Below are 124,409 nucleotides of genomic sequence, written 5' to 3' on the forward strand. Positions count from 1 at the left end.
ATGCCGCCTATCAGTGCCCATCCGTGCCACCTATCAGTGCCCATCCGTGCCGCCTATCAGTGCCCATCTGTGCCACCTATAAGTGCCCATCAGTGCTGCCTTTCAGTGCCACCTATGTGTACCCATCAGTGCTGCATATCAGTCCCGCATATTAGTGCCCATCATCAGTGCCACCTCATTGATGCCACCTCATCGGTGCCCATCAGTGCCGCTTTATCAGTGCCCTTCAATGCAGCCCCATCAGTGCCCATCAGTGAAGGAGAAAACGTACTTATTTACAAAGTTTTGTAACAGAAACAAACAAAAAAAAAGGGTTTTTTTTCAAAATTTTCAGTCATTTTTTTATTTGTTTAGCAGAAAATAAAAACCGCAGAGGTGATGAAATACCACCAAAAGAAATCTCTATATGTGGGAAGAAAATGATAAAAATGTCATATGGGTACAGTGTTGTATGACCGCGTAATTGTCATTCAAAGTGCGACAGCGCTGAAAGCTGAAAATTGGTCTGGGCAGGAAGGGGGTGTCAGTGCCCGGTATTGAAGGGGTTAAATTGTCGCACTTTTTTTGTTTATAGAGCAAAAAATAAAAACCGCAGAGGTGATCAAATACCACCAAAAGAAATCTCTATTTGTGGGGGGCGGACAGACAAAAAATGTATTTGGGTTCAGCGTCGCCCGACCGCGCAATTGTCAGTTAAAATAGCGCAGTGCTGCATTGCAAAAAATGGCCTGGGACAGGAAGGGGGGGTAAACCTTCTGGAGGTCAGGGGGTTAATATCCTGGCTTCTTAAAAACATGATTACATAACGGTGCAGGAAGGAAATTACATAAAGCATAAAAACAAAGCTCACGTGCAGCCAGCCAGAGATCTTCCATAGAGGAGGTGGAGGGGTGCGGGTCGGACCCTTCGTCTGGTACAGGTAAGACCCGATCCTGAAGAAGTCATACTTACAAGTACAGACGAGCGCCGTCACTTCTACTTATTACCTGCTCTGTGCAGAGAGCCGCGCCCTGCTGTATATGCATTTAGTTAGTTAGCTTGCTATAGCCACACACCGGCCACTTTATTAGGTACACCTGTTCAGTTGCTCAGTAACACAAACTGATAATCAGCCAATCACATGACAGCAACTCGATGCATTTCGGCATCTAGACGTGCTGAAGACGACTTGCTGAAGTTCAAACCGAGCATCAAAATGGGGAAGGAAGGGGATTTAAGTGACTTTGAACGTGGCATGGTTGTTGGTGGCAGACGGGCCGGTTCAGGCTGGTGGTGGGGGTGTAATGGTGTGGGGGATGGGATATCACTGGTTCAGGCTGGTGGTGGGGGTGTAATGGTGTGGGGGATGGGGTATCACCGGTTTAGGCTGGTGGTGGGGGTGTAACGGTGTGGGGGATGGGGTATCACCAGTTCAGGCTGGTGGTGGGGTGTAATGGTGTGGGGGATGGGGTATCACCGGTTCAGGCTGGTGGTGGATGTGTAATGGTGTGGGGGATGGGGTATCACCAGTTCAGGCTGGTGGTGGGGGTGTAATGGTGTGGGGGATGGGTTATTACCTGTTCAGGCTGGTGGTGGGGGTGTAATGGTGTGGGGGATGGGATATCACCGGTTCAGGCTGGTGGTGGAAGTGTAATGGTGTGGGGGATGGGATATCACCGGTTCAGGCTGGTGGTGGGGGTGTAATGGTGTGGGGGATGGGATATCACCGGTTCAGGCTGGTGGTGGGGGTATAATAGTGTGGAGGATAGGATATCACCAGTTCAGGCTGGTGGTGGGGGTGTAATGGTGTGGGAGATGGGATATCACCGGTTCAGGCTGGTGGTGGGGGTGTAATGGTGTGGGGGATGGGATATCACTGGTTCAGGCTGGTGGTGGGGGTGTAATGGTGTGGGGGATGGGATATCACCGGTTTAGACTGGTGGTGGGGGTGTAATGGTGTGGGGGATGGGGTATCACCGGTTCAGGCTGGTGGTGGGGGTATAATGGTGTAGGGGATGGGGTATCACCGGTTCAGGGCGGTGGTGTAAAGGTGTGGGCAGGGGCGTATCTACCGTGAGGCAAACAAGGTGCTTGCCTTGGGTGTCATTTTTCAGGGTGGCGGTGTGCCCCCCCCAGGTAGAAGGCACATGGTCATGTATCTCGGGGTAGTTGGTGCCATCATCCTGTTCTCTGGGTAGTCAGTGGATCTGACTGAGGATGTGTCCATCCACTTGGTCCGGTTGTTCGGGGATGGGGAAGAGAAGCTGGGCTCAGTGCCCCGGAGGAAGAGACGGGTGGGGAAATATTTGCGGTGCTCGGTGTCAGGCTGGTCCCCAGGCTCCCAGCTCTGGAGGATTTCCCTGCACATGAGTAGCACTGTCCTGCCCCTCTATGCCAGGATGTGCCAATTTTTTTGGATGTCCCGCCCCTCCATGGCGGGACATCCAATTGTCTTGTTGAGTACCTGTGTATTGTCTTGTTGAGTACCTGTGTATTGTCTTGTTGGGTACCTGTGTATTGTTTTGTTGGGTACCTGTGTATTGTTTTGTTGAGTAACTGTGTGTTGTCTTGTTGAGTACCTGTGTATTGTCTTGTTGGGTACCTGTGTATTGTCTTGTTGAGTACCTGTGTATTGTTTTGTTGAGTACCTGTGTATTGTCTTGTTGAGTACTAAAGGAGAGCCAGGAACGGTTCCGGCCGGGGCCAGCACAGAGGAGGGTGGAGACAAAGAGGTGCAGGCACTAGGAAAGAGTAGATGGGTGACAGTCAGGAAGGATAGAGGGGGAAGTGCCAGGGAGGCCGATCCAGGGCTGGAGCGTCCCAATAAGTACGCTCCATTGAGAGACATTGGTGAAACCAATCAGGGGCCAGCACTGCTGGAGCTGAGGGACTCTCCTGACAGCTGAATGTAAAAAATAAAGAATTGCTGGCAAAAACAAAATTGTGAAAAAAAAACGGCGTGGGCTCCCCCCCCCCCAGGTCCATACCAGGCCCTTTGGGTCTGGTATGGATTTGGAGGGAACACCCCCACACTATTTTTTTTAAAATGGCGTGGGATCCCCCTCAAAATCCGTACCAGACCCTTATCTGAGCATGCAGCCTGGCAGGTCAGAAAAGGGAGGGGATGAGCGAGCGCCCCCCCTCCTGAACCATACCAGGCTGCATGCCCTCAACATGGGGGGGTGCTTTGGGGCAGGGGGCTCTGCCCCCCCACCCCAGAGCACCTTGTCCCTATGTTGATGGGGACAAGGGCCTTTTCCTGACAATCCTGGGTGGTGGTTGTGGGGGTCTGCGGGCGGGGGGTTTATTGGAATCTGGAAGCCCCCTTTAACAAGGGTACCCCTGGATCCCACCCTCTCTGTGTGAATGAGTATGGGGTACATTGTACCCCTACCAATTCACCAAAAGAAAGAAGTATAGTGTTCCAAAACACAAGAGACGGTTTTTGACAAGTCCTTTATTAAAAATGGTGTCTTCTTCCTCCGGTGTTTTTTCTCCCTCCTCTCTCTCTAGTGGTTTCTTCTCCCTCGGCTGTCCTCTCCCTCTTCTCTCTCCGTTGGTTTACAAAAGAGAAGAAATAAAATGGTCTGGTGCTGCCAGTGACACACCTCCATCCCCAAATTAGATACAACAAACAAAATTTAGCCCATGGGACTTTAAATGAGGTGAGCACAGAGAGGCCAATGAAAGTGGTTTCTTCTCCCTCCGGTGTTCCTTCTCCTTCTCTCTCTCTGGTGGTTTCTTCTCCTTCCTGTGTTTCTTATCCCTCCTCTCTCTCTGGTGGTTTCTTCTCCCTCCGGTGGGTCCTTCTCCCTCTGGTGTTTCTTATCCCTCCTCTCTCTTCGGTGGTTTCTTCTCCCTCCGGTGGTTTCTTCTCCTTCCCGTGTTTCTTCTTCCTCCTCTCTCTCCGGTGGTTTTTTTCTCCGTCTGGTAGTTTCTTCTCCTTCCCGTGTTTCTTCTCCCTCCTCTGTCTCTGGTGGTTTCTTCTCCCTCCGGTGGTTCCTTCTTGCGACAGACCTAGCCGGGAGAGAGACTTTTGGAGGGGACTGAATGCTAGCCTCTTGCCGATCGATCGTGGGCCCTGGCATTTGGGGGAACGGTGCTCTTTGTGAGCTGTATGCCTGGGGATCCTTGAGGTGGTATTACTGTGGATTCGGGTCCTGATCCCCCAGGACACACAGACTCTGGGGACTCTGGATTTGCCATATTAGAAATAGTGGCTGATTCATTATGCTGGGACAAATACTGTTAGGAGATGCTGATGTCAATTCCAGCCACCTGTCTGTCTGTTGCCTGCTAGAATGTGTATTGTAAATAAGTCTCTAGTATTGGATCTAAGAGTCATTAGATCCCCATTGTTGTTTGTGTTAATTAACTCTGCTATTGTGATAATGTTGATTGGGTTTTCTGAGCTACAAGACGGCCAGTCTGGCCTAAAGGTCATGTCTGAGTCATCTAGGCTGTCTAAAGGGATTAGTTAATTAGCCCATGTTAATTAGGTTTCTGGTCACAGGTGTATGTTCAGAGTAATATGAGCAGGAGGTATACACCTCCTCTTTTACTGTATAAAAGAGCCTGTATTTTTCAATAAAAGAGATTCCTGGTTGAACTTACATACAGCCTGCCTGGTGTTTGTTCTGAGCTACACAACTGGATTAGAACGGCACATAGCTGTAGTTCTAGTCCCGGAGCATTGGATGACCGAACCATCAGATGTTGCGATCTGCAGTCTGATTCTATAGCCGCAGAGGAGTGTTGGGAGAGTGGAACCGAGCAAGAAGGGGCTCGTTACATTGGTTGGCAGCCGTGGGATTTGCTCTCCAGTTACTGGGACACTCCAAACCAGCCTGCAGGAGAGCCACACTGAAAGACTTACTTGAGAGCCGGGAGGGAATGGTGGGATCGTGCTTCCTTGCCGTGAACACATCCAAACCATCACCTGGATCCAAGGTCCAGATGGCAGGAGAGGAGAGGTACAGATACCAGCCACCATGGAAGAGGAATTCAGAAGGAGGTTGAGAGAGATGCACATACAGCACAGAGGACCAGTATCAGAGCAGGTCCTGCTAGGATTGGTTTGATTCTATCCGCTGCGAACTCTGGAAGGAAATGCTAGCCCGTGAGCAGCAAAACCAGGGAAAAGTTCTCCCCTCCATCCATGTAAGGTACTGGTCGCAGTATGAAGTGCGAATGCTGTTATTGGGGGAACAGCCGAACCAGGAGTGGACAGCTGAGTTAAGCAGGCTGATCCGGGCAGAATTGCAGTTGGACGAGAGCTACAGAGCCCTCCAGTGGTATGTAGCCCAAGTGTGCCCGTGGACAGTGGATGACAGCCCCACGGAAGGCTTTGACTACGATGGCCTGGGATTGTTGTACTGGAGGCTGTGCAGGGACCCTGACTTTGGGAGTGATCGGGAGTGGCGTTTGGAGGAAATAATGGAGCACAGAGAGCGAAGACTGAATGTCTCGGAAGTGCACTGGGCACAGAAAGATTTGGAGTTTCTGGACGTTCAGGAATGGGAGCTTGAGATGGCCTACAGACAGCTGCTAGACTCCGCTCAGCAGCAGGGTGGGGCTCCCTTTGCCTGGGACTATTAGGAAATACCAGTTGACAACTCTGAAATCCTGGCTGAAGAGTTGACAATGTGGCAGAGTAACAGTGCTTTGCCAACCTGCCCCCGCAGCTATGGAGGCGGAGGTCTTATGGCGGATGCAGCAAGTGCTCACTGACCTTGATGAACCTGTTTCTGCATTGGATGATCTTGGATGGAGGAATGTGCCTGTCCAGCAGAATGCCAGAGAATCGGCAGTGGAAAATCTGGAGATCGCTATGGTGTGGGGGATGGGTTATCACCGGTTCAGGCTGGTGGTGGGGTGTAATGGTGTGGGGGATGGGATATCACCGGTTCAGGCTGGTGGTGGAGGTGTAATGGTGTGGGGGATGGGGTATCACCAGTTCAGGCTGGTGGTGGGGGTGTAATGGTGTGGGGGATGGGTTATCACCGGTTCAGGCTGGTGGTGGGGGTGTAATGGTGTGGGGGATGGGAGATCACCGGTTTAGGCTGGTGGTGGAAGTGTAATGGTGTGGGGGATGGGATATCACCGGTTCAGGCTGGTGGTGGGGGTGTAATGGTGTGGGGGATGGGGTATCACCGGTTCAGGCTGGTGGTGGGGGTATAATGGTGTAGGGGATGGGGTATCACCGGTTCAGGCCGGTGGTGTAAAGGTGTGGGCAGGGGCGTATCTACCGTGAGGCAAACAAGGTGCTTGCCTTGGGTGTCATTTTTCAGGGTGGCGGTGTGCCCCCCCCAGGTAGAAGGCACATGGTCATGTATCTCGGCGTAGTTGGTGCCATCATCCTGTTCTCTGGGTAGTCAGTGGATCTGACTGAGGATGTGTCCATCCACTTGGTCCGGTTGTTCGGGGATGGGGAAGAGAAGCTGGGCTCAGTGCCCCGAAGGAAGAGATGGGTGGGGAAATATTTGTGGTGCTCGGTGTCAGGCTGGTCCCCAGGCTCCCAGCTCTGGAGGATTTCCCTGCACATGAGAAGCACTGTCCTGCCCCTCTATGCCAGGATGTGCCAATTTTTTTGGATGTCCCGCCCCTCCATGGCGGGACATCCAATTGTCTTGTTGAGTACCTGTGTATTGTCTTGTTGAGTACCTGTCTATTGTCTTGTTGAGTACCTGTCTATTGTCTTGTTGGGTACCTGTGTATTGTTTTGTTGAGTACCTGTGTATTGTTTTGTTGAGTACCTGTGTATTGTTTTGTTGAGTACCTGTGTATAGTTTTGTTGAGTACCTGTGTATTGTCTTGTTGAGTACCTGTGTATTGTCTTGTTGAGTACCTGTGTATTGTCTTGTTGAGTACCTGTCTATTGTCTTGTTGGGTACCTGTGTATTGTTTTGTTGAGTACTAAAGGAGAGCCAGGAACGGTGCCGGCCGGGGCCAGCACAGAGGAGGGTGGAGACAAAGAGGTGCAGGCACTAGAAAAGAGTAGATGGGTGACAGTCAGGAAGGATAGAGGGGGAAGGCTGATCCGGGCAGCCTATCCCCAAAGCTGAAGTGCTGACAACGGGGCAGAGCTCTGCTAACCTCTGCCCAGCACTGATAGCATCTTCTGGGTTCCAGGGACAGGAGATGGTGAACCTTTATCCCCAGACACCAGTTGCAGAGACAGGGGATTTGATAGACTTTTCTGCTGAGGAAGAACAACCTGGTGAGCCTCCAGCAGAAGAAGAGCTGCTATTAGGGCCAAACTTCACTGTGCTCTGCCCAGTACCAACAGAAGTATCTGTGAAGTTACAAGGAACTTCCCCAGCTGAAGCGCTGGCAACCGGACAGAGGGTCCAAGATCTCTGCCCTACACCTGCGGCGGTTGCTGAGGCTCAGGGTGAGAAGGAGGTGGTCACTTCCCAACAGCAGATCAGGATACAGGGGGAGAAGGGAGAGGAGGTGTTCGTCGTCCCTCCCCAACAGTTGGCCAGGGTGGAGGAAGTGGTCTTTCCTCCCCAGCAAAGATCCGTGCACCTGGGAGACAGTACCACAGACATATCGTCCCAACATCCAGATGAGGGAATGGAAAAGGAAGCAGCCGGCTCACCTCCCCAATGGCAGCTACACAGTTTGAGAGTGGAGGAAGCCAGCCTCCTGCCCCAATGGTTAGCTGGAGCGGAGGATGCGGAGTCCCCAGCAGAAGTGCTGGCAACAGGGCAGAGTGCTACCAACCTCTGCCCAGCACCGGCAACAACTACAGAGTTCCAAGGAGGCGGGGCAGTCGGCCTCCCTCCCCAACAGTTAGCCGGAGCAGATGGTGTGGGGTTTCCAGCAGAAGGGCTGGCAACAGGGCCGAGTACTGCTGGCCTCTGCCCTCAACTAACAGAGGATGGATTCCTTGTGAAGGTGGATGGGATTTCAGTCTCCACCTGTATACCCCAGGGATGCTGGGCAGTCGGCCCAGATCCCCAACAGCATGACAGAGTGAGCCCAGACACCCTGTCTTCTCTCCAGCGGCAGAAAGGACCCCACGGAGAAGGGCCAGTCCAGGCCTCTCCCCAGCGGCAGATATGTTCTCTGAGAGAGGCAGAGGTTGGCTGGGTGAGTAATGCTTTGTTTGGAACAATTTGTTTGGGGTACTGTGTGGGTACAGGCATTATAGGACTGGAACTACTGACTAACTTCGGAGTCAACCCATCTGGGGTGTCCTCCTGTGTTAGTCTCCTGCCGAAAGGGGAGAAATGTGACAGACCTAGCCGGGAGAGAGACTTTTGGAGGGGAGTGAATGCTAGCCTCTTGCCCATCGATCGTGGGTCCTGGCATTTGGGGGAACGGTGCTCTTTGTGAGCTGTATGCCTGGGGACCCTTGAGGTGGTATTACTGTGGATTCGGGTCCTGGTTCCCCAGGACACACAGACTCTGGGGACCCTGGATTTGCCATATTAGAAATAGTGGCTGATTCATAATGCTGGGACAAATACTGTTAGGAGATGCTGATGTCAATTCCAGCCACCTGTCTGTCTGTTGCCTGCTAGAATGTGTATTGTAAATAAGTCTCTAGTATGGGATCTAAGAGTCATTAGATCCCCATTGTTGTTTGTGTTAATTAACTCTGCTATTGTGATAATGTTGATTGGGTTTTCTGAGCTACAAGACGGCCAGTCTGGCCTAAAGGTCATGTCTGAGTCATCTAGGCTGTCTAAAGGGATTAGTTAATTAGCCCATGTTAATTAGGTTTCTGGTCACAGGTGTATGTTTAGAGTAATATGAGCAGGAGGTATACACCTCCTCTTTTACTGTATAAAAGAGCCTGTATTTTTCAATAAATGAGATTCCTGGTTGAACTTACATACAGCCTGCCTGGTGTTTGTTCTGAGCTACACAACTGGATTAGAACGGCACATAGCTGTAGTTCTAGTCCCGGAGCATCGGATGACCGAACCATCAGATGTTGCTATCTGCAGTCTGATTCTATAGCCGCAGAGGAGTGTCGGGAGAGTGGAACCGAGCGAGCAGGGGCTTGTTACACTTTTCCCTCTGGTGTTTCTTCTCCCTCCTCTCTCTGGTGGTTTCTTCTCCCTCCAGTGGTTTCTTCTCCTTCCCGTGTTTCTTCTCCCTCCTCTCTCTCCGGTGGTTTCTTCTCCCTCTGGTGGTTTCTTCTCCTTCCTGTGTTTCTTATCCCTCCTCTCTCTCCGGTGGTTGCTTCTCCCTCCGGTGGTTTCTTCTCCGTCCCGTGTTTCTTCTCCCTCCTCTCTCTCCGGTGGTTTCTTCTCCTTCCGGTGGTTCCTTCTCCCTCTGGTGTTTCTTCTCCCTCCTCTCTCTCCGGTGGTTTCTTCTCCTTCCCGTGTTTCTTATAACTCCTTTCTCTCTGGTGGTTTCTTCTCCCTCCGGTGGTTTCTTCTCCTTCCTGTGTTTCTTCTCCCTCCTCTCTCTCCGGTGGTTTCTTCTCCCTCTGGTGGTTTCTTCTCCTTCCCGTGTTTCTTATCCCTCTTTTCTCTCCTCCCTCCGGTGGTTTCTTCCCCTTCCCGTATTTCTTCTCCCTGCTCTCTCCGGTGGTTTCTTCTTCCTCCGGTGTTTCTTCTCCCTTCAGTGGTTTCTTCTCCTTCCCGTGTTTCTTATACCTCCTCTCTCTCTCCGGTGGTTTCTTCTCCCTCCGGTGGTTTCTTCTCCTTTCCGTGTTTCTTCTCCCTCCTCTCTCTGGTGGTTTCTTCTCTCTCTGGTCGTTTCTTCTCCTTCCCTCGTTCCTTATCCCTCCTCTCCCTCCGGTGGTTTCTTCTCCCTCCGGTGTTTCTTCTACCTCCTCTCTCTCCGGTGGTTTCTACTCCCTCCGCTGTTTCTTCTCCCTCTTTTCTCTCCTGTGGTGGCCTCTCCCTCTGCTGGTTTCTTCTCCCTCTTAGCTCTCCGGTGATGTCTTCTTCGTCTGCCGCTCGCTAAAAAAAAACAAGACAGGGTTTTCCTTCAACGCTGGCTCCCTCTGTTGTGTTGGCTCCCGCTGTCTGCCATTTCTTTTATAACAAGAGAAAAGGGGTACCCCCCCCCCGGTACATTGGGACTTTATAGGTAAACTCAAAATATTACATCAAAATACAATAAAAATATAATGTTTTATTCAATATACAGATAACAAAAAATATCGGTGCATACATCACCATTAGACTCACATGACAAAACATGATAAAAATGACTCATGTGTGGTTAAATATTGATGTGACAGTCCGTTCTCGTTATGCTCAACGCGTTTCAGGAACAGACTTGAATCCTTTCTTCAGGGGCATTTGCATAGAGAAGGTTATAAATTTAAAACACTCAATGAGTCAGCCCACAATAGGTTCACCGCAGATAAAAACAGCCAAGAATGTGTCTGCACCACAGTTCGAAAGATCCCCCACATGTGGGTCCCCCAGACGGGGGGGGGGACTGAGGCCTCAGATGCTCCACACTAGGATCCCAGATGTGGCCCAAAGTCACAGCCAACAGATGGTGAGGTATAGAGAAGGGAAGTCAAGGTTGCTGAGGATTAGGGCAGTATTCACCACAGGGGGGGTGTCTGCCCCAGCATTGTGTTATCCACGGCCAGAGATGGTCCATCATGGGACCCAAGTAGCAGCTCTCTATGAGCTCTCTTGTGGGCTGACTCATTGAGTACTTTAAATGTATAACTTTCTCTATGCAAATGCCCCTGAAGAAAGGATTCAAGACTGTTCCTGAAACGCATCAGCCATAATGAGAAGAGAAGAGAAGAAGGGGGAGGGTGAGGGATAAAGGTTGGGACTTTGAAGGAAAAGGAGCAAAAATGTAGCAGGAAAAGCAGCAAAGATGCAACAAAAAGGGTGGGACTTTATATGAAGCTCATGGTAACAAAATGAATAGAATGGTGAATAGTAAAATATTTAATAATACATGGATACATGTTTACATACATTAAATGTCATATACATAGAAATGCACACTTCCATAGTGCCAATTTCTAAAACGGTAATATCTGGTAGTAACATATTTATAAACATTAATCATACTTTATATATGATGATGTCATCAATGGGATAAGCACCGGGTCCACCTTGGGCACTCTTGCCTCCCCCTTCCCCCCCACCTCCCATTTTTACCACTCTACACCTCTTTCTACTTCCCCTCCTCTCCCTTAACTTTATTTGCTTCCTTTTCATTTACTTCTTTTGCATTTTGCTTGGGGAGCATGTAGGCAGGCGCAGTGTACTTTCTCCACTGCAGGTGGCACTCTTTTGCTGCAGCACTGTTGTTGGAGAGGGAGTCAAAAGGAACAAAGTTCCTCTATGATTCCCTGGATCATTGGGCAAGCTATCCTATTGGATGCTGCTGCCCAATGTGACTCGAGCAGCCATCTTGGGTCAGGTAGAGACTATTTAAGGCCCTGGCTCCCAGGTTTGGTTTTTGCAAGTTGATAGAGTAGGGACAGTTAAGCCGCCTGTTAGGGACAATACTAGTGGTAAGAGAAAGGTTCCTGATGAGGAGGGAAAGCAATTCCTTGGACACCATCCAGCTTGGGCACTAGATGGCCAGGCTGCACACTGATCTCGTTACAGATGCTGTCATTTCGGCTGATACCCGCTCTCTGCACATTTCTGGCGACTGTGAGTGCACCCGTGTAGTGTTTTCACTCACATTGCAGTCTTCTCTCCTCGGCGCCGGAAAATACCGAGCCGAGCAGAGATGACATCATTTCCTTTGCTACTGTTTAGCATACAGCAGCAGAGGAATGATTCGATTGGCAGGCGGCGATCGCGAGGGGGGGGCCATGAATGGATGGTCTCCCCCTCACCTCTGATCGCCGCTGGACAAAAGCGGACCGCCTTGGGCACCGGGGGGGGGGTCTGATCGGACCCCCCGCCCGCGGGAGGCAGATCACGTATATGTACGTGATTCAGCCTGCCTGTGCCACTTTGCCGACGTACATCGGCGTGAGGCCGTCCTTAAGTGGTTAAAGGATAAGTTTACCTTTGATAACATTTTAGACCCATATTCAGGGTGTAACATGTGACAGGAACCACCCCCCCCCTCCTCTCATCCCCTGTCGTGACAGCAAACAAAAAACCTGAAAGGAGAAGTTCACCTTTGGAAAGATGTTACACCCGGTTTTAGTGTTCTTACTGTTGCAGCCTCTGCCCGACCTGCAGCCTCTAGTGACAGCGATCCAGGGATCTTCTCCCCGCACCCGCTGTCAGCTGAAAAAACAAAGCAAAAAAACACCCCACACGGCCATGAGGGGCTCCACCCACCCGGCTGAGTCATTCAGTAACAGAGATCTGTGAATGAATGAACTACAAGTACTGACAGCCTTTGCGGCTGTTGGCTTGTAGTTTTCAATGAACTCCCAGGGCGTTCTTGAGTACTGTGGTAGTTCATTGTCTCTTCCTTGTCAGTGTATAACTGGCAGCCTGTACGGGGGAGGGGAGCACACCGCTACACTGACAGTCTGCAGGAGTCCTCGCGGGTGCAATGCTTTGCAGGCTCCTAGTAAAAATTAGGGAGGGTCATAACCCATCAGATTATCTTTCATGGAGTTCTCCCTTCACTTTCTGTCCCATAACCAAACCCGGGAGTGAGAGGAAATCCCTACAAATTAAGGGGAGCCCCTTGGGCCCCCCAATGTCACCACAACTAGTGTCCCCATTGGAAGATTTCCCCTCTTACCTTTCTGGGACAACCCACTATTTGGGATTTTTTTACTTTTATTGATAATAGTAAACAGGACAAATAGAGGGGGTGACTTTCCCTACTGGGGACACAGACAGCAATAAAAACTGACAGGGGGTCTATTACTGCTCCCCTCCATCCAGAACTGCCTTTAGTTGTACTTTAAGTCTCCATCTGGTACTTTATGGGCCTCTAATACAGCTTCTGTGGATCAGGGGTATGGTTACCCAATGAGGACTAAGATCTTCCTAGCAGTCCAGCTTCATCCACATGCAGTGCAGCATAGGAGCTGTTACATTGTACAGAAACATACAACAAGAAGCTGCAGTCCCACCGTTACAGGAATGAAGTGCTTGGCTCTTCTGCCTGGCAGCCAGTGGCATCTCCAGCTTTCATATTTAGGGGGGACACATGGAGGGACAGGGACAAAAGTAGGGGGGCCAACTATAAAAATTAATATATATATATATATATATATATATATATATATATATATATATATATATTACACACACACACACACACAGTGCCTTTAAAAAGTATTCACACCCCTTGAAATTCTCCACATTTTGTCATGTTACAACCAAAAACGTAAATGTATTTTATTGGGATTTTATGTGATAGACCAACACAAAGTGGCACATAATTGTGAAGTGGAAGGAAAATAATAAATGGTTTTCAAAATTGGCACCTGGGGCGGATCCTATATCTGGCATCCCTCCCCCCAGGCGGACAGGCAGCACACCGTACATCGACGTCAAGTGACGTTAGGGTAGTATACTGGCAGATTGGGGTGATATAGTGCCAGCTTAGGTGATATACAATAGTGCCAGGTTAGGTGGTAGTGGCAGGCTAGGTGGTAGTGCCAGGTTAGGTGATATACAATAGTGCCAGGTTAGGTGGTAGTGCCAGTTTAGGTGGTCGTGCCAGTTTAGGTGATATACAATAGTGCCAGGTTAGGTGATATACAATAGTGCCAGGTTAGGTGGTAGTGCCAGTTTAGGTGATATACAATAGTGCCAGGTTAGGTGGTAGTGCCAGTTTAAGTGATAGTGCCAGGTAGGGTGGTAGTGCCAGGTTAGGGTGGTAGTGCCAGTTTAGGTGATATACAATAGTGCCAGGTTAGGTGGTAGTGCCAGTTTAGGTGATATACAATAGTGCCAGGTTAGGTGGTAGTGCCAGTTTAAGTGATAGTGCCAGGTAGGGTGGTAGTGCCAGGTTAGGGTGGTAGTGCCAGTTTAGGTGATATACAATAGTGCCAGGTTAGGTGGTAGTGCCAGTTTAAGTGATAGTGCCAGGTAGGGTGGTAGTGCCAGGTTAGGGTGGTAATGCCAGGTTAGGTAATAGTGGCAGGTTAGGGTGGTAGTGCCAGAGTAAATACATGATAACATGAATAGATAAGAGTCCTGTCCCCCTCTTCCTCCATCACCTGCACTAAAAGCATGAATCTCTGACTGTTCCTGCTGCTGCAGAACCTCCTTCTCCCCCTCCCTGATGTAAACATAAAGAAAAAAAAACTCACATGGGTGCTGACAATCTGAGGTTTGATTCTGGCTTCTTCTTCCTGGAACTGTAGTCAAAATGTGGCGGGTGAGAGGGGAAGAGGGAGGGGCTGCAGCACAGACAAAGCATTGCAGCCGAACCGTGCCAATCATTTCCGCCTTACTGTGCCCATCATTGCAGCCTCACCATGCCCATCTCATTGCCGCCTTACTGTGCCCTCATTACAGCCTCACCGTGCCCATCTCATTGCCGCCTTACTGTGCCCATCATTGCAGCCTCACCGTGCCCATCTCATTGCCGCCTTACTGTGCCCATCATTGCAGCCTCACCATGCCCATCTCATTGCCGCCTTACTGAGCCCTCATCGCAGCCTCACCGTGCCCATCTCATTGCCACTTTACTGTGCCCATCATTGCAGCTTCACTGTGCCCATCTCATTGCAGCCTTACTGTGCCCTCATTGCAGCCTCACCGTACCCATCATTGCAGCCGCACCGTGCTCATCATTACAGCCTCACCGTGCCCATCATTGCAGCCTCACCGTGCCCATCATCTCAGCCACACTGTGCCTATCATTGCCGCCCTACTGTGCCCATCATTGCTGCCCTACTGTGCCCATCATTGCCGCCTTACTGTGCCCTCATTGCAGCCTTACTGTGCCCATCATTGCTGCCTTACCGTGCCTTCATTGCAGCCTCACCATTGTTGCAGCCTTACTGTGCCCATTATTGCAGCTTCACATGCCCATCATTGCAGCCTCACCGTGCCCATCATTGCCGCCTTACTGTGCCCATCTCATTGCACCCTTACCATGCCCATCATTGCAATCTCACTGTGCCCATCTCATTGCAGCCTCACCGTGCCCATCATTGCCACCTTACTGTGCCCTCATTGCAGCCTCACTGTGCCCATCTCATTGCAGCCTCACCGTGCCCATCATTGCCACCTTACTGTGCCCTCATTGCAGTCTCACTGTGCTCATCTCATGGCAGCCTCACCGTGCCCATCATTGCCACCTTACTGTGCCCTCATTGCAGCCTCACTGTGCCCTCATTGCAGTCTCACTGTGCCCATCTCATTGCAGCCTCACCGTGCCCATCATTGCCACCTTACTGTGCCCTCATTGCAGTCTCACTGTGCCCATCTCATTGCAGTCTCACTGTGCCAATTTCATTGCCGCCTTACCGTGCCCTCATTGTAGCCTCTGTGCCCTCATCATGACAGCCTCAGCGCTGTCTCACAGAGCTGTAAAATCATGTTCTGCCGCGCTACGACAAAGGTCCTGCCCTCCTCCTAGAGCAGCTCGTGTGATAGACAGAACACTGTGTCTATAGACAGAACACTGCCTCTATAGACAGAACACTGCGTCTATCACACGAGCTGCTCTAGGAGGAGGGCGGGACCTTTGTCATAGCGCGGCAGAACATGATTTTACAGCTCCGTGACACTGCGGTCTCCCACTGTGCCTGTGAGTGGAAAGAGGGAGGGGAGGAGAGGGGAGTGCTGCAGCCACACACCAGAATAGATCCAAAGCGGCCAGTCCAGCCCTGTTGGGGGGCCCAGTATGATATTGGGGGGGTCAGTGCCCCCTGTTGCCCCAGGCTCGTGACGCCTCTGCTGGCAGCACCGGGGTCGTCGCTTCAATTCCCAACCACAGCGCCCCCTGCCTGGAGTTTGCATGTTCTCCCTGCGCCTGCATGGGTTTCCTCCCACACTACAAAGACATGCTGGGAGGTAGATTGGCCCTAGTATGTGTATGAATGTGAGTTAGGGAGATTAGGTTGTAAGCTCCTTGGGGGACTGATCATTATCACATGGCCTACCTGTTGGATTGGCTCTGCAGACTCCTCCCCTCCCCCCGATACCTGCAGCTTTCCTGCCAATCCCCTGGACAGGTTTGTTGGTGGCGGAGGGTCCTCTGGGCTTGCACGGCCCTCTGTGGAGACACCAATTACACAGCGAGACCCTTTATCTCCATAGCAACAGTGAGACCCCCATAACCCAGAAATTGCGAGGAGCCCCCCTCTAAGAATATGTGCCCCTCCCCCCCCCTTTGGGAAGGTTTGTGGTCTTAGGAAGGTCCAGTATTCATTGATCAGAGCCATAGACATTCCCTGTCTGCTCACATTCACAGCACATTTTACAGCTCTTCATACTCCGGAGTAAAGGAGACAAAGAACTTTCCTCCAACATTTCCATCCAAAGAAAACACTTTACACCTGTCTGCCCGCTTCTTAAAATACATTTTTGTATGGTGGTCACCGCTAAAGAATGGAAATATGGCGGAACACGGCGTGCCGCGGTGACAACTTTCCACCATATCAGTCCCGGTCACATCTGCGTGTTCCGGTAATGCACACAGAAATGCACGTTTCCACGCAATCCCGGAACACGCAACAAATATGTGTCTCACGCTTGTAGTGCCATTTATTGTAAATGTCCCCCCAAAACGTGAGACCCCAATACAAGAAACGTGGCAAAATGCGTGGGAAATAAAACAAAGCGGAACGCGTCAGCGCTACTTTGTCAGGCTTGTGGGACATAGGGCAACGCACTGAAATCAATGGGGGGCGCTATGCTTGTTGGGGGTTTGTCATCCAGGTGTATGTCAGAGGTGTGACTGGGACCTTCATCATTTCTCAAACTATGGAATGCTGGGAAATCTCCACCAGCGACTGAGCGCTCACCCCTTCCCCACCCCCATAGCCCAATGCAGTGGTGCATTTAGGTTTTGTGCTGCCCTAGGCCTAACTAAACTCTTGCACCCCCTAATTAAAATATGGGCCATCCCTTCCTGTCAAGGCCACACCCCTTCCTGTTTAAGACCTGCCCTATCTATAAACCACACCCCTTCCTATTTAGGCTCCATCTTTTCCTTTTAGAGCCCCACCTCTTCTGCTCTGTACATTAAAAGTGGGTACCAAGTAGCCTCGTCAGTGGCCATCAATGCAGCCTATTAGTGCCCATCAGAGCAGCCTCATCAGGGGCAACCAGTGCAGCCTATTAGTGCCCATCAGTGTGGCTTTATCAGGGACAAGAATCCCCCGCATACCAGATAAAAGATAAAATAGAAATAAAGACAAACATTTCTTTTCATTTAGAATAGAGTAAGGGGGACTATAACCCCTGTCAGGTTTTATTTGCCATCTGTGTCCACATTGGGGGGAATTCCCTTCACTTCATTTCCCATAGACAAAACAGGAGGTGAGAGAAATCCTCCCAAAGTGACATCATCCCTGGGTGTCACCAGAACTAGTGTCCCCATTGGAAGATTTCACCTCTAATTCCTGTTCTGGTGACAACCCAAAATCTGGGATTTTCTTTCACTTTTGTTGGTAAATAGAGAGAATGCATCTTCCTAAAGGGGGTGCAGACAGCAATAAAAACCTGACAGGGGTTCTAATCCCTCTCCACTCCATCCAACGCTAACAATAAAAACATTTTCCTTTATTTATAATGTAACATATGGGGGGGAAATAAAAAATGATTTGGCAGTGAAAGTGGCAGTTAAAATGTGTGTGTGTGTGTGTAGGGGGAGGGGAGGGGGAGGGGTTACTTGGTTTGACAGTTAAAGGGTTGAAACAAATGAACAATATAGTTTGGTAGTGAGAGGGTTAAAAACTAAGAAAAAAATAGATTTGGCAGTTAAAGAGAATGAATCTCCCTAATGGGGCGCAGACAGCAATAAAAACCTTACAGGGGTTCTAATCCCTCTCCACTTCATCCAACACTAACCATAAACAGATTCTCCTTTAGTTATACTTCAACATATGGGCAAGAAATGTGAAAAACACATTGGATTGGCACTGAAAGGGTTAAAAAAAATAAAAAAAACTTTAAAAAAATCTTTGTCTTGAAAAAAAAAAAGGTTCATAGAAAGGTGTTAAAAATGAAAAAAAAAATATGATTTGGCAGTGAAAGGGTTAAAAATGGAGAAATAATTGGTGTGTAATAATGATAAAAGAAAAGAAAAGATTTGATGGAGGATTTCTAATGCTCCATTCACAATGTTATCATAAGAATATTTCAGCCATGGGACTGTAAGGGTTAAATCTCATTCACAATAACATGTTCTTCCAGGAGCCGTATATCCCTATTAGATCCGTATATTGATCCTACAGGCTGAATTCACAAAGCTCACAAATAAGGACGTGGCCCCTTTAAGAAAAATCATCAGTTATTTTTCAAAAAAAAAAAGAAAAAAAAAAAAAAAAAAGGTCACCTGACTGCACTGCGATTTGATTGGTCCCTTGATTCTCTGCCTATGATGTCATCGGCTGAGTCTTCTATAGACAGACGCAGTTCAGTGATCTCTCAGAAATCACTGACCAGTGAAGACGCTTCTTATATCTCCTGAGATATTTCTTCCATTTTATTGGATTTGAGTTAGTTCGATTCAATTTCATTGCGATTTCTATTGTCATACATTTAAAGCGAGTTTCTTTATTCCTAATAATGAACCGATTTAAATGTAATCGGCTTCTTTCTCTGAAAAACACCAAAGAGAAATGGAGCGGAGGAGGGGCAATGGTAGGAGGTATCAGTGACCAGCCTGCAGATACCCCAACCAAAAAGCCCCCCAAAATGAAGAGGTTTGTGCGTGGCTGTTTCAGAGCCGTTGTTGGATGTTTTGGTTCCGGCTGTAAAGCCAATGGACATCACCAAGATACAGACACCGAGATTGGTAAGTGTTATGGATAGTGATAGATACAAAAAGTACTCTGGATAAGTCACCTACACTTATCGATCAAATTATTGATTATTTGTTTTCATAGAATTATAGAACAGAAGGGATATTAAAGTGATTGATAAGCCACAATCTGATTTTTATATCATCTCCTCTGTCAGATAAAAATCTGCATCCTCGTGCCTGTGCATTATTTATAAATAAAACGCTTTCTACTTGTATTAAAGAGGAAGGAATCCCATCGATTTAACACTTTCAAAAAACATTTCTATTCCTGGCATGTCGAGAATGCTAACTGTCACATTGGTTGTGCTCTCAATCAAACTGTCAAACCATCCAATGGCTGCTATCATAACGGATCACATGTGCAGCATTATGGCAGTTGAGGATTCACCACTTCAATAACGGGCACTTCCCCCCCTTCCTGCCCAGGATAATGTTCAGCTTTCAGCGCTGTCGCACTTTGAATGACAATTACGCGGTCATACAACACTGATGAGGCGGCACTGATATGCAGCACTGATGGGCACTTATAGGCAGCATTGATGGGCACTAAAAGATGGCATTGATGGGCAGCACTGATGATGATGTTCTGACAGGTGATATTGCTGGGCATTGATTGGCACTGTGGTGGGCACTGTGATGGGCTCTGATTGGCACTGAGAGACTATGAGGGGTCACTGCTGGCAGCCATTGGGCACTGATCGGCACATCTGATGGGCACCTCTCATGGGGGCGTCACTGATAATCAATGTGCTGATTATCAGCACAGACCCCCCCCCCCCCGACAGAGAGAGCTGCCGATTGGCTCTCCCTGTCAGCATGAAGCGAGGAATGCCGTTTCCCGGCACTTCCAGGTTCACGCGATGATCACGTGGTAAGAAGCCTCTGTCAGGACTCCGGTGGCAGCCCTGATACATGGGAGTCAGCGCAGAGGGGGGAGGGTAGAAACTGGTAGGATCAGCCAGTTATTTCATACTCAGCACAAGCACTGTGCTCTATAACAGGCTTTAAAGGAACAGGATCTTCTTTAATGGTGCCAAAACACATAAAAATATATTTTGTTATAAAAACATCGTTATTGGAGTCCAAAGTTTTAAAAGAATCGGGGGGGGGCAATGAATGTTGTCCACATTTCATAAAGTCAATTCAGTGCACATGTACAATATACACATAAAGTAGTTACTGTAACCAGCGTGATGCTTGTTGCTCGACATGTTTCACTTTTCAGCTTCTTCAGGAGCTTATAAAGCAATATGTAGCTACAAAAAGACAAAAATAAAAAATACCAACAATAATGCAAAAAATTGGTATAAACATTTATTAACCACTTGACAACTGGGCACTTAAACCCCCCTCCTGCCCAGACCAATTTTCAGCTTTCAGCGCTCTCACACTTCGACAATTACTCAGTCATGTAATACTGTACCCAAATGAATTTTTTGTCCTTTTCTTCATAGAAATAGAGCTTTCTTTTGGTGGTATTTGATCACCTCTGGGTTTTTTATTTTTTGCGCTTTAAATGAAAAAAGACCGAAAATTTTGAAAAAAAACGCATTTTTCTTAGTTTCTGTGATAAAACTTTGCAAATTATTAATTTTTCTTCATAAATTTTGGCCACAATTTATACTGCTACATATCTTTGGTAAAAATAACCCAAATTAGTGGATATTATTTGGTCTTTGTGAAAGTTAGAGAGTCTACAAGCTGTGGTGCAAATCATAAAAAATTGATCACACTTGATATACTGGCAGCCTATCTCATTTCTTGCGACCCGAACAAGTTAGGAAAGTACAAATACCCCCCAAATGACCCCTTTTTTGAAAGTAGACATTCCAAGGTATTTAGTAAGATGCATGGTGAGCTTTTTGATGTTGTCATTTTTTCCCACAATTCTTTGCAAAATGAAGATTTTTTTCCCCCCACAAAATTGTCATTGTAATAGGTTATTTCTCTCACGTGGCATGTGTATTCCACAAATAACACCCCGAAAAGTGAAGTGGAGAATCAGTCCCCTTTTTCCTTGTCAAAAGAAGTTTATTGAGTGTACAATATTATAAAGATACATAAAGTAAGCTTACAAGGATCTATAAAGTAAGCTCATTGTTTTACAGTAGGGTTTATATAGGTAAATATCATGAAATTTCAAATATTAAACATTGGGTTCACGTAAACCTAAATTAAAGATATATATCATTTCCTTAGTTACTTTTGTAGGTATTTAAATGATTTATACCTACTATACATATTGTTTACAAGTAGAGTGTATATAGGTCAAATAAATTCTGATAATGAGCTTTAATCGTAAGGTGGAGAAAAGGAAAGAGAAAGAAGAAAAAGGGTTGAAAGGTAGAGGTATGGTCCACAAGGTTGTCCCGCTCATCAGTTTATTATTCTTTTTAGTTCTCTTTGAAGCCTTAGAATGGGTGTCTCTGTAAGTCATTTAATCTGTTACCATGGCAACAGGACAGAGTCATTGAAGTTTGACAGGAACTGTTGTTTTATCCAAGGATGCCAAAGTTTTTCAAATTTTGGAATTTGATTTTAATCGATGGCTACCATCTTAGTATGGGACATTGTATTATTCATTCTGTGAATTGTTTCTGCTAGTACCAATGTAGGAGATTTCCATGCCTTGGCCACTGTTTGTTTTGCAGCCGTTATTAGTTGGATCATAAGTTTGAATTGAGAGAGTGTTAACCATTCCGGTTTTAGATTAAGTAAAGTTAAATATGGATCTGGTTGTATTATTTTTTTAAATATTTTAGATGCAATCACGAAGACTTCCTTCCAGAAGGTTTGGATTACTGGGCACGTCCACCATATGTGTAAATATGTGCTTATTTCTGGGCATCCTCGAAAACAAAGAGCTGAGGTATTAGGTGAATATTTTGCCACTCTAGCGGGTACAAGGTACCAGCGAGTTAGGACTTTATAATTTGTCTCCAGTGCTAAGATGTTGGGTGAAGATGACTTAGATGTGAGCCATATGTTAGACCAGTCCGTGTCTTCTAAAGTTCGTCCCAGGTCCTCCTCCCACCTCTGAACGTAAGAGCGTTTATTAAGATTTGCTACTCCATATAATTGATTATAAAGTGATGAAATTGTACCTTTAGCAAATGGATCTTTTGTACAGATTGATTCAAAAATGGATAATTGGGATAATGGTGTATCCCCCTTTAGGAATGGTGTATAGAAATTTTTGATTTGGAGATATCTAAATATCTCAGAGTTTGGTAGATCATATTTTTCTAAGCGATGGGAATGAAAGAAATGATTTAGATGCTATGAAGTCATTTAGTGTCTGAATGCCTGATGTTGTCCAAGCTTTAAAAGAATTTGGGTAGATCCATGCCGGATAAAAGGCCGGATTTCTGATAAAAGAAAGGAGAGGATTGTGTGGAGATTGTAACTGATATTTGGTTTTTAGTTTATCCCAGAGAGATAAGAAGTGTTTAGTTATGGGATTATGAATTTTAAAGCGGTCTTTAGGATCAAGCCATAATAAGTTTGATATTAATAGAGGGTCATTTTCTGAAGCCTCTATAAATACCCATAATGGGATTTCCTGTTTTGCATGGTATTTGGACAGACTGGCCAAATGTGCTGCTCTGTAGTAGTTAGTAAAATTAGGGTATCCCAGGCCTCCTTTATTTTTGGGAAGCTGTAGTGTGTGTATAGGTATACGTGGTTTAGAAGAGCCCCATATAAACAAAGTTGCTCTTTTTTGTACTATTCTCAAAAAATAGGAAGGAATTGGAATAGAGAGGACTCTGAATAGATAAAGCAATTTGGGTAGAATAGTCATTTTGATTGCATTAATCTTCCCTATCCAGGATAAAGGAAGTTGCGACCATTGTTTTATTAGATTTGTAATCTGTCTTAATACAGGAGGATAATTGGTTGAGAATAAGTCAGAATGAGATGCTGTTAAATGAATTCCAAGATATGGGATTGATTTTTCTGCCCATGTGAATGGGAGTGCAGCCCTAGCCGGGATCAATTCCATGTTTGTGAGTGAAATATTAAGCACTAGGCATTTCTTAGGATTAATCATAAGGCCGGATAGGGCTGCAAATCCATCAAGAGCTGGTATTAAGTTAGGACCAGAGACCTGTGGTGATGATAGAAAAAGTAATATATCGTCTGCAAATATACATAATTTGTGTGTAATACCTCCTACTTCAATGCCAGTTATAGTTTGGTTTGTTCTGATGTATTGGGCCATGGGTTCGAGTATAAGAGCAAATAATAAGGGAGATAATGGGCAACCCTGTCGGGTACCTCTTTCGATATTAAAGGCATCAGATTTGTATCCAGCATATTTTATATAGGCTTTGGGTTTATTATATAATGCTTTGATCCATGTTAAAAAGTGGGGTCCAAAACCCCATTTTTGTAATGAATATTGCATATATTGCCAGGATACTGTGTCAAGTGCCCTCTTAATATCGAGAGATAGAAAACATAAAGGGATTTTCCGTTTTTTAGCAACATGTGCCAATAACACTGCCCTGCGTATATTATCGCCTGCCTGTCTATTTGGCATAAAGCCTACTTAATCTCTATGTATTAATTTTCCTATAATGCTATTGAGGCGTTTTGCTATTATTTTTGCTAATAATTTAATATCAAGGTTTAACAGAGAGATAGGCCGATAATTCACACAGGAAGTATCATCAGAAAGGGGTTTTGGGATCATACAAACAATTGCCATTAGTGTTTCTTGCCGAAAAGAATGTCCATCTAGAAGTTTGTTAAAAGTTTCAGTGAGAATGGGAGAGAGTATTTCTGAGAATGTTTTATAGTATAAAGCCGAGTAGCCGTCTGGGCCTGGTCTTTTGTTAAGTTTTAGGTCTTTTATGGCGTTAGCCACTTCATCTATAGTTATAGGCTCATCCAAACTGCTTTTTTGATTCTGAGATAACTCAGGTAAGGTTATTTTTGAGAAGAAGGATTCAGCCTCTGTAGGATTAAATTCATTGTTTGTCTTGTATAAAGTTGCGAGATGTGAGTGAAATTTATGGACTATTTTAACTGGATTACAAGTATAAAAATTTTTTGATAATTTCAAACGTGTTGGTTTGAAAGATTTGTTAGTTGAATTTAATGCCCGAGCCAAATATGTACCTGGTTTGTTTGTATTCATGTAGAAATTGTGTTTGGAGCGTTTGAGGAATTTATCAACTGACTCAGTGAGAAATAGATCGTATTCCAATCTAGATTTTTCCAGATGAGATTTTGTACTCTGAGATGGATTATCTTGGAATGATATGTAGGCTGCATTAAAATTGAGTTCTAGTTTTTTTGCTAGATTTTTGCGTTCCCGTTTAAATAGTGCCATTTGTCTTTGTATTGTACCACGCAAGACAGGCTTATGAGCTTCCCACAGTGTTATTGGGGAGATGTCTGTTGTATTATTAATTGATATGTATTCCTTTAAAGCTTGTTCAATGGCCATCTGATGTAGTGGGTGTTTGAGCATTATGTCCGGTAAGGACCATGTTGGGTCATGCGCTTTTGGTATGGCTGAGGCTATAGTAGTGTATACTGCATTATGGTCAGACCACGGAATCGGAATTATATCTGATGCAATAATTTCTGGTATCATTCATATTGTTAGAAAAATATGATCTATTCTGGTGAAGGTTTGATGAGGGTGCGAGAAATAAGTGAATTTCTTTTTCATTGGGTTACTTTCTCTCCACGAATCTACCAGATTGTATTTGGAAAGAAGTTGAGAAAAAGGTAATCTAGAGGTTATTTTGGATGGTGTAAAAGGTGATTTATCTAGAAATGGGAGGAGGACCTGGTTTGAATCCCCACACATTATCACTGTTCCTATTTTGTGTGTATTAATCACTTGTAATATATGTGAGAGGAATGGTGTAGGTTGTTTGTTAGGAGTGTAGTAGGAAATCACCGTGATTGCTGTATCCATTATATAACCCATGAGTATCAGGTATCTACCTTCTGGGTCTTTAATTTCTGATGATAAGGTGAATGGTGTGGATCGGTGAAATGCAATTAGAGTTCCCCTTTGCTTGGTACAGGCAGAAGCCGTGTAAATTTGTTGATAAAAAGGAGAAATATATTTTGGAGTAGAATCTTTGGTGAAGTGTGTTTCTTGGAGGCATACTATGTGAGCCTTCTTGTTATGGAAAGTACGGAAGGCTTTGGTCCTTTTTTGAGGGACATTTATTCCCTGAACATTCAGGGAAAGTATATTCAGTGGTGCCATGGCAACAGATCAAATAGTTTTGACTTACTTTTTGTTATGCAGAGCTGACTGCGCAGATCAACCTGTGTGGACTGAAGAGATGAAAAGATAGAAAAGAAACCAGTGAATTCTGGAGTAAAGAGTAAACAAAAAACATATGAGATTAGATGATACATTGTATAAATTATTTTTTGCAAGTAATCACAATTTACCCGTGAAAGAGAATAAATATCTCTCTCAGGGGAATAAGTGCCTTCGTCACACTCCCACATAATATGGTTGGGAGAATGAGGAGGGCTAATGGGGGTACACGGATCTTCCGCTTACAGGAGAGAAGTGCTATGTCAAAAGACATCAAAATGATGTTTCATTAATTAGAGTGCAGAATATAGTTTTTGTTGAAATTATTTATTCCAGGGTGGTTGTATATGGTTAGTCTTGCCCTAGGCTAAATAATTCAGTTAGAAAGGTACTGTTAATAACTTTGGTATTGATGAAGATAGTTTGAATTATTTTGGGATTTTAACCCTTTTAGAGTAAACAATTATATATTTTATTCATATGTAACTGTTTAGATATGTTAACTCATAAAATTGAGGTTGTATTGCTTCAGATTAGAATAAACAAAAACATAATTCTATAAACTAGTTAGGTAATAATATATTTGTTTTAAGAAAAGAAAAGAAAAAGCTTCCATTACTTCTGGATTATTGAACATATTTGTCCTAAAAAGTAATAAATCTATTGTTATTACCTGATAATATATAACTGAACAAGAATTTCCTTATTTCACTTATATATTCTAAGGCTATATGAATCAGAAGTAATAAGAAATATAACTGGAATTTAACATGATCCCACACAGTGTGTGACTATCAGAATGCAGTTACATTCAGTTATAAATACAGGTTTTTTATAGAGAACCATCTCTTAGTATAATAAATGAAGAGATATCAGGAATTAGGATGTCAGTCCATTGAATCTTCTTGGTCCATGGATGATGTGGCATAACGGCCTCTTTTGTGAGGATGATGATTCCCATTTTGTTCTGGAATTTTCTGGGTGCTGCCTGAAGGTGAAGATGATGCCATTCTTCTGCGTGTGGGAGGGTTGCTGCTTGTGGGTTCTGTCAGATTTAATTTTAAAAGGGTTTGTTGTAGTTCATCTGCTGATCTGCTTCTGTAAATTGTACCTTGGTGGTTAAATCTGACTGATAATGTTGTGGCATTGCAGTTCCATTAGTTGGGGTTTCATGGATCGTCTTTTAGTAATAGTAAGTTGGGATAGGTCAGCAAAAATTTGATAATTGTGTCCTTGAAAATTAAGTTCCTTTTTTTCTCTTGCAGCAATTAGTATTTGTTCTTTCGTTCTGTAATAATGAAATTTTGTGATTATATCACGTGGGGGTCCATCTTTCTTTTTGGCTGTGAGGGCTCTGTGTACTCTGTCCAGTTCTAAACGTTCAATAGGGATATCTGGCTTTAGTTCTTGTAATAGAGCAGTAATAGTAGATTGCAGGTCTGTCACGGTTTCAGGTATTCCCCTTATGCGCAAGTTTGAACGTCTGGCTCTATTTTCGTAATCTTCGAGCTTAGTTTGAAGTATTAAATTCTCTTCTTTTAATTGTTCCAATTCTGTTATATTTTCTTGGGTTGTAATTTCAATTTCATCCATTTTTATTTCTAAGGCTGCGGTGCGGTTTCCCAGCTCTCTTATTTCTTTGGTTAGGCTTTTTGTTATTTGGTCTGAGGTTTGTTTTAAAGCCTTATGAAGCATCTTTTCAAATTGTAATAATATTACTGGGGATGCTGAGGAGGCTTGTGGAGAAGTTTGTGAGAGGATTTGTTCTGTATGTGACTCAAATGGAGAGTCTTGCTGTGACATTTTCTGTCTGTGAGAGCACCCTGATGCTGTATCTTGTGAGGTGACTGGAGCTGCTTCAGCTGCAGTGAGTGCCTGTGAGCTCTTTGTGAGGTGATTTTTATTTCTGCCACGGTTTCCTCCCAGTACCATATTTCCTGCCCAAACTTTCACAGTTTGTTCCCAGGGGCAAAAAGGTTCAAATGGATACCTTTTGAGCCTGCAGGCTCCGCTTTGTCCTTCTCTTCTCTCCTCAGCGGTGTGGAGCTCTAACAATGCATGTCTGCTCCGCTAGGCTCCGCCCATCTCCCCCCAATCAGTCCCCTTTTTAACTCAATTCATTTTAGTGGGTCGGCATAACTGCCAGGCAACCAAAATTTTTATATGAAGGCCAACATTAGTCATCCCTGTGTCCCTGTTATGTTGGGATTATTTATTCTCCCTTGCACTGGAATTTTTAACTTTTCTCTCCATAATTTGATGTTTTATACAAATATATATATACAAAATGTAGGTGAAGGTGCTAAATCTGATTCTTCATTTTTTATTGCAGATGTACGCGGTATTTACTGCAGACACAGCTCACAAGGCAAGACTACCCAAGTGAGCAAGACAGAATATGAAAGCTACATTGAGACTCCACCAGCATGTGATGTTCACAAGGAGTCTCCAGCAGCATGTGATGTTCACAAGGAGTCTCCAGCAGCATGTGACGTTCACACGGAGACACCGCCAGCATGCGATTTTCACATGGAGACTTCATCAGCATGGGATGTTCACATGGAGATACAACCAGCATGTGTTGTTCCCACGGAGACACCACCAGCATGTGACGTTCCCACGGAGACACCACCAGCATGTGACGTTCCCACGGAGACACCACCAGCATGTGACGTTCCCACAGAGACACCACCAGCATGTGACGTTCCCACGGAGACACCACCAGCATATGACGTTCACACAGAGACACCACCAGCATGTGACGTTCACAAGGAGTCTCCACCAGTATGTGACGTTCACAAGGAGTCTCCACCAGAATGTGATGTTTATAATGAGACCCCTCCATAATGTGATGTTCACAATGAGACTACTCCAGAATTTCACGATCACAATTAATCTCCTCCAGAATGTGACATTCATAATGAGACTCCTCCAGAATATGATGTTCATAAGGAGATTCTTCCAGAATGTGACATTCATGTAAAGAATTCACCAGCATGTGATGTTACCATGGAGACTCCACCAGCATGTGACGTTCACATGGAAAATCCACCAGCATGTGACGTTCACACGGAGACTCCACCAGCATGTGACGAAGATGGGGGCAAGGTTACAAGAAAGGATAGGCACATACTAGTGGTAGGGGATTCAGTTATTGGAAAGATACAGAGGGCAATCTGTCACAAAGACCGTTATCGCAAAATAGTATGTTGTTTACCGGGCGCTCGGGTTCGGAACATTGCAGATTGCATGGATATTTGTTGGATGGTGCTGGAGAGGACCCAGCTGTCATGGTATATATCGGTACCAATGACAAAGTTAGAGAAAGCTGGAGCGCCCTACAAAATGATTTCAGGGACCTAGGGGCTATATTAAAGAAAAGGTCCCCCAAGGCAATATTTTCAGAAATACTGCCGGTACCTTGAGCCACACCAGAGAGGCAACAGGAGCTTAGGGTACTTAACAAGTGGCTGAGGAACTGGTGCAGGGAGGAAGGGTTTGGCTTCATGGCGAACTGGGCTGACTTTTCAGGTGGTTACCATCTTTATAGTAGTGACGGATTGCACTTGAATGGGAGGGGTGCAGCTTTTTTGGGATTAAAGATGGCCAAAATGTTGGAAGAAAATTTAAACTAGGTGATAAGGAGGAGGGATTAAAGGATGATTTGCTAGTGAAAGATTCTCATCAGCAGCTTCTGAATCACGAACTATCAATGTAGTTGGACAAACAAGACAATTGTCTTTTTCCTAGAAGAAGACTCCACCAAAAGTTTGAGGAACCCTCCCAGGGACCAGGTACCAACACAGGTCCCTACACTGGCTGTCACCGGCTGCCACTCCAGTATCCAGGGGGCCTTCCCATTAGCCCTCTATTTCCCTTTTTGGAGCTTCTGAATCACCAACTATGAATGTAAATGGACAAACAAGATGATTGACTGTTCCTAGAAGAAGACTCAACAAAAAGTCTGAGGAACCCTCCCAAGGGACCAGGTATGGCTGTACCAACACAGGTCCCTACACTGGTGGCGGCTGCCACTCCAGTAACCAGAGGGTCTTCCCATCAGCCCTCCATTTTCGTTTTTGGAACTTCTGAATCACCAACTATCAATGCAGCTGGACAAACAAGACAATTGGCTGTTCCTAGAAGAAGACTCAACAAAAAGTCTGAGGAAGCCTCCCTGGGACCAGGTACGGCTGTACCAACACAGGTCCCTACACTGGTGCGAGCTGCCACTCCAGTAACCGGAGGGTCTTCCCATCAGCCCTCTATTTACCTTTCTGCAGCTTCTGCAGAAGCTTTAAGGTTCGACAATACTTCGCCAAAACATAATCACCTGAAGAACAAGGGGGAGTATGGAAGAGGGAGAGAGGGAGGAAAAGGGGGGGAGGAAAGGTTGGAGAAAGAAGGGGGTGAGGGTTGGGGGGAAGCCCCACACCCCTTCCTTACTCTTAACCTCCCCATCCCCCCTCCTTTCCTCCCTCTCTCCCTCTTTCATACTCCCCCTCCCCCTTGGGCGTGTGTTGGACCGGCTATGAGGGGAGGTTGGAGGCCAGTATTCTTTGGGTGTGTTTTGGAGTGTTATATACATAGATTGTAGTTTAGGATAAGTTTGGATTTCTTCTGGAGGTGCTTTGAGTGGACATAATTCATGAACTCCGTTCAGCGGGGGCGGGCCTTAGAGAACAGAGGCCGCATACAGGCAGCGCAGAGGCTTAGGAGTTAGCCTTGCAGCACTGGGGTCCATGGTTCAAATCCTGACCAGGACACTATCTGCATGGAGTTTGCATGTTCTCCCTGTGCTTGCATGGGTTTCCTCCGGGTACTCCGGTTTCCTCCCACACTACAAAGACATGCTACCTTGCGTTGGTGGTGCAGTGGTGAGCATAGCTGCCTTTCAAGCAGCTGACCCGGGTTCGATTCCCGGCCAACTCCTTCTCCAATACTTGGAGTCCTCAGAGAGAAAAGCGCTATACAAGGGTGGAATGAAGAATGAAGCGAATGTGTGGAATGTTTGAGGAAGAAAATGTTCCCCCAGAATCTATAGAAGGTGAACCCAGCAACTGATAGAAGACGCTTAGGCTGCGATCACACCTAGGCCTTCCGGATCGTGGGCAAAATTACTGCGATTCCAGATTGTGGTCCAGTTATTTTCAATGGCACCCCAATCACGGGACAATATTGTCACCTGACAAATCACACAAAAAAAATCGCGGGACGCCTATTTCCTATAGGCCGTCAGGCAACAATCGCGGCAAAATCACGCCTCGATTGGAATGATATTGAAAGTAAAGGGATCGCAAGCGTGTGCTGCGTTTTGCACCGATTCGGGAATCCAGAACACCTAGGTGTGACCAAATCCTCGCCATGTCCATCATACGACAAGAACTTCCTGCACAAACGTCCCCCAACATGAATAATACACCCATACCCCCCCAACATGAATATTACACCCATACTCCTCAGCAGAAATATTACACCCATACTCCCCCCATCAGGAATATTACACCAACACCCCCCAACATGAATATTACACCCATACCCACCCAACATGAATATTACACCGACACCCTCTCAGCAGGAATATTACACACATACCCCCCCAGCAGGAATATTACACCCATACTCCCCCAACATGAATATTACACCCATACCCCCCAGCAGGAATATTACACCCATACCCCCCAGCAGGAATATTACACCGACACCCCCCCATCCTGACACTGACGTCCCCCCAGCAGGAATATTACACCGACACCCCCCATCCCGACACTGACGTCCCCCCAGGAATATTACACCGACACCCCCCATCCTGACACCGACGTCCCCCCAGGAATATTACAACGAAACCCCCCATCCTGACACCCCCCAGGAATATTACACCGACACCCCCCATCCTGACACTGACATCCCCCAGGAATATTACACCGACACCCCCCATCCTGACATTGACATCCCCCCAGCAGGAATAAGAAAATAAGGATGATCCTCAGCTCCATCTAGTGGTCATAATGCAGTACATGTATGACAGGAAGCTACACAGACCAATAGGGTGGTTAGAGGGTTGGAAAGGGGCGGCCACGACGTGTCCATGCCCAGTAAGTGCCAAAATATTTCCTCTGCTCAGGGGTCCACACTTAAGGCAAGGTGATTTCCATTCTAGCAGCAGATTTGATAGAAAATAAAGTGTGTCGCTGTGGTGAAGCAGGGGCTGTTATCTGCTAGTACTTACCCTTGGAGGATCTTCGGCAGGCTTTGGCACACAGCGCTCTTTGTTGCTCCACTTCATCTTTCTCTTGATATTCACTTAACAAGGAGCTGAGGTATTCTTCCTGTGACAAGAAGAAGGGAAGACGTAAGAGTCCCTATCCTGGACAAGAAGAGCTCAGCAATCAAGGCTTCATAGCAGGAGTCCAGGCAGACCTTAAAGTGGACCTCTCAGCAACTTTACAAGTCTGCATGAAGAAATAGAATATACCGTATTCTTCTATCCCTTCTACAAGTGCAAAAATGTCACTTTTCATCCTGCCGGAAATATACAGAGCTCAGAACTTTCTGCTCTCGTTGTCTCTGGACTGTTTTCAGTCCCAGTTCTCTATGTGGACTACAAAACATCACCTCACTATGTTATAGACAGGGGGGAGTATTCTGTAATCCAAACACACTTTCTGTCCTACGGTGACAACACAATGTCTCCATAGATTCAGTACAATGAGTGTTGTCACCCTAGGACAGGAAGTTACTGGCAGGATCAAAGACAAAGGGAAAAGAAATTGAATGCAGCCACCATATCTAAGGACTGCTCAGCTGAAGTATAGTACATTTTTGTATTTCGGATTCCCCCATAAATCAGTTGGCCCCATCCGTGTACCCCCACAAATCACTTGCCCCATCAGAGTGCCCCAATAGATCAGTCACCCCATCAGAATGTCCTCTTAGATTAGCTGCACCCATCAGAGTACATATATAGATCAGTTGCCCCATTACAGTGTCCCCATAGATTAATTTCTCATCACAATGCCCCCATAGATTAGTTGCCTCATCATCGTGCCCCCATAGATTAGTTCCCTCCATCAGAGTACCCCCATAGATCAGTTGCCCCATCACAGAGCTCAGTGTACCTGTAGGAGAACTCCCTATAGCCTGGCAGGCAGAAGGTGGGAGCTGGCAGGAGAAATGTGCTGCAGGGCACACAGCAGGCACGTGAAGTCATTGGCATGCCTAGCAACCAATGACTGCTGCTCAATGGACCAGGACTTGTGTGCAGTCCGTCATGTTAGTGAAGGCTCCATGAACCTATCAGCCTGTGCAGGAGGCGGAGCCAGGGACTTTATGTGGGAGGAGACTCATCTAATCTCTCGGTGTAGGAGAATTCAGACTGAGGAGTGGGTGGAGCAGAATAGGTAGGGGCGGGGCGAAGGAGTATGACGTAATGTTGTGGGGGAGGTGCTAGGAGAGGGAGCCTGTCACCTGTGCCCTGCCCCCGAGCATAATGCCTGGGTCATGTGACCCTTCCCCCCCTTGTCTTGGCCCCCTGCTTCCAGTCATATGCTCTACTGATCTACTGACCACCCCCCTCCCCCATAGATCTCCTGCTCTGTATGGACAATCACTCATGCCCCATACTTGGGGAAAAGGAAAAATTGGAACAGGGAACAAAGGAATATAAATGTAAATATGGCGGAACACAGCGTGCCGCGGTGACAACTTTCCACCATATCAGTCTCCGGTCTGCGCGTTCCAGTAATGCGCACAGAAATGCACGTTTCCACGCAATCCCGGAACACGCAAAAATATCTGCCTCACGCTTGTAGTGCCATTTATTGTAAATGTCCCCCCAAAACGTGAGACCCCAATACAAGAAATGTGGCAAAAATGCGCGGGAAATAAAACAAAGCGGAACGCGTCATGAGATACTTTGTCAGGCTTGTGGGGCATAGGGCAACGCACTGAAATGAATAGGGGGCGCTATGCTTGTTGGGGGTTTGTCATCCAGGTGTATGTCAGAGGAGTGACTGGGACCGGCATTGGTGTCAGCGGACGCACTATTAACCCCCAGCATTGGTGTCAGCAGACGCACTATTAACCCCCAGCATTGGTGTCAGCGGATGTACTATTAACCCCCAGCATTGGTGTCAGCGGACGCACTATTAACCCTCAGCATTGGTGTCAGCGGACGCACTATTAACCCCGGCATTGGTGTCAGCGGACGCACTATTAACCCCCAGCATTGGTATCAGCGGACGCACTATTAACCCCCAGCATTGGTGTCAGCGGACGCACTATTAATCCCCAGCATTGGTGTCAGCGGACGCACTATTAACCCTGGCATTGGTGTCAGCGGACGCACTATTAACCCCCAGCATTGGTATCAGCGGACGCACTATTAACCCCCAGCATTGGTATCAGCGGACGCACTATTAATCCCCAGCATTGGTGTCAGCGGACGCACTATTAACCCCCAACACTGGTGTCAGCGGATGCACTGTTAACCCCGGCATTGGTGTCAGCGGACGCACTATTAACCCACAGCATTGGTGTCAGTGGACGCACTATTAACCCACAGCATTGGTGTCAGCGGACGCACATTTAACCCCCAGCATTGGTGTCAGCGGACGCACTATTAACACCCAGCATTGGTGTCAGCGGACGCACTATTAACCCCCAGCATTGGTGTCAGCGGACGCACTATTAACTCCCAGCATTGGTGTCAGCGGACGCACTATTAACCCCCAGCATTGGTGTCAGCGGACGCACTATTAACCCCCAGCATTGGTGTCAGCGGACGCACATTTAACCCCCAGCATTGGTGTCAGCGGACGCACTATTAACTCCCAGCATTGGTGTCAGCGGACTCAATATTAACCCCCAACATTGGTGTCAGCGGACGCACTATTAACTCCCAGCATTGGTGTCAGCGGACGCACTATTAACTCCCAGCATTGGTGTCAGCGGACTCAATATTAACCCCCAACATTGGTGTCAGTGGACGCTCTATTAACACCCAGCATTGGTGTCAGCGGACGCACTATTAACCCCCCAGCATTGGTGTCAGCGGACGCACTATTAACCCCGGCATTGGTGTCAGCGGACACACTATTAACTCCCAACATTGGTGTCAGCGGACGCACTATTAACGCACAGCATTGCTGTCAGCGGACGCACTATTAACCCACAGCATTGGTGTCAGCGGACGCACATTTAACCCCCAGCATTGGTGTCAGTGGACGCATTATTAACTCCCAGCATTGGTGTCAGCGGACGCACTATTAACTCCCAGCATTGGTGTCAGCGGACGCACTATTAACCCCCAGCATTGGTGTCAGCGGACGCACTATTAACCCCCAGCATTGGTGTCAGCGGACGCACTATTAACCCCCAACATTGGTGTCAGCGGACGCATTATTAACTGCCAGCATTGGTGTCAGCGGACGCACTATTAACTCCCAGCATTGGTGTCAGCGGACGCACTATAAACCCACAGCATTGGTGTCAGCGGACGCACTATTAACTCCCAGCATTGGTGTCAGCGGACTCAATATTAACCCTCAGCATTGGTGTCAGCGAACGCTCTATTAACTCCCAGCATTGGTGTCAGCGGACGCACTATTAACTTCCAACATTGGTGTCAGCGGACGCATTATTAACCCCGGCATTGATGTCAGCGGACGTACTATTAACCCCGGCATTGGTGTCAGCGGACTCAATATTAACCCCCAGCATTGGTGTCAGTGGACGCTCTATTAACCCCGGCATTGGTGTCAGCGGACGCACTATTAACCCCCAGCATTGGTGTCAGCGGACTCAATATTAACCCCCCAACATTGGTGTCAGCGAACGCACTATTAACCCCCAGCGTTGTTGTCAGCGGACGCACTATTAACCCCGTCATTGGTGTCAGCGGACTCAATATTAACCCCCCAACATTGGTGTCAGCGGACGCACTATTAACTCCCAGCATTGGTGTCAGCGGACGCACTATTAACCCCCAGCGTTGTCAGCGGACGCACTATTAACTCCCAGCATTGGTGTCAGCGGACGCATTATTAACCCCGGCATTGATGTCAGCGGACGTACTATTAACCCCGGCATTGGTGTCAGCGGACTCAATATTAACCCCCAGCATTGGTGTCAGTGGACGCTCTATTAACCCCGGCATTGGTGTCAGCGGACTCAATATTAACCCCCAGCATTGGTGTCAGTGGACGCTCTATTAACCCCGGCATTGGTGTCAGCGGACGCACTATTAACCCCCAGCATTGGTGTCAGCGGACTCAATATTAACCCCCCAACATTGGTGTCAGCGAACGCACTATTAACCCCCAGCGTTGTTGTCAGCGGACGCACTATTAACCCCGTCATTGGTGTCAGCGGACTCAATATTAACCCCCCAACATTGGTGTCAGCGGACGCACTATTAACTCCCAGCATTGGTGTCAGCGGACGCACTATTAACCCCCAGCGTTGTCAGCGGACGCACTATTAACCCCCAGCATTGGTGTCAGCGGACGCACTATTAACCCACAGCATTGGTGTCAGCGGACGCACATTTAACCCCCAGCATTGGTGTCAGCGGACGCACTATTAACTCCCAGCATTGGTGTCAGCGGACGCACTATTAACACCCAGCATTGGTGTCAGCGGACGCACTATTAACCCCCAGCATTGGTGTCAGCGGACGCACTATTAACTCCCAGCATTGGTGTCAGCGGACTCAATATTAACCCCCAACATTGGTGTCAGCGGACGCACTATTAACTCCCAGCATTGGTGTCAGCAGACGCATTATTAACTCCCAGCATTGGTGTCAGTGAACGCACTATTAACCCCCAGCATTGGTGTCAGCGAACGCTCTATTAACTCCCAGCATTGGTGTCAAAGGACGCACTATTACCCCCCCAGCATTGGTGTCAGCGGACGCACTATTAACCCCGGCATTGGTGTCAGCGGACGCACTATTAACTCCCAGCATTGGTGTCAGCGAACGCACTATTAACTCCCAGCATTGGTGTCAGTGAACGCACTATTAACCCCCAGCATTGGTGTCAGCGAACGCTCTATTAACTCCCAGCATTGGTGTCAAAGGACGCACTATTACCCCCCCAGCATTGGTGTCAGCGGACGCACTATTAACCCCGGCATTGGTGTCAGCGGACACACTATTCACTCCCAACATTGGTGTCAGCGGACGCACTATTAACGCACAGCATTGCTGTCAGCGGACGCACTATTAACCCACAGCATTGGTGTCAGCGGACGCACATTTAACCCCCAGCATTGGTGTCAGCGGACGCACTATTAACTCCCAGCATTGGTGTCAGCGGACGCACTATTAACCCCCAGCATTGGTGTCAGCGGACGCACTATTAACCCCCAGCATTGGTGTCAGCGGACTCAATATTAACCCCCAACATTGGTGTCAGCGGACGCATTATTAACTGCCAGCATTGGTGTCAGCGGACGCACTATTAACTCCGGCATTGGTGTCAGCGGACGCACTATAAACCCACAGCATTGGTGTCAGCGGACGCACTATTAACTCCCAGCATTGGTGTCAGCGGACTCAATATTAACCCTCAGCATTGGTGTCAGCGGACGCACTATTAACACCCAGCATTGGTGTCAGCGAACGCACTATTAACTCCCAGCATTGGTGTCAGCGAACGCTCTATTAACACCCAGCATTGGTGTCAGCGAACGCACTATTAACTCCTAGCATTGGTGTCAGCGGACGCATTATTAACCCCGGCATTGGTGTCAGCGGACGCACTATTAACCCCGGCATTGGTGTCAGCGGACTCAATATTAACCCCCAGCATTGGTGTCAGTGGACGCTCTATTAACCCCGGCATTGGTGTCAGCGGACGCACTATTAACCCCCAGCATTGGTGTCAGCGGACTCAATATTAACCCCCCAACATTGGTGTCAGCGAACGCACTATTAACCCCCAGCGTTGTTGTCAGCGGACGCACTATTAACCCCGTCATTGGTGTCAGCGGACTCAATATTAACCCCCCAACATTGGTGTCAGCAGACGCTCTATTAACTCCCAGCATTGGTGTCAGCGGACGCACTATTAACCCCCAGCTATGTTGTCAGCGGACGCACTATTAACTCCCAGCATTGGTGTCAGCGGACGCACTATTAACCCCCAGCATTGGTGTCAGCGGACGCTCTATTAACTCCCAGCATTGGTGTCAGCGGACGCACTATTAACCCCCAGCATTGGTGTCAGCGGACGCACTATTAACCCCCAGCATTGGTGTCAGCGGACGCACTATTAACCCCCAGCACTGGTGTCAGCGGACGCACTATTAACCCCCAGCACCGGTGTCAGCGGATGCACTATTACCCCCCAGCATTGGTGTCAGCGGATGCACTATTAACCCCCAGCATTGGTGTCAGCGGACGCACTATTAACCCCCGGCATTGGTGTCAGCGGACGCACTATTAACCCCCAGCACCGGTGTCAGCGGACGCACTATTAACCCCCGGCATTGGTGTCTGCGGACGCACTATTAACCCCCAGTATTGGTGTCAGCGGACGCACTATTAACCCCCAGCATTGGTGTCAGCGGACGCTCTATTAACTCCCAGCATTGGTGTCAGCGGACGCACTATTAACCCCCAGCATTGGTGTCAGCGGACGCACTATTAACCCCCAGCATTGGTGTCAGCGGACGCACTATTAACCCCCAGCACTGGTGTCAGCGGACGCACTATTAACCCCCAGCACCGGTGTCAGCGGATGCACTATTACCCCCCAGCATTGGTGTCAGCGGATGCACTATTAACCCCCAGCATTGGTGTCAGCGGACGCACTATTAACCCCCGGCATTGGTGTCAGCGGACGCACTATTAACCCCCAGCACCGGTGTCAGCGGACGCACTATTACCCCCCAGCATTGGTGTCAGCGGACGCTCTATTAACCCCAGCATTGGTGTCAGCGGACGCACTATTAACCCCCAGTATTGGTGTCAGCGGACGCACTATTAACCCCCAGCATTGGTGTCAGCGGACGCTCTATTAACCCCGGCATTGGTGTCAGCGGACGCACTATTAACCCCCAACATTGGTGTCAGCGGACGCACTATTAACCCCCAGCATTGGTGTCAGCGGACGCTCTATTAACCCCGGCATTGGTGTCAGCGGACGCTCTATTAACCCCGGCATTGGTGTCAGCGGACGCACTATTAACCCCCAACATTGGTGTCAGCGGACGCACTATTAACTCCGAACATTGGTGTCAGCGGACGCTCTATTAACCCCGGCATTGGTGTCAGCGGACGCACTATTAACCCCCAACATTGGTGTCAGCGGACGCACTATTAACCCCCAGCATTGGTGTCAGCGGACGCACTATTAACCCCCAGCATTGGTGTCAGCGGACGCACTATTAACCCCCAGCATTTGTGTCAGCGGACGCACTATTAACCCCCAGCATTGGTGTCAGCGGACGCTCTATTAACTCCGAACATTGGTGTCAGCGGACGCACTATTAACCCCCAGCATTTGTGTCAGCGGACGCACTATTAACCCCCAGCATTGGTGTCAGCGGACGCTCTATTAACTCCGAACATTGGTGTCAGCGGACGCACTATTAACTCCCAGCATTGGTGTCAGCGGACGCACTATTAACTCCCAGCATTGGTGTCAGCGGACGCACTATTAACCCCCAGCATTTGTGTCAGCGGACGCACTATTAACCCCCAGCATTTGTGTCAGCGGACGCACTATTAACCCCCAGCATTGGTGTCAGCGGACGCACTATTAACCCCGGCATTGGTGTCAGCGGACGCTCTATTAACCCCCAGCATTGGTGTCAGCGGACGCACTATTAACCCCCAGCATTGGTGTCAGTGGATGCACTATTAACCCCCAGCATTGGTGTCAGCGGACGCACTATTGACCCCCAGCATTGGTGTCAGCGGACGCACTATTAACCCCCGGCATTGGTGTCAGCGGACGCACTATTAACCCCCAGCATTTGTGTCAGCGGACGCACTATTAACTCCCAGCATTGGTGTCAGCGGACGCACTATTAACCCCCAGCATTGGTGTCAGCGGACGCACTATTAACCCCCAGCATTGGTGTCAGCGGACGCACTATTAACCCCCAACATTGGTGTCAGCGGACGCACTATTAACCCCCAGCATTGGTGTCAGCGGACGCACTATTAACCCCCAGCATTGGTGTCAGCGGACGCACTATTAACCCCCAACATTGGTGTCAGCGGACGCTCTATTAACCCCGGCATTGGTGTCAGCGGACGCACTATTAACCCCCAGCATTGGTGTCAGCGGACGCACTATTAACCCCCAGCATTGGTGTCAGCGGACGCACTATTAACCCCCAGCGTTGTTGTCAGCGGACGCACTATTAACCCCCAGCGTTGTTGTCAGCGGACGCACTATTAACCCCCAGCATTGGTGTCAGCGGACGCACTATTAACCCCCAACATTGGTGTCAGCGGACGCACTATTAACCCCCAACATTAGTGTCAGCGGACGCTCTATTAACCCCCAGCATTGGTGTCAGCGGACGCTCTATTAACCCCCAGCATTGGTGTCAGCGGACGCTCTATTAACCCCCAACATTGGTGTCAGCGGACGCACTATTAACCCCCAACATTGGTGTCAGCGGACGCACTATTAACCCCCAACATTAGTGTCAGCGGACGCTCTATTAACCCCCAGCATTGGTGTCAGCGGACGCTCTATTAACCCCCAGCATTGGTGTCAGCGGACGCTCTATTAACCCCCAGCATTGGTGTCAGCGGACGCTCTATTAACCCCCAGCATTGGTGTCAGCGGACGCTCTATTAACCCCCAGCATTGGTGTCAGCGGACGCACTATTAACCCCCAGCATTGGTGTCAGCGGACGCTCTATTAACCCCCAGCATTGGTGTCAGCGGACGCTCTATTAACCCCCAGCATTGGTGTCAGCGGACGCTCTATTAACCCCCAGCATTGGTGTCAGCGGACGCTCTATTAACCCCCGGCATTGGTGTCAGCGGACGCTCTATTAACCCCCAACATTGGTGTCAGCGGACGCACTATTAACCCCGGCATTGGTGTCAGCGGACGCACTATTAACCCCCAGCATTGGTGTCAGCGGAAATAGAGATATATATAGGACAGTGGATATATAGTATATACAGAGTACATACGTCACAACTTTATATCTGGGGATTCCTGTGAGGAGTCTGTCAGATTTTACTCGGCCCCACCCCTTTCTCCCGGCATGCCTCACGCTCCTTCTTCCCGCAGTTGCTATAATGAAGCTTAGAGCGGGCCCGCGGGTGACGGACAGGTGGGCGGGCTAATGAGTAGCAGCGTGCGGCACGGAGGAGCAGGGTGGCGGCCAATGAGCGGCGCAGAGGAGCAGGGTATCGGCCAATGACCGGCGCGGAGGAGCAGGGTTTCGGCCAATGAGCGGCGCGGAGGAGCAGGGTATCGGCCAATGAGGGGGGCGGAGGAGCAGGGTGGCGGCCAATGAGCGGCGCAGAGGGGCAGGTTGTCGGCCAATGAGTGTCACGGAGGAGAAAGAGGACGGCCAATGAGGGGGCGGGTAGAGCGCGCTGTAGGCGGGTCTACAAGGAGTGATTGTGTGACCCCCCCCCATGGCACATAAGAAACATGACAGCCCTTCCAACACCGGACCACCCCCGGGGGACCAAGATGGAGCAGATCCCACACCGCCTCTTCCTGCAGGCCTTCAAGAGTCAGTATATATATATCCCCACCTATATACTATCTGTATACTCCCCTCCCCCACCTATATACTATCTATATACTTCCCTCTCCTCCCATATACCCCTCCCTCACCTATATACCATCTATATACTCCCCTCCATCTATATACTATCTGTATACACCCCCCACCTATATACTATCTATATACTCCCATTCCTGCCTATATACTATCTGTATACCCCACCTATATACTATCTATATACTCCCCTCCCCCATATACTATATACCCCTCCTCCCCCTCACCTATATATTTCCCCTATATACTATCTATATGCCCCTCCCCCACCTATATACTATCTATATACTCCCCTCCATCTATAACCTATCTGTATATTCCCCCCACCTATATACTCCCCTCACCTATATACTCTCCATCTATATACCCCTCCTACCACTTATATACTATCTGTATATCCCACCTATATACTATCTGTATACTCCCCTCCGCCACCTATCTACTATCTGTATACTCCCCTCCCCCACCTATGTACTATCTGTATACTCCCCTCCCCCACCTATATACTATCTGTATACTCCCCTCCCCCACCTATATACTATCTATATACTCCCATCCCTGCCTATATACTATCTGTATACCCCACCTATATACTATCTATATACTCCCTTCCCCCAACTATATACTATCTATATACGTCCCTCTCCCCCATATACTATATACCCCTCCTCCCCCCTCACCTATATATATCCCCTATATACTATCTATATGCCCCTCCCCCACCTATATACTATCTGTATATTCCCCTCCCCCCACTATATACCACACAGCTCTTCCTGCAGGGCATACAGGAGAGTCAGTGTGTGTGTAATATATATAATATATACACACACCAGATATCTCGCTGTGGTAAGAGAGGTATAGAGCCAACCCTGTCCTGGGCAGACGTTCATGTTCCAGGATTGTCCACCATTTATCTGCACCTAGAGGTGTCCCCGGGCCTAGAGGTGTCCCCGGGCCTAGAGGTGTCCCCGGGCCTAGAGGTGTCCCCGGGCCTAGAGGTGTCCCCGGGCCTAGAGGTGTCCCCGGGCCTAGAGGTGTCCCCGGGCCGTCTCCGGGCCTAGAGGTGTCCCCGGGCCGTCCCCGGTCCTAGAGGTGTCCCCGGGCCGTCCCCGGGCCTAGAGGTGTCCCCGGGCCGTCCCCGGGCCTAGAGGTGTCCCCGGGCCGTCCCCGGGCCTAGAGGTGTCCCCGGGCCGTCCCCGGGCCTAGAGGTGTCCCCGGGCCGTCCCCGGGCCTAGAGGTGTTCCCGGGCCTAGAGGTGTCCCTGGGCCGTCCCCGGGCCTAGAGGTGTCCCTGGGCCGTCCCCGGGCCTAGAGGTGTCCCTGGGCCGTCCCCGGGCCTAGAGGTGTCCCCGGGCCGTCTCCGGGCCTAGAGGTGTCCCCGGGCCGTCTCCGGGCCTAGAGGTGTCCCCGGGCCGTCTCCGGGCCTAGAGGTGTCCCCGGGCCGTCTCCGGGCCTAGAGGTGTCCCCGGGCCGTCTCCGGGCCTAGAGGTGTCCCCGGGCCGTCTCCGGGCCTAGAGGTGTCCCCGGGCCTAGAGGTGTCCCCGGGCCGTCCCCGGGCCTAGAGGTGTCCCCGGGCCGTCCCCGGGCCTAGAGGTGTCCCCGGGCCGTCCCCGGGCCTAGAGGTGTCCCCGGGCCGTCCCCGGGCCTAGAGGTGTCCCCGGGCCGTCCCCGGGCCTAGAGGTGTCCCCGGGCCGTCCCCGGGCCTAGAGGTGTCCCCGGGCCGTCCCCGGGCCTAGAGGTGTCCCCGGGCCGTCCCCGGGCCTAGAGGTGTCCCCGGGCCGTCCCCGGGCCTAGAGGTGTCCCCGGGCCGTCCCCGGGCCTAGAGGTGTCCCCGGGCCTAGAGGTGTCCCCGGGCCGTCCCCGGGCCTAGAGGTGTCCCTGGGCCGTCTCCGGGCCTAGAGGTGTCCCCGGGCCGTCTCCGGGCCTAGAGGTGTCCCCGGGCCGTCTCCGGGCCTAGAGGTGTCTCCGGGCCTAGAGGTGTCCCCGGGCCGTCTCCGGGCCTAGAGGTGTCCCCGGGCCGTCTCCGGGCCTAGAGGTGTCCCCGGGCCGTCTCCGGGCCTAGGGGTGTCCCCGGGCCTAGAGGTGTCCCCGAGGTGTCCCCGGGCCTAGAGGTGTCCCCGGGCCTAGAGGTGTCCCCGGGGTGTCCCCGGGCCTAGAGGTGTCCCCGGGGTGTCCCCGGGCCTAGAGGTGTCCCCGGGCCTAGAGGTGTCCCCGGGCTGTCCCCGGGCCTAGAGGTGTCCCCGGGCCTAGAGGTGTCCCCGGGCCTAGAGGTGTCCCCGGGCCGTCCCCGGGCCTAGAGGTGTCCCCGGGCCGTCCCCGGGCCTAGAGGTGTCCCCGGGCCGTCCCCGGGCCTAGAGGTGTCCCCTAGGATCTAGAGGTGTCCCCTAGGATCTAGAGGTGTCCCCGGAGGATGGATTAGACCTCCTAACCTCACGGTTGAACAACTTACTATACAGGTTTATCTCCAATTCCAGGAATGGTGTAGTAGAGTGCATGCTCTGGGTGGTTCTGTGGGATCAGTATACCCACATCTATGCCTTTCCTCCCTGAGACTCCTTCCTAGTCTGCATTGGGGAGGGAGGATATTCTGGTGATCCTCATTATCTTAGACTGACCCTCATGGATGTAGTACTCTGACCTGAAAAGGAGGACACGGTGATTTGGTCGGATTGCCTGGGTCTTCTTTCTTACTGACCAATTTTTGTATCCTGCTTCAGAATTGCTGGATTCAATGACATGGGGTTGGGGTAACCATAATTCTAAGCCCAAGTCCTGAGGGACATCTCTGAATTCTTCATTCCCTGATGCTGAAAGCCAGGAATTCTCCTTCTCACCGTGACTATCAGCATACATGGAAGGATTGACGTGAGGTAAATTTTCCATGGGAAGGATCTTTACCTCCTTTACAGATGAGTTTGGACCAGCATTTGGCCCTCAGCAACCTCAAGGCTTTGCTCTTACTAGTTCTAGAGACCCTTGTGACCCTTGGGATCGGAGTCTGGTTCGTGGTACCCACTGAATCCCTTTCCCCTCTCACCCACATAGTGGTGATCCTTTCTGCCATCATCTTTCTGAGATCCAACCCCGGTTCTTTGAGAGGATCCCTCCTCCTTGTCTGGATGTCATTCAGGCTGTGGGAGATAGCTCTAGCGCCCACTGCTTACTTCAGACTGACTCTCTCCTGGTCGTTCCAGATGGTCCCTGGGAAGGTGGACCGGTCCTTGGTGGCTCATACAGTCCATTATCCAGGCTTCTGGTCCTATGAGGAAAACCAGAGAGAAGATTCTCTACAGAGGGTCAACAAAGAACACTGTAGAAAATACAAACCAGCTTTATTAGTTACCAAAAAGATAAAAACCAAATAGAAAATTCAAACAGTGGGAAGGGAGCAATGTGGACAGACGGCTACCACAAACCAATTAAAAATTGGACAACGTTGTCACAGGGGGTTATAAAAACAAATGGGAGCCGCGGCTACACACCCACTCATACACATCAATCAAAACATCATCCATACAGATTGGAGTATCAAAATGTTGGTCAAGTCCAGGTTAATGAAGTATTTCGTTTCAGATGTAGACTTATCCTATAGGGGAGTATCCAGCATAACACGGACAGTTCTTATACCAACAGTGTATTAAGGATGTGGAGTGGGTGCACGATCTGGCCGTCAGATCTGGATGTAATGTGATCCAATGCAGATGGATCAAACTTATAGCAATTTGAGTCACAAGTGTAGTTAATTGACAACCAGCTGTTAGTCAGACTGCATAGCAAACCGTTTCCAGATTACAGCATTAGGGGATGTAGGTTAATTTACAAGAGCAGTACAATGATTATCCATAGAGACAGCAATAAAGGGATGCAAAAGAACCGACATGCGTTTTGAAGCGCTGAATGGAGTAGAGAAGTCTCACCAGTCGCACTGTCTCCGTCGTCAGATTATAGCAATCCTTCGTTCCGGGTCTCTGTGTGGATGAATACCGCTTGTAAGCTCAGATGGAATACTCCCAGAGTGAGGAGCCGTTCCTAGCTGTAAAGCCGCTGTGGAGCGGTTGCTTCAATGCAATGCGTGGCTGAACGGGGAGGCTGAGATCAGCTGGTAGATTGTAGTGAGGAAGAAAGGCCAAATCGAATAGCGCGCGGCTCCCACTGACGTGCTGACGTCACGCGGCTGACGCGTTTCACCAGCCAATGGACGCTGGTTTCCTAAGAGCAAGGAGGAGACGATTGTGACAGACTTAAATAGAAAGTCAAGGATGCAATCACTGTTTATAACCACTAGATGTCACTAGAAACTCCTCTTGTGTAAAGCATGCAGCAACAAACAAGCAACGTACATTCTAAGTATATTAATGAAATAGTAGGGATGGCAATCGATGGGTAAGGAGAAAGGATATGAATGGGAGGGGAAGGAAGAGGGGGGGGGGAGAATATGATTGAAAGAGAATGGCAATGGAAAGAGTGAAGGAACTAGTTATTCCAAACCATAATTATGTCATAGGTTTACCCAGAAATTGAAAAAGTGAATTATTTCTCAAGAAAGGGCTGTAGACTACATTCGGTGTTTAACCCTTTGGGGACTAGAGTCCAAATAATACGTCCACATTTTCTCCTTTTGGAGGAGAATGGTATCAAAATCGCCTCTTCTAGGGGGCAAGTTCAGCACATAGATTCCCTTAACTGTAAGACCCTTTGGGTTACTGTCATGGAATTTGGCGAAATGTTGAGGGATGGGTCGATCATCATCTTTATTCTTTTTCTTATTCTTAATACCACTGATGTGTTCACCAATCCTAATACGGAGTTGGCGTTTTGTTTTTCCTATGTAATTTTTATTGCAGGGACATGTGAGCATGTATATGACTCGTGTCGTTGAACAGTTGATAAACTGTTTAATTTTGTAATCCTTGCCTCCTCTCGGATTGGGGAACACATCGGTGTGATGCACGTATCTGCATATGTTGCAGTGTCCACATGCATGCATACCTGGGGGGGGGGGTTTTACCAGAAAGCCAGTTTTTGCTAGTCGTTCTCGTGTATTCGGGAATGGACTAAAACATCGCCTAGATTACGTGCCCTTTTAGCTGTAAGTAATGGTCTGGGGCTGATTATATTTGCTATTAGGGGTGTAGATTTTAGGATATGCCAGTGTCTATTAAGGATCTCCTGGACTTGGGTCCATTGTGAACCAAACCTAGTGATGATTCTAGGAAAATCATGTGCTGGTTTATCAGAAGTCTGAATGCAGTTCAAGTTGCCCTATATGCATATAGGGAAAACCAGAGAGAAGATTCTCTATAGAGGGTCAACAAAGAACACTGTAGAAAATACAAACCAGCTTTATTAGTTACCAAAAAGAACCAAATAGAAAATTCAAACAGTGGGAAGGGAGCAATGTGGACAGACGGCTACCACAAACCAATTAAAAATTGGACAACCCCTTTTCCAGCCCTAATTGACACCCTGAACACCAAACTAAAACAAGCTATGGAAGCTGGCCTTCTCACCAAAAAAGAATATCTATATCTCAGAGCTGAAGATATCACAATCCCAACCTTCTACATAATCCCCAAATTGCGTAAATCTTTAACTAACCCACCAGGGAGACCTATTGTTTCAGCTATTAATGGTCCCTTTGAAAGGGTCGGCAAATTTATGGATTCGATGATCAAAGATATGGTAACCAAACTATCATCTTTTGTCCGGGACAGTAGAGACATACTCTCTAAACTATCCTGCTCCTTCCTGTCATCAAATGCCCTACTAGTAGGGATAGATGTGGAAAGTCTATATACATCGATCCCCCATGATTGGGGTATAAAAGCCACAAAAGCCTTTCTTGATGTTCACTACCCAGCATTGGGTGCCCATAATGAGTTCATCATTGAATTACTTGAATTCATGTTGGGCAACAACTTTTTTCAATTTCTCGGGAGGTTCTATCAACAGATAAGAGGCACCAGTATGGGTGCCCCCTGGGCTCCCTCCTACGCCTGTCTCCACCTTGGCCTCTGGGAGGAGGAGGTTGTGTACAGGTCCTCGATGTACCTTGACCACTGTGCGCTGTGGTTAAGGTACATCGATGACGTGCTCATGATATGGGAGGGCACAGCAGTACAACTTTTGGAATTCTTATCCCAACTAAATATAAATGAAAGAAATATTCACTTAACCTATTCCTATCATACTGATACCCTTCCATTCCTTGATTTACAAATCACTAAAAGTGGAAATCGGTTTGTAACCAGCACTTTTAGAAAGGAAACAGCAGCAAACACCCTCCTCTTAGCACAAAGCCACCATCCGAAATCCCTAATTAAAGGGATACCTACAGGGCAATTTTTAAGGAAACTGCTCAGAGGAGGAGCAATTTAAATTTGAAGCACAAGAGATGTACAATAGGTTCAGGAAAAGAGGGTATTCACATAATTCCCTCAAAAAAGCCAGAAACAATGCATTAGAAAGGAAACGTGAAGACCTCCTATCTATACAAGTAAATACCCAGACTTCTGATAAACCAGCACATGATTTTCCTAGAATCATCACTAGGTTTGGTTCACAATGGACCCAAGTCCAGGAGATCCTTAATAGACACTGGCATATCCTAAAATCTACACCCCTAATCGCAAATATAATCAGCCCCAGACCATTACTTACAGCTAAAAGGGCACGTAATCTAGGCGATGTTTTAGTCCATTCCGAATACACGAGAACGACTAGCAAAAACTGGCTTTCTGGTAAACCCCCCCCCCCCCCCCCAGGTATGCATGCATGTGGACACTGCAACATATGCAGATACGTTCATCACACCGATGTGTTCCCCAATCCGAGAGGAGGCAAGGATTACAAAATTAAACAGTTTATCAACTGTTCAACGACACGAGTCATATACATGCTCACATGTCCCTGCAATAAAAATTACAAAGGAAAAACAAAACGCCAACTCCGTATTAGGATTGGTGAACACATCAGTGGTATTAAGAATAAGAAAAAGAATAAAGATGATGATCGACCCATCCCTCAACATTTCGCCAAATTCCATGACAGTAACCCAAAGGGTCTTACAGTTAAGGGAATCTATGTGCTGAACTTGCCCCCTAGAAGAGGCGATTTTGATACCATTCTCCTCCAAAAGGAGAAAATGTGGACGTATTATTTGGACTCTTTAGTCCCCAAAGGGTTAAACACCGAATGTAGTCTACAGCCCTTTCTTGAGAAATAATTCACTTTTTCAATTTCTGGGTAAACCTATGACATAATTATGGTTTGGAATAACTAGTTCCTTCACTCTTTCCATTGCCATTCTCTTTCAATCATATTCTTCCCCCCCCCCCCCTTCCACTCCCCCCCCCCCCCTCCCATTCATATCCTTTCTCCTTACCCATCGATTGCCATCCCTACTATTTCATTAATATACTTAGAATGTACGTTGCTTGTTTGTTGCTGCATGCTTTACACAAGAGGAGTTTCTAGTGACATCTAGTGGTTATGAACAGTGATTGCATCCTTGACTTTCTATTTAAAGAGGAGTTCCACCCAGGGGGGCCGTCAAAAAAAAAAAAAAAAAATTAAAAGTCAGCAGCTACAAATACTGCAGCTGCTGACTTTTAATTGGACACTTACCTGTCCCTGGGTCCAGCTAAGCGGGGGATCGAAGCCCCACTCGTCCCCCCCCTCCGCTCGTCGGCATTTCAACTGTGGGCGCCGGGCTGTGGCTTCACAGCTTGGCACCCACTGCGCATGCGCGAGCGGCGCCACGCGCCGTGATTGGCCGCTCAGTCACCTGGGACCTGTAATGGGTCCCAGATGATTGACAGGAGGGAGGGAGCAGAGCGGAGCCCTTCCTGTGCCGAGGGGGAAGTGATGTCACCAGCCCAGGCAAAGGAACAGGCAGACTACGAGGGACCCCCTAGCAACAGGCATTTAGAGGTAAGTGAAAAAAAAAAATATCCAAATTTTTTTTTGTTTTTTAGAATTTTTTCAGGTATTTTTGTTTTTTGGGTGGAACCCCACTTTAAGTCTGTCACAATCGTCTCCTCCTTGCTCTGAAAAAACCAGCGTCCATTGGCTGGTGAAACGCGTCAGCCGCGTGACGTCAGCACGTCAGTGGGAGCCGCGCGCTATTCGATTTGGCCTTTCTTCCTCACTACAATCTACCAGCTGATCTCAGCCTCCCCGTTCAGCCACGCATTGCATTGAAGCAACCGCTCCACAGCGGCTTTACAGCTAGGAACGGCTCCTCACTCTGGGAGTATTCCATCTGAGCTTACAAGCGGTATTCATCCACACAGAGACCCGGAACGAAGGATTGCTATAATCTGACGACGGAGACAGTGCGACTGGTGAGACTTCTCTACTCCATTCAGCGCTTCAAAACGTATGTCGGTTCTTTTGCATCCCTCTATTGCTGTCTCTATGGATAATCATTGTACTGCTCTTGTAAATTAACCTACATCCCCTAATGCTGTAATCTGGAAACGGTTTGCTATGCAGTCTGACTAACAGCTGGTTGTCAATTAACTACACTTGTGACTCAAATTGCTATAAGTTTGATCCATCTGCATTGGATCACATTACATCCAGATCTGACGGCCAGATCGTGCACCCACTCCACATCCTTAATACACTGTTGGTATAAGAACTGTCCGTGTTATGCTGGATACTCCCCTATAGGATAAGTCTACATCTGAAACTAAATACTTCATTAACCTGGACTTGACCAACATTATGATACTCCAATCTGTATGGATGATGTTTTGATTGATGTGTATGAGTGGGTGTGTAGCCGCGGCTCCCATTTGTTTTTATAACCCCCTGTGACAACGTTGTCCAATTTTTAATTGGTTTGTGGTAGCCGTCTGTCCACATTGCTCCCTTCCCACTGTTTGAATTTTCTATTTGGTTTTTATATTTTTGGTAACTAATAAAGCTGGTTTGTATTTTCTACAGTGTTCTTTGTTGACCCTCTTTAGAGAATCTTCTCTCTGGTTTTCCTTATATGCATATAGGGCAACTTGAACTGCATTCAGACTTATGTCTGCATGATAGATTTATACTCACCTGTAAAAAACAGCCAATAATTGATTAATAAAATTCGGTTGATCCAGGCAAAACCTTTTGCTTTTTTGGTTCTGGTCCTATGAATCGGGTTCCTCTGTTTACCATCCAGGGGACTCTACGAGATCTGAGTGTTTCTTGGGCTCTTAGCATCACACTGCTCTTCCCAGATGTGTAAGGCCGCCACCTGGTTCTTTGTTCATGATTTCCAGGTTCTCCCCGGTGGGCTTGTGGCCTCCTCTGATGCCAGCTTCTGGTGCAAGATCGTTTGGTTGGCTCTGATCTGCAGGCAGTCCCAGTCCTGTTGTCCTCGGTGAACCTGTTTTTAGGGTTCTGTTGTCTCTCAGTGGAGAGGACTGAAAAATAGATCTCCTGTGCCACTCATTGAAGAAGAGGAATGTATGGTGAGTACAGAGTCCTCTATTATCAGGTCCTTGTTGAGCGGACTCCATTAGTGTTTATTCTGACTGTAGGTGGTGTCTTTATTTCAGACTTATATTGTGTATATCTTCTCTGCTGGCTGTGTGGTCTCAGAGGGGAAACGCCCTTTTGGTAAGTCCCTGCAGCGGCAAGCCAACATTCTACTGGGAGCTTCAAACCTGGACTGTCTGAGCCTAGACAACCACGGTGAGTTCCACCACTCCTGACCCAAGGGTGAGGGCACCACGCTGGAGGGGTCTTCCCATCTGATCACATGGCTGTTTCCTGTCATTACAGAAGACCTTGTAGCACATCACCTGATCCAGCAGATGATTGACAAGGACCCTCAGACACACCCGTCCGCCGCCCCCCCCCCCCCTCTCCTCCGAGGAGCCCTACTCAGAACGTCCTACCATCACAGAACAGCCAGGCTTCGCTCGCTCACATTGTATATACGCGCTGTTCTCTGTCACCATGACTGGTCACCTACACAGATTCTCCCATTAGTAGGTGTGAGAGAATCTCTGCTGAATGACTGCAATGAGAAATAATATCGTAATATACTCTAACAGAGGAACAGCAAAGTGCAGCCACTGTACTGACCATGGAGAAGAAGCTGTATGTGTGACACCCCCCACCCCCGTATGTATAGATCTGGGCAGAGAGAGCGAGCTAGTATTAGATTGTGTACATCTGATCAATCTAGGGCCGAAACAACTAATCAATTAATCTACAACTAATCGATTATGAAATTAATCGATTACTATTTCCATAATCGATTAATCGGCCAGTAACATAATGGGGTTAAGCTAAAATTGGCCCTAAACAGTACAAAAAGAGCAAATAATCTCTACTGTAAATATTACTTTCACTGTTGCACAGTAAAAAAACGAAGGGCTCATTTTTTTTTTTTTTTTAACTCCATTAAGTTACTAAATGTCTTAGGCCTGGTTCCCACCCATGTGTTTTTGGTGCTTTTTTCAGAAATGCACTACAGTTCATTTAACGTTCACCTCTATGCTGTTTTCAGCTGCTGTGCATTTGGAAAGGGTCAAGGACCTTTTTCAATGCAAAACGGTGCTTTTTTGGTTCAATATACTTCAACGGAGAAGCTGCAGAAAAGCGTGTAATATTACAGTTCTGTTTGAAAATCTGCAAAACAGTCTAGAATTTTTTTTTTTTTCTTTAAATAAAAAAATTTGATCTGAGTCTGATGATACTTACCAGATTCAACCTCTAATGCCACGTACACACGAGCGGACTTTACGGCAGACTTTGCCCGGCGGACGGGATTTCGTCTGACAATTGGATCGTGTGTGGGCTCCAGCGGACTTTGTTTTCTCAAAAGTTGGACGGACTTAGATTTGAAACATGTTTTAAATCTTTCCATCGAAATCGAGTCCGGTCGAAAAGTCCGCTCGTCTGTATGCTAGTTCGACGGACAAAAAGCCACGCTAGGGCAGATATTGGCTACTGGCTATGAACTTCCTTGTTTTAGTCCGGTCGTACGTCATCACGTACGAATTCGACGGACTTTGGTGGATTGTGTGTAGGCAAGTCCGTTCATTCGGAAAGTCCGTCATAAAGTCCGTCAAAAGGTCCGCCGGGCAAAGTCTGCCGTAAAGTCCGTTTGTGTGTACGCGGCATAATAGTATATAGAGTATATCTCTTCTGTCTGTTATTTTCAGAGAGGATTAAAGATTTTACTCCCCAACCATATAGTTGGTGATTTATATTTACCCCTGCATATAAAGATATTTAGGAATATTTGCCTTTTTTTAAACTTTACATATTAACTAAATTATACACCACACCTCTTTTTAAGGTTATTAACCGATTAATCGAAACAATAATCGGCCAACAAATCGATTATGAAAATAATCGTTGATTGCAGCCCTAGATCAATCGGAGTTTGTGGGTTCCCCAGCTCTGGAGTCTCGCTGCCCCCCTAATTGGTAGAATGTTGGATCCAATGAGCGGCCATTACTGGTCTCCCTGGACACAGCTCACCGGGACAATGCTGTGACTCGTCTGTAACGAATCAGATTCATTCTCTCCACTTCCTGCAGGACGTCAGCGAATAGAGAAAGAGGCTCTGAATCAAGCGATCGTCAGACAGCTGGAGAGAGGAGGAAGAGACCTGGTGAGGCTGGACTGGAGAGAGCACATCACCCTTCCACTGCAGACAGGTAACCAACTCCACTACACTACCACCATAGGTACCAGATGTGCCATACGGGACATGGAGCGTACAAAGTGCCTGACTCTACCAGATTACCAGCTCTGCCGTATGGTACAGGGGCCTGACTCTACCAGATTACCAGCTCTGCCATAAGGTACAGGGCCTGACTACCAGATTACCGTATAGTATAGGGCCCGACTCTACCAGCTCTGCCGTATAGTACAGGGCCCGACTCTACCAGCTCTGCCGTATAGTACAGGGCCCGACTCTACCAGCTCTGCCGTATAGTACAGGGCCCGACTCTACCAGCTCTGCCGAATAGTACAGGGCCCGACTCTACCAGCTCTGCCGTATAGTACAGGGCCCGACTCTACCAGCTCTGCCGTATAGTACAGGGCCTGACTCTACCAGCTCTGCCGAATAGTACAGGGCCCGACTCTACCAGATTACCAGCTCTGCCGTATAGTACAGGGCCCGACTCTACCAGCTCTGCCGTATAGTACAGGGCCCGACTCTACCAGCTCTGCCGTATAGTACAGGGCCCGACTCTACCAGATTACCAGCTCTACCGTATAGTACAGGGCCCGACTCTACCGGCTCTGCCGTATAGTACAGGGCCCGACTCTACCGGCTCTGCCGTATAGTACAGGGCCCGACTCTACCAGCTTTGTACTATACTATGTGAGTGGAAACTAATTGCCTTTACGTGTTTGCTATTGACCGTCAACCATTTATTCTCATGTTTGACAGCTGACCCTATTTGTTGTGGTCCACATTTTATATCTATAGCAAATGTTCACGTTGGCATAAACTTTTCCACTCACTTTATTAGACTACTAATTGATGGTTTGTTATTTGCCTTGGACATGCAGTCTCATGGCTTTGGTTGGCCGGATTGTTCCAGGTCCGGGAGCTGTGATGTGCACTGGTGCCTCCCCTCCCTGCTGATTTGCTGGGAGGGGTGGAGGGTGTCTCACTGTGCATCGGCGCCACGCCCCGCGTATGTTTTGCTGTTTTTCTTTGTTCACCTTTTCATGGATACCTTATCCAATTTTCTCTGCCTTATCTATTTAATTTCTCTTTTTGTCCTGAATCTCTGGGCAGTATTGGTCTGTTGTGATTCTAGGATGCCCTATCATTTCTTCTTTACTTCTATGGGTTTCTGGTTCTTTATTGGTCTTTTTCTCCTGGTCAGCTACAATTCATGTGCCTGGCCAGTCTGTTCTTTTGAGTTTTGTTTTTTTCACCTCACACAGATGGGAGCTACTCACAGACATCTTCCTGCAGCTCATGTTTTTTCGCCCCCCCCGGGGTATGGTGTTCTCCGCCTTGGCTGCCTGCATTGTGACGCCCCCTCAGCTCCCGGCGGGAATGCGTCCCGGCCTCCATTGACCGTCAGGCTTCAGCACTGTATGACTGTTTACAAAGCTGTCAAGTAAGCCATTGGGGTGTTTGGGTTTTTCCTTCCCCCGCACCCTTGTCTAATTCATTGGAATAATTTTGGATATATATTACTTTTAGATATGAATTCTGCAATTGCTTCTGAAGAAGTGGAACGGATCCACGAAACGCGTCAAGCTTATTTATGCAGTTTTATATTTCATCATGTTTGTATACAATGTCCTTTGGATTTTAAAGCTTGTGTAATATGTATGTTGTTTATATGTATTACATGTGTATCAGCTCATCATACTGGCAATGCATCAGGTCCAATGCAATTTCTTAAATAAACCCATCATTTGATCATGTGTACAATTGTTTCTTCGCTTACACACATCTCATTCAAAGTCCCAAACAATGTCCTTTCTGATGGGCATTGATAAGCTGCACTGATGGGCACCATTAAGCTGCACTGATGGGCACTGTTAAGGGGGTACTGATAGGCTGCACTGATGAGGCGGCACTGATTAGGGGGCATTGGTGGGCACTGGTAAGCTGCACTGATGAAGCTGCCCTGATTATCGGTGTAAATGTCCCCTGTAACTGGAAAGCCAGTTATCACCTTTCCTCAGACAGTGACAGCACTAAGGAAAGAAAATGCAAATAACCGCCATTTATTTTCATGTGATCAGCCGTGATTGGGCACAGCTGATCACATGGTAAAGACCCTCCGTCAGTGGCTCTTTACCCTGATTGGTGATGCACTGTGTCTGAGGGATGTGAAGGACATCATAAAGCCAGCCCCCCCGCGCGGCCATCATTCTGCTATAGGCCAGGCGGGGGGAGGTAGGACAGACGGTGTTCGGATCAAGTTACAATCCTGAGAATCTTCCTGCACGGTACAGAAACAACACAAAGAGAACTACCTCAGTTTTTTCCTTGCTGGAGGGTCCAGAGTAGAGCATCTAAAAATAGGTAAGCTGAAGTTTTTTATTTATTTTATTTTTTCAAATTTATGCTAAGTGATTAGGAACAATGCAGCAAATATTAAGTGGGTGTGATCTCAGTTTAGCTGCAAAAAGTCAAAATACAGAACGCACCCCCCACCCCAAGTTATAAAGAAGAGGAAGGGGAGGGGCGTGTTTTGTTTAAATAGTCTAAGGGAAAGTTCTGCATGGGCACAAGTCATCTGATAAATGGATTGGTAAATCGTACCAATAGCTCCATAAGAAAACAGCAGCAAATCAGTCCCGCTGGGTGCTCAACCTGCTGCCCTCCAGCTGTACTACAAGTCCCATCATGCCTATTACATAGTAGGTGAGGTTGAAAAAAGACCACCGCCTTTGGAAGGGAATTCCACATCCTTGCCGCTCTTACAGTAAAGAACCCTCTACGTAGTTTAAAGAGGAGTTCCACCCAGGGGGTCCATTAAAAAAAAAAAAATTAAAAGTCAGCAGCTACAAATACTGCAGCTGCTGACTTTTAATTGGACACTTACCTGTCCCAGGGTACAGCGATGCGGGGGATCGAAGGCCCGCTCGTCTACCCCCCCTCCGCTTGTCGGCGCCGGCATTTCAACTGTGGGCGCCGGGCTGTGGCTTCACAGCCTGGCACCCACTGCACGAGCGGCGCCGCGCGCCGGGATTGGCCGCTCAATTACCTGGGACCTGTAATGGGTCCCAGATGATTGACAGGAGGGAGGGAGAAGAGCCGAGCCTTTCCTGTGCCGAGGGGGAAGTGATGTCACCAGCCCAGGCACAGGAAGAGGCAGACTACGAGGGACCCCCTAGCAACAGGCATTTAGAGGTAAGTAAAAAATAAAAAAAAAAATATCCAAATGTTTTTTTGTTTTTTGTTTTTTAGAATTTTTCAGGTATTTTGGTTTTTTTGGGTGGAACCCCACTTTAAGGTTAAACCTCTTTTCTTCTAATTTTAATGAGTGGCCACGAGTCTTGTTAAACTCCCTTCCGCTGAAAACTTTTCTCCCTATTGTGGGGTCACCAGTACGGTATTTATAAATTGAAATCATATCCCCTCTCAAGCGTCTCTTCTCCAGAGAGAATAAGTTGCATTAAAGCCAACTGCCGTCTGCTGCAAATTTTAATACCGGGATGATGCCTGCAGCTGCAGCCATCATCCCAGTATAACCACTGCAAACCGAGGACACCGTGTGATGGTCTACGGCCAGCAAATGAGAAGTTTACCTTCTGTAACATGTTACACCCATATTCAGGCGGCGGGATCTCCTCTTGCCACTCACTGTCACAATTTAAAAAAAATTCTGAAATAATTAAACCACTTGCCACCCACGTAAAAATCACCATTTTTTTTTTTTTGCTACAAACTTACATAGAACCCCCAAACATTATATATATTTTTTTTTTTTTTTTTTTAGCAAAGACCCTAGACATTTTTTTTTTTACAGGTTGCATGTTTTGAGCTATTTTCTAGGGCTAGAATTATTGATCTCGCTCTAATGTTCGCGGCGATACCTCACATGTGTGGTTCGAACACCGTTTTCATAGGTGGGCGGGACTTACTTATGCGTTCGCTTCTGCGTGCGAGCTCGCGGGGACAGGGGCGCTTTTGAATCGTTTTTTTTATCATTGTTAATTGTACTTTTTTTTTTTTTTAGTTTGACACTTTTTAAAAAAGAAAAAAAAAAGTATCACTTTTATTCCTATTACAAGGGATGTAAACATCCCTTGTAATAGGAATATGGCATGACAGGTCCTCTTTACAGTGAGATTTGGGGGGGTCAATAAGACAAATAAGACCTCTAAGCTAGGAAGCCTGAAATAAAAAAAAAAAAAAAAAATTGATCTCGGCTTCCCGGCCGAGGCGGTGCCGTTTTTGTTTGAATGCAGAAGCCGGGGCGTGGCACCATAACATCGCGCCCGGCCTCCAAACGATCATAGAGACTCCGGCGACCATCTGGTCCGCCGGAAATCTCTATGGTTAAACATCCGGGGATGCCTGTAGCTGCACCTGTCATTCAGATATACCCGCACAACGTCAAGGACGTCATATGACGGCCGGCGGGCGGGAAGTGGTTTACCAAAAAAAAAAAGCTCCCCCCGCGCGGCTTCGTCATTTATTCACAGTGATCTGTGAATGTGAAAACTAAGAGTACCAACAGTTACACAGACAGCCTGCAGGAGTCCTGCATTGCACCCACTGATCTTCTGATCACAATGGTTTGCGGGCTTATAGCAAAACTAAAATAAAAATAAATGCACGTTTTTTTTGTTTTTTACCTACAAATGTGACCTTATCCCTTTAACCACTTAAGGATCAAGCCTTTTGCTTTTTGCCGACACTTGTTTACAAGTTAAAACCTGTATTTTTTGTTAGAAAATTACTTAGAACCCCCAGACATTATATATATATATATAGAGATATATATCTCTATATATCTCTATATATATATATATATATATATATATATATATATATATATATATATATATATATATTTTTTATATATATATATCTCTCTCTCTCTATCTATATATATATATATATATATATATAGATAGATAGATAGATAGATAGATAGATCTATATATATATATAGAGATTGTGTATATCTATATATCTATATATATATATATATATATATATATATAGAGAGAGAGAGAGAGAGAGATGTATCTCTCTCTCTCTATATATATCTATATATCTATATCTATATATAGATCTATATATAGAGATAGAGATAGAGATAGAGATAGAGATATATCTCTCTCTCTCTCTCTCTCTCTCTCTCTCTCTCTCTCTCTCTCTATATATATATATCTATATATATATATATATATATATATATATATATATTATAAAAAAAATATATATATAATGTCTGGGGGTTCTAAGTAATTTTCTAACAAAAAATACAGGTTTTAACTTGTAAACAAGTGTCGGCAAAAAGCAAAAGGCTTGATCCTTAAGTGGTTAAAGGGATAAGGTCACATTTGTAGGTAAAAAACAAAAAAAACGTGCATTTATTTCTAGAGAATAGAATGGCGATCATTGCAATATTTTATGTCATGCGGTATTTGCGCAGCGGTCTTTAAAACTAATTTTTTTTTTGAGGGGGGGGAATACACTTTCATGAATTAAAAAAAAATTCGACAAGTTACCAGTTTAGAGTTACAGAGGAGGTCTAGGGCTAGAATTATTGCTCTCGCTCTGACGATCGCGGCGATACCTCACATGTGTGGTTTGAACACCGTTTACATTTGCGGTCGTGACTTGCGCATGCGTTTGCTTCTGAGCGCGAGCCGAGAGGGACGGAGCGTTTTTAAATTGTATTTTTTTTTTTTTTTTACACTGTCCCTTTGGAAAAACAAAAATTCTGATCACTTTTATTGCTGTCAGAAGGACAGCCCGGGGTTCTCAGCTCTTGATTGGATAGATTGATAGCAGTGCAGCCATTGGCTCCCGCTGCTGTCAATCAAATCCAATGACGCGGGGGGCGGGGCCGAGTCATACATTCGGTGGCTACGGACGCTGAATGCTGGACTCGGGAGCGCGCCCACAAGATAACCCCCCCTCCGGGGGTACGCTTCTCCTAGGGGGTTATCTAATGGTGGGAGGAGCCACGAGAGCCGCCGGGGAACCCCAGAAGAGGAGGATCGGGGCCACTCTGTGCAAAACGAGCTGACATTTAAATAAAATAAAATGACATGTTTGTTATTTAAAAAAAAAAAAAAAAAAAGAACCCAAGGCCCGTACACACGATCGGACTTTTTGACAACAAACAGGCAACATCCGACCGTGTGTACGCTCCATCGGACAAACTTTTTCGGTTTTCTTTGGACTTTTGTTGGCTGTGCGAACAGACAAACTTTCCGGCAACAAAAGTCAGATGGAGCAAAGTCCGATCGCGTGTACACAAAAGCATCAGACTTTTGTACAAACTACAAACACGCATGCCTCAGAACCAATGTGAAAAGATCAGACAAACAATACAGAAGTTGACCAAAGGGTGGCGCCGGAGAATTGAACGTCCTCTTTTTGAAGTGTCGTCAGTACGTTGAAACGTCACTACATTCGTGTTGGTTGCCGAAAAATTCCTGCCGTGTGTATGCTTAATTAGTTTACGGCCAACGCCCTTTGTACAGAAATCCACAGGAAAGTTCGTGCAAAGTCCGATCGTGTGTATGAGGCTTTACAATCACTTTAAGTCTTCTGTAAACCGGAAGGGATGTCATGGTATCACTTCCGGGTTACTAGATCAGAGGCCGGATCGAAGCCGATTCCGGCTTTGTTTGTTCGGGTCTTTGGCCAGCCGTGGAACCTGCCGACTGGTCACTCGGGCCTCCTGGTGGGACGGGAGAGCCTGGGCAAGCCGCGGGGTGGGGGTCCCCTCCCCCGTTCCTGCTCCTTGGGATTACACCTGAGCAGCTGCTTGGCCACATCGGTTGTTATCCCAAGAAAGCCCCTTTTTAAGCCGAGGCCTCCATATTTGTGTACGATCGGCGGGAAGGGGTTAAGCTTGCAAACAAATAGTGACAGAAAAGGCCTAGTCTAGTCTTCAAGTGGTGATTACCGATGACTTATTTGTTTTTTTTACATGAAGATAAAGTTGTTTTTTTTTTGTTTTTTTTGGTTGTTGTATTTTTGCTTTTTATTTATTTTTATTTCAAATTTTTTTATGATTTTCATCTTGTATCATATAAAATTCAGTGTAGAGATCGTATGTTTTCATTTTATATGCCGTTCACGATATGATTTTTAGAGATGGAGGATTCCACAAGATGTATTAAAGGGTAACTCCACTTTCGCGAGAAAAAAAAAAAGCAAATAAAAAATAATATAGCGCATATAATTGCGATGCGAATCAAATTGTAATTAAATGTTAACCTTTCCTTTTTCAATCTGCAGCCAATGTAATTTTCTGAGAATGCAATATGGCGACTAGAGCTGCACGATTCTGGCCAAAATGAGAATCGCGATTTTTTTTTTTTGCTTAGAATAAAGATCGCGATTCTCGCAGCGTAAAACATCTTTCACATTATACAAAAATAAATTGGGCTAACGTTACTGTTTTAGTTTTTTTTTTTTTTTTTTAAATCCATTAAAATGTAATTTTTTTTTTTTTCCCCAAAAAAATTGCATTTGAAAGGCCGCTGCGCAAATACTGTTTGACATAAAATATGGCAACAACCACCATTTTATTCTCTAGGGTCTCTGCTAAAAAAAAAAAAAAAAAAAAAAAATGTTTTTTTTGGGGGGGGGTTCTGAGTAATTTTCTAGCAAAAAATGATTTTTAACTTGAAACCAGCAAATGTATGGAAAAGGTTTCATGTTTTTAAGCGGTTAAACTTCCCTCATTTACACACCGAAGTTCATTCCTTTGATCTAAAAGGACAAATCATTACAATGTTTATACTTAAGTTCCACTGCTAAAGAATGTTGTGATTCTTTGCAGACCGCCTGTTTTTTTTTTTTTTTTTTTTTTTTCTTTTCTTTTGACGGCTGTGGCTGCAGCAGAGCAGAGAATTCTCTGCATAGGAAAAAAAAAAATCAGGAAAATACTTTGTCAAGATCGCAAGGGGGAAAAAAATTGCGATCACGATTGTTGTGGGGGGGTGCCTGTAGCACCCATTGGGAGTCATGAAGATAATATACAGGAGGTCACCAACCCAAGTAAACAGTAATCTGAAGAGAAACAACGTGGGCGTTCCGAGGGTGGCCGGCCGGTATTTATGCGATTTGTCCAATTACACACAAAAAACCCTTTTTTTTCGTGTGTATATATATATAAATAACGTAACTTTTATTCTACAGCAAATGTAATTATAGCAGTTGGCCACCCTTGGAATGCCCAAGTTGTTTCTCTTCATATTACTTTTCAAAACTATGTTTAAAACCCCTTCAATACCGGGGAGGGGGGGGGGGGCACTTATACACCTTCCCGCCCAGGACAATGTTCAGCTTTCAGCGCTGTCGCAAATTGAATGGCAATTGCGCGGTCGTACAACGCTGTACACAAACTACATTTTTTATCATTTTGTTAGAGTCTTCTTTTGGTGGTATTTGATCACCTCTGCGATTTTTTTTATTTTTTGTGCAACAAGTAAAAAGACAGAAAATTTTGAAAAAAAAAAAAGATTTTCTTTGTTTCCGTTAAAATTTTTTGTAAATAAGTAAGTTTTTTTCTTCAATGACGGGCACCGATAAGGTGGAACTAATGGGCACTGATGAGGTGGCACTCGTAGGCAGCAATGATGGGTACTTATGGGTGGCACTGATAGGTGGCATTGCTGGGCATCACTAATTTTCATTGTGCCATAGAGATGCCAGTCAGTGCCCCATTTGTGGGCACTGATTGGCATATGTTGGGCATTGATTTTCACATGTGGATGGCCATGGGGGATATACCTGGCCATCCACATGCTGGGGACTTCCCTGGTGGTCCAGTGTGGGCATCCGAGGGGGGGATGCGCTGATAAACAATCAGCACAGACACCCCCCCGTGTCAGGAGAGCCGCCAATCGGCTCTCCTCTACTCGTGTCTGTCAGACGCGAGGGAGGAAAAGCCGACCACCGGCTCTTCCTGTTTACATCGTGATCAGCTGTGATTGGACACGGCTGATCATGTGGTAAAGAGCCTCCGCCGGAGGCTCTTTACCGAGATCACTGTAGCGGTGTGTCAGACTGACACACCGCTCCACCGATCGCCGCGATGCGCGCCCCCTGTTATCCTGCAGGGCGTCATATGAAGCCCAGTCAGGATAACTCAACCACCACCCAGCCATCATTCTGCTATAGGCCGGGTAGGAAGTGGTTAACACACATTTTTGCTTTGCACTTTGTTCAATTCCTATGGACGGGATGTACAGTAATACCTCTGTTTGGCAGTAACGCAATATACGAGCGTTTTGCAAGACGAGCAACTTTTTTTTTTTTTTTTTTTTATTTTGACTTGACATGCGAGCGCTGTCTTGATAAACGAGCATTAGTTTTAATGTAAAAAAAAAAAATTACACTCAATGCTAAAGGGTAGGTTCAGCTTTTGTTCACTTTTTTTTTTGTCTAAATTTCAGCTCTCCTCGTGCACCAATATAGCATTCCTGTACTTTTTTTTTGCAAAAATATCAAAGCTTTCCATTAAATCTACAGGTCACTTACTTTTCTTGTCCTAATCCACGTTTTCAGACATTTCCATTAGTAGTGTCTTACTTCCTGGTCAGACTTTAGGTCATGACACAGGAAGGAGTTGACCAGCTGACCTCATTAGCACACGCCCCCTGCATCATCCACCCTCCCACTCCTAGCTGCACGCTTTTTTCTTTTTTTTACATGAAATGCAATCAGTGATCACTCTTCTCACTAAATACACAATCAGATTGTATAGTGTATGGGCCATCTTTTATACACCTAAAATTTACTAGTTGCGCTTTCATTGCCATTTAATTGTTAACGGCACACCAACCACAGAAGCAAACGCACATTTTTTGCCATGTGAAAAAACGAGGGGCAAATGCTGCAAACACAGTAAAAAAAAAAAAAAAAAAAACCCACAAAACACCAAAATGTCCCATTAACCACATGTAGCGCAGCCAATTGAAATCAACGGCCTGCGCTGTGCGTGTCACAGGAAAAAACGAGCCACAAAATGTGCGCTCCCCACCATGCTAGATGTGAATGGGGCCCGAAACTGCGATAACACGAGAACAATGAGACTCCGTTCACAGCTGTGCGTTTCCTTGCATTTCAGAAATGCGCAGCACCAAAAATCGCAGTTAAAAAAATGCACCAAGCTTTAAAAAATAGTCCTGAAGCTTCTTTGGGACGATTTGCTGTGTGTAGGACGGCCCATTCAGGTGGGTGGGCTGCCCTATGTGTGATGAGTAAAAATGCTCCAAAACGCCTCCCCCCACCCACACTTAAAAAAAAAAAAAAGTGGGAATGTGAGTTCCCGCTATGCAGAGATGTGAACAGGGACTGACAGCCCATGTCCACTCCCTCCTATGTACTTGTATAAAGTTGGTCATACACTATGCAATCTGATTGTGTATTTAGTGAGAAGGGTGATCACTTGATTGATTGCATTTCATTTAGAAAAACGTGCAGCTGGGAGTGGGAGGGGGGATGATGCAGGGGGTGTGTGCTTATGAGGTCAGCTGGTCAAATCCTTCCTGTGTCATGTCCTCTAGTCTGACCAGGAAGTAAGACATTACTAATGGAAATGTGGATTAGGACAAGAAAAGTAAGTGACTGTAGATTTAATGGAAAGCTTTGGTATTTTTGCAAAAAAAAGTACATGAATGCTATATTGGTACATAAGGGGGCTGGAATTTAGGGGGAAAAAAAAGTGTAAAAAAGGTGAACTTACCCTTTAAGGGGTCTGGTGTTAATCCATGTAAAGCCGCTGGTGCTACAGTACACAGTACTGGATGTGGCCCGGAGGCGCTGGTGACACCCATCGCTTCCTGAAGAACCCGGAGACGCTCCCAGCTGGGTGGGGCGCGCGGCGTAATACGTGTTCGCAGCACCCGGACGTGTAAACAGTTCGAGTGTCTGAGTTCTCCAGGGAGCGCCCCCCGCACCTCCGGCCACCTACAGTACTTTATACTGTACACCAGCGACTTTACATGGATTAACACCAGACGCCTTAAAGCGGAGTTTCACCCATTTAAAAGTCAGCAGCTACAAAAAGTGACTTTTAATTAACAGACGCTCACCTGTCCCACGGTCCAGCGATGCGGGCGCCTGAAGCCTCGCTCCTCTTCCCCCCCCTCCTCTCTGCGGTGTCTTGCCGAGAAAGTTCCCTCGGCGGATAAGTTCCCCCCTGTACTGCGCAGCGCCTGCGCAGTACGAACTACTGTCAGCCGCCGGAGATAGCCGAAGCTCAAACTTTTCAATCAGCTGTACACGGCGCCTGCGCCCTGGGTCCAGGTTCCTTCCCCACCATCCAAGTGGACCTAGAGGGGGAATCAAAAAGAGCCGAGCGCAGCGAGGCGCCCTCTTACAGGCGCCGTGTACAGCTGATTTTCACCTATTGCCCTTAGGCTATTTCCGCCGGATCCTACTGCGCAGAGGGGGGTCCTTATCCCGAACTTTCTCAGCAGAACACCGGCATTGTAAGTGTGGGCACCCACCTGCAGCTTCACAGACGGGCGCGTACTGCGCTGCGTGAAGGGCCGGGCAATCTTCTGTGACGTGTCCTAGAAGATTGCAGGGAGCAAGGATGGAGAGGGAACTTCAGGAACTTCCGCAGGAGAGGAAGTGGGAGCTGGGTATCTGAAAACTGGGTACCCGCTACCCCCCCCCCCCCCCACACACACACCTCTCCAAAAAAAATGACATATCAGGGGGTCAACGGGTACTTAAAGAGAAAGTTACACTTTTGGGTGGGACTCCGCTTTAACATTGAGTGTAATCTTTTTTTTTTTTTCTTACATTAAAACTGTGATCCTCCTTTTTTTTCACCATAGAGGTACTGTACACTATTCCTACCATTGATATGAGCTGCAGTACTGCATTTTGAAGTGCAGATTATTTTTTTTTATTTTTTCAGTGCACTTTATACTGTATTTCTGTAATCATTTTTCTATGAATAAATGGTTGTGGAACGAATCATCAGAGTTTCCATTGTTTCTTATGGGGAAATTTCGCTTTGATATAAGAGTGCTTTGGATTACAAGCATGTTTCTGCAACAAATTATGCTCGCAATCCAAGGTTTTACTGTATCTTTTTTCTCTATATACTAGCCCTGAAGAAGTGTGTGTGGGCAATTATGAAATTCATTCCATAAAACTTTTTTTTGGACATGGTGCACTCCTCTCCGATCACCCATTGGTATAGCAGAACACCTTGGAAGGTAGGTCTGTATTATTATTGACCCCCCCCCCCAGCATAGTTCCACTTGACAGCCTGATCCAAAAAAACATGGTAGATTTATAAATAATCATTATTGAACATTATTTTTTTTTTTTTTTTTTTTTTAAAAACACTCCGACTTCTCAGCACAACTTTACACCATCAAGTTTGTTGGAGTTTATGGGATATAACAAGAGAGCATTTATGTAATAGCTTTGCCAATACAAGTGCCAGATAGTACAATAATGTATTATTTCACAACAAGATCGGTACGCCTAATAGACATCCAACGGTGAAACCCCAAAAAACAAAAAAAAAAACAAAAAAAATGGTGAAAAGACGACGGACAATCCAGCTGGTCTGGTAAGTGCTGTTCCTGGGATCTGCAGGTCCATTCAGAAGCTGGTGGGGGAGCCGCTGAGCGATCTCCACCAAAGGTGGCTGTTATCATCCAATAACACTTTGTGCTGTGCAATAGGTGTATGCTTTATAAATAATTCATCCAGACCTTCCTCACCCTCCCCCCCCCCCACCGTGAGCACCTCGAAGGTCCTCGCCCACCGTAACACCACAGTTCTTGGCACTGGGCCCCCTACGAGGCCTGGTTTTCTTGTGGCACATACATATCGCTGTCCGCAGGGACATCACAGTGGGAGAGGTTGAAATGACAGTGCATGGGGGAGGGGGGAGTAGGGGGGGTGCTTCTCTTCATTCATTCATCCCTCCTCGACCATAGAGAGGGGCATTTTGTCCCTGATTGTCGGGCAAAGATATATAATCATATATATTTATTTATAGAATTATATATATAGGTCTATACACGTGGAGGGGCTTTGCAGTACCCCTCCTGGGGAAGCTGGCGGAGGTTCTAAGCGATAGAGTCCCAGTCAAAGGTATCTTCAATTTCGTCGTTGTGCGGATGGCGCATTGTCGGACGGGGTGGTGGGTACAGAGTTCGCTGGGGGTGGCGACCTGCGAAGACAAAAAGCAATTAGCAAAGTTTTCACCTCGTCTCCTAAAAGTTACAGCGGGACCGATTGACACCAGAAGAGAGAATAACATGTAAGTGATCCAGAAGCTGTATGTACCACACCCAACACTTGATGTCCACATTGTACAGACCCCTCTCAGCCCATACCCCCTCTGTCTGGGTCTTCAGTCGTGCTTGGGCCCAGGAGATGGACCAAGTTCTTTCTGACGCTGGTTGGCAGTGCCCTTGCTCCGCTATCTATGAGGGTTACACTCAATGTGCCGATTCAGGAAAACGGCTATAAGATTGTCTCTCTACTCCACATATTTTACCCCAATGCCTCCAATCTTTGTTGGAGATGTGGGTCTGGGGTTTGCACCATGCTGCATGTATGGTGATCATGCCCCAGGCTTCAGCCCCTTTTGGTCACAAGTGGATAGTATAATCCTGAGCATTACTTCTTATATCCTAGATTTCACCCCGGCGCAATTTCTTTTGCATCATTCTTCCCAACTTGAAGGCATCTCTTATCATAAGCCTTTGGCAATGTGCATGGTAAACGCAGCTAAACTTTGTATTCCATACCACCGGCGCTCCACTACCACCCACCCGATCTGAGAGTGGTTTTCAGACTATTAATCGTATGGCAGAAGAGCTGGCCCATATTTCGTACGATAAGACCTCCAAACTTACTAAGACATGGTGTATCTGGCTTGAGTTTAGGGAGTCTGTGGAATACGGTTTGCTTATGTAATGAAGCATAAGCAGGCCTTTTTCGCACCTCCTTTCAATCTCAATACTTTTTGCTTGGGTCCCCTTGCTGGGCCTGAGACCCTTGCTCTAGCGATCGCTTTCTCCAAACCCCCCCCCTCACTGTTCCATTCCTTCCTTTTTTGTTCTCAACTTCTACCCCCCCCCTTTTTTTCTCCCCCACTCACTGTCCCCTTCCTTCCTTTTTTCTTCTTATACCTGTCCTCCTTTTTCTGTTAACTTCTACTTTCTTACACCCCCCCCCCCCCCCACTGTTGCCTTACTTTTCTTCCTTTTTTGTTTTTATACCTTTCCTCCTCCTTCTGTTAACTGCTACTCCCGCCCCTTTTTTCCCCCCCACTCACTGTCCCCTTCCTTCCTTTTTTGTTCTTATATCTTTCCTCCTTTTTCTGTTCTTAACTTCTACCCCCCCCCCTTTTTCCCCCCCACTCGCTGTTCCCTTCCTTCCTTTTTTGTTCTTTTACTTTTCCTCCTCCTTCTGTTCTGAACTTCTACTCCCCCCCCCCCACACTCACTGTCCCCTTCCCTCCTTTTTGTTCTGGTATCTTTCCTCCTTCTTCTGTTCTTAACTTCTACTTTCTCCCCCCCCCCCCCCTTTTTTTTTCTCCCCCACTCACTGTCCCCTTCCTTCCTTTTTTGTTCTTTTACCTTTCCTCCTTCTTCTGTTCTTAACTTCTACTTCCCCCCCCCCCTTTTTTCCCCTCTCTAGCTCTTTTTGTACCTCTCTCTCATTCTCTTTTTTATTTCTTCTTTGTCTTCAGTCGCTTTTGTCTTTGCCTCCTTTGGGGTCCTTGACTAGTTAGGGCCGAGACGCCTACTTTTGGCCTAGTGGCCGGTTCTCTTTTATTTGTTTGAAATGATTGCTTGAATTGTGCTCTCCCGAGGACCCGAAGCACGTCCTGTGCTTGGTATATGTCACATACTGACTGTACTTTTCCTTGGCATAAAATCTTCTACTTTGTTTTATATTTTGCAATAAAACCTCCATGAAACAAAAAAAAAAGTTTAAGTGAGCCGACCGAGCGCTCAGATCCTTTCAAATAGGACAGGGGGCTCCAAACTGCAGCACTTTACCTGCCTTTATCTGGCCCTTGGAGATTCCTCCTGCAGATCTAAAACATTATTACTCCCACTGACGCCAACCATGGGGCACCGCTCCTCCCCGCCGACGCCAACCATGGGGCATCGCTCCTCCCTGCTGACGCCAACCATGGAGCACCGCTCCTCCCCGCCGACGCCAACCATGGGGCACCGCCCCTCCCCGCCGACGCCAACCATGGGGCACCGCTCCTCCCTGCCGACGCCAGCCAAGGTGCATTGCTCCTCCCCACCGACGTCAGCCAAGGTGCATTGCTCCTCCCCACCGACGCCAACCATGGAGCAAGGCTCCTCCCCACCGACGGGGCACCGCTCCTCCCCATCGATGCCAATGATGGGGCACTATTCCTCCTCCTCCTGACTGCAGGCATTTATATCATTTTTTTTTTTTTTATTATTCCCACTGGTCACAGAAATTCTGTGTGTTTGGATCATCCATGGCAACCCTTACATGTCTGAAGAGTGGGAGGAACTATATTATCATCCACTTCAGCTCCGAAAGGGCCCCCCCCCCCCCCCCCCAGGCTATTTTTTGCTATTCAGCACTGTGCTACTTTAACTGATAATTGCACGGTCATGCAACGTTGTACCCAAATAAAATTTATATAATTTTTTTTCACACAAATAGAGCTTTTTTTTTTAGTGGTATTTTTCCAATATCAATGAAAAAAAAAAAATTCCAGTATATATCCCGTAGTTTGTAGACACGATAACTTTTGCGCACACCAATCAATATACGCTTATTGGGATTTTTTTTTTTTAATGAAAATATGTAGCAGAATACATTTTGGCTAAGATGTATGAAGAAATTTGATTCTTTACATTTTTTTTTATTGGTTATGTTTTATAGCAGAAAAAAAAAAAGTTTTTTTTTTTTTATACTACTAATGGTGGCGTTTGGCAACTTATAATGGGACTGTGAAAATCTGACGCTGGGGGGGGGGGGGGAGAACAAACTAACTGCCACTAATGCAGTGATTATACTATACACTGTCACTGTACTGATGACACTGCTTCGGAAGGGGTTACGTGTGTATGTGCTGATCATTACTACAGGTCTCTTTGCTTCTTCTCCCTGCAAAGAAACAATGAGATCATTCCCATGTATAGAGCTCTGGGCTGATTGTCAACACAGGGCTCAGAGCTGTGATTGGACACAGCCGATCAGCAGGTCCTGGTCATGAATCTTTGGCCTGGACCTGCTGACATAATTCCACTGTTTTAGTCACAGAGGGTGTCAGCGGGGGGGGGGGGGGGGGGAGGGGGGATGGGCGAGCCCTGTACCCAGAAAAAGCCTGTCCTCCTGTGATCGCTGTGTGGCAGATCAGGGTAAAGAGCTAATCCCAGTGATAGGCGGCACTGATTGGCCCAATTGCAGGCCCTTTACCACGTGATCAGCTGTCAGCCAATGACAGCTGATCACAGGACATAAGCACAAGCCGGTTATTGGCTTTTCTTTGCTCATGCCAACAGCATGAAGAGAGCCGATAACCAGCTTGTGTTAAAGGGACATTGGCACAGATAATCAGTGCAGTCCCACCAGTGCTGCCATTCGGTGCCCTTCACTACCACCTATCAGCGGATATAAGTGAAGGAGAAAAATTACCGGTTTTCAAAATTTTACAATAGACTATGAAAAAAAAAAAAAATATATATATTTTTTTTTTTTTAGCAAAAAAAAAAAAAAACCCAATGGTGATTAAACACCACTAATCAAAAGCTCTATTTGTGGCGAAAAAATGATAAAAATGTCATATGGGTACAGTGTTGCATTACCGCGCAATTGTCATTCAAAGTGTGACAGCGCTGGAAATTGGCCTGGGCAGGAAGGGGGTAAAAGTGCCCACTAGGCAAGTGGTTAATCTATCACAAATGGTTAAAATGGTTGTAAAGCCTCGAGGTTGAGAAATCTGTGCTGCAGCTCCCCCCTCTTTTTTCTTACCTGAGCCCAATCTGATCCAGCAATGTGCACGAGTGCAGCAGCTCCAGCCGCTGTCTCTCTCCTCATTGGCCAGATTGATAACAGCAGGAGCCATTGGCTCCCACTGCTGTAAATAAAATCCAGTGACATGGGAGCGAATTCCGCTGTCTGTGTCCATGGATGCAGCAGTGAGACTCTGGAGCGAGCCCGCACGGGTGCCCCCCGTGGAAAGGCTTTCCGTGGGGTCACCCGATGAACAGGAGGGGCTTAGAGCGCCTGCGTGGGACCCTAGAAGAAGAGGATCAGGGCTGCTTTGTGCAAAACCCTACAGACTACAGTGACGATAGTCCCATCTACATGGAATAGACTTCTAGTGTTGACGTGTTTCGCCAATCATTTGGCTTCTTCGGGACATAGATATATGAGAATCAATGGCACTTCTATACATTAAAGTATCTGCCCATCACTGCCCCCCCCGGGGGGGGGGCACAACAGGCCCAGAATCCCTGAAAGGAAACAAAACGATATTGTACCCAGGGTGCCGAGGGAAGACGGCCCACAGGATCGTTATGTAAGATGTAAACATTCAGAGGGTGAATGTTCCAAAGGGAGAATTGAATGGTTATGTAAATAAGTCCAACAGGCTAAGAAGGGACTCCAAGTAATGTTATTTAAGATCACAGTCGACCATATGCCCAGATTTGGAGCTACATGAATGAGGCAGGATCAGTCGCACCATGGAGGAGTCCGCATAACCTGGCTGCCATGCAGAGAAACACCGCTCCTCATATATCTGGGTCCTGAAGAAGCCAAATGATTGGTGAAACACGTCCACCCTATGGACGCTAGAGACCTCTATTCCATGTAGATGGGACTATCATCACTGTAGTCTGTATAGGATTACTAATATGTAGAGGACCTTTAGAGGGTGAATGTTCCAAAGGGAGAATTTAATGGTTATGTAAATAAGTCCAACAGGCTAAGAAGGGACCCCAAATAATGTTATTTAAGATCACAGTCGACCATATGCCAAGATTTGGAGCTACATGAATGAGGCAGGATCAGTCACACCATGGAGGAGTCCGCATAACCTGGCTGCCATGCAGAGAAACACCGCTCCTCATATATCTGGGTCCTGAAGAAGCCAAATGATTGGTGAAACACGTCCACCCTATGGACGCTAGAGACCTCTATTCCATGTAGTCTGTATAGGATTACTAATATGTAGAGGATCTTTACCTTTCCCAATGTGTGAGATCGAATACTGCTGGTGGTTTCATCGGGTTTAATATTGTATAAATAAAGATTATCACTTTTTTTTTTTCATTTTGTGTATTGCTCCCTACACTGAGCTGCTATAGTCCACTTTCATAGGGGACAAGAGAATTCTCCAGGTGACACCTAATATAATAAACACATTTCAACTATTTTCCATTATACACATGGACATACAGTTATACTATATGTGATGCAGTTTTAGTGCCTTTTCTATGTAGAATAAGGATCTTATGAAGGATACATTGTTTTTTTTTTGATCATTTTATTTCTATTAATAGCTACAATGACGTATACACAGTCCTATGGGTCATTCTCCATACAGGATTGGGGTTGTGTTTCCTCTTCATGGTCTCCTGCAGTGGTTAGCAACTCCAGTCCTCAAGGCGCCCCCAACAGGTCTTGTTTTCAGGATTTCCCCTCAGATGAAACAGCTGTGGTAATTACAAAAATTGGAAAACACTCCTAGATCCACATCCGTATATACTTGAATTGGAAGAGAGAAGGGATAAAGAGCCACAAGGCCCTAATTCGGACTTTTCAGGCAAAATGGACAATAACATGGTACAAAAATATATTTTATTAACAATGCATCATGTCAAACAGGTCAAATAGAGAAGAATTAAAAACATACAATAGGCATACGATAGTTTATTAAAATCTAGTGTAACCGAAAGAGTTGACACCAAATGAACGGCAGTGAGCCCCTGTGCGTCAACATGTTTCGCTATTTTGCTTCGTCAGGACACACTTGGGGGTAGTTGAAATGAACAGGTCTCACTTTTAAAGATAAAACAAAGCAATCAAACGTGTTACAATAACATAAGTCTTAGTAAAAAACTTTCAAACATTGCTATATTCAGAGGACATGCGCACAACAAACATGAATAGCTACCTTGTCAGCATAAGATCTTATGCTGACAAGGTAGCTATTTATGTTGTGCTCATGTCCTCTGGATATAGCAATGTTTGAAAGTTTTTACTATCTCGTGTTTTTGTAACAAGTTTCATTGATTTGTTTTATCTTAGACAGTGAGACTTGTTCCTTTCAACTACCCCCAAGTGTGTCCTGATGAAGCAAAATAGCGAAACGCGTTGACGCACAGGGGCTCACTGCCATTCATTTGGGGTCAACTCTTTCGGTTACACTAGATTTTCATAAACTATCGTATACCTCATGTATGTTTTTAATTCTTCCCTATTTGACATGATTCATTGTTAATAAAATGTATTTTTGTACCATATTATTGTCCATTTTGCCTGAAAAGTCTGAATTAGGGCCCTGTGGCTCTTTATCCCTTCCCTCTACCAGCTGTGGTAATTACTAAGGCAGTGAAACTGATCAAATCACCTGTGCAAAATAATGGACAGCCTGAAAACATGACCCGTTGGAGTGCCTTGAGGACTGGAGTTGAGAAACACGGCTCTATTGTACTGATGGACTCTGCGTTGTGAGACCATCTGGATGTAGATATGAATTGCTATGGGCAAAGTAGCCACACTGGCAACCCTTTAGCAAGTGAACATAATAAGTATGGGCTCTCACCTTGCTGGCTGTATGTTGGTGGTGGTGCTTGGGTGTGAATAGGATATCCAGGGGGTGCAGTGAAATTGTGACCACAAGACACTGGAGTTGGCTGGTTTTGCCCATAGGTGGCCACTGGAGAGAGAGAAAAACATTTGCAGTGGGTTAATAGTTGCTCATATATATATATATATTGCCTACCAAGAAAACAACAAATAACCATGAGTATGAAGGCAAGAGCAGCCTCAGTCCAGACTATCCAAGCCACGCCCCCTACGTGTTTCGCCCACGGGGCTTCGTCATGGCTGCTCTTACCATCGTTACCTATGGGTTTTGTTGGATGTGCAGCACCTGGAACGATCCTTTTCCTTGTTTGCATACATTGAGCTGAGACAAGCTCCTTCCCAGCCTACACTCCAGAGAGGTTGGTCACCGCACAGGAGCCTGGAGCGCACCCCCATCTCTCTTTTGTGTGGATTTGCAAGGGAACCAATACTAGAAAGGAAGGTTAGTGCCAGACAAAGCTCATCCAGCATAATGTGAAAAATCTGCCTAAAAAAAAAGGCAACCATCAGTCCCTGCATGCAAACATTATACCAGTAGGGATGGGACTGGGATGGGAAGCCCATTGTTCTCCATGAAAGACTGACTGCCAACCAACCGACGTCTAAAACTGGCCACACACACAACCTTTGTACCATGTGGTACTAATCGGCACACCTGATCTCCCCACCCTCCTTCCTCCTCTTACCTGCCATGGTGTGCCCAGGCTTGGCTCCCTGAAGTGCACAGGAACTGCTGGTGGTGGGGGGCATGCAGGGAGATTGGCAGGCTGAGGTCTGGCCATGTGCGGGTGGTAGGAGACCCGTGTGGCTTAGCAGATGGGATAAGGAGTCACACAGGCTGGCGATGTGGTGCTGGTCTAAGCTCCAGTTCTTTAGCTCGGCCTGGCGCAGGCTCTCCATGAGGTCTGGGGGGGACCAAAGACAAAAAAAAAAAATAGGTTTACATTTCTTCAAATATTTATATTTCCTGCCCAGAGATGTTCGATGATCGTCACCGGTCAGGATTGGGTGACAACTAGAATACCACAAAGCTAAATCTGAGACGCCCTCAACCAAGGGATCATGGAGGACCGTCCATTGGCTGGGTCAGAACCTCCTGGATGATAGTCTGAGCAGATTCACTCAATACATACATGGTGACTATGTGGTGCTTCCTTTAACCAATCGGTGACCACCCACCCGCAACGTACTGAAGGCGAGCGGCCGCTGTAGGCAAAGCAACATACCGGTACGTCACGGCCTACTTCCAGGTATAGGGTGTGTGCATTATTGGGCACTGGGGGGAGCCTGGCAGCAAGTCCCGGCCAATGATTCACAGCTAGGACCTGCTGTGTCCAATCACAGCCCAGAGCCCTGTGATGGCAAACAACACAGAGCTCTGTACAGAGGGAACAATCTCAACTCTCTTAGTAAAAGCAGCACACACTACACATATGCACATATTTAACCCCTTGATCGCCCCAGAGGTTAACCTCTTCCCAGCCATTTTCATTAGTACAGTGACAGTGTATAGTATGATCACTGTATTAGTGTCACTGGTAATGTTAGTGGCAGTCCCCCCAGCTTCCGGTGTCATACTGACCACCACACTGTACCATAAGTCGCTGGTCGCCGCCATTAGTAGTATACAAAAAATAAATAATCTATTTATAAATAAAGAATAAATATATATATATATATATATATATATATATATAGAGGAACATATATTATATTTACTGGTTACTGAAAATTACTCGGAACCCCCAAACATATATATATATATATATATATATATATATATATATGCATGCGGGCGCGACCTACGTATCCATTCACGGGGATGGGGGTGCTTTAATTAATTTTTTTTTTGTTTATTTTAGTTTACTTTTTTTTAACACCTTTTCACTTTAAATTTTTTTTTTTTTTAAGCAGAGACCCTAGAGAATAAAATGGCAGCCATTGCAACTTTTTATGTCACACAGTATTTGTGCAGCAATTTTTTTTTTTTTTTTTTAAAAACAAGACTTTAATGAATAAAATAAATAAATAAATAAATAAATAAATAAATAAAGTTAGCCCAAATTTTTCTGTATAATGTGAAAGATAATGTTACGCCGAGTAAATAGATACCTAACATGTCACGCTTTAAAATTGCGCACGCTCGTGGAATGGCACCAAACTTCGGTACTTAAGGAGACACTTACATTTTTTGTACCGGTTACCAGTTTAGCGTTACAGAGGTCTAGGGCTAGAATTTTTATTTCTCTCGCTCCAACGTTTGCCGCAATACCTCACATGTGTGCTTTGAACGTTGTTTATTAATGCGGGCACACCCTGCGTATGCATTCGCTTCTGCGTGCGAGCGCGCGGGGACAGGGGCGCTTTAAATTAATTACATTTTTTTGTTTGTTTTAAAATTTTTTTTTTTTTTTTTTTTACATCTTTTTCCTTTAAAAAAAAAAAAAATTGACCACTTTAATTCCTATTACAATGAATGTAAACATCCCTTGTAATAGGAATAGTGTATGACAGGTCCTCTTTATGGAGAGATGTGAAGGTCTTTAAGACCCCACATCTCTCCTCCAGGCAGAAAAGGCTGAGATAAAAAAAAAGAACGATCTCAGGCTTTTTAGCCGAGTCTCCGGCATTGTTTACTTCCGCCGGCCCAGACGTGACGTCATAACGTTGTGCGCCCGGGCCTCCGAGAGTCCTAGAGATTGACGGGGACTGTCTTGTCCCTCGGATTTCTCTATGACTTTCTTCCGGCGGATTCCTTCTCCGGCTAGCCGATTGCACGGGGCGAGCCGGTAGAAGCACCGGGGAGGGAGGGGGGGGGGGAACATCCCTTCCCGCCACCTGTAAGACCGATCAAGCGGCTGAACAGCCGCTACGATTGTTCTTATGGTGAAGGGAATCGCCGGCTGAAAATAAATGAGACCTGAATGATGCCCGCAGCTGCACTCATCATCCAAATATCACCACTGGAAGATGAGGACTTCATATGACGGCCGGCGGTTTGGAAGTGGGTAAAAAAATGAATTAAATGGTGTTTTTGGTTTGTGGTGCTCAGCTCCTGTGAAGATCCACTTTAACCCACCACACACATGTTCAGGCCTTCAAGGTTTGCATAGCTTAGGTCAGGGGGTCTCAAACTGGTGGCCCTCTCCTTAGGTCAGGGGGTCTCAAACTGGTGGCCCTCCCCTTAGGTCAGGGGATCTCAAACTGTTGGCCCTCCGCTTAGGTCAGGGGGTCTCAAACAGGTGGCCCTCCGCTTAGGTCAGGGGGTCTCAAACAGGTGGCCCTCTGCTTAGGTCAGGGGGTCTCAAACTCCTGGCCCTCCCCTTAGGTCAGGGGGTCTCAAACTGGTGGCCCTCCCCTTAGGTCAGGGGGTCTCAAACTGGTGGCCCTCCGCTTAAGTCAGGGGGTCTCAAACTGGTGGCCCTATGCTTAGGTCAGGGGGGTCTCAAACTGGTGGCCCTCTGCTTAGGTCGGGGGTCTCTAACTGGTGGCCCTCCGCTTGGGTCAGGGGGCCTCAAACTGGTGGCCCTCTGCTTAGGTCAGGGGGTCTCAAACTGGTGGCCCTTCGCTTGGGTCAGGGGGCCTCAAACTGGTGGCCCTCCGCTTAGGTCAGGGGGCCTCAAACTGGTGGCCCTCCGCTTAGGTCAGGGGGTCTCAAACTGGTGGCCCTTCGCTTGGGTCAGGGGGTCTCAAACTGGTGGCCCTCCGCTTAGGTCAGGGGGCCTCAAACTGGTGGCCCTCCGCTTAGGTCAGGGGGTCTCAAACTGGTGGTCCTCCAGCTGTTGCGAAACTACAAGTCCCATCATGCCTCTGCTTGTAGGAGTCATGCTTGTAACTGTCAGCCTTGCAATGCCGTGTGGGACTTGTAGTTTCGAAACAGCTGGATTGCCAACAGTTTGAGACCCCTGGTAGGTTGTAGATGTACATGAAAGTGAGAGTAGAATACCAGAAGAGGACAGGAGAACCGGCAAAACAGAACTTTATTATTGAACTGCCTTTTCTCGGCAGACCCCGTGGTGCTCTTTGTGAATTGTCCAAACACCGAACGAACGGGATGTATGAAATATGATCCTAGAAGAACTTTCTGCCACCCTGGTTCCTCTACGCCCTGCTGGAGTGTGGGATGTCTTATGTAGTATTGGGAATCTTTACATTGACTGACCTGAGAATTGGGACAGGTCTACGGTGGACCAGTCCAGGTTGCTGACGATCTTGAAGCTCTCCTTTAGCGAGTCGATGTTGGAAGGCCAGTCGCTGGGGAGACCTGGATGGATGAAAACGGAAGAGCAAGGTGTGACTTTACAGCCAGTACAAGTTCCCCCGATTCCTTACACAGCCTGGATAGGATAGACTCACCCAGAGGCATGCTGGGGGCAGCTGGCCGGGACATCTGCTGGGAGGGTAGGTAAGGCGGCTGCTGGTGCTGGGCTTGATGGTGAGAAGACGAGGGGTTGCTGATGCTGGGGACATTGTGGGGGTGCAGTGAGGAGGACTCCCCCGAATTCTGCTGGTACATGCAGCAGCTGGAGGAAGGTGGTGGTGGTGGTGGTACATCGGTGGGGAGAGGAGAGAGTCCTGAGGATAAAGAGGAGGAGAGTCACATTCCGGAGAGCAAACACCCATCTCCTACAAGCTCCCTAGGTGCTGATCTATGGGGGAACCCGGCCCTAGCTGACCCTGATCCTACCGGTGCCGGCCACTCCTGTTTAAGGGAATCCCTAAATTTGGGGAATGCGCAGAACAGCAATTCTAAACCTATATGGAAAAAACTATTTATGGGTTTTTTTTAGTGTTGGATAATATGGGGAAGGTCAGTTCCTGCTGAATCGGCTCATTCTATAGGTGGACCTATCGGCAAGGGGTGCGAGGGAGGGGCCCTGTGGTATCATGTGAGGTGGGAGGGGATTTGTGTTGGTAGGGGGAATTTGGAGGGCAGCAAGAGGTAAGAATTGTTTCACGGGGGGGGGGGCGGTTCTAGGAGTGGAGGAGGAGGTCTGTGTTATGAGGTGGGATAGGGGAAGAGGTTTGTGCTAGGTTAGGAGAGGGCATTGGGGAAACTAGTGGGGGGGGGGGGTGTAATTGTACTAGGGGGGACTTTTTTTTTTGGGGGGGGGGATTTGTGCTAGAAGGGGACATTTTAGGGGTAGAGGATTTGTACTAGGAGGGGGATTTTTTGGGGGGGGCAAAAATTTGTACTGGGAGGGGGGATTTCAGCAGGGGGGTGGATTTGTACTGGGAGGAGGGGGGATTTATACTTAGGGGGTAATCATGCAGACACATAGTACTCATGCATATTTAGGGGGGTGCAGTTTGGCATGTTTGCCTGGGCTCTACATGACTTTGTCCCGGCACTGCAGCCACTGTTCAGGTATGCTGGCAGCCGCGGGTACCGGCTATCAGAACAGAATACCAGCACTGCAGATCTATGCGGTTTATCATGTATGGGGGAATCATGTGATTTCGCTTGTTCAGCCAACGGTGCCAAATGAGAGAAATGGTAACGTGTATGGGCGGATTTATACCGTACAGACCATGGGGAGCCACTCAGCCGCTGATGGGAACTGTTCTTGGCCAGTTCTGTACATGAGTGGAAAATTCCATTCCTATCCATAGGACACACAATGGATGGCACCTGCGAGGGATCAGATGGAGAACTTGCAGCCGCCATGCCGCTCTCCATGAGCCGCACAATTCTGATGTCACCGGAACATCGACAGGCGAGTATGAAACTTCGAGTGAGTGCTAAAGCAGAGGTGTCCAAACCCAGCCCTTTGTTTGCCTTTATCCTGTCCTTGGGGCTCTATTGCTCCCACTGACACCAATGATGGGGCACTATTCCTCCCACTGATACCAATGACGGGGCACTATTCCTCCCACTGACACCAATGATGGGGCACTATTCCACTGACACCAATGATGGGGCACTATTCCCCCCACTGATACCAATGATGGGACACTATTCCTCTCACTGTCACCAATGATGGGACACTATTCCTACCAATGATGGGGCACTATTCCTCCCACTGACACCAATGATGTGGCACTATTCCTCCCACTGACACCAATGATGGGGCACTATTCCTCCCACTGACACCAATGATGGGGCACTATTCCTCCCACTGACACCAATGATGTGGCACTATTCCTCCCACTGACACCAATGATGGGACACTATTCCTCCCACTGACACCAATGATGGGACACTATTCCTTCCACTGACACCAATGATGGGACACTATTCCTTCCACTGACACCAATGATGGGACACTATTCCGCCCACTGACACCAATGATGGGGCACTATTCCTCCCACTGATACCAATGATGGGACACTATTCCTCCCACTGACACCAATGATGGGACACTATTCCTCCCACTGACACCAATGATGGGGCACTATTCCTCCCACTGACACCAATGATGGGACACTATTCCGCCCACTGACACCAATGATAGGACACTATTCCTCCAACTGATACCAATGATGGGGCACTATTCCTCCCACTGATACCAATGATGGGACACTATTCCGCCCACTGACACCAATGATGGGACACTATTCCTCGCTCTGACACCAATGATGGGACACTATTCCTCCCACTGATACCAATGATGGGACACTATTCCGCCCACTGACACCAATGATGGGACACTATTCCTCCCACTGACACCAATGATAGGACACTATTCCTCCCACTGACACCAATGATGGGACACTATTCCTCTCACTGACACCAATGATGGGACACTATTCCTCCAACTGATACCAATGATGGGACACTATTCCTCCCACTGACACCAATGATGGGACACTATTCCGCCCACTGACACCAATGATGGGACACTATTCCTCCCACTGACACCAATGATGGGGCACTATTCCTCCCACTGACACCAATGATGGGGCACTATTCCTCCCACTGACACCAATGATGGGGCACTATTCCTCCCACTGACACCGATAATGAGGCACTATTCCTCCCACTAATTTCGATGCCGGAGTGTGAAATGAAGCTGAAATGTTCTGTGAGTCGGCTCGGTCCCGGGTAGGTTCCAAGGGCTCTGCTGCACTACCTGGCCGGTCACCTTCCTGCACTACCCTCCTCCATTCTCACCCTGTTTACCCTGCAATGTACGGTACAGGCTGCGGAAGGAACAGCTGAGGTCGGGGATTTCCGAGAAGGAGAATTTGTAGCAGTCGTTGTTGTTGTAGGACGGGGCTCTGGAGTCTGGCGGCATGTGAGCCGGGGCAGCCTATGGGGGGGGGGGGGAGAAAAGAGAAACGGGATCAGTCAGTAATACCAAACAAGGGTTAGAAAAATACATTGCATCTTCAGTGATGGTACACAATGATCTGACCTCAACACCTTCACCTACCAATGTAGGTCTATAAAACATCCTGGTATTTAACCCCTTCAATACCGGGCACTTTCACCTCCTTCCTGCCCAGGTCAATTTCCAGCTTTCAGCGCCGTCACACTCAGGAATGGCAGCAGGCGGGTGTGAGGACATCGGCACGCACAGCGAGGAGAAGACCTTTGGAGGATGGTCTGGTGTCAAGAAGGGCAGCAAAGAAGCCACTTCTCTCCAGGAAAAGTATCGGGGACAGACTGATATTCTACAAGAGGTCCAGGGATTGGACTGCTGAGGACTGGGGGAAAAGTCATTTTCTCTGATGGATCCCCTTGGGGCATCTGGAAAAAAGCCTTGTGCGGAGAAGAAAAGGTGAGCGCTACTATCAGTCCTGTGTCATGCATCCTGAGACCATTCATGGGCGGGGCTTCTTCTCAGCCAAGGGAGTGGGGGGGGGTCACTCACAATTTTGCCATGAATAAAGAATGGTACAAAAACCTCCTCCGAGAGCAACTTCTCCCAACCATCCAAGAACAGTTTGGTGAGGAACAATGCCTTCTCCAGCATGAGGGAGCACCTTGCCATAAGGCAAAAGTCATAACTAAGGGGGGCTTGGAGGACAAAACATGGACATTTTGGGTCAATGGCCAGGAAACTCCCTAGACCTTAGTCCCATTGTGGTCAATCCTAAAGAGGCAGGCTGAACAAAAAAAAACCTCACACAAATTATGACAAACTCCAAGCATTGATTATGGAAGAATTGGGGGGGGGGGGGGGGGACGGCCATCAGTCAAGATGTAGCCCAGAAGTTGATGACACCATGCTGGGGGGAATTGCAGAGGTCTCTAAAATAGAAAGGTCACCACTGCAAATAATGACTCTTTGCATAAAATTCATGTCATTTAGATATGTGCAATTCGTTTAGTTAGGAATTCACTTTTTAACGAATTTTGACAAATTCGTTAATTCCGAAATCTCCGAAGTTCGAAATTTCGGAAATTCTAAGTTGTTCAGATAATTCGAAGTTTCGGAAATTGGAAAATTTGAAAATTCAAAAATTTGGAAATTTGAAAATCCAAAAATAAGAATGATAAGCTGAAAATTCAAAAGAATGAAAATACGAAAATCCAGAAAAATAATAAAAATAACTATTAAATTACAGGTATTGGAATTTCCTTTCAAATTTGGCTGTTTGTGAACGTAACGAGTACGAATTTATCCGAAGTTACGAATCATCCAAAATAACAACTGCCGTATCTAAACGAATGGAACTTAACAATCTAACAATAATAGATAACACTAATAATAATTAAACCTTTTTATTATTATTATTTATTATTATGTTCCTTCCATTTGTTTAGATGCGGCACTCGTTATTTCGGATAATTCGCAACTTCGGATAAATTTGTATTTATTAAGTTCACAAACAGCCAAATTTGAAAGGAAATTACAATACCTATAATTTAATAGCTATTATTAGTTAGTTATTATTTCGAATTTAACTGATTTTCTTTCTTTTTTTCAGATTTTTGAAGTTTTGGATTTTCTAATTTTTGAATTTCCGAACTTTCAAATTTCGAAAATTCAGAATTTGAAACTTTGGAAATTTGAAAATTCGGAAATCGAAAATTCGGAAATTTGAAAATCCGAGTTCCGAATTTTCAAAAAAAAAAAAAAGCAAAAGAATGAATGAAAGGAAAATGAACAAATATTTTGTCAGTGCACATGTCTAATGTCATTGTCAATCAAAGCCTCTGACACTTCTGGAATGCTTGTATTATACTTCAGTATCCCAGAGTAACATCTGACAAAAAGATCTAAAAACACTGAATCAGCAGACTTATTTATTATTATTTTTTTTTTTTATTATACTAGTAATGACGACGATCAGTGCCTTATAGTGGAACTGTGATAGTGCGGCAGACAATCTGACACTAACAGTTTAATTTACTAAAACTGTTGCACTCAGAATCTGGTGCAGCTGTACCTGACAGCCAATCATCTTTGCAAGGTAAAAAAAAAAAAAACAGCCACATTGATGCTGTCTGTAGAGAGCTCTGTGTTGTTTACCGACACAGAGCTCTCTTCTGTCATTCGCTCAATCAGCAGGTCCTGACCATACATTATTGGCCAGGACACTCTAATTGGCTTGTGCTGTAGAGAATAACAGCACAGCCGGGGAGCCGTACTCCTAATATATATATATATATATATATATATATATATATATATATATATATATATGTGTGTGATCCAGCGCAGCTGGGCCACACCATAGCAGTAAAGCTACAGGAGGCGGTCAGAAAGTAGTTATTTGAACAAATGCAATCTGAGGACACACATGGTGGTAAAGAAGCTGCACACCCTAAATAATATACTACAAAAGAAACTAGAAAATTCCCTGGGAGGGGTGGGGGGTTGTTGCATGAAAAAGACTAATCAAGCAAATTTCACTATATAAAAATATGTTTTATTATGCAAATATTAAAATCAACAAAGGTTTTAAAATATGAATTCTGGTTACATAAATTGTAGGCATGGCATATACTCACGACAAATTTTACAGTAATGATCCTGCCCCAAACGCCCCAAAGTGTTTCGACCAAGCAAGTCGTAGTCTTCTTCAGGGGGACTGGGTTACCTCCAATTGATGGGAGACAGTGGGTTTGGAACCAGAGATTTTCAAAAAACGATCAGAAGACCTCGCTTAGGTCATTCTGACCATCCACCTGGCGGGGCCCAACGTGACTGGCTTACAAGGAACCATGCCAACAGTGCCTGGAGGAGATGGGATTAGGCCACTTTAGACAGATAAATCACTTGTATTACCCCCAATATAGGATTTGCATCTGAGCATGCTTGTGCGCACCAACTGCCAATGAAAGATCCTTCATTGGAAGGTGCAAACAAGCGTGCTCAAATGCAAATCGGTGGTTCATACCATCAACGAAGCACCTTGCAATCGAGTTCTCTTGGCACTGTATAGACTCCTATATCGAGCGTAATACAAGTGACTTATCTGTCTGAGGTGACCTAATCCCATCTCCTCCAGGCACTGTTGGCATGGTTCCCTGTAAGCCAGTCGCGTTGGGCCCCCGCCAGGTTGGATGGTCAGAATGACCTAAGCAAGGTCTTGGATAATCATTTTTTGAAAATCTCTGGTTCCAAACACTGTCTCCCATCAATTGGAGGTAACACAGTCCCCCTGAAGAAGACTACGACTTGCTTGGTCGAAACACGTTGGGGGGGGGGGGGCAGGATCATTACTGTAAAATTTGTAATTTATGTAACCAGAGTTCATATTTTAAAACCTTTGTTTAATATTTGTATAATAAAACATATTTTATATATACTGAAATTCGCTTGCTAGTCCGTTTGCTGCAACAAAAAAAAAAAAAAAACCCCGGGGGGAATTTTCAAGTTTCTTCTATAATTGAACAAATGCAAAGTGTTCTCTGAATGGTGTTTGTGCCCAGCGGCTGACCTGTGAATGGCATCAAGCAAGCCCCCCCCGCCCTCCCCCCATGTGTTCCCTATGCAGGGAACCTAACACAGGACCTAGAAGACGGTGAGGATCGGGGTAGTAGCCAGGGCCGTCTTTATTACAGGGCAAAAGGGGCAGCTGCCCTGGGCCCAGTCATTGTTGTGGGGCCCAAAGCAGCTGCCCCTTGAGCCCTGCACTGCCTGCAAATAGTTCATTAGTGAATTCGGGAGGGCCCAAGAAAATGTTTGCCTGGGGTCCATTCAATATTAAAGATGGCCCTGGTAGTAGCAGTATCTCCTACATCAGTGGTTCTCAACCTCAGTCCTCAAGTACCCCCAACAGGCCATGTTTTGGGAATTTCTCTTAGATAAAATAGCTGTCCAAAATACCAAGCCATTGACTCTGATTTAAAGCATCTGTGCAAGATGAAGGAAAACCTGCAAACATGGCCTGTTGGGGGTACTTGAGGACAGGGTTGGGAACCCCTGTCCTACAGTGATCTTCTGTGATCCCCCACATGTACAGCATACACATATTTACATCCAGAAATGTAACAAACGTTCTTCCACCTTCTGATTTCCTCTGAATGAAGACGTTCACTCACCTGGCTGTAGCTGGGGAGGGGGGAATTGTTCTCCATATGATGTCCTTGTGCATTCTCCGTGGTTACGGACACATCACTGGTGGTACTCAGGGGGCTCTTATTGACTTCCTGTTCGGTGGAATCCTGGGAGAGCTGCAAGTGACACCCAGAGATCGACATTACAACCCTACGACACAGATTCCTGTGACTGTCCATGCTACACAACAGAGGAGAGCAAGACGGTGACTACCTCCATCTGATTATCCACTTGCCGATCGCAATACATATTGGTAAAGTGGTTTAACCGGATTATGGATGAAGATGTCATCATAGCCCCGGTATTTTATTTTTCAGTCGGTGACCAACTCTCTCATGAAAGCATTCCGAGCGGACCAATAACCACTGCATCCCTTTCAGAAGCAGCCCCCACTTAACGTTTTTACTGGCATGCCCAAGAAACGATCCGACAGGTCACCACAGCTGGCCATAGAGGTCACCAAGACACCAGATCATCTCTGATCGCCTCTATGGCCTTGGAGGATCGGATCGACGCCTAGATGTCACTTCCAATCCAGCGGTGACACCTGTGGTCGGGACCTATCTCTGGATACTTTACTCCCATTTCCCACTTGGGAACCTATGGATGCGGCTATATATATTTTTTTAGCCCCCCCCCTTAATAGGAGGAAGTCCTGGATATGTATACATAACACTCCAGCCAGCATACCAAGCTGAGGACTGGAAGGACACTTGGGTGGATACATCTAGCTACTATTTGGGCCTTCTACCCTTTATTAGGGGCAAGTGTATCAATCTCCATTGACATTGATGGATATGTTTGATGTATAGTCCCTCCTCCTCAACTATATAATCCAGTTTGTGTGAATCTACTCGACTCCTGACTTGAGAACTGCCAATGACCTTGGTTACAGAAGAGGTGGAACCTTCCTTTCCTCAATCCAAGTGTCAGGATACGTGATTTACTTTTCACCATTAACTCGTCCGGTGGATAGGAACCATTCTGGTTTTGAATCTATCTCTGTGTGGTGTCGGCCCTATACCTAATCCTAAGGGTCATGAGCACCTACCCAGTAATGTCCTGAGGAAGCATTTTGTGAAACGCGTAGACAAGAGCGCATGGAGAAGTTTATGGACTCTACTCATTGATACAAGTTGTATAGTATTTGTGTCCACATGGATTTCATTCATATCCATAACTCCAAGCCTATCCTATTGGGTATCTGTTGATCCTGTCAGTTAGTAGGGTGTTGTTGTTTGTCAAAATGTCATTTTAGCTAGTATATTTTGTAATAAAGATTTGCATTTTTTTTAAAAACAATACTGCCTCATGTTGTGATTTTACTGCCTCATATTGTGATTTTTTTTTTGATAGAGTTGTCTCAACTCATTCAATCCTTTTTCGATCCAGGGTGGAGGTAACGTTTTTGTTTTTTTGTTTTGTTTTTTTTTTAGCAAAAGATCACATTATTACAATTATTTTTTAAGCAAAAGATCACATTATTATTATTATTTACTTTTTTTAAGCAAAAAGCCACAATTTTTTTTTTTAGCAAAAGATCACATTATTTCTATTATTTTTTTAAGCAAAAGATCACATTATTATTTACTTTTGTTAAGAAAAAGGCCAAATTAATATTTTTTTTTTTTTTCGCAAAAGATTACATTATTACTATTATTTTTTTTAAGCAAAAGATCACATTATTATTTACTTTTGTTAAGAAAACGGCCACATTAATATTTTATTTTTTAAGCAAAGGATCACATTATTATTATTTTTTAAGCAGGAGATCACATTATTTTTATTGTATCTTTTTTTTTTTTTGCAAAAAATCACATTTAAAAAAAAAAAAAATTTAAACAAAAGTATACATTGTTTTTATATACTTTTTTACACAAAAAAATCACATTTTTTTAGCTTTTGATTATAAAAGGTAGAGGAAGAAGAGATTTGGAGTCCTATTGACCCCAGATCTCTCCATAAAAAGGACCTGTCATCCTTATTGACCACCCGTCAAACTCTGCACCCTGTGTTAAAAAAAATTGCCACAACTGAAAAGCACAGCAACATTGTCCATTGCATGTGTATAGCTACATCCAGCTCTATTCTCCCAGTTATAGTGTGCGGCTGGGGAGCGGTATCACCGTGGCTTACCCACCAATTTTTACTCCACCCCCCCGTCTAAATGAAAAAGACCTTAGGGCTTGTTGTCAGTTGTGCCACCCCCTCTGAAAAGTGATCTGCAGTGGATTCCACTATGGGGTTCTCCTGCTTCCCCAGCACTAGTCCTGTACTTTGCTCCCCTCACTTCTGAAGGACCCTCACTTTTGTCAGGGAGAAGTCTGGCTACATAGAAGGGGTCAAAATGGCCAGCAAATCTTTTAGGAATACAGTGTCTTAGGCACAGGGCCTCCCCAAAATGGCTGCCAGGAGCCCACTGCTGAAGACAAGTCAGTTCACTGTAAGGTCCATCTAGTGCTCAGAGCACAGCAGGCTCCATTCCCTGTATATCAAGCAAGTGCCGGGACACGGTGGTGGACCTCTTGTGATGGACCTCTTGTGGTGGACCTCTTGTGGTGGACTTCTTGTTCCTTGACACCCTTGTTACAAGCTTTTTCAACATTTGATACATTTTGTGTCCCTTTGCTTGCTGGCTGTGGACTGTTCCAGATACAACTATGGAGCCCAGTGGACATCTCTGCTGGCTTCAGAGCAGAGGTGGAAATGTCTGCTTCTGGTGCTCCTAGATCAGTGATGGCGAACCTCGGCACCCCAGATGTGTTGGAACTACATTTCCCATGATGCTCATGCACTCTGCAGTGTAGTTGAGCATCATGGGAAATATAGTTCCAAAACATCTGGGGTGCCGAGGTTCACCATCACTGCCCCAGATGATAAACTCTGCGAAACGCGTTGACCGCAATACAGCGACCATTGCGAACCCTAAAGTTGGGTATTTCCGAATTGGTTGTTGGCTGTGACCTCAAAAAAATTCAAGAAGGTAATAATTGTTTTCAATATGTTCTCATTGTTTCTAATATTTGTATCAATAAAATTGGATGGTATCTTTTAAATTAGTTTGTTTTACTATTGGAGGCAATACAGTGCCTTGAAAAAGTATTCATACCCCTTGAAATTTCCCCACATTTTGTCATGTTACAACCAAAAACATAAATGTATTTTATTGGGATTTTATGTGATAGACCAACACAAAGTGGCACATAATTGTGAAGTGGAAGGAAAATGATAAATGATACAAATAAATATGTGAAAAGTGTGGGGGAGGGGCATTTGTATTCAGCCCCCTTTACTCTGATACCCCTAACTAAACTAGTGGAACCAATTGCCTTCAGAAGTCAAAATTAGTAAATAGAGCCCACCTGTGTGTCATTTAATCTCATTATAATTACAGCTGTTCTGTGAAGCCCTCAGAGGTTTGTTAGAGAACCTTAATGGAACAAACAGCATCATGAAGGCCAAGGAACACACCAGACAGATCAGGGATAAAGTTGTGGAGAAGTATAAAGCAGGGTTAGGTTATAAAAAAAAATCTCCCAAGCTTTGAACATCTCACAGAGCTCTGTTCAATCCATCATCGGAAAACGGAAAGAGTATGGCCCAACTGCAAACCTACCAAGACATGGCCGTCCACCTAAACTGACCGGCTGGGCAAGGAGAGCATTCATCAGAGAAGAGCCAAGAGGTACATGGTAACTCTGGAGGAGCTGCAGAGATCCACAGCTCAGGTGGGAGAATCTGTCCACAGGACAACTATTAGTCGTGTTCTCCACAAATCTGCCCTTTATGGAAGAGTGACAAGAAGAAAGACATTGGTGAAAGAAAGTCATAAGAAGTCCTGTTTGTAGTTTGTGAGAAGCCATGTGGAGGACACAGCAAACATGTGGAAGAAGGTGCTCTGGTCAGATGAGACCAAAATTCAACTTTGTGGCCTAAAAGTAAAACGCTATGTGTGGGGGGAAAACTAACACTGCACATCACCCTGAACACACCATCCCCACCGTGAAACATGGTGGTGGCAGCATCATGTGGTGGGGATGGTTTTCTTCAGCAGGGACAGGGAAGCTGGTCAGAGTTGATGGGAAGATGGATGGAGACAAATACAGGACAATCTTAGAAGAAAACCTGTTAGAGTCTACAAAAGACTTGAGACTGGGGCGGAGGTTCACCTTCCAGCAGGACAACGACCCGAAACATCCAGCCAGAGCTACAATGGAATGGTTTAGATCAAAGCATATTCATGTGTTAGAATGGCCCAGTCACAGTCCAGACCTAAATCACATTGAGAATCTGTGGCAAGACTTGAAAATTGCTGTTCACAGACGCTCTCCATCCAATCTGACAGAGCTTGAGATATTCTACAAAGAAGAATGGGCAGAAATGTCCTCTCTAGATGTGCAAAGCTGGTAGAGACATCCCCAAAAAGACTTGTAGAGAAAGGAGGTTCTACAAAGTATTGACTCCGGGGGGCGCCATACAAATACCCCCCCCCCCCCACTTTTCACATATTTATTTGTATCATTTATCATTTTCCTTCCACTTCACAATTATGTGACACTTTGTGTTGGTCCATCACATAAAATCCCAATAAAATACATTTACGTTTTTGGTTGTAACATGACAAAATGTGGAAAGTTTCAAGGGGTATGAATACTTTTTCAAGGCACTGTAGGTGAAGTCCCCCACTTTTATGCTCTTTAGGATTTTCTGAATAGATTATAAGCCCCATACTTATTTCTTTTGGTAAAGTTCTGCATGGGTGGAGCTGAAGTGATAGGGTGTGACACAGCTGCAGTTACCTCATCATCGGGGTGTGGCCTCTTCCTCCGGGGCAGGGCTACGTCTTCTTTTGGGCAGCTGTCAATCATCCAATAGGATCCCTGGAGGGGAACAGAGCAAAGTTTGCATCAGTTAGACCTTCATGAATTCTTTCCTTCCATGTACTTCCTGTTTGTGTGTCCGGATTTCCCTTATAAACCTCATGAAAAGGTTGCTGGAGGGTATCAGACATGTGCAGATCGCAAAAACGTCTTTTTTATTCGGATTGTTTCGTCAAAGTTACTAATTTTGTTTCCTTGCATTCGTAACAAAATTAGTTTTGTTTCATTCATTTGTTTTTTGACTGGATTAAAATTTTTCCAATGGATTTGAAGTATTTGAATCGAAAATTATCGAATGAATCAATCCAAATTCATCGTGAAGAACAGCTGGTTCTATTCAAATTCAAATTTCGGAAGACGGTTAGATTCTATTTTATTCTGATCTATTCTATTTTTTACTACTCTATTATTTTCTATTCTATTTTACTCTATTCTTTTATGTTTTGTTGTATTCTATTCTTTTTGAAATTTGAATGTCAGAACACGGCTGTATTCTAATTTTTTTTCAATTTTTTTCTTTTCTATCACCACAGTCCACTCACAGTCCACTTCATCTTCCCATTTCTCTTTGTCCCCCAGAGTGAAGGGACCCCCCCCCCCCCCCCCCTCTCAAGAACCCCTTGATGCAAGTGGTGGGAGGAGTTATGCAAATATCAAAATGCCTTGATGGGCAGTTGGTCAGTCTGGAGGAGTGGGCGTTCCTAGGTAGGTTGTATTTACAAAGGTAACGCCCACATGTGACGCTGAGCTTCCCACGACTATAAGAACTGAAATCCAATGAATGGAAGGAGGCGGGGCCAGGGAGGAAAGGTCCGTCTGGATCGCTGATGCAGATTTCTTAACTTCCTGGAAATGAGGGGAAATCTTTTTTTTAGGGAAGTCCCGGGTAGCAGTAAAAACCAGACAGGGGTAAAAACCACCCCCCCCATGAGTCTCACCACCCCCCCATGAGTCTCACCACCCCCCCATGAGTCTCACCACCCCCCATGAGTGTTACCCCCCCCATGAGTTTCACCCCCCATATGAGTCTTACCTCTCCATGAGTCTTACCCCCAGCATGAGTCTCACCCCCCATCATGAATCTTACCCCCCCATATGAGTCTTACCTCTCCATGAGTCTTACCCCCAGCATGAGTCTCACCACCCCATCATGAATCTTACCCCCCCATATGAGTCTTACCTCCCCATGAGTCTTACCCCTCCATTAGCCTCACCCCCCCATGAGTCTCTTCCACCCATGAGTCTCACCCCCCCCCCCCCCCCGAGTCTCACCCCCCATTAGCCTCACCCCCCCATGAGTCTCACCCCCCCATGAGTCTCACCCTCCCCATGAGTCTCACCCTCCCCATGAGTCTCACCCTCCCCATGAGTCTCACCCCCCCATAAGTCTCACCCCCCTGTACTGAGTATAGTTCAGTGTAGTGGAGTGTGTATGGTGATCTCCCCTGCTATGACTACAATGTAGAAGCCGGTATGAATACTTTCCTCCCAGTGAAGGATACCCCTCTATGAGCGGGTAAGTGACCTTGTACCACAGACCCCCCCCTCCCTCACCCTCATTGTATAGAGATAATGCTGACCTTTCCCGGGTCATCCCTGGGCCGCGGCACTTTCCGGAAACACTTGTTCAGAGACAGGTTGTGGCGGATCGAGTTCTGGAAGACACAAAGGATTGACATATCAGTATATCGCTCTTCACAATGGCCGCCTTGGTATAGCTGGGAATGGTCCCCTTCCATCCTGACCCCCCCATTGCAGCCGCAATTCTCAGACTGATCCCCCGGAGGGGGCAGGCAACCTCAGAGCTCCGGGTGGAACTACAAGTCCCAGAAGGTATGGCAAGACTGACAGCTACAGGCATGACCAGGGCTGCTGTTAGAAACCACAGGGCCCCCATATAGCTAACACCACAGCCCCCCCAAATAAAAACAGTTTACTATGAATGAACACAGTGAGTGATCAGCATCAATCACTCATTGTGTTCATTCAGGAAAGCAAGTGGCCGGTACATGTGACATATTTACCAGACCCCCCCCCCCCACCACTCTTCATCCTAAAAAAACACAGTTTACTATACTTTAGCTATGAATGAACACAGTGTGTGATCGGCGCCGGTCACTCATTGTGTTCATTCAGGGAAGGAAGTGGCCGGTAAATGTGACCTATTTACCAAACCCTTCCCCCCCACTCTCCATCCTGAAGGATCCTATTGTGTGCTCACAGCTGCTGGCAGGAAGGAGAGGAAAGAAGCCAACGGCACTGTGGGGGGGGGGGCACACGAGGGGGGGGGGGCCTGGGCAGCAAGGGGAAACGTCCGCCGCCCTCCGCCGCCCTCCCTATCCATGTGCCCAGCCCCTTTCAGGACGCCGGGCACATGAATTCCTATGGCGGGGGTGGGGGATTTTAAAGGAACCTGATTAGAGCCACAGGCTCTAATAGGCTTCAAAATAGGGTGGGCTTGAGGTACAGAGAGTGAGCCCCGATCCCACCCCATTGTGTGACCATAGCGAATTAATTTTCACTATTTTCACACTACAGCTACTCCCCGCCAATCAGGAGGCAGGTCAGTGAGACCTCTTTCCCGGCCTGTTGGATGCCTAACGCTCTGGAAGAGGAGACACTCTGGAGCCGAACCCGCAGCTGCTGCTGCCCGGAGGACACATGAGGAGGACAAAGCCCGCCGCATAGTGAGTGCCGAACCTCCCGGGGGGGGGGGCGTGCTGGCTGACAGTGCCGCCCCTGGTGCGGAGGGGGGAGGGGTGCATCAGTGTCACACCACCCAGAGGGGGGGGGGTGCTGGTTTTTTGCCACCCGCAAGAAGAAAAGCCCACCAGCCGCCACTGGGACCGATCCCTTGTATTGCTCTCTCTGCAGCAGCTGAAAGCCGGCAGGAGGGAGAGGAGAAGAAGCCGGCTTTCAGCTGCTGCACAGAGAGCCATACACGGGGATCAGTTCCATTATCTGCCCTCCCACCACGACAATCACCCTCCCTGCCCACATCTAATTCTTACCTGATGCCTGATGCCTGCTGCCCCCCCCCCCCGCTGGCCTGGGCCCTCTACAGGAGGACCGGTGGTATCCCCTTATCCACAGCCCTGTGCATGACTCCCAGAGAAATGATGGGATTAGTAGTTTCACCACAACTAGAGTGCCAAGGTTGCCTACCCCTGCACTAAGGGATCACGTGTCGGGCACAAGGAAGCCCACGAATAGCCGAAGGTGCTCAAACATGGCGAGATCTTCATCCAAACATTTGTCAGAGCATTGGATGTGCCCATTATTGAGTCAACCAACTCCGATCCAGGCCTGCTACCCGGATGGATTCCCAGATGTATTAAACAGGTTTCTTTTAATGAAATCAAGAGAAAAAATAATGCAAAGTTTATTTAAAGTGGAAAAAAACTACTCCTAAAAAAGGTTCCCCTCCCCCTCCTTCTGCCCAACCTGTATAATAAATATCCGTGTACTTACCCTCTTCTAGTCCAGTCTCGTGATCCTGCAGCTCTGTGTAAGGGAGCACTCGACTATGGCTGAGGATTCCCGGAGCCGTGACCTCACCCTTAGGCTCTTAGGGCCCAGCCCATTGTCGGAGCTCCCTCCTCTCCCCTGCAGCAGCTGCTCACTGACACAGGAGAGCCGGAGCTGCAGGATCACACAACCGGACCGGAGCAGATTACAAACAGGAAGGTATACTGTTTTGTTTTGTTTTTAATACACAGGATCCTGCAAGCTCTGTGCAAGGGAGCGATCGACAACAGCTGTGGATTCCCGGAGCCGTGACATCACTCATAGGCTCCCATGCTCTGCGCTCCCTCCTCTCCCCTGCAGCAGCTGCTCACTGACACAGGAGAGCCGGAGCTGCAGGATCACACAACCGGACCGAAAGAGATTACAAATAGGTAAGTACACAAGGGGATAGTAGACATGTGAAACTCGTTTAGTTCCAAATTAGTTTTTTAACGAATTTTGACAAATTTGTTAATTCGGAAATATCCCAATTAACGAAAATCCATTTAACGAATTTTTCCGAATATTTGAAAATTCGTTAATTTAATAAATAGGAAATTTAATAATAAATAACTACTAATAACTTAACTATTACTAACTATTAAAGGGTTTTTTTTTTAAAAATAAACAAACCTGTCATACTTACCTCCACTGTGCAGCTCGTTTTGCCCCGATCCTCCTCTTCTGGGGTTCCCCCGGCGGCTGTCTCGGCTCCTCCCCGCAAGAACTAAACACCTTCATGGGAGCTCCCTCGCATGGTGGTTAGTTCTTGCAGGCGCGCTCTCGTGATACAGCCGGCGGCATGTGACCTCCTATAACAAGAGCTCCATCCAATCTGGTAAGCACATTTGTGTGCCTGTGGTGGAGGATGTCGTCACCTAATACAGAAGAACTTGTTCCCCTTTTTTTGTCACGAGGGATCTTCATTTACTTTGAATGTTTTTATATGTTATGGACTGTTCTACTTATGTGCTGCACTAACATTGTTTTTAATAAGTATTTATAGGCTTTGTGATTTCCTATAGTGTTCAGCTTGCATCCATGTGCTACTAGTTAGCGCTGATTGTTCCCTTCTATATATAGGATGCATTAAGGTGAACCTTTACAACCCCTTTAGGCCTCATGCACACGAGACGCCGGTGCAAACTCTGCTGAACACGTGTTTTTAAAAGCTGAAACCGGCGGTTAGAAGCGCCCGTTTTGCCGCGTTTGCATGCCGCGTTTTACCGTGTTTGCGTCTAGAAGCGTCTGCAGAGCAGAAAATGACATTTTGCGACCCGACTTTGGGGCCCCATATCTCGCGGCCACTTGGTGCTAGGAACGTGCTAACACAGTGGGACTAACACTATAACATGTCCAAATTTGGGGTTCCTAGCACCAAGTGGCCCCGAGATACGGGGCCCCAAATTCAGGTCTTAAAATGTCATTCTTTGCTGCAGAAAAGTGCTTGACATTTTGCGATCCCGATTATTGGGGCCCCATATCTCGGGGGAACTTGGTGCTAGGAACCCCACATTTGGTGTGCTAACATAGTGGGACTAACACTATAACATATCCAAATTTGGGGTTCCTAGCACCAAGCGGCCCCGAGATACGGGGCCCCAAATTCAGGTCTTAAAATGTCATTCTTTGCTGCAGAAAAGTGCTTGACATTTTGCGACCCCGATTATTGGGGCCCCATATCTCGGGGGAACTTGGTGCTAGGAACCCCACATTTGGTGTGCTAACATAGTGGGACTAACACTATAACATATACAAATTTGGGGTTCCCCCGAGATATGGGGCCCCAAATTTAGGTCAGAAAATGTCATTCTCTGCTGCAGAAGTGCTTTACATTTTGCAACCCAAATTTGGGGCCCCATATCTCGGGGCCACTTGGTCCTAGGAACCCCAAATTTGGATATGTTATAGTGTTAGTTCCACTGTGTTAGCACACCAAATTACTCAGTCCTATCCCCATACAGTTAGAACACGCTGAGGGAACACATGTAGAAGAAAACATATCGGCCTAAACTGATGAAGACATTTTTTTTTTTTTAAATTTGGGGGATATTTATAATAGCAAAAAGGAAAAAATTTTTTTTTTTTCAAAATCATATCTCGAGGTCACTTGGTGCTAGGAACCCCAAATTTGGTGGGCTAACACAGTGGAACTAACACTATAACATGTCCAAATTTGGGGTTCCTAGCACCAAGTTCCCCCGAGATATGGGGCCCCATAATCGGGTCACAAAAAGTCAAGCACTTTTCTGCAGCAGAGAATTTTGTGACCCGAATTTGGGGCCCCGTATCTCGGGGCCACTTGGTGCTAGGAACCCCAAATTTGGACATGTTATAGTGTTAGTTCCACTGTGTTAGCCCACCAAATTTGGGGTTCCTAGCACCAAGTGGCCCCGAGATATGGGGCCCCAAATTCGGGTTGTAAAATGTTCCTTTAAAAACACTTATAAACGCAAACGTGGCTAAACGCGGTACCGGCGTTTAGCTGCATCTGGCGTCTAAAACGTGGAAAACGTTTGCGTCTGAGCCCATTTTTTTGCTTCTGGAAAAAAGAGGTTAAACGCAACTGCCTCTGAACACGCGTTTAACAGCGTCTTGTGTGCATGAGGCCTTAAGATTATAGGTATTGGAATTTCCTTTCAAATTTGGCTGTGAGCGTAACAAATACGAATTTATCCGAAGTTACGAATTATCCGAAATAACGAGTGCCGCATCTAAGCGAATTGGAACGTAACAAATTAATATTAATTTATAACAATAATAAAAACTTTTTATTATTATTACTATTTATTATTAATTTGTTACGTTTCATTTGTTTAGATGCGGCACTCGTTATTTCGGATAGTTCGTAACTTCGGATAAATTCGTATTTGTTACGCTCACAGCCAAATTTGAAAGGAAATTCCAATACCTATAAATTTAATAGTTAGGCTATTATTAGTTTGTTTGTTATTCTTTCGAATTTTCAGATGTTGTTTCTTATTTTTGGATTTTCAAATTGACAAACTGCGATCATTACAAATGACCGAAAAAAAAAAAAAAAAAAAAACACGAATGAGACGAAAACGAGTGCTAGTTTACAGGATAGGTAGGAGAAGGGGGGAGGGGACATGTTTAGTTAGACTTTTCTTTGTAATGATTTTCTGACACTTTAAATAAGTATTATTCAGAATAATATAATATAATAATAATATATAATTATATAGTTAGTAGAGATGCACCAAAACCATTTGCCGATACTTTTTTTTTTTTTTTTTTTTTTGTGCTCGCCAATACCAATTACCGATACCTACTGGCAACTGTTTTGTTTACACTTCAGCTGTCAGTAACGGTACAAATCATTGAAAAGTTCTTCACAAATGAAATACATTTATTTTATTTTTTTTAATTTTGCACTATTTTCAATATGAAACATGTAAATATATTTTACACTCCCACCACCAGCCTGAACCGGTGATATCCCATCCCCCACACCATTACACCCCCACCACCAGCCTGAACCGGTGATATCCCATCCCCCACACCATTACACCCCCACCACCAGCCTGAACCGGTGATATCCCATCCCCCACACCATTACACCCCCACCACCAGCCTGAACCGGTGATACCCCATCCCCCACACCATTACACCCCCACCACCAGCCTGAACCGGTGATATCCCATCCCCCACACCATTACACCCCCACCACCAGCCTGAACCGGTGATATCCCATCCCCCACACCATTACACCCCCACCACCAGCCTGAACCGGTGATACCCCATCCCCCACACCATTACACCCCCACCACCAGCCTGAACCGGTGATATCCCACCCCCCACACCATTACACCCCCACCACCAGCCTGAACCGGTGATACCCCATCCCCCACACCATTACACCCCCACCACCAGCCTGAACCGGTGATATCCCATCCCCCACACCATTACACCCCCACCACCAGCCTGAACCGGTGATACCCCATCCCCCACACCATTACACCCCCACCACCAGTCTGAACCGGTGATACCCCATCCCCCACACCATTACACCCCCACCACCAGCCTGAACCGGTGATATCCCACCCCCCACACCATTACACCCCCACCACCAGCCTGAACCGGTGATACCCCATCCCCCACACCATTACACCCCCACCACCAGCCTGAACCGGTGATATCCCATCCCCCACACCATTACACCCCCACCACCAGCCTGAACCGGTGATACCCCATCCCCCACACCATTACACCCCCACCACCAGCCTGAACCGGTGATACCCCATCCCCCACACCATTACACCCCCACCACCAGCCTGAACCGGTGATACCCCATCCCCCACACCATTACACCCCCACCACCAGCCTGAACCGGTGATACCCCATCCCCCACACCATTACACCCCCACCACCAGCCTGAACCGGTGATACCCCATCCCCCACACCATTACACCCCCACCACCAGCCTGAACCGGTGATATCCCATCCCCCACACCATTACACCCCCACCACCAGCCTGAACCGGTGATATCCCACCCCCCACACCATTACACCCCCACCACCAGCCTGAACCGGTGATACCCCATCCCCCACACCATTACACCCCCACCACCAGCCTGAACCGGTGATACCCCATCCCCCACACCATTACACCCCCACCACCAGCCTGAACCGGTGATACCCCATCCCCCACACCATTACACCCCCACCACCAGCCTGAACCGGTGATACCCCATCCCCCACACCATTACACTCCCACCACCAGCCTGAACCGGTGATACCCCATCCCCCACACCATTACACCCCCACCACCAGCCTGAACCGGTGATATCCCATCCCCCACACCATTACACCCCCACCACCAGCCTGAACCGGTGATACCCCATCCCCCACACCATTACACCCCACCACCAGCCTGAACCGGTGATACCCCATCCCCCACACCATTACACCCCCACCACCAGCCTGAACCGGTGATACCCCATCCCCCACACCATTACACTCCCACCACCAGCCTGAACCGGTGATACCCCATCCCCCACACCATTACACCCCCACCACCAGCCTGAACCGGTGATATCCCATCCCCCACACCATTACACCCCCACCACCAGCCTGAACCGGTGATACCCCATCCCCCACACCATTACACCCCCACCACCAGCCTGAACCGGTGATATCCCATCCCCCACACCATTACACCCCCACCACCAGCCTGAACCGGTGATATCCCACCCCCCACACCATTACACCCCCACCACCAGCCTGAACCGGTGATACCCCATCCCCCACACCATTACACCCCCACCACCAGCCTGAACCGGTGATATCCCATCTCCCACACCATCACACCCCCACCACCAGCCTGAACCAGTGATATCCCATCCCCCACATCATTACACCACCACCACAAGCCTGAACCGGTGATATCCCATCCCCCACACCATTACACCCCCACCACCAGCCTGAACCGGTGATATCCCATCCCCCACACCATTACACCCCCACCACCAGCCTGAACCGGTGATATCCCATCCCCCACACCATTACATGCCCACCACCAGCCTGAACCGGTGATATCCCATCCCCCACACCATTACACCCCCACCACCAGCCTGAACCGGTGATACCCCATCCCCCACACCATTACACCCCCACCACCAGCCTGAACCGGTGATACCCCATCCCCCACACCATTACACCCCCACCACCAGTCTGAACCGGTGATATCCCATCCCCCACACCATTACACCACCACCACCAACCTGAACTGGTGATATCCCATCCCCCACACCATTACAAACCCACCACCAGCCTGAACCAGTGATACCCCATCCCCCACACCATTACACCCCACCACCAGCCTGAACCGGTGATACCCCATCCCCCACACCATTACACCCCCACCACCAGCCTGAACCGGTGATATCCCATCCCCCACACCATTACACCCTCACCACCAGCCTGAACCGGTGATATCCCATCCCCCACACCATTACACCCCCACCACCAGCCTGAACCGGTGATATCCCATCCCCCACACCATTACACCCCCACCACCAGCCTGAACCGGTGATATCCCATCCCCCACACCATTACACCCTCACCACCAGCCTGAACCGGTGATACCCCATCCCCCACACCATTACACCCCCCACCACCAGCCTGAACCGGTGATATCCCATCCCCCACACCATTACACCCCCACCACCAGCCTGAACCGGTGATACCCCATCCCCCACACCATTACACCCCCACCACCAGCCTGAACCGGTGATATCCCATCCCCCACACCATTACACCCCCACCACCAGCCTGAACCGGTGATATCCCATCCCCCACACCATTACACCCCACCACCAGCCTGAACCGGTGATATCCCATCCCCCACACCATTACACCCCCACCACCAGCCTGAACCGGTGATACCCCATCCCCCACACCATTACACCCCCACCACCAGCCTGAACCGGTGATATCCCATCCCCCACACCATTACACCCCCACCACCAGCCTGAACCGGTGATACCCCATCCCCCACACCATTACACCCCCACCACCAGCCTGAACCGGTGATATCCCATCCCCCACACCATTACACCCCCACCACCAGCCTGAACCGGTGATACCCCATCCCCCACACCATTACACCCCCACCACCAGCCTGAACCGGTGATACCCCATCCCCCACACCATTACACCCCCACCACCAGCCTGAACCGGTGATATCCCATCCCCCACACCATTACACCCCCCACCACCAGCCTGAACCGGTGATATCCCATCCCCCACACCATTACACCCCCTCTACCAGCCTGAACCGGTGATACCCCATCCCCCACACCATTACACCCCCTCTACCAGCCTGAACCGGTGATACCCCATCCCCCACACCATTACACCCCCACCACCAGCCTGAACCGGTGATATCCCATCCCCCACACCATTACACCCCCACCACCAGCCTGAACCGGTGATATCCCATCCCCCACACCATTACACCCCCACCACCAGCCTGAACCGGTGATACCCCATCCCCCACACCATTACACCCCCACCACCAGCCTGAACCGGTGATATCCCACCCCCCACACCATTACACCCCCACCACCAGCCTGAACCGGTGATACCCCATCCCCCACACCATTACACCCCCACCACCAGCCTGAACCGGTGATATCCCATCCCCCACACCATTACACCCCCACCACCAGCCTGAACCGGTGATACCCCATCCCCCACACCATTACACCCCCACCACCAGCCTGAACCGGTGATACCCCATCCCCCACACCATTACACCCCCACCACCAGCCTGAACCGGTGATACCCCATCCCCCACACCATTACACCCCCACCACCAGCCTGAACCGGTGATACCCCATCCCCCACACCATTACACCCCCACCACCAGCCTGAACCGGTGATACCCCATCCCCCACACCATTACACCCCCACCACCAGCCTGAACCGGTGATATCCCATCCCCCACACCATTACACCCCCACCACCAGCCTGAACCGGTGATATCCCATCCCCCACACCATTACACCCCCACCACCAGCCTGAACCGGTGATACCCCATCCCCCACACCATTACACCACCACCACCAGCCTGAACCAGTGATATCCCATCCTCCACACCATTACACCTCCACCACCAGTCTGAACCGGTGATACCCCATCCCCCACACCATTACACCCCCACCACCAGCCTGAACCGGTGATATCCCATCCCCCACACCATTACACCCCCACCACCAGCCTGAACCGGTGATACCCCATCCCCCACACCATTACACCCCCACCACCAGCCTGAACCGGTGATACCCCATCCCCCACACCATTACACCACCACCACCAGCCTGAACCAGTGATATCCCATCCTCCACACCATTACACCCCCCACCACCATCCTGAACCAGTGATATCCCATCCCCCACACCATTACACCCCCACCACCAGCCTGAACCGGTGATATCCCATCCCCCACACCATTACACCCCCACCACCAGCCTGAACCGGTGATATCTCATCCCCCACACCATTACACCCCCACCACCAGTCTGAACCGGTGATACCCCATCCCCCACACCATTACACCCCCACCACCAGCCTGAACCGGTGATACCCCATCCCCCACACCATTACACCCCCACCACCAGCCTGAACCGGTGATATCCCACCCCCCACACCATTACACCCCCACCACCAGCCTGAACCGGTGATATCCCATCCCCCACACCATTACACCCCCACCACCAGCCTGAACCGGTGATACCCCATCCCCCACACCATTACACCCCCACCACCAGCCTGAACCGGTGATACCCCATCCCCCACACCATTACACCCCCACCACCAGCCTGAACCGGTGATATCCCACCCCCCACACCATTACACCCCCACCACCAGCCTGAACCGGTGATACCCCATCCCCCACACCATTACACCCCCACCACCAGCCTGAACCGGTGATATCCCATCCCCCACACCATTACACCCCCACCACCAGCCTGAACCGGTGATATCCCATCCCCCACACCATTACACCCCCACCACCAGCCTGAACCGGTGATATCCCACCCCCCACACCATTACACCCCCACCACCAGCCTGAACCGGTGATACCCCATCCCCCACACCATTACACCCCCACCACCAGCCTGAACCGGTGATATCCCATCCCCCACACCATTACACCCCCACCACCAGCCTGAACCGGTGATATCCCATCCCCCACACCATTACACCCCCACCACCAGCCTGAACCGGTGATACCCCATCCCCCACACCATTACACCCCCACCACCAGCCTGAACCGGTGATATCCCACCCCCCACACCATTACACCCCCACCACCAGCCTGAACCGGTGATATCCCATCCCCCACACCATTACACCCCCACCACCAGCCTGAACCGGTGATACCCCATCCCCCACACCATTACACCCCCACCACCAGCCTGAACCGGTGATACCCCATCCCCCACACCATTAGACCCCCACCACCAGCCTGAACCGGTGATACCCCATCCCCCACATCATTACACCCCCACCACCAGCCTGAACCGGTGATACCCCATCCCCCACACCATTACATCCCCACCACCAGCCTGAACCGGTGATACCCCATCCCCCCATACCATTACACCCCCACCACCAGCCTGAACCGGTGATATCCCATCCCCCACACCATTACACCTCCACCACCAGCCTGAACCGGTGATATCCCATCCCCCACACCATTACACCCCCCACCACCAGCCTGAACCGGTGATACCCCATCCCCCACACCATTACACCTCCACCACCAGCCTGAACCGGTGATATCCCATCCCCCACACCATTACACCCCCACCACCAGCCTGAACCGGTGATATCCCCTCCCCCACACCATTACACCCCCACCACCAGCCTGAACCGGTGATATCCCCTCCCCCACACCATTACACCCCCACCACCAGCCTGAACCGGTGATATCCCCTCCCCCACACCATTACACCCCACCACCAGCCTGAACCGGTGATATCCCATCCCCCACACCATTACACCCCCACCACCAGCCTGAACCGGTGATATCCCATCCCCCCACCATTACACCCCCACCACCAGCCTGAACCGGTGATATCCCATCCCCCACACCATTACACCCCCACCACCAGCCTGAACCGGTGATATCCCATCCCCCCCACCATTACACCCCCACCCCCAGCCTGAACCGGTGATATCCCATCCCCCCACCATTACACCCCCACCACCAGCCTGAACCGGTGATATCCCATCCCCCCACCATTACACCCCCACCACCAGCCTGAACCGGTGATATCCCATCCCCCCCACCATTACACCCCCACCACCAGCCTGAACCGGTGATATCCCATCCCCCCACCATTACACCCCCACCACCAGCCTGAACCGGTGATATCCCATCCCCCACACCATTACACCCCACCACCAGCCTGAACCGGTGATACCCCATCCCCCACACCATTACACCCCCACCACCAGCCTGAACCGGTGATACCCCATCCCCCACACCATTACACTCCCACCACCAGCCTGAACCGGTGATACCCCATCCCCCACACCATTACACCCCCACCACCAGCCTGAACCGGTGATATCCCATCCCCCACACCATTACACCCCCACCACCAGCCTGAACCGGTGATACCCCATCCCCCACACCATTACACCCCCTCTACCAGCCTGAACCGGTAATATCCCATCCCCCACACCATTACACCCCCACCACCAGCCTGAACCGGTGATACCCCATCCCCCACACCATTACACCCCCACCACCAGCCTGAACCGGTGATATCCCATCCCCCACACCATTACACCCCCACCACCAGCCTGAACCGGTGATATCCCACCCCCCACACCATTACACCCCCACCACCAGCCTGAACCGGTGATACCCCATCCCCCACACCATTACACCCCCACCACCAGCCTGAACCGGTGATACCCCATCCCCCACACCATTACACCCCCACCACCAGCCTGAACCGGTGATACCCCATCCCCCACACCATTACACCCCCACCACCAGCCTGAACCGGTGATACCCCATCCCCCACACCATTACACCCCCACCACCAGCCTGAACCGGTGATACCCCATCCCCCACACCATTACACCCCCACCACCAGCCTGAACCGGTGATACCCCATCCCCCACACCATTACACCCCCACCACCAGCCTGAACCGGTGATACCCCATCCCCCACACCATTACACTCCCACCACCAGCCTGAACCGGTGATACCCCATCCCCCACACCATTACACCCCCACCACCAGCCTGAACCGGTGATATCCCATCCCCCACACCATTACACCCCCACCACCAGCCTGAACCGGTGATACCCCATCCCCCACACCATTACACCCCACCACCAGCCTGAACCGGTGATACCCCATCCCCCACACCATTACACCCCCACCACCAGCCTGAACCGGTGATACCCCATCCCCCACACCATTACACTCCCACCACCAGCCTGAACCGGTGATACCCCATCCCCCACACCATTACACCCCCACCACCAGCCTGAACCGGTGATATCCCATCCCCCACACCATTACACCCCCACCACCAGCCTGAACCGGTGATACCCCATCCCCCACACCATTACACCCCCACCACCAGCCTGAACCGGTGATATCCCATCCCCCACACCATTACACCCCCACCACCAGCCTGAACCGGTGATATCCCACCCCCCACACCATTACACCCCCACCACCAGCCTAAACCGGTGATACCCCATCCCCCACACCATTACACCCCCACCACCAGCCTGAACCGGTGATATCCCATCTCCCACACCATCACACCCCCACCACCAGCCTGAACCAGTGATATCCCATCCCCCACATCATTACACCACCACCACAAGCCTGAACCGGTGATATCCCATCCCCCACACCATTACACCCCCACCACCAGCCTGAACCGGTGATATCCCATCCCCCACACCATTACACCCCCACCACCAGCCTGAACCGGTGATATCCCATCCCCCACACCATTACATGCCCACCACCAGCCTGAACCGGTGATATCCCATCCCCCACACCATTACACCCCCACCACCAGCCTGAACCGGTGATACCCCATCCCCCACACCATTACACCCCCACCACCAGCCTGAACCGGTGATACCCCATCCCCCACACCATTACACCCCCACCACCAGTCTGAACCGGTGATATCCCATCCCCCACACCATTACACCACCACCACCAACCTGAACCGGTGATATCCCATCCCCCACACCATTACAAACCCACCACCAGCCTGAACCAGTGATACCCCATCCCCCACACCATTACACCCCACCACCAGCCTGAACCGGTGATACCCCATCCCCCACACCATTACACCCCCACCACCAGCCTGAACCGGTGATATCCCATCCCCCACACCATTACACCCTCACCACCAGCCTGAACCGGTGATATCCCATCCCCCACACCATTACACCCCCACCACCAGCCTGAACCGGTGATATCCCATCCCCCACACCATTACACCCCCACCACCAGCCTGAACCGGTGATATCCCATCCCCCACACCATTACACCCTCACCACCAGCCTGAACCGGTGATACCCCATCCCCCACACCATTACACCCCCCACCACCAGCCTGAACCGGTGATATCCCATCCCCCACACCATTACACCCCCACCACCAGCCTGAACCGGTGATACCCCATCCCCCACACCATTACACCCCCACCACCAGCCTGAACCGGTGATATCCCATCCCCCACACCATTACACCCCCACCACCAGCCTGAACCGGTGATATCCCATCCCCCACACCATTACACCCCACCACCAGCCTGAACCGGTGATATCCCATCCCCCACACCATTACACCCCCACCACCAGCCTGAACCGGTGATATCCCATCCCCCACACCATTACACCCCCTCTACCAGCCTGAACCGGTGATACCCCATCCCCCACACCATTACACCCCCTCTACCAGCCTGAACCGGTGATACCCCATACCCCACACCATTACACCCCCACCACCAGCCTGAACCGGTGATATCCCATCCCCCACACCATTACACCCCCACCACCAGCCTGAACCGGTGATATCCCATCCCCCACACCATTACACCCCCACCACCAGCCTGAACCGGTGATATCCCATCCCCCACACCATTACACTCCCACCACCAGCCTGAACCGGTGATACCCCATCCCCCACACCATTACACCCCCACCACCAGCCTGAACCGGTGATACCCCATCCCCCACACCATTACACCCCCACCACCAGCCTGAACCGGTGATACCCCATCCCCCACACCATTACACCCCCCACCACCAGCCTGAACCGGTGATATCCCATCCCCCACACCATTACACCCCCCACCACCAGCCTGAACCGGTGATATCCCATCCCCCACACCATTACACCCCCACCACCAGCCTGAACCGGTGATATCCCATCCCCCACACCATTACACCTCCACCACCAGCCTGAACCGGTGATATCCCATCCCCCACACCATTACACCCCCACCACCAGCCTGAACCGGTGATATCCCATCCCCCACACCATTACACCTCCACCACCAGCCTGAACCGGTGATATCCCATCCCCCACACCATTACACCTCCACCACCAGCCTGAACCGGGGATATCCCATCCCCCACACTATTACACCCCCCACCACCAGCCTGAACCGGTGATACCCCATCCCCCACACCATTACACCCCCACCACCAGCCTGAACCGGTGATACCCCATCCCCCACACTATTACACCCCCCACCACCAGCCTGAACCGGTGATATCCCATCCCCCACACCATTACACCCCCACCACCAGCCTGAACCGGTGATACCCCATCCCCCACACCATTACACCCCCACCACCAGCCTGAACCGGTGATACCCCATCCCCCACACCATTACACCCCCACCACCAGCCTGAACCGGTGATATCCCATCCCCCACACTATTACACCCCCCACCACCAGCCTGAACCGGTGATATCCCATCCCCCACACCATTACACCCCCACCACCAGCCTGAACCGGTGATACCCCATCCCCCACACCATTACACCCCCCACCACCAGCCTGAACCGGTGATACCCCATCCCCCACACCATTACACCCCCACCACCAGCCTGAACCGGTGATATCCCATCCCCCACACCATTACACCCCCACCACCAGCCTGAACCGGTGATATCCCATCCCCCACACCATTACACCCCCACCACCAGCCTGAACCGGTGATATCCCATCCCCCACACCATTACACCCCCACCACCAGCCTGAACCGGTGATATCCCATCCCCCACACCATTACACCCCCACCACCAGCCTGAACCGGTGATATCCCATCCCCCACACCATTACACCCCCACCACCAGCCTGAACCAGTGATATCCCATCCCCCACACCATTACACCCCCACCACCAGCCTGAACCGGTGATACCCCATCCCCCACACCATTACACCTCCACCACCAGCCTGAACCGGTGATATCCCATCCCCCACACCATTACACCCCCCACCACCAGCCTGAACCGGTGATATCCCATCCCCCACACCATTACACCCCCACCACCAACCTGAACTGGTGATACCCCATCCCCCACACCATTACACCCCCACCACCAGCCTGAACCGGTGATATCCCATCCCCCACACCATTACACCCCACCACCAGCCTGAACCGGTGATACCCCATCCCCCACACCATTACACCCCCACCACCAGCCTGAACCGGTGATATCCCATCCCCCACACCATTACACCCCCACCACCAGCCTGAACCGGTGATATCCCATCCCCCACACCATTACACCCCCACCACCAGCCTGAACCAGTGATATCCCATCCCCCACACCATTACACCCCCCACCACCAGCCTGAACCGGTGATACCCCATCCCCCACACCATTACACCCCCACCACCAGCCTGAACCGGTGATATCCCATCCCCCACACCATTACACCCCCACCACCAGCCTGTACCAGTGATATCCTATCCCCCACACCATTACACCCCCACCACCAGCCTGAACCGGTGATACCCCATCCCCCACACCATTACACCCCCTCTACCAGCCTGAACCGGTGATATCCCATCCCCCCCACCATTACACCCCCACCACCAGCCTGAACTGGGGATATCCCATCCCCCACACCATTACACCCCCACCACCAGCCTGAACCGGTGATATCCCATCCCCACACCATTACACCCCCACCACCAGCCTGAACCGGTGATATCCCATCCCCCACACCATTACACCCCCACCACCAGCCTGAACCGGTGATATCCCATCCCCCACACCATTACACCCCCACCACCAGCCTGAACCGGTGATATCCCATCCCCCACACCATTACACTCCCACCACCAGCCTGAACCGGTGATACCCCATCCCCCACACCATTACACCCCCACCACCAGCCTGAACCGGTGATACCCCATCCCCCACACTATTACACCCCCCACCACCAGCCTGAACCGGTGATATCCCATCCCCCACACTATTACACCCCCCACCACCAGCCTGAACCGGTGATATCCCATCCCCCACACCATTACACCCCCCACCACCAGCCTGAACCGGTGATATCCCATCCCCCACACCATTACACCCCCACCACCAGTCTGAACCGGTGATATCCCATCCCCCACACCATTACATCCCCACCACCAGCCTGAACCGGTGATATCCCATCCCCCACACCATTACACCCCACCACCAGCCTGAACCGGTGATACCCCATCCCCCACACCATGACACCCCCACCACCAGCCTGAACCGGTGATACTCCATCCCCCCACACCATTACACCCCCACCACCAGCCTGAACCGGTGATATCCCATCCCCCACACCATTACACCCCCACCACCAGCCTGAACCGGTGATAACCCATCCCCCACACCATTACACCCCCACCACCAGCCTGAACCGGTGATATCCCATCCCCCACACCATTACACCCCCACCACCAGCCTGAACCGGTGATATCCCATCCCCCACACCATTACACCCCCACCACCAGCCTGAACCGGTGATAACCCATCCCCCACACCATTACACCCCCACCACCAGCCTGAACCGGTGATAACCCATCCCCCACACCATTACACCCCCACCACCAGCCTGAACCGGTGATATCCCATCCCCCACACCATTACACCCCCACCACCAGCCTGAACCAGTGATATCCCATCCCCCACACCATTACACCCCCACCACCAGCCTGAACCGGTGATATCCCATCCCCCACACCATTACACCCCCACCACCAGCCTGAACCGGTGATATCCCATCCCCCCCACCATTACACCCCCACCCCCAGCCTGAACCGGTGATATCCCATCCCCCACACCATTACACCCCCACCACCAGCCTGAACCGGTGATACCCCATCCCCCACACCATTACACCCCCACCACCAGCCTGAACCGGTGATACCCCATCCCCCACACCATTACACCCCCACCACCAGCCTGAACCGGTGATATCCCATCCCCCACACCATTACACCCCCACCACCAGGCTGAACCGGTGATACAAGGCAGGATGGATCCATGCGCCAAATTCTGACCCCACCATCTGAATGTTGGAGCTGAAATCCAGACTCATCAGACCAGGCAACGTTTTTCCAATCTTCTGTTGTCCAATTTTGGTGATCCTGTGTGAATTGTAGCCTCAGTTTCCTGTTCTTAGCTGACAGGAGTGGCACCCGGTGTGGTCTTCTGCTGTTGTAGCCCATCTGCTTCAAGGTTGGATGTATTGTTCGTTCAGAGATGGTATTCTGCATACCTTGGGTGTAACGAGAGGTTATTTGAGTTACTGTTGTCTTTCTGTCATCTGGAACCAGTCTGCCCATTCTCCTCTGACCTCAACAAGGCATTTTCCTCCACACAACTGCCGCTCACTGGATATTTTCTCTTTTTCCCACCATTCTCTGTAAACCCTGAGAGACGGTTGTGTGTGAAAATCCCAGAAATACTCAGACCTGCCCGTCTGCCACCAACAAACACGCCACGTTCAAAGTCACCCAGATCCCCTTTCTTCCCCCCATTCTGTTTGAACTTCAGCAAGTCATCTTCACCACGTCTAGATGCCTAAATGAATTGGGTTGCTGCCGTGTGATTGGCCGATTAGCAATTTGTGTTACCGAGCAACTGAACAGAAGTACCTAATAAAGTGGCCGGTGAGGGTATATATACAGTATATGGTATGTGTTGAATTCTATGGGAAAGTGGAGGGGACTAGAAGTCACATCAACAATCAGTGCCGGGAGAAGAGAAGGATCTGTCCTGTAATCTCCGGCTCACTCCATCAATCTCACCCAACCTCCACATCAGCGTCCATAACGTCCATGTAGATGCCTTCAGAGGAGTGCAGTAGGATGACTATCAACTTTTTGGTCTCTTGAACCCGAATTTTTTCTACATTAGGGTTCAAACAACCGTCCAACCAGCAGATGCCGAGCCCCATTCACATGACATTGAACCCAACCGATGGAATATGTCGATACATTGAAGCCTTTACATGGAATTTGGACAATACGATATTCATAGGTTGTCTGACTGCAATAGAGAACGTGCCCCAAATCAGCCCTTCTCAATCAGGGTTCCTTGAGCTGTGACTGACTGACCTTCCATACGATGATATGGTCATCGGCATTAAACCTCCCCCCCTCCCCAAAATAAAGCTAGAACCTCCCAAAATTGAATCTTGTGATTCAAGAGACCAAGAAGGTGATGAGTTGTCCTACTGCACTCCTCTGAAGGCATCTACATGGGCGTTATGGACACTGATGTGGAGGTTCCCTTTTGCTGCAACCTCTCTCTTCAGCTTCCATCAGACTAGGATCATCAATCATTGTGCTCCCCCCTTCCTCCTCTGTGAGAGGAAAGGGAGGGCTCTCCGATGTAAACAGTAGCACTGTTTACATTTGTGACCACTGTGATTGGCCATCAAAGGGAACAGGCACAGAGCCACTCTAAATGGCTCTGTGTGTTTTCCTTAGGCTATACAGTGCTCAGCATAAATGAGTACACCCCCAACAGATTTGTTAGAAAACCTTTCCTTTTCAGAATGAACATTTTCTATTGGACACGATACTACAAAATCCTCCCACAAACGCGGGTCCATTGATTGCAACCAAGATTTGTTTATTTGCACACACAAAAAAAAAAAAAAAAAAAGTATTTTTCCTAACAAATTCATTCAAGACCATGTTGTAAAAATGAATACACAGACATCCCAAGTCTCCCGCGACTCACGGGAGTCTCCCGCATTTGACAGCGGGCTCACGGAACACCCCCCCCCCCCGCGAGTGCGGCACGATCTCCCGAATAACAACAAAAACATCCACAAAAATGCATTTAAAAAAAGTTATAAATTGTTTTGCGGTTTAATGAGTGAAATAAATATTTGATCCCTTATCAATCAGCAGGATTTCTGGCTCCCAGGTGTCTTCTCTACAGATAACGAGCTGAGATTAGGAGCACTCTCTCAAAGGGAGTGCTCCTAATCTCAGCTTGTTACCTGTATAAAAGACACCTGTCCACAAAATCAGATTCCAATCTCTCCACCATGGCCAAGGCCAAAGAGCTGTCCAAGGATGTCGGGGACAAGATTGTAGATCTACACAAGGCTGGAATGGGCTTCAAGACCATCACCAAGCAGCTTGGTGAGAGGGTGACAACAGTTGGTGAGATTATTCTCAAATGGAAGAAACACAAAATAACGATCGATCTCCCTCGGTCTGGGGCTCCATACAAGATCTCACCTCGTGGAGGTTCAATGATCATGAGAACGGTGAGGAATCAGCCCAGAACTACACGGGAGAATCTTGTCAATGATCTCAGCTGGGACCATAGTCACCAAGAAAACAATCGGTAACACACTACACCGTGAAGGACTGAAATCCTGCAGCCCCCGCAAGGTCCCCCTGATCAAGAAATCACATGTACAGGTCCGTCTGAAGATTACTATTGAATATCGAATGATTCCGAGGAGAACTGGGGGAAAGTGTTGTGGTCAGAGGAGACCAAAATCCAGCTCTTTGGCATCAACTCAACTCGCCGTGTTTGGAGGAGGAGGAATGCTGCCTATGACCCCAAGAACACCATCCCCCACCATCATACATGGAGGTCCTATGACCCCAAGAACACCATCCCCCACCGTCATACATGGAGGTCCTATGACCCCAAGAACACCATCCCCCACCGTCATACATGGAGGTCCTATGACCCCAAGAACACCATCCCCCACCGTCATACATGGAGGTCCTATGACCCCAAGAACACCATCCCCCACCGTCATACATGGAGGTCCTATGACTCCAAGAACACCATCCCCCACCGTCATACATGGAGGTCCTATGACTCCAAGAACACCATCCCCCACTGTCATACATGGAGGTCCTATGACCCCAAGAACACCATCCCCCACCGTCATACATGGAGGACCTATGACCCCAAGAACACCATCCCCCACCGTCATACATGGAGGACCTATGACCCCAAGAACACCATCCCCCACCGTCATACATGGAGGTCCTATGACCCCAAGAACACCATCCCCCACCATCATACATGGAGGTCCTATGACCCCAAGAACACCATCCCCCACTGTCATACATGGAGGTCCTATGACCCCAAGAACACCATCCCCCACTGTCATACATGGAGGTCCTATGACCCCAAGAACACCATCCCCCACCGTCATACATGGAGGACCTATGACCCCAAGAACACCATCCCCCACCGTCATACATGGAGGACCTATGACCCCAAGAACACCATCCCCCACCGTCATACATGGAGGTCCTATGACCCCAAGAACACCATCCCCCACCGTCATACATGGAGGTCCTATGACCCCAAGAACACCATCCCCCACTGTCATACATGGAGGTCGTATGACCCCAAGAATACCATCCCCCACTGTCATACATGGAGGTCCTATGACCCCAAGAACACCATCCCCCACTGTCATACATGGAGGTCGTATGACCCCAAGAACACCATCCCCCACCGTCATACATGGAGGTCCTATGACCCCAAGAACACCATCCCCCACCGTCATACATGGAGGTGGAAACAATATGCTTTGGGGGTGTTTTTCTGCTATGGGGACAGGACAACTTCACCACATCAAAGGGATGATGGACGGAGCCCATGTACCATCAAATCTTGGGTGAGAACCTCCTTCCCTCAGCCAGGGCATTGAAAATGGGTGGTGGATGGGTATTCCAGCATGACCATGACCCAAAACACACGGCCAAGGCAACAAAGGAGTGACTCAAGAAGAAGCACATTAAGGTCCTGGAGTGGCCTAGCCAGTCTCCAGACCTTAATCCTATAGAAAATATGTGGAGGGGGCTGAAGGTTCTGAGTTACCAAACGTCTGCCTGGAAACCTTAATGACTTGGAGAGGATCTGCAAAGAGGTCAAAATCCCTCCTGAGATGTGTGCAAACCTGGAGGCCAACTCCAAGAAACGTCTGACCTCTGTGATCACCAACAAGGGTTTCTCCACCAACTACTAAGTCATCCTTGGACAGCTCTTTGGTGTTGGTCATGGTGGAGAGATTGGAATCTGATTGATTCTGTGGACAGGTGTCTTTTATACAGGTAACAAGCTGAGATTAGGGGCACTCCCTTTAAGAGAGCACGCCTAATCTCAGCTTGTTACCTGTATAGAAGACACCTGGGAGCCAGAAATCTTGCTGATTGATCGGGGATCAAATACTTATTTTAGTCATTAAAATGCAAATCAATTTATAACTTTTTTTAAATTTTTTTTTTGTTATTATTCTGTCTCTCACTGTTAAAATAAACCGACCATTAAAATTATAGACGGACCGTTTCTTTGTCAGTGAGGCAAATCTACAAAATCAGCAGCCGATCGAATACTTTTTTTCCCTCACAGTGAGTTATATTATTCACTTTACTTTCATGTAAAGAGCTAAACAAATGTTCTAGAAGACTCCGTTTTGTCAAACTTTTCCTAAAGGGGTGTGCTAATTTATGTTGAGCGCTGTACAATGTACAAATGACAGCAGAGTGATGGGCATCGCGTGCCCAAAATTAACCACAGGGACGTTTATAAACGGCGCCCCCTACTTCCCATTTTGCTACAACAGCCAGTCAGAAGGTTGGTTGACCGCTTAAGGAAGCGCCCCACGTTCATATACTGCGGCAGGGAGGCCCATAAGCGCAAAATCACATACCTGCGCGCGATTTCCTCTTCTGGGTCTGGGGGGCGTGCATGCGACACGCTCCCGCTGTGACTGGACACAGCGGGAGCCAATCAGAGGGGTCCGGCAGACTCGATGTTCACCGGGACCCGCCGATCGTTCCCGAGGCAGACTGAACGGTGGTGTGTCTATGTAAACAAGGCAGATCGCCGTTCTGTGACAGGAGAAGACAGAGATCTTTTGTTTCTGCTAGGCAGGAACACGGATCTCTGTCTTCTTACAGTACAAGCACCTCCCCCACACACAGTTAGAAAGCGCCCCCTAGGGACACATTTAACCCTTTTGATCGCCCCTGATGTTAACCCCCTTCCCTGCCGGCATCATTAGTACAGTGACGTAATGTCGCAGTCCCGCTATAAGTCGCTGATCACCGCCATAGCTAGTTTAACCACTTGCCAACCAGCCGCTGCAATGGCACGGCTGGGAGAAACAACGTTATGTTACGTCGCTTTGCCCTGTGGCCACTAGGGGGGCACGCACATGCCCGCTGCTCACCCCCAGGGCTGATGCGAGTGCCCGGCGGGCGCGATGACCGCCGGGCTCCCGCGATCGCTCGTGTCCCACCGAGAACCGGGATCTGTGTGTAAACATCCCGGTTCTCTGAGGGAAGGAGAGACAGATCGTGTGTTCATACAAAGTATGAACAGCGATCTGTCATCTCCTCTAGACAGTCCCTTCCCCCCCATCAGTTAGAGCACATCCAGGGAACACATTTAACCCCTTGATCGCCCCCCTAGTGTTAACTCCTTCCCTGCCAGTGACATTTTCACAGTAATCACTGCATTTTTATAGCTCTGATCGCTGTATAAATGTCAATGGTCCCAAAAATGTGTCAAAAGTGTCCGATGTGTCCGCCATAATGTCGCAGTCCCGATAAAAATCGCAGATCGCCGCCATTACTAATAAAAAAAATTAATAATAAAAATGCCATATATATAGCCCCTATTTTGTAGACGCTATAACTTTTGCGCAAACCAATCAATATACACTTATTGGGATTTTTATTACCAAAAATATGTAGAAGAATACGTATCGGCCTAAACTGAAGAAGAAATTAGCTTTTTTTTTAAAAAAAAAAAAAAGGGGGATATTTATTATAGCAAAAAGTAAAAAATATTGTGTTTTTTTTCAAAATTGTAGCTCTTTTTTTGTTTATAGCACAAAACATAAAACCGCAGAGGTGATCAAATACCACCAAAAGAAAGCTCTATTCGTGGGAAAAAAAGGACGTCAATTTTGTTTGTGTACAGCGTCGCACGACCGCGCAATTGTCAGTTGAAGAGACGCAGTGCCGAATCGCAAAAAATGGCCTGGTCATTCAGCAGCCAAATCTTTTGGGGCTGAAGCGGTTAAAAAAAAAAAAAAATGAATACAAATTCCATAAATCTATTCCATAGTTTGTAGACGCGATAACTTTTGCGCAAACCAATCAAGAGACGCTTATTGTTTTTCTTTTCTTACCAAAAATAGGTAGCAGAATACAGATCGGCCTAAATTGATGAAGAAATTAGAATTTTTTTAATTAGATATTTTATAGCAGAATTTAAAAAAAATGTTTTTTATTTTGAAAATTGTCGCTCTTTTTTTGTTTATAGCGCAAAAAATTATAAAACGCAAAAGGTGACCAAATACCACCAAAAGAAAGCTCTATTTGTGGGGGGGGGGACATAAATGTTATTTGGGAACAGCGTCGCACGATTGCGCAATTGTCAGTTAAAGTAAGGCAATGCCGAATCACAAAAAAAAAAAAAAAATCGCTTGATCAAGAAGGAGGGGTAAAACCTTCCGGGGCTGAAGTGGTGAAAGCAGAACTATAGGAAAAACTTTTTTTTTTTTTTTTTCCATTTTGGATAGAGTAATGTGTGTCCCATCTGCATCTCCCTCCACTTCCTGTCCCCATAGCCAAACAGGAAGTGAGAAGAAAATCCCTGTAAATTAAGAGAATTTCTTGGGGACAGCTGCCTGCCTTGTCAATGACAGTTGCCTGCCTTGTAAAAGACAGTTGCCTGCCTTGTCAATGACAGCTGCCTTACTTGTAAAAGACAGTTGCCTGCCTTGTCAATGACAGTTGCCTGCCTTGTCAATGACAGTTGCCTGCCTTGTCAATGACAGTTGCCTGCCTTGTCAATGACAGTTGCCTGCCTTGTCAATGACAGTTGCCTGCCTTGTCAATGACAGCTGCCTGCCTTGTCAATGACAGCTGCCTGCCTTGTCAATGACAGTTGCCTGCCTTGTCAATAACAGTTGCCTGCCTTGTCAATAACAGTTGCCTGCCTTGTCAATGACAGTTGCCTGCCTTGTAAAAGACAGCTGCCTGCCTTGTCATTGACAGCTGCCTGCCTTGTCATTGACAGTTGCCTGCCTTGTCATTGACAGTTGCCTGCCTTGTCAATGACAGTTGCCTGCCTTGTCAATGACAGTTGCCTGCCTTGTCAATGACAGTTGCCTGCCTTGTCAATGACAGTTGCCTGCCTTGTCAATGACAGCTGCCTGCCTTGTCAATGACAGTTGCCTGCCTTGTCAATGACAGTTGCCTGCCTTGTCAATGACAGTTGCTTGCCTTGTCAATGACAGTTGCCTGCCTTGTCAATGACAGTTGCCTGCCTTGTCAATGACAGCTGCCTGCCTTGTCAATGACAGCTGCCTGCCTTGTCAATGACAGCTGCCTGCCTTGTAAAAGACAGCTGCCTGCCTTGTCAATGACAGCTGCCTGCCTTGTCAATGACAGCTGCCTGCCTTGTCAATGACAGCCGCCTGCCTTGTCAATGACAGCCGCCTGCCTTGTCAATGACAGTTGCCTGCCTTGTAAAAGACAGCTGCCTGCCTTGTCAATGACAGTTGCCTGCCTTGTCAATGACAGTTGCTTGCCTTGTCAATGACAGTTGCTTGCCTTGTCAATGACAGTTGCCTGCCTTGTCAATGACAGTTGCCTGCCTTGTCAATGACAGCTGCCTGCCTTGTCAATGACAGCTGCCTGCCTTGTAAAAGACAGTTGCCTGCCTTGTCAATGACAGTTGCCCTTGTCAATGACAGCTGCCTGCCTTGTCAATGACAGTTGCCTGCCTTGTCAATAACAGTTGCCTGCCTTGTCAATGACAGTTGCCTGCCTTGTCAATGACAGCTGCCTGCCTTGTCAATGACAGTTGCCTGCCTTGTCAATGACAGTTGCCTGCCTTGTCAATGACAGTTGCCTGCCTGCTACGCTGACTGTTCATTGAAGTCAGGGACCTGGAAAAAGTCAGAGAAAAGTCAGAGAAAAGTCAGAGGTCGATGACTCCAAGAAGTGAAGCACACGGATCCACATGGCAGCCAGGAAACCGGCATTTTCAGAAGGCGGCGGCGGCGGTCCGCCTCATTTCTCTGCTGACCGATTTCCCTTTCGGTGGTGTAGATTTCATACATTATAGAGATAGCGTCACGTCGGCCTTACCTTCCATCCCACCCCGGCGTTGCGGTAATACGGGAAGTTGTCACAGATCCAGCGGTAGATCTCGCTGAGGGTCATTCGCCTGGCGGGGGCGGAGTTTATGGCGTACTGGATCAGATTGGCGTAACTATAAGGCGGTTTCCCATCGCGGTGGGCAGCTGCTTCCTCCTTGGTCAGCATGGCGTTGGAGTCGGTGGGGGACCCGGGTCCTTTCCGCCCCCCGGTGCCTTGCTGGGACCCCTTCATGGCGGCCTGGATGGTCAGCTGCGGGAGCCAATCAATGGAGGTCAGGCTACTGCCCAGGTCTGACGCCATCTTCAGGCTGCGGGGAGAAAACACAGGCTTAGTGCTGATCCCCCAAAGATCTCATTTATGTTCTTCCTGTTATTATGTATCAATTCTATTATTATAATACCAGATATGGCAGACAGTATACAGGGAAATAATCGTACAGAGACCCATAGCAACTGACTGCTGAATTCTGATTGGTTGTTCGTGATAGATACACTTTTATAGTCGAGAAATAATTCAGAGTTGGCAGGACCATAATATACATATATATACACAGTGCAGGGGTCAGGAGGAAGTAATGCAGTCTCTGATCATCTCCTGTACTATGTCTGCAGTCTCTGATCATCTCCTGTACTATGTCTGCAGTCTCTGATCATCTCCTGTATTAGGTCTGCAGTCTCTGATCATCTCCTGTATTATGTCTGCAGTCTCTGATCATCTCCTGTACTATGTCTGCAGTCTCTGATTATCTCCTGTATTATGTCTGCAGTCTCTGATCATCTCCTGTATTATGTCTGCAGTCTCTGATCATCTCCTGTACTATGTCTGCAGTCTCTGATCATCTCCTGTATTATGTCTGCAGTCTCTGATCATCTCCTGTACCATGTCTGCAGTCTCTGATCATCTCCTGTACTATGTCTGCAGTCTCTGATCATCTCCTGTATTATGTCTGCAGTCTCTGATCATCTCCTGTACTATGTCTGCAGTCTCTGACCATCTCCTGTACTATGTCTGCAGTCTCTGATCATCTCCTGTATTATGTCTGCAGTCTCTGATCATCTCCTGTATTATGTCTGCAGTCTCTGATCATCTCCTGTATTATGTCTGCAGTCTCTGATCATCTCCTGTATTATGTCTGCAGTCTCTGATCATCTCCTGTATTATGTCTGCAGTCTCTGATCATCTCCTGTATTATGTCTGCAGTCTCTGATCATCTCCTGTATTATGTCTGCAGTCTCTGATCATCTCCTGTATTATGTCTGCAGTCTCTGATCATCTCCTGTATTATGTCTGCAGTCTCTGATCATCTCCTGTACTATGTCTGCAGTCTCTGATCATCTCTTGTATTATGTCTGCAGTCTCTGATCATCTCCTGTACTATGTCTGCAGTCTCTGATCATCTCCTGTACTATGTCTGCAGTCTCTGATCATCTCCTGTACTATGTCTGCAGTCTCTGATCATCTCCTGTACTATGTCTGCAGTCTCTGATCATCTCTTGTATTATGTCTGCAGTCTCTGATCATCTCCTGTACTATGTCTGCAGTCTCTGATCATCTCCTGTACTATGTCTGCAGCCTCTGATCATCTCCTGTACTATGTCTGCAGCCTCTGATCATCTCCTGTACTATGTCTGCAGTCTCTGATCATCTCCTGTACTATGTCTGCAGTCTCTGATCATCTCCTGTACTATGTCTGCAGTCTCTGATCATCTCCTGTATTATGTCTGCAGTCTCTGATCATCTCCTGTACTATGTCTGCAGTCTCTGATCATCTCTTGTATTATGTCTGCAGTCTCTGATCATCTCCTGTACTATGTCTGCAGTCTCTGATCATCTCCTGTATTATGTCTGCAGTCTCTGATCATCTCTTGTATTATGTCTGCAGTCTCTGATCATCTCCTGTACTATGTCTGCAGTCTCTGATCATCTCCTGTACTATGTCTGCAGTCTCTGATCATCTCTTGTACTATGTCTGCAGTCTCTGATCATCTCCTGTATTATGTCTGCAGTCTCTGATCATCTCCTGTATTATGTCTGCAGTCTCTGATCATCTCCTGTACTATGTCTGCAGTCTCTGACCATCTCCTGTATTATGTCTGCAGTCTCTGATCATCTCCTGTATTATGTCTGCAGTCTCTGATCATCTCCTGTACTATGTCTGCAGTCTCTGATCATCTCCTGTACTATGTCTGCAGTCTCTGATCATCTCCTGTACTATGTCTGCAGTCTCTGATCATCTCCTGTATTATGTCTGCAGTCTCTGACCATCTCCTGTATCATGTCTGCAGTCTCTGATCATCTCCTGTACTATGTCTGCAGTCTCTGATCATCTCATGTACTATGTCTGCAGTCTCTGATCATCTCCTGTACTATGTCTGCAGTCTCTGATCATCTCCTGTATCATGTCTGCAGTCTCTGATCATCTCCTGTATTATGTCTGCAGTCTCTGATCATCTCCTGTACTATGTCTGCAGTCTCTGATCATCTCCTGTACTATGTCTGCAGTCTCTGATCATCTCCTGTACTATGTCTGCAGTCTCTGATCATCTCCTGTACTATGTCTGCAGTCTCTGATCATCTCCTGTACTATGTCTGCAATGCACTGTGGACAGGCGGCCTGTACTGGTACGTCGCTCTGCCTACATCCGCTATGATTGTACACAGCGGGAGTCTGTCAGCAGGTCTCAGCCAATGACTCATGGCCCGGACTTGCTGATTGGCTAAGTGTCTAATCACAGCCCAAAGCTCTGTGTTCACAAATAACACAGAGCTCTGTACAGGGGGAACCATCTTTCTGTTTCTCATCCCTGCAAAGCACACATTACACATAGTTAGGCACACATTTAACCCTTTGATCGCCCCGAGATGTTAACCCCCTTCCAGCCAGTGCCATTAGTACAGTGACAGTGTATAGTATTATCACTGAACACGATGTAAACACATTTGTGGGTATCGGCATTCCTTTCCTCACACTGACAGCATGAGGAGAGGAGAGCCGAAAAAAGGCAAGTGTAAAATGGACATCTACACTGATAATAATCAGTGCTCATCAGTGTCACCTATCAGTGTCCATCAGTGCAGCCTGGTCAGTGCCGCTCCATTACTGCAGACTCAACAGTGCCCATCATTGCAGCCCCATTAGTTCCCATCAGAGCACATTAGTGGCCATCAGTGCAATCATATCAGTGCCCGTCAGAGCAATCATGTCAGTGCCCGTCAGAGCAATCATGTCAGTGCCCGTCAGAGCAATCATGTCAGTGCCCGTCAGAGCAATCATATCAGTGCCCGTCAGAGCAATCATATCAGTGCCCGTCAGTGCAACCATATCAGTGCCCGTCAGAGCAACCATATCAGTGCCCGTCAGTGCAGTCACATTAGTTCCCGTCAGAGCAACTATATCAGTGCCCGTCAGTGCAATCATATCAGTGCCCGTCAGAGCAATCATATCAGTGCCCGTCAGTGCAATCATATCAGTGCCCGTCAGAGCAACTATATCAGTGCCCGTCAGTGCAATCATATCAGTGCCCGTCAGTGCAGTCACATTAGTTCCCGTCAGAGCACATTAGTGGCCATCAGTGCAACCATATCAGTGCCCGTCAGAGCAACTATATCAGTGCCCGTCAGTGCATTAATATCAGTGCCCGTCAGAGCAACCATATCAGTGCCCGTCAGAGCAATCATATCAGTGCCCGTCAGTGCAATCATATCAGTGCCCGTCAGTGCAACCATATCAGTGCCTGTCAGTGCCCGTCAGTGCAATCATGTCAGTGCCCGTCAGTGCAATCATGTCAGTGCCCGTCAGAGCAACCATGTCAGTGCCCGTCAGAGCAACCATATCAGTGCCCGTCAGTGCAACCATATCAGTGCCCGTCAGTGCAACCATATCAGTGCCTGTTCAGTGCCCGTCAGTGCAACCATGTCAGTGCCCGTCAGAGCAACCATATCAGTGCCCGTCAGTGCAACCATATCAGTGCCCGTCAGTGCAACCATATCAGTGCCTGTCAGTGCAATCATATCAGTGCCCGTCAGAGCAACCATATCAGTGCCCGTCAGAGCAATCATATCAGTGCCCGTCAGTGCAACCATATCAGTGCCTGTCAGTGCCCGTCAGTGCAACCATATCAGTGCCCGTCAGTGCAACCATATCAGTGCCCGTCAGTGCAACCATATCAGTGCCCGTCAGTGCAATCATATCAGTGCCCGTCAGTGCAACCATATCAGTGCCCGTCAGAGCAACCATATCAGTGCCCGTCAGTGCAACCATATCAGTGCCCGTCAGAGCAACCATATCAGTGCCCGTCAGTGCAACCATATCAGTGCCTGTCAGTGCCCGTCAGAGCAACCATATCAGTGCCCGTCAGTGCAACCATATCAGTGCCCGTCAGTGCAACCATATCAGTGCCTGTCAGTGCAACCATATCAGTGCCCGTCAGAGCAACCATATCAGTGCCCGTCAGTGCAATCATATCAGTGCCCGTCAGTGCAACCATATCAGTGCCTGTCAGTGCCCGTCAGAGCAACCATATCAGTGCCCGTCAGTGCAACCATATCAGTGCCTGTCAGTGCAACCATATCAGTGCCCGTCAGTGCAATCATATCAGTGCCCATCATTGCAGCCACATTAGTTCCCATCAGAGCACATTAGTGGCCGTCAGTGCAACCATATCAGTGCCCGTCAGTGCAATCATGTCAGTGCCCGTCAGAGCAACCATATCAGTGCCCATCAGTGCAATCATATCAGTGCCCGTCAGAGCAATCATGTCAGTGCCCGTCAGAGCAATCATATAAGCGCCCGTCAGAGCAACCATGTCAGTGCCCTTCAGAGCAATCATGTCAGTGCCCGTCAGAGCAATCATATAAGCGCCCGTCAGAGCAATCATATCAGTGCCCGTCAGTGCAATCATATCAGTGCCCGTCAGTCAGTGCAATCATATCAGTGCCCGTCAGAGCAATCATATCAGTGCCCGTCAGAGCAATCATATCAGTGCCCGTCAGTGCAATCATATCAGTGCCCGTCAGAGCAACTATATCAGTGCCCGTCAGTGCAATCATATCAGTGCCCGTCAGTGCAGTCACATTAGTTCCCGTCAGAGCACATTAGTGGCCATCAGTGCAACCATATCAGTGCCCGTCAGAGCAACTATATCAGTGCCCGTCAGTGCATTAATATCAGTGCCCGTCAGAGCAACCATATCAGTGCCCGTCAGAGCAATCATATCAGTGCCCGTCAGTGCAATCATATCAGTGCCCGTCAGTGCAACCATATCAGTGCCTGTCAGTGCCCGTCAGTGCAATCATGTCAGTGCCCGTCAGTGCAATCATGTCAGTGCCCGTCAGAGCAACCATGTCAGTGCCCGTCAGAGCAACCATATCAGTGCCCGTCAGTGCAACCATATCAGTGCCCGTCAGTGCAACCATATCAGTGCCTGTCAGTGCCCGTCAGTGCAACCATGTCAGTGCCCGTCAGAGCAACCATATCAGTGCCCGTCAGTGCAACCATATCAGTGCCCGTCAGTGCAACCATATCAGTGCCTGTCAGTGCAATCATATCAGTGCCCGTCAGAGCAACCATATCAGTGCCCGTCAGAGCAATCATATCAGTGCCCGTCAGTGCAACCATATCAGTGCCTGTCAGTGCCCGTCAGTGCAACCATATCAGTGCCCGTCAGTGCAACCATATCAGTGCCCGTCAGTGCAACCATATCAGTGCCCGTCAGTGCAATCATATCAGTGCCCGTCAGTGCAACCATATCAGTGCCCGTCAGAGCAACCATATCAGTGCCCGTCAGTGCAACCATATCAGTGCCCGTCAGAGCAACCATATCAGTGCCCGTCAGTGCAACCATATCAGTGCCTGTCAGTGCCCGTCAGAGCAACCATATCAGTGCCCGTCAGTGCAACCATATCAGTGCCCGTCAGTGCAACCATATCAGTGCCTGTCAGTGCAACCATATCAGTGCCCGTCAGAGCAACCATATCAGTGCCCGTCAGTGCAATCATATCAGTGCCCGTCAGTGCAACCATATCAGTGCCTGTCAGTGCCCGTCAGAGCAACCATATCAGTGCCCGTCAGTGCAACCATATCAGTGCCTGTCAGTGCAACCATATCAGTGCCCGTCAGTGCAATCATATCAGTGCCCATCATTGCAGCCACATTAGTTCCCATCAGAGCACATTAGTGGCCGTCAGTGCAACCATATCAGTGCCCGTCAGTGCAATCATGTCAGTGCCCGTCAGAGCAACCATATCAGTGCCCATCAGTGCAATCATATCAGTGCCCGTCAGAGCAATCATGTCAGTGCCCGTCAGAGCAATCATATAAGCGCCCGTCAGAGCAACCATGTCAGTGCCCTTCAGAGCAATCATGTCAGTGCCCGTCAGAGCAATCATATAAGCGCCCGTCAGAGCAATCATATCAGTGCCCGTCAGTGCAATCATATCAGTGCCCGTCAGTCAGTGCAATCATATCAGTGCCCGTCAGAGCAATCATATCAGTGCCCGTCAGTGCAATCATATCAGTGCCTGCCAGTGCAACCATATCAGTGCCCGTCAGAGCAATCATATCAGTGCCCGTCAGTGCAATCATATCAGTGCCCGTCAGTGCAGCCACATTAGTTCCCATCAGAGCACATTAGTGGCCATCAGTGCAACCATATCAGTGCCCGTCAGTGCAACCATATCAGTGCCTGTCAGTGCCCGTCAGTGCAACCATATCAGTGCCCGTCAGTGCAATCATATCAGTGCCCGTCAGTGCAATCATATCAGTGCCCGTCAATGCAACCATATCAGTGCCCGTCAGTGCAATCATATCAGTGCCCGTCAGTGCAACCATATCAGTGCCCGTCAGTGCAACCATATCAGTGCCTGTCAGTGCCCGTCAGAGCAACCATATCAGTGCCCGTCAGTGCAATCATATCAGTGCCCGTCAGTGCAATCATATCAGTGCCCGTCAGTGCAATCATATCAGTGCCCGTCAGTGCAATCATATCAGTGCCCGTCAGAGCAATGATGTCAGTGCCCGGCACAGAAACCATGTCAGTGCAACCATATCAGTGCCCGTCAGTGCAACCATGTCAGTGCCCGTCAGTGCAACCATATCAGTGCCCGTCATTGCAACCATATCAGTGCCCGTCAGTGCAACCATGTCAGTGCCCGTCAGAGCAATCATGTCAGTGCCCGTCAGAGCAACCATATCAGTGCCCATCAGTGCAATCATATCAGTGCCCATCATTGCAGCCACATTAGTTCCCATCAGAGCACATTAGTGGCCGTCAGTGCAACCATATCAGTGCCCGTCAGAGCAATCATATCAGTGCCCGTCACAGCAATCATATCAGTGCCTGTCAGAGCAATCATATCAGTGCCCGTCAGTGCAACCGTGTCAGTGCCCGTCAGTGCAATTATGTCAGTGCCCGTCAGAGCAACCATATCAGTGCCCGTCAGAGCAATCATATAAGTGCCCGTCAGTGCAATCATATCAGTGCCCATCATTGCAGCCACATTAGTTCCCATCAGAGCACATTAGTGGCCGTCAGTGCAATCATATCAGTGCCCGTCAGAGCAATCATATCAGTGCCCGTCAGTGCAATCATGTCAGTGCCCGTCAGAGCAATCATATCAGTGCCCGTCAGAGCAATAATATCAGTGCCCATCAGTGCAACCGTGTCAGTGCCCGTCAGTGCAATTATGTCAGTGCCCATCATTGCAGCCACATTAGTTCCCATCAGAGCACATTAGTGGCGGTCAGTGCAACCATATCAGTGCCCGTCAGCATGGGGGGTTTTTTGGGGGTTCGAAGTAATTTGTAACAAAAAACGCAGATTATTTGTGCAAAAATGTAAAAAAAAACAGTCCTGGAGGGATTGATCCGGAGATTGGAGGCGGTGAGGATACATTGTATCATTGTGTGACTTCCTCCCGGGATAATGATACATATGGGGGGGGTACA

At 48.1% G+C, this 124,409-nt stretch overlaps 1 protein-coding gene, 2 long non-coding RNA genes and 1 other non-coding gene across 4 annotated transcripts; 2 read left to right on the top strand and 2 right to left on the bottom strand.

Annotated features, from left to right (window-relative positions):
* Positions 1-20,023: 20,023 nt before the first annotated feature.
* On the bottom strand, positions 20,024-31,557 carry LOC141105208 (uncharacterized). The gene is made up of 2 exons (XR_012235540.1): positions 31,368-31,557; positions 20,024-20,099 (listed from the first exon to the last, which is right to left on the bottom strand). It is a non-coding gene; the product is annotated as an uncharacterized lncRNA (long non-coding RNA).
* Positions 29,999-30,070, top strand: TRNAE-UUC (transfer RNA glutamic acid (anticodon UUC)). The gene has a single exon. It is a non-coding gene; the product is annotated as a tRNA-Glu (tRNA).
* Positions 31,558-40,645: 9,088 nt separating the features above from the next.
* On the top strand, positions 40,646-53,985 carry LOC141105209 (uncharacterized). The gene is made up of 3 exons (XR_012235541.1): positions 40,646-40,862; positions 52,462-52,581; positions 53,831-53,985. It is a non-coding gene; the product is annotated as an uncharacterized lncRNA (long non-coding RNA).
* Positions 53,986-64,938: 10,953 nt separating this feature from the next.
* Positions 64,939-116,771, bottom strand: FOXJ2 (forkhead box J2; the record flags this gene model as incomplete). Its single annotated transcript, XM_073595455.1, is given in 10 exon segments — positions 64,939-65,757; positions 72,367-72,480; positions 73,097-73,315; positions 76,573-76,674; positions 76,767-76,985; positions 79,525-79,663; positions 83,851-83,982; positions 88,666-88,746; positions 90,327-90,401; positions 116,453-116,771. Coding segments are annotated over 10 exon segments (1,497 nt in total). The 3' UTR covers positions 64,939-65,653.
* Between the last annotated feature and the right edge of the window lie 7,638 nt (positions 116,772-124,409).

Source organism: Aquarana catesbeiana, linkage group LG08, assembly GCF_042186555.1.
Source record: "Aquarana catesbeiana isolate 2022-GZ linkage group LG08, ASM4218655v1, whole genome shotgun sequence".
Lineage (NCBI taxonomy): Eukaryota > Metazoa > Chordata > Amphibia > Anura > Ranidae > Aquarana > Aquarana catesbeiana.